A 141,345-nucleotide genomic window follows, 5' to 3' on the forward strand; every position below is an offset into this window, starting at 1 on the left:
GTCGCTGCCCCCTTTCCACCTGACCAGTGCGTTCTGAGCAAAATCAAGTGTTTTCCTTAAGAAACTGGTTGCTTTGCCGAGTCTTAGTACGTCGTATTAAGTTTAATTTGCATGGCGAACTGAAAATGAAAAAACAAAAATGGAAATACTTTTAAAAGACCCCCAGGCGCCAGCGACTTGACACATTTCTGCGGGCCATGAGAATGAACTTTTTGCAATGCAAAATGCTTTTCCAATAGTTGACCCAATTGCCCAAGAGTCTGAGGCAGAGGCAGAGGCAGAAGAAAGGGCGACCCGCGGATTGACATCAATCATTGCACTATGAGACATTATTCTAAACGTCATCCTCCTTTAGCCGTCCCAGCTGGGTCAATTAGAAATGACTTGGCAGCTTTCGGCTTTTGGTAAGAGCGCCAGTGCCAAGTGCAAGTTACTGGGCGAGGGAGAGCCCAGCACTACCCGGCACTACCCAGCTCTACCCATTCGATAGAAAAGAAAATCTGTAGCTAAACGACAATCGATTAGGGTCAGCCTTCGTTGGGCCTGGAAAGTTGCCCCAATGAACGCCCAGCAAGTGGCGCCCATGCTGAAAAACTGCAGTTGGTAGCCGAGCGTAGCCTAAAAAAATTCACACAGAAAAAAATTGGATCAACGAAAAAATCCTTTGTCATGCTGGTTATCTAAACTTCTGGTAAGATTTTGTATCTTTGTAATTGGAATGTTCAGTTGTGTCAGTTTTTGGTTGTTTAGATTAACATATCTTCACTAAGTTAGATTACTATTTTTCAGGTATGCGTAGAACTTAAGATATTTAACCATTGAAAAGTGCACCTCAAAGAACATTTTTATAATTATTAATATAAGAAGTTCCCTCCATTTGCTAAGACCTAAAACCAATAAATAATTTGAGACGCTTTGGGAAAACATTTCCCGGTGCATATAAGCCATCATGCTCGAGTTCAGTGGGCCAAGGAGTAAACAAGGCTTGGTCAAGTGGCCGGTGGTTGCGATTTGCATGACCAGTCGATTGCGATAGGTGTGCGTGAGGCGATCCCCGAATCGAACGTAGTGGATCCCGCAAAGAGGAGGATCGAAACTGGAACACTTCAATGTGCCAGAGCAATTACTGCCGCAGTTCCAACTTCTCAGTTTCCCAGTCATGCAAGCGATTTTTCCGGTGGGCATGGGTATCAAGTGCACCAGAGGATCGGAGGGAAATGGATTTTCTTTCGGTTGGGTTGCGTTGTCTATGACTCCCATCGCTGCTTATGGTTATACTGGCTTGGTAGCTGGCACAGTGAGCCAATTGATCATTTGACCATAGCATTTACATACAGTCCATGGCGGTTATCACTTTTTGTGGTTTTGCCAATGATTGGTAGAGGAAAAGAAATTTTTAACCGGCTGTGGGGCGCCTGTTCAGTCACCTTACCAATGTAGTTGTTTAGAAATATATCTACTTAGTATTAAAACTTCTTATACATTAAATGTAATATTCCAAACGTTACAAGCGAAAGAACTATAGCACCACCTACCGGAAATGAGTGGAAATTAAAAGCTTTTAAAGCTCTGGTACGCGCGACATCTATTGGCAAGTAATTAAATGTTGTTTAGGTGCCTTTTATTAAAATGCAGCATACTTTTGGGGATACACGATAATTGCAGAAGTGTCGCCCTCTAGTGGATGACTACTTAACTGTGACTGCTACGGCGACATCTATAGGAGTATGTCAGAACTATTTAAAATTTTGAATAACTTGTGTTTTTTACACAAATTTAATTGAACTAATAAAATGTGTAAATTAAAAAAAAAAAGAAACTATTCGAGTTCCCGACTATTGATACCGTTATCAGTCGTGGAAGTGAAGCGATCTTCAACACTGACATTTTTTTTTGAGGCGTTAGAGTGGCGTGAAAATTTTTGGCAATCGATAGAAATTACAAGTTAAAAAAATGAAAAATATCACAAATTTTAAAGTGTGGCGTGCATTGGGTTTGGCGTTAGAGTGGCGTGAAAAGTTTTTGGAAATATAGAAATTACAAATAAAAATGAAAAATATCAAAATTTTAAAGTGTGGCAGTTTATGCGTTTGGGCTTAGACGAAATATCAACAAATTGCGTCTATTCTAGTCGTATTTTAATTAACTTTAGCTTTTGTTTAATTCGACGTTATACGAAGACGACAGACGAAAGAAAACAAAAAAATATCGTATGATATCAAGTATATATTTTTTTTTTTTTTTTTTTTTTTTTTTTACTATATTATATTCAAGAATATATTATATTATATCAAGCGGGCAAAAAAAATTGATAACTACAATTCCCTTATTCCTGCCACTACATACATACATACTACATACTATATCCTGATAGGCGAGCATTGAACTGTGTCACTGAGATTGTAAATCTCCGATTAAGTGCTTTATTTTGCCATTCAGTGGAATGTAAAGTCAGTCTTCATTCAGCAGCATTTGTATAAACAGTTTCCAGCGCTTACAAATACCGATTTTAATCTAGTAGATTTGGAACTGAAATAATGTTTATTTATACATCTATAGTACTTACAATAACTTTTTTTGTTACCATATCTGTAGGGGACTTAGGGCTCGCAGAGGGACAACAGGTAATTGATATTTTATTTATACTTTGATGGAACAAAAGCAGGAATGACCGCTAACCGGAGTGCCTCGACTGTTAAATACCCTTTATTGATCTAAGGGAAGTTTTATGCACTTTATGCACTTAGAGATATGCAAGGAAAATAGAGAGCAACAAATAACTATGTTCTATGTGTATTTTCCATAAATTTTGTTATACATCATGTTGTTTTTCAGTCTTGCACCTTACCAGACGACCAAGAAGATAGATGTAGTACCATTTGCTATCCAACTATAAAGCCCTTGTTACGGCATGTGGCATCGTGCCATCAAAATAGTGAAGTAATTTCCCAACTCCGAGACAAAATTCGAGAACAGGAGATTGACATAAAAAGATTAAAGCTTGAAAACGATATAATAAAAGATCGATTGGAGGAATACAAAAAATCAGCTGTACTAAATAACCAACTGAACGAATCTCTCGACCATAATCGAAATATTGTGAGCCACTTAAATGCAAAGTTAAATTTGTTGATAAGGCTCAATACGACAGACGATCCCATCAGGCAACTAAATGAAGAGAATTTACTACTAAGACAGCGAAATCGTGAACTTGAAGAAATGGCAAATGGAAAGGAAACCCAAATGCAGGACTTACCCAACAGCTGTTTGGGATTTAAGAATGAACAAGGTATAAGGCGAATAAAGGTGCCTGGATCCAGCGAATTTGATGTGTTGTGCGATTCAAAAACTGCGGGACCCGGTTGGACAGTCGTTTTGCGGAATCTAGGTGATGAGAATTTCAACCGTAACTGGACGGACTATGAGTTTGGATTTGGTTTCTTGGAAGCCTCCTTTTTTAGAGGACTGGAAGTTCTGAATATGATGACTCAATCGCAGCCACATGAATTGTACATGGTGGTTTACTTCAAAGACGATTCAAGCTTTTCAAATTATTTTGATAATATTGTCGTCGGCGGCGAGTCTGAAGGTTATAGGCTCACGTCGATTGGCAATCCCAAGTCCGAGGACTTGCTCTTCATTAAAAGACAAGTTAACGCCAAGTTTTCGACTTACGATCGGAACAATGCCAAAACTGAAATCAATTATGCTGCTCAGAAACAAGCTGGTTGGTGGTTCTCGAGAGGCAGTCAATTAAGGTAGGATATAATTATACTCTTGCTTTTCTATTTATTTCATTTAAACTTCTTTTTAAAAGCCTAACAAGTTGGCCTCCGAATGCTAAACAAATTCTGATGCTAATTCGGCCAAAAATGTAATATTATCTGGAACTGACATTGTATGTTAAATTGAGCAAAGACTGAAAAGCATTAAAGAATACATTTAAAAGATTTTAACTTTGTTTTATTATTCTTAAGGAAATGGTCGTATAATATTATTTATACTGACATTCGGGGTACTTTGGATTTTCTTCTCAGTTAAGAGTATGTTGGAAAGAAAAGAATTTAAAGGAGTTGTTTTTATGATGTTATGCATTAAGCAATTATACATCTAAATTAAGAAGTGTATCAAAATGTGAAAGGCAATTTATCAAGTGCCACCCTAACCAATAGAAATGCCCAAGAATGCTTGCAAGTGCGTACATAGATACTTATCAAACATGCCCCCATTTGCTGGGCTTAGTGAGGCGAATAATTCATGTCAATATCAAAACTCATTTACCTGCGGTTGCCTCAGTCTCTCTCATCAAAAAGCCTGTGACGCAAAAACCAACTAAGAAGTAGATCAAACGAGGCTGTGGAGCCGAAATCCCAGGGTGAGGGTGCATGGCAGTAATAGGGCCAATTGGGGAAAATGCGTTCAAGCGAAATGCCGCTTATAAGCCATCGTTGACAACCCAGCCTGCCTGGCGTTGGTGACTAGGAAACGAGTGTTTCGAAATCTCGATTTGAAATATGGAGAAGTTTTTGTCTCAACTTGCCACAGATAGGCAATGCCGAGAACGAAGCGATTTTAATTACTTTCCCCCAGTCATTCATTCATTTCCACTTGTTGCCCATCAGTTAAAAGTCAAAAGAGGAAGCTCGCCAAATGGTAATTCCATTTCCATTTCGGACATTTCACGCTTGAAAGGATTTTATCCCACACCGACAACCACCACCGACCACCGACCACCGAAACTGATGTCTATCGTCCTGTGGCCATTACAACTTATTGCTACTACTGCGGCTACACTTAATACACCAAATTAACTTTTTCGTGGGGGTTTTCCTCGGCCCCGGCCACTGCCACTGCCACGCCCCCTTTCCAACACCGCCAAGCATGCCGCCCACTCGAGGAGCAAGGACGCGTTTATCTGCCGGTTATCTCGCCTTTTGTTGATTAATAGCTTTCCGGTAATTAATTTGCCATGAATGAGGTGCATTTGTATAGAACGAGATGGATTGGTATGGAAATGAACTCGAACGGGGAGGTGGCTCATGGATGTCAATGTGATTATTATTTAAATCAAGAGGTGTTTGCGATGTATTTGATCTAATGAGATATGATTTACTAGGTGTTAATAATCTTGGCTCTGATATCGGAAAACATTTTGTAGCGCAAGTTAAGAAGTAGCAATTATGTATTCGATAAGCTGTGATGATTGTTAAATGAATAATTGGTCTAACATATGAATACACTGGTGAGGTTAAGTCAAATACCATTGCAAGCTGGCTACCTTCGCAAATCAGACATTTAAAACAAGCTTATGATGAGGATGTTTATCCTGGAACATATTTAACCGATAGTCCTTCATCCCGGGCAGAGTCCTTGCATTACCTGAAACTTTTCTCATTATATCTGCACTTGCACAGCGACAAACAGCGGGAAGCGGCGTACTCCAGCGGCAGAGCGAACTTTCTGCCCGCCCACAGCTTCAGGTTTTGCCAATGACTTCCGTCATCACCGACACACTCAAAGTGTAAATTTGCATTTGCTTCTAATTACGAGCGGGAACAAGAAATTGCCCAGACCTGAACCTCAGGCCGGAGAAGGCCCGCATTTGCAGCAATTCCAGCATTCGAAGCATCCCAGCATCCGAGCATTCGAGCATTCGAGCATCCGAGCATCTTGGCAACTCGGAAACTTGGCATCTGCAAATGGAGGAGCACTTGCGGCAATTGCAATTTAGAATTTCAATTATATTTATATTTTTTATGGGGTTTTAGGGTACCCAGGTAGCTGGGTACCTGGGTGGAAAATGCCCGCACACACGGAAGCGCTAGAAAACTACAAATCAAGTGCCACGCACGCAAATTTCCTTTAATTAAAACCAAACTTTTAAGAGCCCCTCGTCTGCATCTTCTTCACGTTCCTCGGCCGCAGATGCATCTTCACTTGGCTACCCAACTGCAAACTACTCGGGCTCAACTTAAGCGAATCCAAGGCGACATAATCTTCGAGTGAGGCCTAAAGTGCGGGCCGCTTTTGTTGGTCGCAGGACGAAGGGATTACAGGCCAAAGTTTGCTCAGGTGAAGAAATACAATTAGCGAGTGGCACGAGGACCCTGTGGCACTTACACTGAGGGGGCTTGCAAATGAAGTACCGAAATTCATTTCAAAATGTCTTGTCCTTGTATTACAACTAAAATTGCATGCTGTTCCCTCAAATTTCAATTGCACGAGATCACTAAGGATTCGAAATCACATGCTTTATCGCCAATAATTAGGTTAAGTTCTTGATTTTCATCAGACTTTCATGTAAGAATATCATTTAATGCATAGGCAAGTGAGGAATACTGCACACTTTTATTTATTATATAATTATCTATCTATTATTAACTGGTTCTCGAAGAAATTAATATTCCCTTCTTAGGGCTGATTTATTTTTCTTTACTGATTATATTATTTACTAGTTAACTGAAGAGATTATTATTTCTGTTTTAAGGGCTCATATATTTTTCTTTACTGATCATATGCCTGCAATTAGCTGGAATTGGGGAATGACACTCCTCATTGGGGCTATGAATATGAAGTCAAAGCCTACAAAATCACTTCCAAGTTTGGTCTCGAAATTGCCCCGCACAAACATCCATCAAGAGCTGAAATTCAGTTTTCCCCGCGTTCCAGCCGGAAGTGCACTTAGTTTAAAAAAAACACGGTAAGGCAAAAAAGGGGCCAAAAGGCAGTAAGGAAAACTTCGCCGCCCCGGAGAAGCGATGCGAGTGCAGTGGGAAACTTTTCTAACCCATATTAAAACATATTTGCGCAAAAATATGCAGATGCCCGCAGAGTGCAAGGAAGTTATCACGAATATATGTATGTGCATACATACCATATCTATATATGGGCAGGTGGCGGTGGTGCGTTTGCGTTTGCAGTCAATTGCTCATTGACTTGGCTCAAAAATTGTTGAGTGCCGAGTTCTAAGTCCTAAGCCCCTGCTAACATGCTGGCCAAAGTTGGCGGCACCAGACCAGATACGGAGAGCCGACATCTTCCCCTTCGGAATACCATTTCTTTCGGGTTTAGTTTCTAGTTGAGTTCACGTGAGCTTGGATTTCAAGCTGTGCGCGCACATAAGTTTGCGGCTTAAGCATGTGAAATTCATATGGATGGATATGGAGCCACCCACTCGCCACATTCGCCCCTCAAATTCAGCCCCACCTGCAGTTGGGCATAAAATACTGCCTGGGCTAATGCATTGCTAGCCACCCAAATAACCTAAGACACTTCGTCGACGGGGGTGCCGAAAAAGTCAAGCCAACTTACTGGCGCCAAAAGTTTAAAATTAAACGTAGCTACATATATCCAAAAAACCCCCTTCGTTGGCCCAGAAACGTGGGTGATACCGAACTATATATTATGAAGTATGTGCTTTAGAAATAAATAAAGATTGTAACAAATGAGAAAAGGTTTTCTTGTTTACGCAATCAATTTGGTTAATAATATCTTTAAATATCTTTAAATAAGCCACTCTAAGTAATCCATAAAAAATGTAAACATTTTTTTGTAAAGAAACAATCGTGCTATGAATGATATATAGGATATTGCAAGCTGGGTATATGTTATATTATTTTTTTAATATCTTACAACAAAACCACCTTAACAAGAATCAAGAAGTTAATGTAGTCAACAGTTTGTTGTTTACCTTTTGTGTGACCCATCGCAGACGCAAATATTCAATTATAAATTCAGCTTGATTAAAGTTTAAAAGAGCAAAGAATGGCCGACAAATTTGCGTTGTAAGCAAAAGGCTAATTATGTTTATGCAAAGTGTTTTTGGGACTTTGAACCTAATGGAATATAATTTGAACAAAATTATTGAAAATTGGAGGTAATTGAAATGAATTTGAACAAATTCCAGTGCACGGCTTTTGCTGTCGTGTTGGGTGTCGTGTTGGGCCACCATCAAAGGAGTCAAAGAGCGTTGAATGTTGAATGTTGAGTGTGGAATATTGCAACTTTGACACGCGACGAAGACGTTGGCCACAGGGCTTTCCCCGGAGCTCTGCAATTTGAAGGGCCTAGGCCTCCCGAAAAGGGTTCATTAGACATTTTACCGAAATTACTGCACATTTCCAAAAAGCAACTGCTCTATGATTAGGTTTGAAGCGGTGGTTTGTTTGAAGTAGAGTAGATGTAGAGGGCTTACTTTGATTTAAGTAAGTTGAGTGAGTTCGCGTCGTAAGTTACTTGAACATTAAGCGGATAAAGTCACTACTACCCACACTAAACGGCTTAGTTACCAACGGGGAGGAGGGGTCTTGTGCCCGACTAAACACAAATTCGATGAAATAAAAATAAATTAGCTGCTTTAAATGAGCCAAATAAATTCATTTAGGGCTTTATGCGCTCCACTGAAGTGCGCCAAAGGCACCGTCTTCGTCGTAGCGGTCTTTCGCATCACCCTCTTCTGGGATGGCAGGGTTAAGAGCCAAGTTGAGGGCAACACGTATTGCCAAACTCGATTGCCGCTGGCGCCGCACAGCAAATGCAATTTCACTTCACCCTCGTCGAGGTACGGAAAAATTTCCAGGGTCTCCGCTCGCCAGTATTCCCCACTCGCTGCAGGTGATTCCCCATCGAGACACTTACGAGTATCTATTGAGTGAGCTGGGTTCGCTTGGGTCGCTCGGTTTGCTCCGCTTGGACCAACAAAACAAGAAAACAACAACGTTTCTTTTGATTATGTCAATGGAATTTGTTTATCTCAGCAAAATGTAACCGAATTGAAAAAAATATGCTCTTTGTTGGCGCTCATTTGCATTTACTTTTGCCCGGATATAAATTTTGCAGATGGAAGGGGTTATTTTCAAATGTCCAGTTCAGTCAATTATATATGCACGTAACACATTTTTAAGTTTCTATCGTAAACATGGGCTTAAGGAAACAAAGTAGCAGCTCTAGATTTGGTTTAATATATTGATTCTTGGAAACGTGCCTCTAGAAACTGAATAGCTTAGTCATAAATTCGAAAAACGCTATTTAAATATAAAAACTATTTAAATTCAAATCAAAAGCCACGCACCTGGCGCCTGTTCCCCAAAAGAGAAGAAAAAACGGAAACCGGTCAATAACCACAACAAATTCGAAACCGGTTTGAAAGAGAAACGCTGGTCAGCTGTGAGGAAAGCCCCTGCGTCTGGTCCAGTGTCTGGGACAAGTTTTTATTTCAGTGTGGGTAAAGAACCTCCGAAATTCAAACATTATATGACTTCGAAAAAATCGTATAAATAGAGAAAGACCTGGCAGAAAGGGCACAGTATCGAGTGCAACATCGAAGCATCCTCATCTTCTGGGATTTACTACAAATCGAATTTATTTTCCAATTCAACATGAAATTCTTGGTAAGTTGCGCTTCCTGAGCTACACCTCGCAGGATTAGAGGACCATGTAATATTAAACGCCCCTTTAGGTGATCGTTTTTGTGGCCCTTTTCGCCGTTGCCTCCGCGCTGCCTCAGTTTGGATTCGGAGGATTCGGTGGAGGTGGCTTCGGTGGATTCGGTGGCCAACAGCAGCAGCAACAAGAAGGATTCGGAGGTGGCTTCGGAGGTGGATTCGGACAACAGCAACAACAACAGCAGGAAGGCTTCGGAGGCTTTGGAGGAGGCTTTGAACAGCAGCAGCAGCAGCAGCAAGGAGGCTTCTTCTAAGGATGTTATTTTAATACGACACTAAAAATTAAAATAAATTATTTGACCCTTTAAAATATTTTTAAAAACAAACCAAAACTGTCTTTTTCTTTATCAAAAATACTAATTCAATAATTTTGGCAATGTTTTATGGTGGACATTCAGATTGACATATCCAAACATTACTTATGAGTAACCTAAATTAACTTCGCTTGCTTATAAACACGTATGGATTTTTTATTGGATACAAAAAAAAAACAAAATTAGGAAAAAAAAATTAACATATTTTATACCGAATCTATTACTTGAATTTATTTAGCCGCAAAGTCTCAAGTTGCAAGTGGCTAATCGAAAATCACTTCATTGGTTAATGACATATGTTTAGTGTCGTTTCGGGAAGTAATCGTGTGCTATAACAACATTAATGGAGTAAATGGGCAAAAATGACTCATTCAGCATTCGGAAATTCCAAAATGTTCTGACAGTAATAATTTAACAAAAAACCTAATTTGATTAGCGAAGAGCAAACGCCAAGAAGAGTTGATTGCAAACCTGTATTTTTAGTGGGCCCGTCGGCTCCAGATGCTCGAACATTTTCAACAACAGAAAAAATCCCCTATAAACACAAACGTGTGCACAATGATCTGAACAGGGAAGTCCGAGCGGCGATCGCACCGTGTCCAACCAGTTTGGAATGGGCATGAGCCTAACAAAAATTCAGATAAATACTCACAGCCAGCAGCCGAAAGTCAAACAGTTGATTTTTGCAATCCAGTGAAACAAGATAGTTGGCTCAAGGAGTAAGGTACAATACTCGAAATGAAATTCGTGGTATGTATTGCTGAAAATTTACCTTGTAGATATCCGAAACTTATAAAAACTTAGCACGGTAGACTTATTAACAATTTCCTATTAATATAGATCAACTAACACACCTATCTATTTGTATTATTTTTGTAGATAATCGTATTTGTTGCGCTCTTCGCCTTGGCATCGGCCCAGTTTCCGTTTGGCCAAATTGTTAGGGATTTCGAACGATTGGAAGGCGGCTTCCAACAGCAGCAGCAGCAGCAGCAAAGCGGCTTTGGCGGTCAACAGCAGCAGCAGCAGGAGGAGGGTGTCGTATTGAGAGGTCCTTTTGGCGGCGGAGTGGAGTTCTTCCAGGAGCAACAACAGCAGCAGCAAGGCGGCGGAGGTCAGCAGCAACAGCAGCAGCAGGAGAACTTGTTTAACTTCTTCGGCTAATGCTCCTTTATGCTCCTTTACAAGGACATCTAGACATAGACTGACCGCCATATATAGAACTCAGAAGCAAGCCATCACTTAAAGCCATGCTCATAGAGATAAACACAACATGAACAAATACTTTTAAAAATACACAATTATAAACAAACAAAGACATAATTATGAATATTATAAATATTTAATTTTAATACTTTATCGAAACAGTAGTGCTAGTTTTAGTTAAATAAAGCAATAACGCCTTGTCAAATAAAATTACGTGAAATCAAATAAAAGCAATTTGTTTACGAGGCCAAGGAGCAGACAATTTGCCTCCTATTTGGATGTGAATTCAGCAATGGCTTCGCGTTTTGTGTTTTGTGTCAAAATCGCGATGATGGCCATGGCCAATTGTTATGGCCAAAGTTTTAAGCCAAAAATCGCAAAACTCTAATGAGTGCTATCGTTGAAATCAGAGGAGAGCGAGTGGGAGTGGGAATTTGGGTTCCTTTATCCGAGAGCAGCGAAACACCATCAAAGTCATTAAGCGGAAAACCCTTTTGGCTTCTTTTCCACGCATTTTCATTTCGCCTTGTAATGACTTCATCCCGGCTTCAGAGTCTTTGGGGTTTTGGTTCTGGTTTTGTTATTGGAGACAATTTCGAAGCCATCCCGTCCTGTAGTTGCCTGTCTGACAAAACAACGCCAGTCAGCGTTGGCTATACAGCCAGCATACCACCCACACACCCACCCACCCAGCGACCAAGAAAGCCAAGAACACCAACACTCGTAACTACAAAACAACTTTTTAATTGCAATTAAATACGTAACAAGTTTTTAGTTGTAAGTGCGACTGCGGAGCACACAGGGAACTTAGCCGTGGCAGTAGTGCCCATTGGTGCCGGAATATTGTTGTTGTGGGTTACCCTTATCTATCCCCTGCTATCTGCGGAATATATATATATACATATATATATAGATGTATCTATGAGATTGCCATTGCAGTGTTTGCCTCACCCGCTCTCTGTGTGTATTGCAAAATTGAGTTGTGCGCTTTGGGGTTTAATTGTTAATTGTTGGCTCAGCGGGCAGCGCTTTTGACGTCGCTGATGACAGTCGACTGTGGAGCCAGAACGATGTGGACTGGGTCGTAAGAAAATCGCACTTTGGGGATTATATTGGAGGCGGTGGAAAGTGGGACGTGGAAAGCGGAAAGCGGAGAGAGATGAAAGATTCGGGCCCAATCCCCTGCGAGGAGGCGGAAGAAAAGGATGTTGCGGATTAGGGAATTAAGTTGAGACCCCTAATGATTTTCGGGTTAAGCGGGGAAACACACATTTTGCGGCAACTTTTAATCAAATCATCAAGTTCATCGAGGCATACGTATGCAATCATTACCCGAACAGCTTTATGACTAAACAATTAAGAAGAAAAGGTTGAAAACTGCTGCTAAATTTGCTTAATAAATTACTGGGAAATATTATAGCTGAGCAGCGTTAGCTGTTGTTTTACTTATTTGTAATGCATTTATTAACAACGTTTTATGTGATTCTGTTTAGATACAATCGGTAATCGTATTATGGCCATGGAAGGTGGAGTGCAGGGCAAATTAGCATTTTCCATACATTGTTAATATTTGATATGCCATTTCATTTGAATGCAAATTAAAATTTGATGGGGCCACTGATGTTGTCGCTTACCCACTTACCCACTTGCCCACTTACCTTTTGCATCTAATGGATCTTTATGTGCACCCACTTGGCCGGCGGTTAAGTAATTCTCCAGGCCCCGGAGTCATTTGGCTTGGCCTCACCAACTGCTGGGGCAGTAACCTCTAAGTGTCTGTTTTTCTTCACCTGTACCGGTACCGGGATTCGGGATTCGGTATTCGGTATTCCTTGACTCACTAATTTGGCCGCAATTTACATAAAGGACGCGCGGCCCCAAATGTTGTTAGCCATGGTAATTTTGCGTTTCTTCGTCGTTTTTTTGTTGTTGTGTATTTCCTGAAGCACCCGCCGAAAAAGAAAGCGTAATTTCTTTTGCCATTCAACTTGATTAAATTAGAGTAAAGGGAGCGAGGCATAGCGACCGTGTACTAATGAGAGCCAGCTGCAGTTTAGTGCCCGTCCGAGAATATTATCCAACTTGCCAGGGCTTCTCTACCATTGCCATCTCTACTCCAAAACTCTACCCACCAAACAGTGACAGATGTATGACTTGGCATTTATAGTTTTGAGCCGCAATTTTCAGTGATTTATTTATGCATGAAATGCAAACAAAATCTGAATAATTACCAACAAAAGCCAACCGAACTGACAGCTCGACAGCCAGCCCAAACAAAGCAAGAAATGCGATACGAGCCACAGCGGCAGGACCGACTATGTGCGCTAAGGATACTGAGACAGGACTACACAGGCAGCGACTCTTGAGCTGTCAGAAAGCATCTGTGTGGGAATATTATAATATTTGCAATCTGCAAAATGCTATTCTCCCGTATTCATATGACGAGCAATGAGCGGGCTCAGACAACAAAGCGGCACCAGTGACATGCTCGAATATGACGGAAGCTGCAGGTCTTTGTTTTGACCATTAAAAGTGCTTGACGTGCTTGGTAACGTTTGAAAAATATCATGTTCGCAGCACAAAATGATTATATAGCCGAATCATTTGGGGAAATCTTGATGTGCCTCAATGATGTTGAATCTTTAACCAAAGTGGATATTTATCAATCGGTTTGCAAGTTATAAACTTTAAGTAGAAGTAGATATTACTCAAAGGTAAGTAAGTAACAGTAAGCACGCCAGATTTTATAACGAATTTAGCTAATTTCAATTAAACTAAAGCGCTGAGAAGTGATTTATAATTAGTTTAGTGCGTGACATGAATAACAGCACACTTCATTTCCGGCCAAAGATCATTGTGTTGAACTAGTGGCCGCCGGCAATCTAATAACAAAGTTTGCGCACTTGAACACTTTGGCCTTTTGGCTTCAACTGGATCTGGCCACGCCCTCTCAGGGTTCCGCCCCTGCAAAGGAAGTGGGCGTAAAGGGGGGAGAAGAGGAGGAGGGAGGAGGGAGGAGGCATCCCTATTATACCGCCGCCTTTCTATGCCTTTGCAGTGCAGCAGTAAAAATGACTGCACACAGCTGTGCTTCATGGCTGCGATGGCGAATCTGGAGGAGGCTGGCGCAACTGCGGCAGTAAGATTTTATTAGCGGTGGTATTAGCAGCGACAGCAAGCCAGCAAGGAGCCCATCCTGCCACTCACACTCACACTCACACCCACTTCCCCGTGGACAGCCGGCCATCTACAGTGGTCGGCGTTGCATATTAATGCAGGCATAAAAATATTTACAACTTTTTTATGCAGCAAACATTTTTCGCCTCCGCCGCCACCGCCGACGGGCGTTTTGTTCGCTGGCAAATTTAATATAATTTCTGGTCGTTTAATGAGGGTCATTCAAAAGTGGTCGTCGAGAGAACTTCCATTTTCGCCGAGTAGCCGGCGGGCACAACAAGTGTGCTGGCCATTATGAGTGACCCTCAGTAGGGTGTCGTAAAAATCGCTCAACAACATTATGCAAAATTAGAGATGCGGCCATAAAGCGAAGAGAGTCTGGAGCCCCGGAGCACCGGAGCACTTGAAGTGCGAGAAGTGCGAATGGGGCCCACTGTACCGGTGATTTGGGGAACGGCATTGTGAGCAGTGAACAGTGGAATCCGCATTTTGGAGTCGCCTCCGGTTTTTGTCTTTCGCTTAATCCCTGCGCCGGCTCGCAAATTCCAATGCTGGTTTCTGTCATCCCCAAAAGTTGCTCGGCCCCTCCACAAAAAGGATGCGGGTGTCGTGGCCCATAACCGAAAGGATTATACAAATAAAAATAAAAAAATATATATATAAGGAAGGGGCCGTGAGTGGGTGAGGTGTTATAAATTTGGGACAGCAGGTGAAAACAATTTGGTGCATAAAGTTTTCGCTTAGCAGCTCAGCGCGTTGGCGACCCAAGGACCTCGTGCCAGGATATGGCTCTGACTTCTGTTTTGTGGCCCAATGCGGTTTGACACAAAACAGAGAAAACAAAAAGGGGCCCAAATAAGAGAAAATAAAAAACCCGAAGAAGAAAAACATCAAGTTCAGGAAAAGGCATGGCAGGCATATTTTTGCATTTGCAGAGCTACGATTGTCACGAGGGAAAAAATGGTATGGATAAAGGCCATTTTCAGTTAGTATCAGCTTTTCATAATCAAAATAGTTGTTGCTTAGCTATAATTACGTATGAATATTCAATATTAAGTGGGAATTTCGTAGTGAATAATGTGTTTATGACGCCCAACGAGGAACAGCCTTCACTCAAGTATTCTAATCAAAGGAAATATAAAAGAATAATCTGTGCCATTACACCGCCATGGCAGGAATAAGCTTTTCCGACTAAGCCTCTAATGCATTTCCCCTTCTAGGTCCATGGTCAATGCAGCCACTTTAGGTGGCGGAGAAGACCAACCGGCAATGACAGCGATTTCTCATGTTAGACGTGCCTTTTTATGTGGCTCGGAAATTAAAGTAATCATTTTTTATTGCGCGAACAAACAAAGGCATTATACTTTACAGCTCTGGCTAAGAGGGAGAGATGACAAACACAATGCAGAAAGGCGAATGGTGAATGGGGAATGGAGAATGGAGACGACCACAAAATGCACTGAAGGACAATTGAGTGCAGAAATATGGCCAAAAGCCGGAGAGAAACTAGCAAACGGATACGCTGTCCGAGCAGGCAAACCGAACTGAAACCATCTAGAAACAACAGCAGCCACTAGCAGTGATGTCGAACATGTACTTGGAAAAAAGTAATTCCAAAAAAGCCTTAAATATTTCAGCTTTTCTTAATGAAGTTCGTAGCCAAAGATTTTATACATCAAGTGCAGTGATAGAAATCAAATTAATCTAGGAGCTCCTTTTCAAGCTTAGACAATATATTTTTACTTAATTCGGACATAGTATTATTTATGGAGTTTAATAAAATTGTTATTTAGAAACATTTAGCATTAGCTAGAGAGGAGAAATAGTCAACACTGCCCACTAAACGTAACCTTCCAGCGGGAATGGATGGACTTGGACCCGACCAGGACCGTCCAACTACCCACTTCCACCTCCCACTTCCACCTCCATCCCCATCCTCCCAGATCTCAGCTAACTATTTGGAGCTCGATGCTTGAAGCTCGAAGCTCGGACCTAACACCACTCGACTCGCACCCTCGACGGGCCAAGAACAAAGGCTTTGGCAGCTGCGACAATGACAGCAGCGAAAATAAAAATATGTACACTCAAACATACGCAGGGAGTCTGGGGCAGACTCTGCAGAACCAGCTCGACCACCCCGCCATTGAGAAAATTGCATTAAAATCTATGGAGTGTGCATAGAAAACGGAGGAGGATGTTCCGCCCAAAAAGGACCAAGGACCAAGGACTGGCCGGGTGGCGCCGGAGTGGCGGAGTGCCGGAGTGTCGGAGTGCCGGAGTGTTGGATAGTTTCAGTTTTTCGGAACTACGAAATGGCGAATTCGTGAAAAATTAAAGGAAAAAGGATATGACGCCACATTGCAACATGAACGCAAAATTGCAATTTTATTATATTTTAACAATGCACTTCGTTACGTGATTCCCGTCAGGAATTGTCCTCATTCCCACTGCACTCCAAGTAAAGCCGAGAGACAAACTCTTACCTTACACTTTATATATATATATATATATACGTATATAGCGTTTTTTATTTTGGTGGTTTCCCTGATGGTTTTATGCATGCAATCTGAATGCAGGACAAATTCACAGTTAACAGTCATATTTTATTGAGTTTTTGTGAATCGCAGTCATAAATTCATTTAGATTGTGCATGAGGAAATGCATTTCGCATGCATTTGTTGTAAAGCAAATGTGCTTTCTGAGATTTATTTCGCTTCGAATAAATAAAGACGTGTTGCATGGCGAAAGTACAAGAGGACACAGAACAGAGAAAGCCATTGGGAAATAATTGAAGTTGAAGTATTTAAAAATATATCACAACTGAGAGGTTCAACTTAAAACAAAAAACTTTATAAGAAAGAAGCGCCTGCATCTACACATCACTCATGTCTATTTTTGCCTTGACATGGGCTTGGACAAACTTGTGTCTCTTATTTAAATATTTTGTTTACCAAGTAATTTTTCAAAATAGGCTTTGTCAACTGAAGGCTGGCTGTTTGCCCTTTAAATGCCAAAACAACTAAAGCCGCAAATAATATGTATTTGCTGTTTGGGCCTGTTCCGGTGCGGTGTCCTGTGGTGCTTGCTTTTCATTTACACTACAAAAATATTATTTACACTTTATGATTTCTTTATATAGCACTAATTGCTGCCTTTATTTTGCGTTTAAGCTCTGAGCTCTCGGCCTTTGCCTTTGGCAGTAAAATAAAATGCTTCGAATGCGAAGCCCAGGAATAAGAATAGTAAAACAGGTCAAGACGCAAAGTAAGACAATGGAAATCAAGTGAATGAGATAGAAAACTTTGACAAAATGAAAACCATTTTCTTGGTGGAAATATATTTAATTAGAAAGAAGGGTTCTTCGCCATCATTTGGCTTAAAAGTACAAATGAACTATATAATATATTATGTCAATTCAAACTAGTGAAAATATATTTAATTAGAAAGAAGGGTTATTCGCAATCATTTGGCTTAAGAGTACAAATGAACTATATAATATATTATGTCAATTCAAACTAAGTAGGTGCATAAACGGGTTATTAATTGTTATACACATTTCCTTTATTTGGGAAGAGTTAAAAGTTTGGGAGCCGTCAGATGCAAAGCGTCTTCGTGGTCCTTCGTGACGGATACCCAGGCATTCGAGAGTGATCTGCGAAACTCAAATATACACAAAACGCACACACACACCCATCGCACACACACTCGCACGACGTAGTCAGATAATATAAAAAGTTTTCCCTTCTTCGGATTTATTTTTATGCCTTCTGCCTTAGCATATGCTTGTTTATAGCCTCTGCTGCTTATGCCACCGTGCATCCTTCGCCTCTTCTGTTTTTGCTGCTTTTGCCGCTTTTGCTGGTTTGGCTGCTTGTCTTGAGCGTGTAAAGTTTATTTTTGTTACTTATTATTATTATTCTGGCGTTCTGGCGCTGTTCCTTGTGTTGGTCCTTCTCCCTCCTATTATGCGTCAGTATCCGGCCGCGTATATGTGTGTGTACATATCTGCGTACTTATTTTTCGTAATTAATTTCGTGCTTCGAAACATCTGCAGCTGGATTTTTACTGCATCCGAAATTACGCATACGCCCCATGTAATGCAGACTTGATGGTTTGCTTTCAGCTACAGCCGCAATTTCGCGCAAAACGTAGCTGCAAACGACTTCGTGTTTGGCTTAAAGCCCCTCTCTCTGTCACACTAAAAATGCCAATTTGTTAAGCAAAATTTAAGGCCGCAAAGGAGTAAAGCAGTATTTGCCAACTAGGCAACTCAGCCAGCCAGACTTGAAATGCGGCAGGGAAAGTGGGGTGCATGGGTACACAATTGACACAACGAATTCTTGCAAATTTCATAGGCAAAATACCGTCAACGGAACTCCACTGCACCACACGGCGTATGTGCAATGTTGGTGGATCGGGAATTGGAAGTTGGAGAGCTGGGAAAACCGCAGACGACGACTTAGGCGGAGTTCCACATGAAGGAAAGGATTCTTAGGGCATATGACATCGCTTGTTTTATGTTATTGTTTAGCAAAAATATTGTTAAGTTAAAATCTATTTTAAATCTATTTAGCTTATGCTTAAGTAAACACACAAAAACACACAAACAAAATACAATATCTTTACAGCTCAATGCACAGTTGCCGTATTTATAAATGGGTATGTGTATGTCTTGATATATATATATTTGATACGTTTTCTATAAAATCATATTAATTAGTTTTGTCTTAAACTGGATATTTATCATGGCTACTAGACCATCGTATCAAAAGCTCAACCGACAGTCACTCAATCGACGTTTTCATGGATCTTCTTAAATTTTTTCCCAACTGCATTTGCCTATGAGCCACTGCAGTGCCGCGTCTTTGCAGCGTAAACAAACCGGTGGGAAAGTGGTGGAAAGCGAATACAGGGCTGAAGGAAAAATGTCACCGATATACATATATATTTACAGACGGTTATCCTCGGGGGATTGTAGAGTTGCAGCCGCACCTCAGCTAAACTTTGCCTTAAATAGAAATTTTTGCTGTTTGCCCCGAGAGCAAATCTTTTTGAGCTTGAGTCCCCAACTCCCAACTTGCAACTTGCAACTTGCAACTTGCAAGCTGTGAGCATAAGCTGAAATATGTCGGCCAGAAGCGAGTGTGTGCAGCAAATCAGAAGGAAATTTGCCAAACGGCAACAATTTTCAGGATAACTAATCCACTCACACACTTCACACTTCAATTTCCGCACGGTTTTCTTACCTGTCTCATGGTGGGGCGCAAATTCGAAGTTGTTTGTTATTGCCTCTCGTTATTGTTGCCATGTTCCATGTCGTTTTCCATTTCGATGGTGTCACTAACATGTTGCGCTTCCCCAAGCCAAGGGGGGCGGCTGGGCGACTACCGTAGGCGGGGGCGTGGCAGCGGCCAATGATTTGAGGAGTGCGCCCAGGCAATTTCACAACGGGCACGTATGCAAACAGTGGCCAAAAAGTGGGCGTTGCTCTGCCAGGGCCTCGAAATGGGAATGTGCCAAACTGTCGGCTGCAATTTTGTCGGCTGGTGGCTTCAGAAAAACGCATAAACAGAAAAAATCTCCTCAGAACGTTGCTAGATTTGCCCGAATCTGCAATACCCATTACTTCAATCATACTGCGTTTTTAAAAATACCACTTTCAAAGCTGCCTAAATATCAGTTTTCTAACTGGCATTAAATGCACGTAATAATGCTAAAGAAGCTGAAATTTGCAGCATGAAGTCTTCTTTAATGCAAGAATTGTATCCTACCAATTGCCTCTGCCTAGTATACCCCGTTTTTAGGACTGCAGTGGTAGGTACCTAGGCAGTAGCCCAAAGGACTATGATATGACAAATTCAGCTGCGTATGTCGTCTCCTTGGGCTTTTGGCTGAGTGAAGAGAATAATGGCCATGCCCTCAGTACAATTTCCGTTGCATCCTCAGTGCGACAGTCGAACAAAAAGGAAAAATCACTTCGTGCGAAATGGGAGGCAGATGTGCAAATCCATGCCTAACTACAAGGTAAGCAGAAATCGGAACTGGTTGCAGATTGAGCTGTTGCCAAAATTTCGGGGATCCTCGACTGGTTTACAGCCCAAAGGGCGAGTCCTGAAGGGCTACAAGGAAATGCAACAGAATTGCGACCAGATTTGAAGTTCTGTCAATCATCAGGAGAATTGGAAATACATTTGAAAAGCTGCTAAGATTCCTTGTTTAAGATACTTCCATGAACTGTTTTGATATTAAATACCTTTGCAGGTAATTGAAAAACTTGAATAAAACTTGATCTTTTGCCAGAATATTTCATTTGCTCCAAGAGACAAGACCCGAGCAAGCCCAACTTAACACATTTATAATGCCCAGTAACGTTATGAAAATGCATTTTTCGACTGTCCCCACGACAATGAGAAACGGGAACAACAGCAGTGAAGAGAAGAGAAGAGAAGGAGAAAAACTCCCCCGACTTCTGGCATAAAATATCACACGTTGGAAACGTTTTTCGCAGCATTTGTGTGGCATTTAATTAAATGCATTTTTATTTTATTTTTTAGTTTCACCCAACGTCACATAAAATATGCGAGCAAAAAAATAGGTGTGGACCACAAGAAACAGGTGTGAAGCAGAGACAGTGCAAAAAGGTGTTAATGGTGACTATGAAATTCCATTTGCATACACTCAAGTTACAAAAAATAATACACGAAAGCATAGTTTCTAAAAAAAGCGATAATTTTTAATGCAATTTTACCTTTTTTACCCGCGTGTGTGTGTGTGTGTGAGTGTGTGTGTCTGTGTTTTTTGCCCCTTTCGGCTAAGTAATGGTAATTAGGCGTGGAAAAATCCATTAGCCCAAGCCCGGTCGGAAACGGTCGCCAGAACATAAGGCTCCGCCTTCCAGTGCTAATTTGAATTATTTAAATTTACAAATTGCCACAGCTCCACCGTTAAATATACATAACAAGTAAATAAAGAGATCGAACAGTAATTATATAGTCTTCTTACCGCAAAAGAGATTCTTATTACTTTAACTGTCGCTTTTGAAAGATATAAGAATTCTAATTTGTTTGGGGAATGTCAAACACTTTTATATTATTAATGCCTAATAATATTTAATTTATGTATAAGAAAGATGAATAAAGTAACTACTTGCTTTCTGTTTATTTACGTTTCTGGCCATATCCAACGCAAAATGATGACTTCAAACAGCAAATGCACAAGCAAACCAATTACGAAAGCGTAGAAACCCAGGACGGCGACCAAGTTAACTTGGAGGCCGTTACTAATGTTCTCCCTGGTCTCCTCCTGAATGGACTCCGTGGTGTGCTTGCCGAAGTACAAGGCCACCACCACCACAGTAATCGCAGTCTTGCAGATCCACACGCAGGTGCGTTCGAAGCGACTCATGATGATGCCCCCAGCCTTACTCTGCGAAGGCCCTGTGATCGCGTTGATCAAGTACCAGCTGACATAGAGCTGCTCCATGCGACTGCGGAACCTCTTGCACCACGTGTACTTGGGAGACTTGCGGTAGCTGCCGAAGGTGAAGTACTTGGACCGCATGAACTGCATGTGGCTCCTCCGTTCAATCCAGCTCTCCACCAGGAACAGTTGCTGAACCTTGAACTTCAGATCGACCACTATTATGGAGCGGCAGTACCACGATGGATAGCGACCATTGGGAACGAGACGCAAGGCCAATCGGGTTGGTATATAGATTTGTCCACGCGGAACCGTAATCTTAATGGTGCTGTTTCTCACCAATAACGGGTGTCCGGGATCCTGAGTGATTTGATACGATGTTTGCTGGCGATGCGGCGACTTGAGGTAAAACTTGATGTTCGATGTGGTTCCGGCAAACTCCTGGCCACCAGTCACAATCACGATTAGGATCTCCGGCCCACCCCTGAACGATGGATCCGACTTGGCCACTGACATATCGCATTGCAGGAACTCCGGATCCCTCAGATAGGCGGAAATAATGTTGAGGTGCAGGAGCCACTTGAAGATAAGCAGCAGACAAAGCAGCACGAAGAATACCAGCAGGGTCATATTAAACGAGAATATGGGTACGGGTATGTGCTCTACAAACAGCTCCGTTGAAATGGGAAAGATTCGAGATGACAGGACTCCCAGCGTATAGCAAGTGCACTGGACAGATGACCCGCGACTGTGCTCGAAGGTGGTGGTGCAGAACTCCTCGCTCCAGCCGGGATCCAGTGAACGATTCATCCAGATGTTGCACTGGTATATTTCCAGGAGTATCGAGTAGTTCAGATAGTCTACCTCCTCCGGCACTGCTTCCTCGTTCTCATAGTCCACGTATTCCGAATTCTTTCTGACATCTGGTGCTCTGTGCGTTTTGTTTCCCTTCGGCTTTCCCCGCGACTTCAGCGTATCCTCATCGTTTTTATATCGGATTTCGCCCGGCTTGTGAATGGCCACGTATGCCGGGCACCGTTCACAGGAGTTGGCCATCCAAATGCGCTTGCCCTTCATATCAGGAGTGATTCGACAAGCCTGCTGCCTTATCTGCCCGAGAGTTGGCCACCTGTGCAGTCGCATCTTGACGTACATTAGCTCCGAACAGTTCACAATTCGCACTGCCAACATGGCCTTGTGGTTCAGCATCAAGCTGTAGATGTGCACTTCCGTGCTGTTCTGGATACTGTTGTTGGTCATGTACTGATTGAAGGACTGGTCGTTGAACTGCGTTATATTCGTCTTGTATACCAAAGGATTGCTCAACTGGAACTCCTGGGCGTTCCTGAAGAACTTAACTGGACTGTAGGCGTGCACGATGAGCACACTGGTCTTCGAGGGCAACGGGTCCGGATACCACCAGTAGATGTTGTGAAAGTTCTGCTGCGAGATAATCTGCAGCAGAATGGAGCTGTGGTTCAGTCTGTGTTTCAGTTCGAAGAGCAGCTTTGTCGATATCTTGATGAGGTGGATGTGGTCTATTGTCTTCAGCTTGATGTCCACGGCGTGGTGTGTCACCTCAGTCACATTAATCTGGTAGTTGAAATGCACAAAATCAAACCATGTTATCAATAAAATTATAAGCAATACAACAAAGTGATGTCGGGGTTTCTTAAATATAAATAAACAATCAGGCTTGAATATAAATATACAATTCCTATTTTTATACGAAATATCATAAATAAAGCGAACAAGAGAGAACGCTATAGTCGAGTTCCCCGACTATCTCATACCCGTTACTCAGCTATTTGAAATGAGGAGAGTCTTTAACACTGACAGTTTTTGGCGGTTTGTGGGCGTGGTAATCGTGAATCGACAAACTTGCGCTGCTTCTATGTCTCTGGAGTTTTCATGATGAATCTCAACTTTCTAGCTTTTATAGTTCCTGAGATCTCGACGTTCATACGGACGGACAGATGGACGGACAGACGGACAAAAAGATACATTAGATACTAATTTTTTCGAATACATGCCTACCTGGTACGCAATGCCGCTCTGGTAGATTGTCAAGGCGTCGTCATAGGGATGGTGTCTCTGAGTGGCAATGACGCCGAGGAAGAAGATGCACCTGTACAGGAACCACGTACTCATCAGCCAGCTATTAATGCGCTCCAGAATGAGTGGATCGAACTTGATCACGAAGGGCTTCACCAAATCGATTCTCTGCAGATTCATGCACGCGGGATTGTGCAGACTACACATGGCGTTCGAATGACTCTGGGTTTTCTGCCCCAGAAGTGACATGAAGAACATGTGCATGGCCGACAACGAGAAGTAGCCCTCCCGATGCAGCCACTCGTGCTCCAGGGCGATCTCCAAGAAGGTGTCGCCCATGATTTGAAACAGTTCCGCCATGACGATGGCTCCGCGAAAGTCGATTGGATGCAGCTGAATCAGCATGTGCGCGGCCACCGAGGTAATCTGCTCCAACTGCGAGCCCGTTGAGGCGAAAATGCCCTGCAGATACGAGTACAGTTCAAATCCATCGATTGACCGGTCTAGGAAGGTGGTGGCGGCTATAGCCCTGATATACGCGCTATTCCAGTGACCGTGATGCAATAAGTGCGGCACATGCTCCATTATCTCGTCTATTCCACTTAGTATTCCCTTATCTATCGCCAATACCTTCACTCTTAATGTTTTTTCGACGCACATGTCAATGGCGTCACATACGGAAATTATGAGGATTTCTGTAGCGGGCAGGGGGATCACAATCCTCGAGTATGGCACATTCGAGGCCACAACTGCATATGACACCATGTAGCGAAAGGTTATTGGCCGGAAGGGCGACTCATATCCCGGGCAATTGATCTCGAACATGGACAAGCTCTCGATGCCCAAACCAGGACTGACTGTGCAACTGCCATTCTGGGGGCCGTTGTTCCGGCGCAGCGTGTAAAACGCATCCGCCCACCTATTGCCCCTTACCCACACCCGCAGGCGGATCTGAACGAGGGGCTCGATGGTGTGGAGAATCAGGTATTTATAGGAAGATTCCAGATAGGGCGGTGATCCCGGATCCAGCAACCACCACTCATACCGCTTACCATGGCCCGGGCAGTCATCGCACTTGGGGATCAGGTGCACGCTGTCCATGGGGGCATAAACACCTAGGTTGCAATTTCGACGGCACAGGATTTGAGGCGTGAAGGACGTCTTGGCGATGCCCTTTACTTTCTGGGATGTGGTCTTGCGATTCCGCGGATCGGAGCGCGAGGTGACGGTCAAACTGAAGTCGTAGACGGCACCCACCTCAAGAGCATATGGGGGCAGTCTCAGCTTGGGGCCTATAAGAAAACTTTCGATATACCCTGGAGTATGTGATAACTTATTCTATTCTTGTATCCTATTTGACAGGGTAAAATATTGTTTCTTATCAAGATATTTTTATTCAACGAAATTGTTTAATTAGACTACCGTACTATTACCCTTATTGAACAAGTTAATCTAATCTGCATTACATAAAACGATTCTTGATATCTATGTTATCTACAAAGATTACATGGTAATTTTTAAAGAAATGGAATCATTATAAATGGCAAAGAATTGAGAAGATTATTATTTATGCCAAGTCCCGGTTAATCAGGTCATGGGGGTGGTTTTTTATCAAGATAACTTGAGAATTCTAACACATTTTAATATCTGCTGCAGGTGTTGTTAACAGTGGCCTACAATAAACGATTTCAAACCTAAGTTTGTTCATCATACTCACTCTCGGACATATCCTTTTGGCAATATTCGTTCGATGGATCGTCTGAACTGCGACAACTCCACAAGAAGCGTTTTGACTTAATGGATTCCTTCTTTGTCAACCTGTCCTTGGAGCTGGACCCGTCCATGAAAATGGGTTTTCTGACGTCGACCAGTCGTCGCTCGTTGCCTTTGATGAGGGGTTCGATGGGGGGCGGTCTGTACCTCATATAGCACTAAAATAGAGGTCAAGCCCTGAGGGGTTATACATTTCTTCTGGACTTGGTCCACTCACACGAGCTACTGTGGTTATGCCGTTCATCACAACTTTACCTCGCAACAAAAAGAGTCTGCTCCTTTCCGGATAATGTAGCAGGTGGACCTTGTAGGGCAGCAGCTTCACCACAAGTCCAGTGGCGCCTTCCAAACGAGCTATGATTTCTGCGGTTAGAAAATATCAATATTTGTCCACGTTGTATTATCGATCTTAATCATTTTAATGCCCAAAAAATGAGTAGAAGGCATAATTTATAACTTACTTTTCTCTGTGATATCACAAAATTGCCATTCGATGTGATCATACTCCACCGTGGAGCATTCGTCGCTAATTGTCGCGAAAAATTCTAGATGCCCCATTGGGGAGAAATGTACTGGCGTTTCGGGACTTTTGCAAAATTCCAACTCCAAGGCGGGCAGGCACGCCACTTTTGGTGGTCTGTGTACTGTTATTTTAAAACGCACTATTTGTGTCAACAGTTTTCGTCTGTCCTTTGAAGGACTTACTTTCGCCATAATGTATTTATGCTTCGTATTGTAGAACCGAGCCGAACTTCGATGGAAATGACAACTGTTGTATGAAACTCGCTTACTTCTTATGCCCCAGTGTCGCAATAACTTTCGGAGATCGTGGGTGTAACTCCAAGCCCCATATCTGAAACTGACTGTCGTATTCACCTCATCAATTAGGTAATCATTGGTATCCACAGTGAGGTTGAGCACAAAGTTCGTGTTTCCCAGGCTCGGCATAGTTGTGAAAATTGCGTACTTTTTTCCATAAACTGGATTGGGGTTCATGAATAAGTGCACCTTTAATAGATTTTGGCTCAGGCTCTGCATTTCGGTTCTAAAGTTCCGGCCACTGATACTCCCAAGCAATAGTTGGTTTTTCACAGAACTTAGTGTACCATTAACTTCTGGTGCAAGGCAAGGTCCCGTATAATTATAATTATTGAGGGTTTGATTTTGAAACTCTGTAGAGTTGTAATATATGCAGGTTGAACTGTGATTATAGACGGGAAACCAATACTCATCAACGTTTGGGAAGTCATTATAGCTGGATGAGACATTTGGGAGTTGGGATTGCCCTCCTTCAATTCCGATTTCATCCGTCTGGTTTTCGTTTTCATAACTCTTTTCGGTAATGACTAAACTGCTTGAATTATCTGCATTATAATCGAGGTGAGTGGAGTTCTCACTTAGCTTTTGCTGTGACATATTCTTTTGTAAGCGTTCTGTATCTTCTAGACGAAACTTTTCACTTGTTGTTTTAGCAGTCGCATTATACTCCTCAGAGCTAGAAAAGTCGTAGCTTTGATTAAGAACGGGGTCCCATAAACTCTCAATTCTTTTCCTCTCCTCCTCCTCGGCATATGTTCTACCAATCACCTTTTGATGCTTTCTGCTTAAAGTTTTACTAGTGCGTACGGTAGAAGACTTTCTCCCAGCTTCAGGACTTCTCCACGGATAAGAACTGAGCCCGCCTTCAGGACTCTCTGTCGAACGATTGTGAGCCTCCAGAAATGTGCCATCCAATAGGGACATTAGTGGGGTTCCGTTGTTTTCCATGATCAACACCAGCGATATCGATATGGTCATGAGGTACAGGAACATCACATAGTTTGCACAATCGTATCGAGAAATAGTACACTTTTTGCGTAATTTCCTCCATTTTCGATTAAATTTTGACTCAAGAAGCAAGGTGTAAGAACTGTGTGACGTGGTTTGGCAATTTCAGCGGAACAGCGCTTTCATTTTTTTAATTGCATAATACTCGAACTGGGAATGTGTGGTTGACAGGCGACATGACATTTCACCGCAGAACATGTTCGTATATCTTGGTGGATTTTTAATTTTTTTTTTCATCACTTTCCTCTTGTTTGCCTTTTTCCTGTTGCTGTTGTTGTTCTTGTCGTGTCGCTGCCTACATAATTGTTTTAATTAATTGCGAATTGCGCATGCAAAAAGCATAAAGTGCACTTCAAATGTGTGAAAAGGAACAAAAGCGTAAAAGGCTTTTCTGCACAGCTGGTAATTTATTGACCACAATAGCAGCCAGAATCGGCGTCATCAACAAGAGCGATTACAGAACACGGCTTAACCCCAACTTCAAATCCAAGCTCATCCGCTTTCTCATCCCAATCCCAATCCCAATTTCCATTCACAATTCACACAGTCCATATAAATCAAATGAAATTAACTGAGAGTGAGCGAGTGCAGGAGTGTAGATGGAGCAGCAAATAGAGTGTTGAATTTTTATAAACCACAAAAACAACGAGCATTGACAATAGACAATCATACTTTATTTACTATAAACTTCGCACATGCATAGTGTTCTTTATGCCAGGAACTCCTCCCAGATCCCAGGACACTGGGGCAAGACAGGGCGACAATTTCTTAAATTGTTCGAACAAATGAGAATGGAATAGAAGTAATGGAAGCCGAGGAGAAACCCATTTGCAGGCGAGCGCACGTCGCATAAAAAATAAGGCACCGAGAAAAAGTGGAAACTGATTTCGCTTCCTCTAAATGCTCTAGAGATACTCTGCCCCGAAAATTGATCTCAAAGGGTCTTGGGAGTAGATGAAATTGTTGCTTTTCCGATAATTAACTTATTTTAATCTTGTGCTAGCATTCCTCTTTCAAACTATGAACACATAAAACCTAAGAGAACTATTTTACAATCGGTTTAGCTACAGTTTTTCATCAGAAAGAACTACAGATTGGCGTAATTAATACAAAAACAGCTAGCTTATATCCTTGCACACAAATATCTTTGAGCATTACAGCTTCAAACCAATTAAATGTATTTAAATATTTAAAATTTATTTAATTAAATTTTTTGACTTGCTCCAATCATTGGTTGTGTCTTCTTGGCGTACTATACCCCCAAAAAGAGTATAAAAACTTTAACAGCAAGGCAAAAAAAAGCAAAACGAAGAAGCGGAGCATTTTACGATTTAGCATGTGCGGACCAACTGGGAGTCGGGTGGTTGGGGGGGTTGGGGTCCTGATGAACCGGCGGACGGACGGACGGACGGATTCACATACGGACGGATCGGAGCGCCAGTGGAGGACCGCCAAGTTCAGCACTTTGGCGCGTCAAGTGCTTTTCATTTTCCGAGCACGTCGCCGCGTCATAAAACAAAAACGCATGGAGCGCAACGGAGAAGACGGAGCGGGGTGTTGGGGCACGTTTAGCATATATATTTTCACACTTGCAATCATACTTTAAGCAGAAAAGTACGCTCTCACATACGGCCAAGTTTCCACGGTAGAGATGGAATCGTAAAAAACTCGAGAAAAGGCAGATCTTTAAAACGGCATAAGCCCGAAGAAATAAATACATCGTTAGGTTTACGAAAACTTTAATTTATTTATTTTGTATACGTTAAAGTTCGCCTCTAACTTTGTGAGGGAGTATCTCAATTAAAAAGCACAGTTTTGGCTTTGATTTGAGATACATTTCATATGACATTTTTGTGAAAATTGAAATGTTCTGAACTGAGTAGTTTTTCTATGCCATCCCTAAGTGTTACACACTCGTGACTCTGACACCCAGTTGGTGGCGGGTCGACTTTCCCGTATCTTCATTTTCATTCGCAGCCAAAAGCCGTGCCATAAAAGTGCGTCGGGATTGTCGACAAACTTTTGCTTTCTTTACTTGCTCTTTTTTACCCTTGTTTGCCATCGTGGGTGTGATGATAATAACTTCAAGAGGCACATCGACGGGGGCGTTTATCTTTTTTCCACGGCGGCGGCTTTCGGTTTGGCTTTAATTAAAGTGTCATAGACCCCGTTAGCGCATCTTAATTACCGAAAATGATAAAATTTCATAAATAATGTGCTCTGCTGATAAATTAATATTAATGCGAGCGGTCTGGCAGGCTGGCAGGCTGGGCTGACATTCTGGCTGGCTGGCTGAAAAGTGTCTCGCAGTCGTCTAATAGATGTCAACTCTGATATCTGCTCATTTGAAGGTCTGGCGTTATTAACCGAATCGACTTATCACTTGTCGTCGAGAAGGGGTCGGTGCGAAGAAGGCGCTGGGAGGAGGCATTCAACATTAAAAGGATTTCGCTGGATGTGCCACGATTTCTGACACTAATGACGCATAATGTTATCTAAATTATGCAGATTAAATATTTGAAATGCGAAATAGTTGCGACGCGTGCCATTATTTTCCGCCTCGGTCAAAGTTCAAAGCGCTGTGCCACTCGTCATCCTCATCGTCATCATCCCCCTTCCGGTTTCAGCATCGCCGTATTGGCATGGAATGCTTAATGGATCCGAAAGCAGCGTGAAACCATTCTGCAATCCTTTTTGTGCCCATTACCCTGCCAGCAGCTCATCCACTTCATCCATCACTTGGCTGGCTGAAAACTCTTTATGCTCACAAACTTTCCAGCTGAAGCACTTTCGATGGCCCGGGGGGATGGAGCTCGGTTTGTTTTGGACCGGACTGGTTCCGGTGGTGACGTCTGTTTCGGCCACGTTGGCAACTGTGGCAACTTTGCGTGCGGTTTGTCTCCTCCGGTCCAAAGTTCTCGGCCCCTGCGCCCTTTAATGATCCATGCCGCAAATGAATTGCAGTCCAGTTGCAATTGCTGCACTTGATTTGCGGTGCGACTTAATGGTTAACAATTATCTGGTGGCTTTCTGCGGGCAGGAGTTCACTGTTCCTGAAGTTGACACTAAGTGTGCGGCAGTTGGCACATTGACCAGATAGAACGGAAGCTCTGCACAGACCCCAAATTTAAGAAAACTTGGCTCGAGGACTTCTGAGTTATATGCTTTAGACTTTAAATGATTTCCTACCTCTTTTTGATCTATTTAGATAAAATTCCTTGGATTATTTATACGGTCTTCTCTTGTAAATGAACTTTGGTTGCTGGCTTATCTAGTGATTGACGGACATTCCCTTGGATTTATCAGCGACTTCCGCAACTAAACCACGAAAATGTGTCAGCGACAATTACAAGAACCCGAAACTGCCGCACACCGGCACTTGGCCACGCCCACCACATCCGGAGCCACATCCGTAGCGCCATCCGTACACCCAACTCCGGGCTGCACAATATCAATTATCGGGCTTCAAGTGTCGCTCAAGTGTCACGTCAAACACCAACACAAAATACGAGCAAAGAGCAGTGAGCATCGAGCATCCAACATCCAGCATCAAGCATCCAGCATTGAGTATCTAGCACCGGGAAACCCGCGAGCACACATGACAATCCAGTTTCCGCCCCGAGCATCCTGGCTGCACTTTGCAACCCAGCCGCGCCCCCAAACCCGTCAGGACATGCTCCTTTCACGCCTCCCCCAACACGAGTGTGTAAGTAACATTTTGCGCTTTTGACTTTGATTGATTACAAAAGCAATTGAGCATATCGTCACGCTATGGGAGGGAAAAAACTGAAATCGAGCAAAGCAGGGCCAACGAATTAACATAAATAAAAGACCAAGAAGGCCAAAGAACGAATTTTCATTGACAGCTTCCGACAAAAGAGAAAGCGGAGCGCAATTAGAAGAATCCATCTTTCGTTTCCCACCTACCAATTCTAATGAGCAATGCCTTGTAATTTCCACCAAGGTCCCTGATTTCCCAAATCGCTTATGGCAGCGAGATTTCGGCGGAGCTTCTCGGACAGGCTTGCCATTAATTAGCACAATTGAAGCGGGCTTAACGACACCCTTTGCAGGGCTAATGAAAATAAAATTTCAATTACGTTTAATTGATAAACTAATCAACAAAGGTCGACGGGCCTTGATTGATGGGTTTTCCTTTAAATATGTCGGCCGCATCTAATAGGGCTTTCAAGTCTTTTGGCGTTAGGAGTTAGGAACTTTTGAAGTTTGGAACTGAGCTTTATATATGGGAATGCCATTTTATTTGTAGTTTTATTTGGTATACTACTAAGTATACTGCTTAGGTCCTTTAGCCACTAGGATATTGCATAGAATCCGATCTATTCCCGCAGACCGACTTAAACAGGACACCTTTTAAAGCAGCAGTCTCGAATAAAAACCAATGTGGAGCACTTAGAAGACTGCTTTGGCATTAGAAAGCGCACGGACCATACGTGTGAAGCGGTGCCTTGATGTGCGGCCCTAGCTGCAGTTTGCCTTTTGCTTTACTTTTAATTACCAACTCAAATTACACGGCCAGGCAGACAGGCGGACAGACGGACAGACATACGGACAGACAGACGGACAGACAAAGGCGGAACAGCTGTTTGGCTTGTTCTTGCCACGGAACTGCTGGCGGAGAACCATATCGCAATCGCAGAACTTGCCGAGTCGAAAGGCAACCAACCACAGAGCTCGACTTGCTACACACCGAGCGAGCGTCTGCAGACCATCGTTTGCTGCACATTTCATTACAATGCCATTGTATTCAAATCCTATTATAGGGCGTAAAACACTGGGGGAGTGGTGCAGTGGTGCTGTGGTGCAGTGGCGGCAGGACTTCATGTTTGCAGCACGTTTCCACTTTCGCACTTGGTAAACATAAGTTGCCCACGCACACACACACACACAGGCACACACACATTCAGCGAAGAGATTGCGTTCTGTCCGCCACACTCTATAAAATAATTACCAACACCAGTGCAGAAACAGGAGCTCTGCTCATGCACTCGAAAAAATGTTCCCCTCGTTTCAATAAATTTGGAAATAACTCCTAGATTTAAAATAGGAATACATTATATTTTATTGTTAGCTTTAATGAATTTAAACATTTTTTTCTAAAGTTTAGAATAGCTTGTAATTTTACCAGTGCGCTGGATAGACGTCACTTTGGGTTCGATTCGGTTCGATAAGGAATGATTTTACCATGAAATATTTATTTTAAATGTTTTTCGTGATTAAGTGAATATGTTATTTTTGCGAGTGTACTGAATCCACCACATTGGTTCCCGACCAGGGGGTGGTGCACGGGCGGAGGTGCATGAAGCCGGAAGACTTCCATTACAACTGCCGCGCACCAAGCCCGGGAAATTAAAAAGAACAGAGCGAGACGGAGACGGAGATGGAGAGACAGAGACAGCCAGAGACAGAGACAAAAGAACAGCTAATGGCACAGAACCGATGTGTTTAACGCCTTACCGACTAAAATGGCTATTTTTTTCGGGTGTTAATTTTATTTGTACAAACACTGCGCTGGATTACATATAATATCATTTTAAATTCAGGTGCAAGTTACATACAATTGTTTATTGTATATACATATGTATGTGACTTCTTTTCCACATTTACCCTTATGCTATAAGCAAAAATGATGATAGCCTGTAAGAAATCTTCTACTGCCAACAGATTTACTCTTCTTTCGGCTGTAAAATCATAAAATTGAGTTCCATATCAATAACGTGTGTTTATTTTTCTTATCATGTAAGGCCGGCAAACATATTGCATTATCGTTATTTGTAATGCAGAGAACCCTTATTTAAGCTGTGTTTACCAAAGCAAAATATTACAGTGCATGTTTATCTGTTATATATACATATTTGTTAGTTTTTTTCGTTTCTTAGAGTACTGAAACATTTGTTTAAAAGATACAAAGGAATAATACGATACGCATATGTAAATATATATTATTGAAACATTATCTGTATTAAATTTGATTAACTTTGGTTAACATTGCATTAAAGTTAAGTTTAAAAGTAGAATGCTTAAAGCATCGAACCATCGATGAAAAACATGTCATTGTATAGATTCGATTTGTTGAAATTCAGAACCCCTTTGCCCGTTTTTTCGACCAGAGTTTAGGTCTATTCGCTTAGAACGCTGAGAAGTTAGCTCACGGATCAAGGATGGGCCACCGCAACATTTGCTGCGACGGCTGTCAGATGACGAATCTGCGGTGTCGCCGCTTCCGGTGCTTGCGCTGCGTGAACTACAACCTGTGCGGCATTTGCTACGATCAGCGGATAGAAACCGAAGAGCATTGCGTCAATCATCCCATGCAACTGATCTCTGACCCGGACGATCTGGGTCTGCTGCTTAACGGCGAGGTCCCAGAGCTGATCCACCTGTCCGATTGCTTCAGCTGTCCACACTGCGGCATACTTGGCCTCTCGGCAAAGCGCCTAATCGAGCATGTGTACATGCAACATCGGGGCTCCGATGAGTACGTGGTCTGCCCCATGTGCACTGGCCTGCCGGCCGTCGAACTGGTGGCCATTCGCAACCTGTCCAAACACCTCCTGCACGACCACATCGATCACGCCAACTTCCTAGAGCCCGACTCCCCGCCTCTACGCCGCATTTTCTCCCGGAATCACACACGCCAGCGCCGCCAGTCACAGCAGCCAGCAACTCCGCATTCAAGGGCAGTAGATATGCTCTTACAGCTGCCGACTGCACCTGTGAGCACCGATCAGCAGCTCCTTAGCAGCATTGATCCTCCAGAGGCTGCCAATCCAGAGTCCCAGACGTTCAGCTTGACTGTCGTGGAACCTTCCGAAGAGCACGACGAGCGATACCTTCTACTCCCGTGGATGGCACAGCAGAAAGTGCGGTGCCAGGATACGGAAGTGGACGAGTGTAGTAGGCGGCGGCACACCCTCTTCGCCGAGCACTTGCTCATTTCCATGCTGTGCTGCGAGGAGCTGCAGCTGCCGGAGATCGGCAGACAGAGGCACGAACGGAATTCAGAGGGCGATCTGGATCGGGAAAAGGAGCACAGTCTGTCCAAGGTCATGTCGGTGATGTCGCTGCCGTGGACCAGAGTTTGGCAGGCCACCCAGCTGAGCGGATCGGAGGGGGAAGGCGATCCACAGGGAGCCGGAAAAGATGGGGTCGATCTGGTCAAGGTTAAGATCGAGGAGTACAAAAGGGTAGCTGCGGAGGAGGCCATCGATTAGGCGACTCGAGATTGTGTCTCTTCTTTCAAGCATGTTGATTAAGCTTTGTGGTTGCGTTATTCATTTCGAAGAAAAACTAAATTTTTGTGAAAATTTGACTTATATTTTTAATTTGGCTTTTATATTTTGGCTTTTATTTATATTTATAATATTGTAAGTAAATTGGCCAACAATGTCAACATCTGACAGACAAGATTTCACTTCATCCATTATATATATGTTAAGGGATTTACTGTTAAGCACAATATTACAAGTGTCGCCTTAATAATTCTATAAATATTAATGCTATTAATATTAATGCAAATTTATTGCAAAATAGAATTTTATCATGAGGCAAAACTCACAAATTTGGTATATAAGCCAAAAATAAAACTATCAACCATACAATTTTTCATTTAGTAACTATTTCGAGCTAAAAGCACTTCATATTAGTTTTAGGAACTGAAAGCTGCATAGCAAACATAATGATTCATATAATTTTCGTTTACTGGCGTTTAAAGAATTAAATTGAAGTGACACCCTAAAGTTTTCAATCAATAATGTATCTCAGATCAGATCAATCGCATCAGTAATCTCTTGTTGACGCGTCTACATTTCAGTATTTCTACGCTCTTTATATAAATATTCTTGAGAACGATTGCTCCCGTAAAAAAATAAAAACCCATTAAATTTTGTATTATAAAGGTGTCATGTTTTTATTTATTGGGTTGCGTTAATGGGTTGCTAGGGATCTCAGTTGGTCTTTACCAGCCGAAGCCACCTCCCTGCTGCTGCTGCTGCTGCTGGTCGCCGAATCCACCTCCGAATCCACCTCCGAATCCTCCCTGCTGCTGCTGCTGCTGCTGGTCGCCAAAACCACCTCCGAATCCACCTCCGAATCCTCCCTGCTGCTGCTGCTGCTGCTGGTCGCCAAAACCACCTCCGAATCCACCTCCGAATCCTCCCTGCTGCTGCTGCTGCTGCTGGTCACCCCACTGAGGCAGGGCAGCGGCCATGGCGAAGAGGGCAACGAAAAGGATCTGTAACAATATTAACAACACATTAGATCTTACAAATTTCTCTGTAAACCGTATATGTAGGACTATACCAAGAACTTCATGGTGCTGATGCTTCGATTAGTCTTGCTAATGTGAATGAAATTTTGGGACGCCTCCGATCTTTTATACTCTCCTGCAATCGCATTGTGTCGTCACGCGCCGAAGTATTATCAATGTTCAGACACATTCAAGTACAATTAACACAACAAGTATACCAGAAAATTTCCAGACGTCTGGGGTTTCAATGTTTGAGCTCTGTTTCAACGTCTATGCTCAAGAAGGGCAACCCTTCAACATCAACCTTATCAGGGAACGCAGGCCTAATCTACTAAGGCCTCAACAGTTTCTTAGCAAACTGAGGCGCGACTTAGAAGAAGTCTTTGTTTGAGATTATTTTCGATCGCTTGTGTTCCATTTTCACGCATCTTAAGCGTGTTTCTGGGTTATCATAAGAACCAAATAAAAAATTCAATTAGACTTTCGAAATGAGGGGGGATAATTAGCTAAAATCCTTGTAGTTATGAATTAATTATGTTTTTGTTATGCTTTGTTTTTTAAGTTTAACGTAGACTGCTGTAGTCGAATTCCCGACTATCAGATACCTGTTTTTCAGCTAACGGAAGTACTAAAAAGATATTTCAAAATTGACATAAAAATAGGCAAAAAGAGATAAAATCAATAAGGTTCTGAAAATGGGCGTGACTCTTTTTGCGGGCTGTGTCCGTTAGAGTGGGCGTGGCAAGGTTCTGAAACAAACTTGCGCTGCGTGTACGTTCCAATAGTCGATATGCTAAACCTCAACTTTTTAGAGATCTCTTTGTTCATACGGACAGGCGTACGGACAGCCGGACAAGAAGAAGGCTACAACGACACAGCGAGTGATCCTAAACAAGAATATATATCCTTTTTAGGGTCGAAAGCGCTCCCTTCAACCTTTTGAATACTTTTCATACTTACTTACCCTTTTAGTCTGCGAGCAACGTTTTTTAAAATTTTTTCGAAAGACAATACTCAAAACAGTCGTCTTATCAGTTTTCCCTTTTACATAATACATAATACATAAGTAGCAAAAATATTAAAGTTTTAATTTTTGCTCAAGCTGGAAGGCGCCAACGCCTCCGCCGAAAAGACCGACGAGGATACCGACATCACCTCAAAGTCGGGCGTGGACGTTGTGTTCAACCACCGAGAGCAGGAGTGTCACCGTCGGCGACAAGAAGTCGTTCACCCTCTACCCGAAGGACTACATGAAGAAGGTGCTGGCCAAGCTGGAGGCAAATTCGCCCGACCAGGTCGAGATCTTCAAGGCCAACATGAACAAGGGCATGAAGGACATCCTTGGCCGCTTCAAGGAGCTGCAGTTCATCACCGGCGAATCCCTGGACTGCGATGACATTGTGGGCCTGGTGGAATACCGCTAAATCACGGGCCCATGTTCTTTAAGCCCGGTCTCAAGGAGCAGAAATGCTAGGGATTCTCTAGCCCAGATGGTTCCGAAACGCAACCTCTACTCATGCATGCCTTCTACACATATATTTATCAGATGCTTAGTTACAATTTTAAAAGTCCTAAATGTATGTTACAACGCTGACAAAAATGCCTGTCCCTCGATCTGTGCGATTTGATTCTGATTTCTTTTGGCCGGAGCACTCATAAACTCGACTTGATGTAAACTACTATAAAATTGTTCTGTGTGCTCCTGTACAAATTCAGCCTAAAAGAATACTGTTAAACTTGTGAAATCAAACACATCACTTAGCAAAGTCTGCAACATTTCTTATACTACACTTTAGTGAAAATCGGAAAGCTTTTAATCGACACTTGGCTAATCAGCTGCAAAATAAGAAAAACAAAATAACAAAAGGAAAGATCAGGCTAAAGGTCCTCATCCCCGATCAGAAATCAGCACTGTTAATGTATTGCTAAAATTCAGCTACCTCATCGCAGACGCCTAATCTAATAACCACAGCGAGGGGTATATATATTTTGATAGGAATAATAAGCGAAGAAAACAAAAGTTTGTTTTTATTATTTTGTTTTGGTGCAAATCGCACCCAGCTAGCTGGCTATAAAAGCCCTGCAATTTTCATAGAATTATTTAGAACGCTTTCGACAGTGTAAAAAACCAATCTACAAACATGAAATTCTTCGTAAGTTATGCAAATTCCTTAATAACGATTTGGTGGGCTCGGAATTAAAAGATCGTCTTTCCCCCCTTTTTAGATTGTCTTCTTCGCCTTGATCGCGGTGGTCTTTGCCGCCGGCTATGGAGGACAAGGTGGACATGGCCAGCAAGGATTCGGGCAAGGTGGACATGGTCAGCAAGGATTTGGACAGGGTGGACATGGCCAGCAAGGTTTTGGACAGGGCGGCCAGCAAGGATTTGGACAAGGTGGACACGGCCAGCAAGGATTCGGACAGGGTGGACATGGCCAGCAAGGATTCGGACAGGGTGGACACGGCCAGCAAGGATTCGGACAGGGTGGACACGGCCAGCAAGGACACGGACAGGGCGGACACGGCCAGCGTTACTAAACAACTGATTTAATAAAAATTTAAAAGCCTAAAAACCCCTAAATGAATTGTGCTTTTTAAGTCGACACAAGATATAAATTTCATGTACATTTGCTTGTAAAAGAAAGTGGTATACTAGATTGAAACCTTAAAATGCATAGACACGAAGAGCAATAGTCAACGTTGGTCAGTGAATAATAATTTCAATATACATATATATGTATATACATGCAATCTCTAATTCTAGATTGTTGTAGTACGTATTAGTCACAGATTTTTATTCCAAGCAGCGTAGCTTATGTGATACCGATTTTTCCCTGTGAGATGACAATCATTGGCTAAATCCACGAATTAGATTCGATTTACCCATTGTTTATGTCGAAAAAGGGATATCAACTGCCAGCTCATAAAGGGCACAAAACTCCACTGCATATATTCAGATGCCCACCAGGTGAAAAACTTGGTAAAGTAAATATGAAACCGTGGAATTAACAAAATTCTTCTTTACGTTCATATTTTAATTAAACATTAAAATTTCCTTACATATACATATGTATGTACCTACATACATATATTCCCGCCTATTCAGTTGGATGGTTTTCAAATGGTAATTATCCAGTTCTATATCACTTTTTTGTGTTTGTGGTCGAACACTGATACATTTTTTTAGTCATTTTTAAAAATAATTAAAATTGGACAAAGATAGATCGACTTGGCTAAAAATCCTCGTATTAAATAAAAAAATTGTTTGCATAACATATAGACATGCTACTTAATTTGAATAATAGTAAGGCTAAGTTTTAATGATTTATGTGAGCTTTCTATTCGCCGAAAATATTTGTTTGATATGAAATAGTAATTTGTTGAAAAAATGTCTTTATAAAATATTTTTGTATATAGATGGAATAGATGGGAAAACGGATGTAAATGTCGATTCTTTTAGCATGCGTAACCACCTCATGTTCAATAAAAGCAGTTTGCTTTGTCATTCAACGAGGCTAGCTTTAAGAAATAATCGATGCATCAGCTAATTCTTTTGAAGAAACACTGCAATGCTACAAATATCGACTTCCAGTGAATACTGATGCTGGGAAAGTGTAATTACTCTTAACAAAAGTTCGAGTACCACAACTTGTACGATCGAATTAGAAATATGAACAAAACAAAAGCATACAAGTTTAAGGTCAGGTCCTAAGTAAAAGTATTTGTAACTTAAATGGCTATGATAAGTATTTATATTATTGTATTTGTAAGGGTAATTCATGTTAGGTGTAAGCTCACTTTCTTATTTGCTATATAAGACACAGTTCGCAATATGGAACTTTATCACTTACAAGATGGAGCTTACGGTAAGTGGAGCGTAATATGCCAATATAAGTTCTTAATGAAAAATATTAATAGTTTCAGCTTATACTAGTCAGTTTCATTGTCTTTGCTTCAGCTGCGACCAACACAGGGTCATCCTACCGATACACCTGCAACGCGAATACAGGCCAATATAAATGCACCTATGAGCTTTGCACAAAAACTTTAGGTGGTAAACAGAATTGCACTTCTAGCGTTTCCTTCCCAAAAAATACAAGTATAGCGACCCAGGGAAGTTCATCCTCCTACAAGTACTCCTGTGCTTGGGATACTGGAGTATATAAGTGCACCCATATACGATGCAGCCATTATTTCAACGGTCAAATAAAATGCACTACTAGCCAAACTACTCCATACACTTGAGTAGTTCCAAACGCTAAAGGATAATGAACACCTAAATCCAAGAACATAGAAAACGGAAGCACTTTAGAAAAAACCCTAAAAAATGTTTAAAAATCCCTGAAAAAATGAATAAACAATTTATGATTGGAAGCTTTATTTCATCGACTTGCTAGAGGTATTATAGAATGTTATTTTCCGATGTTTCAATCGGAATGACAAGACAAATTAGTTCACTGCTCCGGGAGGCGGTGGGGGCTGTCCGGCGCACCAGGGCGTGCAGGGCGGTAGAGTTGGGCGTGGCGAGTCTGGTTCTGGGCGAGACAAAGCCCCGGCAAACAAAAGCGATAGGAGGAGCAGCTGAAGAGAGGTGTGGTTAATCAAAAGTGGGGTCAGACCCAGCTCCCGGCTATCAGATCAGCTTAAGCTGCTCTGGGCGAACTTACGCAGCACTTAAAGTCCATCGTCACCAAATAAAACTGTTGCTATGAATCCGCTGGGAGCCGCTGTGCCTGCTTATATAGCAATCGTTTGGGCATGATGATTACTTCACCATTTGCGAAACATGCACTTGAAACGGCAGTGATTGAAAAACTTTTAAAATCCTTATCAGATGAAGATACTACTTGTTAGTATACGGATGTAAGGAGAGCCATCACAACTACGTTTAGTTTTATGCGTTTGAGTCCATGTTAATAGTTTCTTCTGATTTTAAACAAATCCTTTTTTCTTTCGGTGTGCTGAATTTATTGTTCTCTATGTTTTGGTGTCAACATTCAATGCGATTAAAATGAGTATTTGGGGGCCAAGACTTCTTGTGAAATTGTGTACATACTTATTAGAGTCGTTGATAACATCGGTTTTTGGTTTTGACCTCAATGTTGCATGCTAATTGTAAACAATGTCTATGAAATTTATTTATAATATACATTATAGTTATTATGGCTTGGCATTTAAATGAAGCATTGTTTTTACTTCACTGTTTTAAGCAACAAAACTGACTTTATATCATAGGGATCGACATGCAATATAAGTTTCAAAAATGTATTTTCTCGACACTTTCCACACAGCAATATGTAAATTAAAAATGTGGAAAACAAACCGGAAATTTATTTGAGTGGGTGCTGGGTGGAGTGCTCAAAAGGGGGTAAGTAAGGAATAAAGGATCCGAAAATGCTGAAGTGGCACTTTCAGGTGTCTTCGAGTTTTGCTCCTGCAGAAGGTTAAGGATGCAGTCAAGTGCAAAAGACCAACCGATCAGGTCTATTTGGGCCACCCAAGCCACACTGGGTCAGCAGTTGTTGTATCTGGAAACTTCCGGTTCGTCACTCCTAGTTAACACTGTGGCTGAGGGATACGGGTGGAGGACGATGTAGAAACAATGTGCAGTCATTGAGCGCAAATGTGCCAAATAATGACTTGCAGGCGAGCGAGTGCAATTTATATGATAAGCAACAAAAATAAATTGCAAGCAATTCATTTTACTTAAATGGAGTGCCGTGCAGCAACAACTGCCGAGTTGGCAGCTTTATTTTACCCCTTTTTTCAGGTGAGTGTGTTTGCGTATGTGAAAGAAAAATACTTGGCTCAGATGTGCATACATATCATTTCAATTTTTCTGCTACGTTTGCAGGCAGACTTGATTTACTTGGGTGCTTGCTGCCTAATGAAGCCAGCGTTGGGAAATGCAAATGGAAATCCGTAGCAAAAACATCGATTGTTTGTGGTTAAGCTAAGCTCATTGCATTCATTCGGAAAGGTTATCTTTGCCGAGACTATACTTTCGGAAAATATGTTCTGTATGGTAAAAGCTATATTAAAACATTAATTATACACGGCACACAGATGATGCTGTAATACACAAGAAAATAAACAAGAGAGAACGCTATAGTCCATTTCCTGGAATATCAGGTAACCCTTGCTCAGCTAATGGGAGTGCTTGGAGAATTTTTGAAAATTTTCATAAAAATGGGCAAGAAAAAAATGTCTGCATGCACTCAACTATCTAGCTTTTATAGATCCCGAATTCTGGACACTCATCCGGACGGACAGACATACGGACGGACAAACTGTACTCGGCTAGTCATCCTGATCAAAAATATGCATACACACCTGTTACATATTTATAACGAATTTGTAGAAGCCTTGCAAGTGATTAAATTTATTTGTATGATAATATCCCTTTTTATTATTTACGCTACTAACTAGAACGAATCTATTTTTTAAATTTATTGCATCGAATAAATATGAGCAACGAAATTGGCATTGCTGGGAAACGTTACAGTAGTGGCAATCCGCTATCCTGACAACAAGGACACATCCACAGTGCTCATATTCATATGCAAAATTAATTCTGGCTAGAGACTCCAGATGGGGACATTTGCCATGGAAAGTTCAAGCCTCGAACAGTCCAGGTGCGATGTCATTCAGCGACATACAAAGGACTCCAAGAATTGCAGAATGTTGGTCCAAGGGGAGGGATGATGATGCCACCTTTCATGCACAAATTAAATACACTTTTTAATGCCTTTCGTAAACAATTGAAACTGCTACATAAAACCTTATCCCACAATTAAAAAAATCTTGAATTCCTTTTAGTTGAAAAATCTTTTGATTGTCAATTTTTTTTAGAGAGCTTACGGAACTTAAGCTCATTGGATAACTAAAATATCCCAAATTATCGTAGCCAATTTTGTATATTGTAACATGCATATTTTCGAATTAAAAGTTTCATAAACAATCCTTACTAGCTTTAATTGAAATTGTGATGTTCTAGTCAAGTATATGTACCAAGTACAAACAGATAGAATAGCTGATGGACCTACAACGGGGAAAATGCTCTGCCTGCAACAGCGAAGTGCAGCACATCCGTTGACCCGACAGCTATAGCAGAACCAAAGGTAACCTGTCCCGTCATCATTCTTCTTCTCCGCACCGCCCCATGTTTCACGTTTGCGCCCCCTGATTTCGCTCTGTGCATGTGCTGTGTCCTTCATTGTTGAAAGCTGAACCTTGGGAGCAATCAGTGGATTATACGCTGCTTTACAAAAGCGGGCGACGCGTCGCCATCCCAGAAGACCTATGACCCGGACCCAGACCCGGACCCGGACTGGATGCCCTCTGATGCATTCAACACTTTTTTTCTGCCCCGCTCATTGTTCGTTAAGAGTTGGACCCATGTGTGTGTGTGTGTGTGCTCGTGTGTGTTTGTGTGTGTGTGTGGGATGAAACATAAATTTTACTGCGAACTCATGGAGCCGTGTGACAAGGCCGCAGGAATTCAAAACAAAAGTTGCAACAAATACCGAACACGCCATAAAGACAACAACAGCAAATATATAGACATGAATTGCAGGCCTAGCCACTCCACTCCACTCCCCTCTACTCCCCTTCACAACACTCCATTCCGCTCCCAGGACTGCACTGCAACAGTGTTGGTTAGCCCTTTCTGTCGCTGGCAAGCAGAAAGCAAAAAGAATGACAGGAAACCGGATGTGAGTGCATGCCTTTTGTGCATGCAACGAATTATTCAGTTGACACACAGGATGTGTGCTTTGCTGTTCATGTTGTTGCCACTGCCACACTGCTGGTTGCAGTTGCTGGCTGCTGGTTGCTGGTTGCTGGCTTGTTTGCCGCTTTCCTCAGAGGATCTGCGCCCGGATCCTAGCCCAGTTTTCTCTGCATTTTTGGTTAATTTCGTAACCATGACAATTGGTGAAAAATTAACACACCCACACTTGTCAGTTGTATAATCTAAAAGCGCGAATTGCCACAAAAGCGCTTAGTTGAGTAAGTTTGCCAGTTATATAGTACATAAATCTTATTTTACCTTTTTTTTTTGCAAAATGTACAGGTTCTAAAATCCTTGTTAAGCATTCTCCGAATATGTTAAAGTCTTTGCCGTTTTATAAGGTGGTCTGTTTGGCTTGATAGCATGGACGGATATATGAATTAAAATATGCTTTACGATCGCATATGGCCATACATTAAAGGAAATAATTTTCATAAAGTACCTGTCTCCTACTTGAACACCACAAAATGGCGGAAGCATTTTATTTTGCCATTTCATTTTGTACGGGCAATTTTTTAAAGCAATTTTACCATTTTATGTGGACCAAAATCATAAATAATAAAGGCAACCCAAAGCAAAAGCAAAGTACGAGGTCGATGCCAAAAAAGAGGAATGGCTGCATGCGATGAAAAAGAAGAGTAATCAAAAAGTGCGTGCTAACTAAATTGTTATTGCTTTCAAATGTCACGTATCATTATCATAATTTTTTCGCTTGACATTTTTAAGTAGCTGCCATAAATGTTTATAACTTCAGCACACCGAAAGTGTTTCTATTAACTTGGCCCAAGCTCCACCCCCTGCGGAGCGTGGGACTCTTAACATTATTGGACCCGAGGGACGAGCAGCCCACTAGGAACGAAAGGGAACGGAAGGGAAGGGAACGGAAAGGACGAAGTCCTTGGGCCACACACGTACGTAGGCACCTTGACATTCATAATTCATAATTTATGACTGCATCTGCCAGGTCCTTTTTCCAATGTATATATTATAATTTAACTGTTGAAAGGTGGCACACGGAAGGCAGCAGATTACGTTGAAGTCCAAAAGTCTATACCTAAAATAATTTAATTTACTGCAGCAGAATGCATTGTAATTACAAATCAATTAAAAAGAATTCTAAATATTTGAATTCTTCTAAACAGGTTAGGTGAAGAACTATTAAAAATCAAATAAAATCTGAAAATTATCAAATGTAGTCATGAACTAAATTGCAATTCCTTGAATTTATAACATTCAATTCAGCTTTTGTACAGCATCGGAACCTAAGCAATTTGCATAATTTTATTCCAACCATTTTAAATGGGCAGCAAACAATGTGTCTAGACAAATGTTTCCATTTATGAAATTGCCATTTTATGCAATATGCTTGTGATTAGTTCGCTTATGGATGAATAGGCAGTGTATGGGCACACATTCAGATGCAGATACATTAAATACCAGGCGCAGATCGAATCAACTTTACAGAAATTACAAAAAGCACAAAAAAAGATGATGATCAAAAACTTACCCTGCAAACATTAAAACTAATCAAACTTTTAAATACACTTCAACCGCAGCAGGCTTAAGATTGAGATATTGCAGCAGGGCGGAAGGCGGGAGGCGGGCGGAAGTGGAGGCGTGGCATAGCCCAACGTCCAGAACAATTCGACAGCCGTCTTAAGAGGCATCGGCATCGGTTCGACTTTGATTTGTTGCCTCGGTCGCGTCTCATCTCATCTTCCTTGCCCCCGGTACCTCTCTCATCTCTTTTGGCCTTAACTTTAGCCGGACTTTTGCCTTGTTGTCAACGTCAACAGAAATTGATTGCTCACCGAGAACACCAGCAGCAGTAGCAGCAGTAGCAGTGGCAGCGGTATCAGCATCCTCCCCGCTTTTTATACCCTATTGGACTGCCTCTGTGGCATTTTCATTTCATTCAGAGTTGAGTTTACTTTGCGCTAAAACTTTTACCCAGAGAGCTTCCGAGTCCCCCGTCCCTAAGCTTCTCCAGTGAATTATCCTGAGCCAGCGGACCAAGGAAGCCTACTCCCCGGCCAAAACTTTGACACAGTTTAGGAGCCAAAAGTTTAATGGAATTTGTCTATGGCATCGTCTTGCCCCCAGGACCTCCATTCGCCCGGTCGCCCATTCGCCAGCACTCCTTTTGCCGCGCGCCGCCAAAATAAATAAAACAGCATTCAACTTGTTTTTAAAGCAATTAAAAATTCTTTAAGACTGCGGAACACTTTTACCACTTCGTCCTGAGCCCCAGAAGACTCCTTCCTGCTGAAGGCCAACGAATTGCGATCGCGTCGTGGGCTGAAAGGGTGTCAGAGGGTCGAGAGCAGAGAGGTGGAGAAGCGCTGTGAAATGTAAACAAATGCGGAATGAACGAAGGTTTTAATCTTAAATAATATTTTAGTTTACTTCGAAGTCTATGCTTAACAACCTTGCAATGGATTTAAATTATGGGGTCGAAAAAACAAAGATTACTTTTTAAGCACAATAAACATGCATCATTATTATTATGTATTTGAGTACATTACCTACCCATAAGTGTAAGTTGGGCCTGTTTAGCAATCAAATGGAATTCCGAGCGATTTCAAATCTAATTTAATTAGACAGAGTTTGCTTGTTGTTTTCTCTGTTGGGTTCCCAATATTTTATTACAGTGCTCCACGCGGCGTATGAACAATGCGGCTGGTTTATTGCCTGCGCACCCACAGAGAGAGCATAAAACACACAGTCGGACTCTCACACACCCAACATCATTATCAACACCAATGCACAGCAACACTCACACACACTCGCAGAAAAGCATGGGGAGAAGGTGGGTTCTGAGGAAACTGGTCTTAACTACTTTCTGCACGTCTGCAGATAAAATCGATAAATTCCTTTTCGTAAAACGAATTAGGAAACTAATTGACTTGGATTTCGCTTAAAGAATCTCACATAAAGAATCTCACATAAATCGTTAGCTTAAGCGTGATTCTGGCAGTTGCATGGTTGGGGTTTTGGTCTTTCGGTGCGGCATTTCTTGAACTTTTTCAGTAGTTCAATGCCAAGCTGAAATTGGAGCAGAAATTGCTCGCATTTTGTTTCATTTAATTTTTTTTGCTAAACCATTTATTTTGCACCATAATTGCACTGGTTTACAGAGTGCATGTGGGGAACGGGTCTAGTTCAGTTGCAATTTTCCTAAGATCATATAAAGTATTTATATAATACAGGACCACAAACCCTTAGAATAAAAGATTTTAATCATACTTATTAAGCAAATTATTGGGATAGGACTATTAAAGCTACATATATGTGCTTTTAGAGAAAGTTTAGCGAAGTATTTTATTTTTGTAAGCTAGTGCTGTTTAGCATTTTAATTATGTGGCCGTCGTTGTTGGACGTTAAATGTCATTAAATGTGAAACATTTTCTCCCATCGCCCCCTCCATTCGACTCCTTCCACTAACCACTCAGCGCCATCATCGCAGTCGTCGTCATCATTCAGCTCCAGCGGAGCGTTGACAAACTAACAAGGCGCAAATATTATGCTCACATTTCCTGGCTCTATGCATTTGCCTTTCAATTTAATTTAACCCATGGACTCGAACACTTGCACCTGCAACTGCTTTACACGTTTACACGACTCCTGAATTTGCTATCTGAGCAGGCATTTTATGCTCGGCTTATTTGTGCAGACGTCTATGCCACTTGAAGGTGCGAGCCAGCATTTTTGCACACAGATGCGGAAACCTCTCACTTTGCTCATTGGCAGGGAGAAATTTTCGGGATCACCTCCTGGTAAACAAAGTTAAAAGCTGATTTCCATTCACTGATTAAAAAAACAGGTTATGTTCAGCTTAGATGCACTTATGTAATGAGAAACGTTTTTTCAATGAGTTGCATAAGGCAATTCTTTGTAAAACATCCTTCAGAGTTGGATTTACTCTTTATTAAAATAAAATAATAAAGTAATAAAGTTAAAAAAGCAGGTAAAACAAGAGGGACAAGACGACTATCAGATACCCTGTTGGTGGGTATCATCATTTTTTTGGCACACCAAAAGAAATAAAATGAATAAAACTCAAAACTAATTTCAAGCTGTAGGGTTTCCACCACTTGTTGGTTCAAATTTATAATTTTAACAAGAAATATCGCTATTCAATTTCCTCGACTACCACATACTCATTACTCAACTAGTGGAAGTGCAAAGAAAAAGTCTTGCACTAACCAATTTTGGTGGGTTAATAAAAATAAAAACTTAAAAATTAGAGTAAGTGACTAGTATCTTAATGCCTAATTTCAACTTTATAGTATTAATAGTTCCCGATTTCTTCTTCCCAGTTATGTACATATTTTTAAACGAATGTAGTTTGTCCTTCTACTCCACGAGTAAGAGGTATATGTAAAGTTAACTAAAATGACTTTTCATATATATAAATTCGAACACCCCCATTTCCGTTGCATTCCTGCGCTCGCTAAAATAGCAACGAGCATGCAAAAATAGAATTTTAATACAATCCTGGTAAACAGGACTTTGGTAGACATTCCGAGTGCCACACCGCAAGTAGGGCTCATCAAAAATACCATCTGAAAGGGGAACCTGCCGTGGCAAGTCATGTGGCAAGGTAAAAGTTGTCCTTCCCTTTTCTGTTGATATTGTTGTTGTTCGTTTGCTGAAAGGGCGAGGTGTGGGTGTAGTTGGGGGTGTGGCGCCCCATGATACGCAATGGAAAGTAGAAGGAAATTACAAAATTTGAAATTTATGTTCCACAAAATATTTTTATGCAGATTCCCCTTTTTTGCATCATCACTCCCTACCCGCAAATAAATGAGTGCAATTTATATGCAATATCTTTGCGGAAAACACAAATTAGAGTGAATGAAACGTATTTGACTAATTGTGTCAACATTTTCTGAAATGGGAAATATGTTGGGATAGTATTTGCCTTAAAAAAAACAATCCAAAGTGGGAGCATATGACAACAAAAATATAAATAAGTTTAAAAACAAAAGAATCAGGGCTCTTTTTTAATCAAAAGAATCTGTAACTTCCAGATTTTTTAGTGAATGCAAAAGTTATTGGTTGGGGTATAACTGTATTTAAAATGTAAACCTCTCGTCTTAAAACTAGTTTGATTAACTATTTTCCAATTATAAACTTGGCGAAATTGCACTATTTGTTCCTTCACTGAAACATTTCTGAAACTCGTTGCACAATACCTCTTGCAATGGGCAAACTTTGTTTTATTTTTACCTTCTGCTCGAACACTTTTATTCATTTTATACGTTTTATGGGGCTGGGGTCAAAGCTCTCGGCTGGGTTAGACATACACCCTTCTCAAGTTCAAAAATTTATTGTTTCAATAGACCCCGGCGACACATGCAGTTCGACGGGAACAAAATAAAATAAAACCAAACCGATATAGGAGAAATTGAATTTCTATAAAAGTTTCGACAGCATGCAAAAGACAAACTTTGTCCACTGCCCGGCGGAGGCAGTGCGGGAGAATTTTGGGGCTGGGCAGGGAAGTCGAGAGGTTGGATCACATACGCTGCTGCCACGCCCCCATTCGGAGTCAGGAGTTTGCCAAGGAGTTAAGTAGCCAATCACCATGTCCTCCTTTTGTCCTTCACTCAGCCCTGCCATCCCTCGCCCTCTTCCCCGAACTTCCGTGTGCAGTTCCTTTGGCGCTCCGCAGAGAGCGCTGTCAACACTTGGACTTCCGGTGTCCGATGCCGCTACCTCTGCCTCAGTCTCTGCCACTGCCACTGATGCTGCTGCTGTCAGCAAAATGTCAGCAGCATGCACATGGAATCGCTTTTTCCACTCTCCTGTATTTCATTGGGCTTGGGTCTGGGTTGGCGATTGGCCTCCGCCATCCAGTCATCCTGCCACCATGCGATGCGACATCCTTCGATCCCTCCATTTCGCCATCCTGGCTGACTCTGCCTGGTCAGGAGCATTATTTGCTTTTATTTCTGCAAGTCAATAGCTTTGGCTTTTAAATTTATCGACTGACGTTTGATGCGCTTCATTTAACTTGGAAACACTTTTCAACTCAAATTCCTCACCCCTATAGTTGGCCCTCTTTTATATTATTATACCCGATACTCGTCGAGTATAGGGGTATACTAGATTCGTTGAAAAGAACGTAACAGGTAGAAGGCAGCATTTCCAACCATATAGAGTATATATATTCTTGATTAGGATCAATAGTTTAATAGATCTGGCCATGCCCGTCTGTCTGTTAAAAGTTAGAAGGGTTTAGACTAAACACGTAGATTTTAGAGACGTAGCGCAAGTTTGTTGACCCAAGTCGACCAAAACTGCCAAGCCAACAGTTTCAACCATTTTTTGATATTTTTCTGTTTTGTAAAATTAGAAAAACCTCTTTCAATTAATATCCCTGAAAAATCGTTTGTACTTCCACTAAGTAACGGGTATCTGATAGTCGAGAATATAAAGTTCTCTCTTGCTTTTAGTTGTATATCTTATAACGAGCTTAGATAATCAAGATATAAAATATGTCTGGAAGTACAGCAAATCGTTTTATAAGCAGCGCTGATATCTATCGAAAAAGGCTTTTCTCATAATTGGTGCTGAGCGTCATGTCAAATGTTAAGTGTCATTAATCCCATCGCACAATGCATGCAACTCAGAAAATATGTGTATCACTGTGTATCAATGCAACAAATTGTAATATCGTCTTATTAAATGCTTAAAAAAGTTTCCCAAGAAAAAGCGTTTATATTTAAGGTATTGACAGAGTCGACCGGTTCCTGTTCCGGCAATGTCCAGTTTGAGTGTCGAAGTACTGGCCAACGCTGCTCCTACAGAAATCGGAATGCACCGGTAACAAAACAACTTATCCAGAGTTCAGCCTGTCTTAGCCATAAAGCTGAAAATATCTTTGAAAAAATGTATAAATGGAAAAGCGGTCAAGTGAGGCAGGAGGTAAGAAGATCAAAATACTAGCACATCTAACTGGGTTCAGCTGATGCCATACCATCCATTTGGTTATCTGGCAATGTACTTTGCAGAAAGTAGTGGGTTAAGCTGTTAGAAGGGCAGCCATGGTTGGTGCAATATGCAGAAAGCAGTGAACTGCAAAATATAGAGCTTCATGGTTTTTATACCCCTTACTCGTTAAGTAAAAGGATATACTAGATTCGTTGAAAAAAATGTAACAGATAGGAGGAAGCGTTTCAAAACCTTTAAAGTATATATATTCTAAACCTCGATTATTAGCAGAGTCTATCTGGCCTTGTTCGTTTGTCCGTCCGTCTGTCCGTCCGTGTCGAGATCTCAGGAACTAGCAAAGCTAGAAAATAAATAAAATAATAAATATTTTGATTTGCTCTAAATTTATTATTTGTGTCTATCGGTAATCCAACAAATGTTTTGCCACACCCCCTCTAACGCCCACAAACCGCCAAAAACTGCCACGACCTTACTTTTAAAAAAATGGGATTTTTCATTTTTGTTATTGCTTGCCAAATTTCTAAAAATATAATATGTAAAAATTTCTCGTTCGGTCTTCCACTAGCTGAGTAACGAGTATCTGATAGTCGAGGAACTCGAATATAGCGTTCTCTCTTGTTTTGCGCTTTAGTTAGTTGCCATATTTTTCTATCCTCCCTTTGCCCCGGATCAACCTTACCCCTGTACTTTTAGAACTGAACTGGGGGCGGATTCAACGCCCACTTCACAAATATCAACTGAAATAGCTTTATATATTGTTGAGATAATAAAATTTCAGCAAGGTTCGATTGAAGAGCACAAACAACAGCAATTGTATGCGCTCGGCCATGTAGTCCTGCGAAGGCTAAGAGATAAACGGGGCACGGAAAATTTATATGCCGTCTGCAGACTGTACTAGTTTCAGTTCAATGAACTCAGGCAATACTCTAAATAAACTGGTTGATCTTGAATGAATATATTTATTTTCTCATGTATTTTTCTCGTTCTTATTAATTGAGGCCAGTAATGTTCTCTGTAGCACTCTGTGGAATTACATTCTTTGAATTTAAGGTCACGAACTACCGTCGACACTCCTCTCATATTTAAAACAGCCTGCACTCTGCTTCACCTGCCATAGGAGCAGATTCGATTGTTTAATGACCCTTGATTGCAATAAGCCAATTTGCAATGGGAAGGTGTGGGCGAGTGAAGCGAAAACGCTCCGCATTCGAGTTCAAAATGCGGAATAAGTTCATTAGCATGAAAGTAAAAGAGGGAGAATTTGCAGCATCGAACTGCAAATGCTTGCCAGAACCTTTTAGTTTAATTATAGTTAATGTAACTTTTATGCTCATATAATCATATTTTAATTTCCCTTTGAATAGGCTTTTTGTATGTGGTTTGGTCGGAATCGGTATTGTCAGTTGAATTTTAACTGGTGCCATTACTACCAAGATCTTCTTAGCTGTAAGGGGCCATAAGTAAAAGTTTAGGCACATGCTTTTTATTTAATAATCCGTGCTTAATTGACTTAAGCGAGACGGATTGCGTGTCTGGAAACGTAGGCTTCGAAGGGGAATCAGATCAAAATGAGTTGATTAGGCCATGAACACAAAAGCCGTTGACAAGAGATAAACCTTTGACTTGGCCCTGGATTTCAGCCCCATTTCCTACCCACAACTCAGTCTGCAGCTAAGTGGGCGTGGCCGGCTTGTAATAACTCACGCCTTTTGACACAGATTAAACCGGCATGGAGACAATGCTGGGATAAGGGAACTGCAACGATGACGAGGACAGAAACAAACTTGGCCGAAAGGATTGGATTGTATGCCTGACCCCTCTCGCATGTGCCTACATACATACATATGTATGTACATATGTACATGCATGTGCGCAAGTGGGTGGCTTGTATAAATGTTAGCCCTTATTGTTTGCCCGGCTGGCCATGCAGGCTGCAAGTATCAGAGGGCGGCCAGACAATCCCCTTCCCGCCCACTTTCCATATACTACTTTCCATACCGAGCTCATTCAAGCCAGTCTGCTGCTCATCTTCATTGTAGATGACAGCTCCCATTGTCCTTCGCCGACTCCTGCAGCGACAGCAGCTGCACATTTGGCCGCCTCAGATCGGACAGAATAGTACCCATTATCCGCCAGGGGAGCCAGCACCCCATACCCCAAATACCCCAAATACCACATTTCCCCATTAGCTTGTTCTTTTTGTTCCTTAAGCCTCTGCTTTGTGTCTGGCATGACTCATAAATTTCCGATATATTCAGAGACATATCTTTTAATCTGCTCTCAAAGGAACCGAAAAATTAAAAAGAATAATTAAGAAGATTGTGAGATGTATATCATTTAAGGCAGATGTCGCAAGAGAAGAAACTTCAGACTTTTAAATTTAGATTAGACACAAGTTGGAGTAACTCATGTTTATAAATATACTATGCACATTGGAAACTAAATGATTTCCTCTACAAATGATTTCTCTTGTTGCGTTGCGTTGCGATTTTCCATTTTTTGTATTCTGGCTTATTTGTTGAGACAGCGCCATGCATAATATAAAAATTGTACTCAAAACGCATCGACTAAAGGGAAAATTCTATGCATTTTATATCGTGCCAGAGGGCATTCGTACGATGAATGTAAGTACATGCAGAACTCATATTATATGTATGCAGATGGGAGTTTCATTTTGCCCTATACACGCGGAGTTCCACTGGCAGGACGACCTATGTATGGCAGCATTACCTATGCTCTGTGCGGACCTATAGCCAGTCACCTTGGATCCTTGGATCCTCGATTGGAGCGCGGCAAAGAATTCATCATGTAAATAGGGTTAGTGTGTGGAGTCAGGGAGTGTTTGTGTGAGTGACTGTGTTCCTCGATGCATAATGCATTCGATGTCTGCTTCGGAAATGACAAATTTCTGCTTGCATCAATTGGCAATTCTGGTCGAGACTGCGATGTACTGCAATTCAAAAATATTTTAAGCCTCTCGGAGAAACATTTCCTTAAGTTTTTAGGAATATATTTTAGAGGAGCGTGGAGTTACTTAGTTTCTTACATATATATTTAGACGGGCAATTTGCTGAGCTCTCTGCATTTAACATTTTTTGAATATTAATCTTTAAGTACGAGCCTAAGCAGGTTGTTGAATTCCTCTTATCTGGCCGTGCGGACATTGAAAATATTCCTTGTTGCATGCAGCTCTTGGGGAGCGAAGGGCACAGTTGCTGTTGCAATTTCTGTTTTGTAATTGGCTTATTTACGTATTTTTTCTGCGCCCGACATTCAACGTCGACCGTGCTGTGCTGCAGGGGTTTTAGAGTCCCTGGCCCGGCCTTTGTTTTGTAATTGTTTCGAAAGTGGGCGACATCGAGGAGCGGCGGGATACAGTAGGCGGCGAAAGTTAACGTCATTGTCGTTTCCGAACTCGACGACGCTGGGTCGCTGTCGTTTGGGCCAAAAGAAGAAGGACGACATTAGCGGCAACTGTTTTGAGTGCTGCTTCCTGCCGGTCTGTTCTTTATCGTGCCTGCACCACAAGCCCCGCCCACTTGCCGCCCACCTGCCGCCCATCTACCGCCCACTGGCCGCTTTCAAGTGGCGTTCGAGTGGCAGCCATTGTGCAGCATTATGATGAAAGTTTGTGTCGCAAAATGCAAATATTTGAAAGGTAATTGAATTTGAACTTTGCCGCTCATCGTCCTCGTCTCCCACTTGGCCACTCGGGCTGCCTGCTCAGAATGTCAGGTGTACAGAGCAAAAACAGCAGCCGAACTCCTCTTAAATTCAGGACCCTATCCCTTAAATATTAAATAGCTGCTTTTTATAATTTGAAAATTTAATTTAGTACAATATTGAATATTCCATACATAGTTTGTTTCTCTTGCCACAAAAACACTTTTTGGGCTATCTTAAAGGTTGGGAAATGGTCGGATTCAAAACGGTATAAATGTAAGATGAGATTTACTCAACTTTGGTTTTTATTATAGGTATTTAAATATCAGTATTATTATTAACGATGAATGTTACAAGTTTAGTTTAAGTTTTCTGCTTTGGTTTTTTCCGCTTTCTTCACTCGTTCTGTGACGTCCGTATCTGCTGACTTCTACTCCCCGAATCCTTTTCTCTCGCTCTGCTCCTGCTCTGCTGTCGCTTCTCCTGCTTCTTCGCTGTCGCTATTCTCTTCTGTCGCTCTGCTGTTTCTACTGCTCTCTTCTGTCGCTCTGCTGCTGCTCTGCTGTCGCTTCTCCTGCTTCTGTCGCTCTGCTGTTGCTACTGCTCTCTTCTTAAATCTACTCGAGTACTGCTTTTGTTGAGAAGTCCCAATACCCCGTCTTACATTCGGCCATTCCTGACTATTCATCTGTCCCAGATGACCAATCATCCTCATTGTCCTGGACATACCTCCACAACTTCATGTAATCACAACTTGTGGAAGTCTTACATGGGCCTTCAAAATCTGCTGCCTTTCGAACTTCGTATCTGCCGTTCCTCTTGACAGTTGAAACTTCGTACGGTCCCATATATTCTCCAGCCAACTTCTTTCCCGCAACAAATTGTGTCCTGCGTATAGCGACTAGGTCTCCTACTTTATATGCGACTTCTGGTTTCCGCTTAAGGTCAAAATTCCTTTTATAAGATTCCTGTGCGCGTTGAATCTCGATCTTTGCATCCTTTCTCAGTTGCTGTCGTTGCTCGTCAAAATTCAAATACATCTCCTCCTCCAAAAGCTGTAGAATACGATCCATTGGCTTATTGTTCATCTGCACTCCGAATAGCAGCTCAAATGGTGACTTCTTGGTTGATGCATGTACGTGTGAATTGACCGCTCTCTGCACGTCTGGCACTGCCTTAAACCACTTGGCTGGTTCATCCGCCGACATCTTTGAAATAATCGACAAAATTGTACGATTCACCCTTTCAACTTGTCCATTTCCACGTGGAACCCCTGTTGTACTCCAAACGTGCTCGATTCCGTTTTCCTTCATATGTTCTGCAAACAAGTTGGCTGTGAAAGCGGAGCCTCTGTCCGAAACCATCCTCACGGGGTTGCCAAAAACTTCTGACCAAATCTTCAACTTCTTCAGTGTCTCCTCACAGCTTGTAGTTTTCGTTGGGAACAGCCATATAAACTTTGTAAATGAATCCACCATCGCAAATATGTACTTGTACTGTTTTCCCGTAGCATCCATGGGGCCCAAATGATCAACGTGCAGCGTGTGAAGGGGTTGATCACCTTTATCAATACAGCTTAGGAATCCTTCCTTCTTGCCAAGTTTCTTGTTGAAAATGATGCATCTCACACAGTTGTTCACTACCTGCTGAGCCTTCTGTTCTAAGTGAGGAATCCAATACAATTGTTGAACAGCATGAACAGTTTTCTGTAGTGCAAAATGACCTGCACTATGGGCTTCAACAATTACTTCTTTCTCCATCGATTTCGGGATCACAAGGAGGTCATTGCCGTTCACCTCCTTGAAGACAAGTCCAGCTTTCATCTTGTAGCCCTCATATGGACGACTCTCCAGAATTTCCATAATTGCCTTTAGCATCTCATCTTTTCCTTGTGCGACTTTGATTCGAGCTGTGATCTCAGAGGCCACGAGCATCACACGATCGGGATAGCGACTAAGGCAGTCCACATGCTTCAACCGTTCCCCAGGGCGATGTTCCACTGCAAACTCGAAATCCTGCAGGTAAACAATCCACTGCGTGACTGCCCTCGGCACATCCGCTTTCTGTAGGGTTTGTTTAAAAGCAGAGCAATCCGTAACCAGCTTAAACGGCGATCCCAGCAGATAATGTCTAAATTTCTTCACCGCTAGATAGACGGCCTTTGCTTCTAGGATATAACTGTGCTGGCGGGACTCAGCTTCTGACGTCTTCTTACTCCAGTATTGTATTGGATGGAGTCTGCCATCGAACCACTGCATTAAAACCGCTGCAAATCCATCTTTTGATGCATCCGTGTGTAATTCAGTTTTGGCCGCTCTGATATACAACTTTAAAACGGGTTCCTTTGTCAACGCATCCTTCAAACTATGGAATGCATTCATCTGCGGATGGGCCATTTGAAAGCAAACATCTTTTCGCAGCAGGTCAGTTAATGGGCGTGCAATCTGCGAATAATTCAATACAAATTTTCTGAAAAATCCAGTCAGCCCTAAAAATGCTTGGACTGCTCTGACGTTTTTGGGCACCGGAAATTTGCTGACCGCAGCTGTCTTTTCCTGTCCAGGCCATATGTTTCCGTCCTCAATGTTGTGGCCCAAAAAATAAATCTTCTTTTGCAAGAAGTGACATTTTCGCCACTTTATCTTCAGGCCAAACGCTCCAGCTCTGTTAAACACGAGTTTAATCTTTTCCAAACATTGCTCTGCAGTCTCGGCGTGGATAATTATATCATCCATGTACAAGTCGAGTACATCTCTGCTCATCAGCTCTTGGAACACGTGATTAACGTAACGAATAAAAACAGCTGGCGAGTTCCGAAATCCAAACGGGGTTCTATTGAATTCGTACAATCCGGATTTGGTGATGAAGGCTGTGAATTTTTTGCTATCCTCCTCAATGGCCACGTGGAAGAAACCATTCTCCAAGTCCATTACAGTAAAAAAGCGTGCTTTTTGCAGCTTTTGCAGAACGTCGTCGATTATAGGAACGGGAAAACAGTCTCTCAAAACCATCGAGTTCAGCTTTCGAAAATCGACGCAAATACGCCGTGTGCCATCTTTTTTGCTCACCAGTACAAGACGGCTAGCAAAGTTAGATGTAGATGGGCGAATGATTCCAGCATCTAACCATTCGTTGATCTGCTTTTCCACGTCATTCTCTTCGGCAATCGCAAATCTACTTGGGGATTGACGAAATGGGATGATTTCACCATCCGGAACGATTCTTAGCCTCACTGGAACTTCGGCTACCGAATCCACTGCCTTGTAGTTATTGATCAGCAGCGACACCTCTTTAGCGAACTGCGGAGGAACATCTATTTCATCATCTGAATTTATTATGTTGTAAATACTCATCTGATTTGGTTCCTCACAAGCTTTCTCCCCCAGCGGGGAAGAAAACTTGTATCCGTCGGCCGACAGCGAAAAGTCAAACTTCGATACAAAATCAAAACCGAGCAGCGCATCATACTCGATGTCTTCATCCTCCACTACGACGAACTTGTGTCTAGTCATCTCCTTGTCCACCGCAACCTCCGCCAAAAAGTAGCCAACTGTGCACGTAATCTTCCTTCCCAGCCCACGAAGCTTCGACGCACACCTCTCCAGGGTAACATTTGGTATCTTGTTAAAGATATACTTGCGCAGTATAGATACATCGGCTCCCGTATCTACCAGACACTCCACTGCCACATTGTTGATAGTGACATTTTTCATGCGACTTGAGCTGCGTACGACTTGGACGCCAGCAGCTGACCCAGGGCAATCTCTTGACATGTGACCCTCTTTGTTGCAACTGAAGCATTTTACAGCAGACTTGCAGTCCTTACGATGATGATCTAATGATCCGCAGTTAAAGCAGTGACTCTTCCTGTCGTGCTGTCCCTCGTGCTGCTTTTTCTGGCTCGACGTCCACTTTCCCTCGTTAGGATTAAATGGCTTCTCGACCACACGGTCGAACACCTCATACTGCTCCTGTAGTTCTTTGTAAGACTTGCAACTGTAGAGAGAGTATCTGAAATCACTTCTCATGTTCAAGCCGTCAACAACATAGCGGATAACTGAACGTGCATCAATGTTGCCAAGTGAAGCGATCTTTTTCATCTGTAGTAGGTATTCGTGAAAAGATTCCTGCTTGCGTTTCTTGCGGTCGCGGAGCTGCTCGTGTACATCCGCGCTGCACACATATTGTCGACTGAACTCTGTCTCCATCAGCATACGCATCTCTGAGTATTGGTGTACATACGTAGAGTCCAAAAACAACTTCGCTGTGTTCGTCATTTTGGCGCGAGCCTGAACATACATCTGCTTAATGTTCAGATCGTAGGCTGCCGCATTCATCTCAAAATTTTCAAACCAATTTTTAACCGGCATGGACTCTCCGTCAAACTCTGGAATGATCTTCGCAAAGCTTTCTGCCGTAATCGAGCAACCGTTGTTTCGCTCCTCCGCTCCAATCTTAATAGCAAGAAGCTGCACTAAATCTTTCAGCGTTCTTGTATTTTCATCAATCGAGCTGCTTTCGATTAAACCAGCTGCGCCACGTTGCTCTCCACTTGTCCCGACATGAATCTGCATGTTGTTTCTTGCATTCCCACCTTGCTCTCCGCTTGTTGCGACAAGATTCTGCATGTTGCTTCTTGCGTTCCCACATTGCTCTCCGCTTGTTGCGACAAGTTCTTGCACGATTTTCATTTCTTTCGTATTTTCATTTCCACTTATTTCGCAATCGCTTTCCAACGGCGTACTCATTTTAATCTTTTTGTCTGCTGCAGCCACTGACCTTGTGTAATATGGCTGTTTTCCTTTTGAAATTGGAATCCGCGACGGCTCTTGCTTAATTTCCTTCTCACTCACACGCATTCCCCGTTGCTAACCGGCGTCTGTCAAACTCTTCTTTTGAGACTTTTCGGGACGGCGTCACTTGCAATTTTCAGGTTAGGACGAGCCCCCAAATGTAAGATGAGATTTACTCAACTTTGGTTTTTATTATAGGTATTTAAATATCAGTATTATTATTAACGATGAATGTTACAAGTTTAGTTTAAGTTTTCTGCTTTGGTTTTTTCCGCTTTCTTCACTCGTTCTGTGACGTCCGTATCTGCTGACTTCTACTCCCCGAATCCTTTTCTCTCGCTCTGCTCCTGCTCTGCTGTCGCTTCTCCTGCTTCTTCGCTGTCGCTATTCTCTTCTGTCGCTCTGCTGTTTCTACTGCTCTCTTCTGTCGCTCTGCTGCTGCTCTGCTGTCGCTTCTCCTGCTTCTGTCGCTCTGCTGTTGCTACTGCTCTCTTCTTAAATCTACTCGAGTACTGCTTTTGTTGAGAAGTCCCAATACCCCGTCTTACATAAATATGATCACAAATATATTTTATTTATATAATACAAATAATTTTTTTGTTTTTTTTCGCATTTGTACACACAAAAATAAACTAAATTTACACAAATTTATATGTGTGATGAAAAGATTTATTGTAGAAGTATAAATACATTTTGATTCGCACGCACAAAGATTATTTAAGTTTTCACTAGCGCAGGTCAATGTAGAAAAGTTGGCTTTAAGTGTCCGATACCGCGCGTGCAATGGCGTTTAAGCCTCACTGGTAAATATTTGACAAACAGCTTACATGTTTTATTTACCCTAGCCGAATGGTCAACACAGCACAAAGGCCAAATCGCACTTTCCCTGTCTCACTCACACTTTGTCTTTTTCTCTGTCTCACTCTGGCAGTCATTTGTTTGTTGTACAAATTATATACAAAATTTGCACACTCATGAGGGCATTCAGTTTTCATGTTTTTGAGTACACATGAAAATCTATACAAGTCTGGAAAACACAACTGCCCCTTTTCTGCGCCAGTCTATGTGCTCAATTTTGGGGCATGCCGCAGGTGCAGTGAACAATAAATTTTGATGAAAATAAACAATTATTTAGACATGATTGGCTTGTTGCCTGCCTTTTTTGAGTTGTCAGTTCAACTTCTGTCTGAGTTCAGCTTTTGTTTTTGGACAATTGCTTTGATTGGGCCGATCCAGTTGGGGAAGCCTTGAACAAAAAATTACAAATTTCACAGGAAAATTATAAAAGCTATGAATTGCACAACTTAGACTAACACACATTTTTAAATGTACATGTTTTACAGATTTATATGTTATTGCTGAAATTGGTTATCAGAAACATTTCTAAGAGATAAATTTTAAGGTATATTACTCAATTCTCTGAAATATTTTAATGAAAGAAATAATTATGGATAATTTCGTATCTTTAATGTCCGTGTATAAATTTAATTATACGGTTTTGATAGAAGTACTTTAATGCTTTAAGCGAACTATTTTCCCTAACTCATCGGTAGTTAGGAACCGTTGTTATGAAATACAAGCCCAAACCTAATTAGCACAGCCGGAAATGCCCATTCTTTCCCACTCACCATCTGTATTGTGGCAAACGCCCCCCAAGCTGACTCTGGGGGCGTGGCAGACGCCGTCTGCTTCTTCTACCGCGTCAAAGACAGTAAATTGGAGTGCAAAAAGTGGAAGCCTTCTTTCACTCCTGGCTGCGTTTCTTAGTCATCTTTTGTTTGTGCTAATTTCCTGCGGTGGGCGAAAGGAAAAGAAATAAATTGAAATATAATTAAATTCTCTCACAGGGGCAGATGTGCCATATAAATTGCTTGCATTTTTTGAGTGTTTTATAGTCCGTTCATAATGTGTCAAAATGTTGCTTTTAAAAAGCATTAAGAGCTGTTTGTGCACTTCAGAAGTATCACTTTGAAAGAGGTACTGCATAACTACTATTCTTGTTTTAAGGATGGGGGCTTGGAAATCGCTTTAGGAAAACAAAGTTGACTTTTCCTTCAAGAAGTAAACATTGTGACCTGTGCTTTGTAAAGTGACCTTTGATTGAAAGTAGCAATCGCGCCGACAGTTTTTGGGTCCAAGCATCAAAGTCGACCGGATTGATAGCTGAGAGATGGGAGAAAGCGGGTCTCCCAGGTTCGGCAATCAAAGTCAAAATTGGCTCACAATTGGCAAGTAATCGAGAGGACGAGAGTGCAGTGCCCCAGAAAACGTTGACATCGTTTTCAGTTTTTCGTCGGCGCGCTCAAATTTCTAATTTCATTAAAATTTGTTCAAAGGGCTGACGGCAAAGGGCGGTTGTCGGATGGATGGATGTGGGATGCTGGATGTTCGATGTTGGATGTTGGAGTCCCAGACGTTGACAGACACAAATCGACACAATAGACGTCAAGCGCAGGCGGGGGATGTGGGTGTGGCAGCTTTGGCAATCAAAGAGCGCCGATCAAAGTTGAAAATCGATTTTAATTGCAATCTAGGCTCAAAGCCGCGGTGCTCGATTAGCGGTCAAGTGGGCGAGTGCGTAGCTGTCAGTGGGCATTAACGGGGCGTGGCAAATCGGAACTTGCTCCAATGGACGTTTTTCTGCTTTCCCTTATTTCCAGTTAAAGGGAAGCGTTCGACCAGTAGCAGTGATTTTTGCTACTGAAACTTTGGCTCTTGAAAATGATTTCGCTATTCTGAATATTTTATAAAAGTAAAAGAAGTATTCCATGTGCAATATCAACATAGAAATCGCTTGCAACAAATTGTTCAGAATAAGAAACCCTTATAATGCAATTGGAACCTATACTGACATCGGTGGAAACATTAAACATGTTTTGAGAAGTTGGGAAATGGAAAAATTCTAACCATCCATGAGATTTGTATCAGGCTAAAAGTCAGTGATTTGCTCCCCATACAACAGCACACGCTTTAGTCTTCCCAAACGCTCCAAAGGGAGCACATCAAAAATTAAAAAATGCGGTGCGGTCAGTAGCTAACTTGCGAAATTGAAGTCGAAGTAAGCTCGAGGCGTTTTACCAGTTTTAACCCAAAATTATCTCGTTTTGAATTGAGGACTCGCTGCGAAGTAGTATTAAACGAACAAAATTATGATGCTCTTCAAAAGCAAACAGCTGATTGGCATGTCGCAATTGCTGCAGAAGCAAGTTTTGGGCTTCCTGCCTCCGTCGTCGTTTCGCCTGGAGAGTGACTATCCGGTCTTGCAGCCGCGCAAGGACCTGAAGCCGATGGAGAAGAAGGATAGGTCAAAGGTGTACGATGCCTGTTGGCAAACGACGCGAAGGACCGAGTACAAGTGCCGCTCGGATCCAGAGTTTCAGATGCACGCCTTCATCGATTCCCGCAAGGGTTGTTTAGAAGATCCCTGCGCCAGCGACATGTTGGCCATCGATCTCACCCACTACAAGCCCTCGGACATGGGCAAGCGGAAGTATCCCCGGACCTGGTTCGAGTGCGTGGTCAAGCGGCGGAAGCGCAAGGCCCACTGCGTCCCCATACCGCCGCCGATGCCGCGACGCAAGCGCAAGTCCACCAAGGCCATCTGCCCCGTGGATATGTGCGTCCTGGGCAAGCAGGAGCTCAATCTGATCAAGCCCTGCGTTAAGAAGTCGAAAACCACATGTCCGCGCTTCAAAATGCCCAACTGCTGTGTGGCCGCACGCAATCCGCCGAAGTGCCGTCGTCCCTTCAGACGATGTGGCCAGAGACCCAAGACCAAGTATCCCAGTTTCTCGGAGTGCAAACGTGATCCCTTCCCGGATGCTCGACCCATCGAGTGCAACTGCCTGCTCAGGCCGGCCATCTGCGACATGTGGCGCCACTACCGACGCCGGTTTGGATAATCTACTTCGATTTCATCAAGGGATTTTTACCAAGTTTTGACCTAGCTAAATTAATGTCTCGAAAGCCTACCGCATGCTGAAATTCAACTAGCAACACAGTAGCTTTCGTGTTTTCTGAGCATATGACAATTCCCTCCCAACTATATGTTTTGTCATGCTCGTATTGAAGAACTATACAAATTGGTAACTGTATGTTTAAATTCATTGGTATTGGGCTTTGAAGAATCTAAACAAATAATAAATATGCTTACATCATTTCCCAAATAAAATCTTAAATAAATTAAAGGATATCTGATAGTCTAGAAAGTCTACTATAGCGTGCTCCCTTGTTTCAAATTCATTGGTATTGGGCTTTGAAGAATCTAAATAAATAATAAATATGCTTACATCATTTCCCAAATAAAATCTTAAATCTAATATAAAGTAGCGGGTATCTGATAGTCCAGAATCTCATATATATATCTCTTTCGTTTTACTCTACTTTTAGGTGCAAGATGATATGAATTCGGTACTGGCATTTGGCGCCGGGTGCCCTGACATGCTCGCAAAAATGCAATATGCAACAGCCCGTACGCGAGTTTGTATCTGCAGATTGTCTGAAATGGTTACAATTCCCAGGGAAATAGCCAAATTCCATTATACAGATACAAATCAAATTGGCAAAAGGCATTGAAAGGGATCAAATGAGGGTTGGTTGCAGAGGTGGGAGGTAGGGATAAAATGCAAAAATCAAATTACCCGGACTTGAGAAATCGCAGACATCAGAGAGCCATAAATCAGTAGGGAAACGAAGGGAAAGGAATCGTACTTATATACGAAATTGTTACCGCTAGTTAACGGTTTATTGATGCGTCGCTTTTGGCTGAATTTATTGGCTTGGTCGTTGGTCTTTCGCTTCCGCACGCAAATAGAAAATGGCCAAAACCGAAATGGAGGAAAATCGTGCAACGCGTTGAATTGATTTGGCTCTTTGCCGGCTTCTTAACTGGCCAAATGCTTTGCTTTAAAAAATACCTGGATGCCAATTGTGGGGAGAAATCAAAAATGAAAAGGTGAAAACTAAACTTTCACGCTTTGATAACTTTTGAAGGTACACGGCAACTTTTCAATATGTTGATACATAACATAAAATATTAAAAGTATACCAGCAGTTATAGAGAGAGAGAACGCTATAGTCGATACTGCCGACTATCAGATACCTGTTATGCAGATAGTGGAAGTCAGAACAAAAAATTTTAACATTTTTCGGGCGTATCGATAGAATTTCCTATTTCTATCGAAATGCCAGACAAGCAACAATTAAACAAAATAAATTAAATGATGTTTTAAATATGTGGGCGTGGCAGTTTTGGGCGGTTTGCAAGCGTTAGAGTGGGCGTGGCGTCTGGGATCTGCATGTCTAATCTCATGTTTCTCTTTTTGGGCTTAATAGTTTCTGAGATCTCGACATTCATACGGACGGACAGGTGGAAGGACAGACGGACAAGACCAGAACCTGATCAAAAATATATATACTTTATAAGGTCGGAAACGCTTCCTTCTACCTGTAACATACTTTTCAACGAATCCCTTTACTCTACGAGTAACGGGTATAACAAGCAACTAGAACGCTCTTCTTCCCCATTCAAAAGCATTCTGACTAAAAATTTGACAAATTCCGGAAAAAGGTTCTATATTTCTCCACTCGGATTTCCACTCATGCCCGACCCTCCTGACTATTGATAATGAATAATGGGGAGGATACTGTGCTGCATCTGCCAAGCTACGCCGATCGCTATACGGACATTCCCCGTCTCATCCGACTGAAGTTCATAGCGCAGGTCTGCCCGCAGCTAAGTGTTCCTGCCCTCGAGTTGGCCCTCAATCATGTGAAGACCACCTACAATGTCAAGTTGTACGACGAGCTCTACAAGACGCTCTGCGCTGAGGTGGGCAGGGAAAACCCCACCCAGCCCAAGGGAAAAGAACGTCGTGCCATCGATGGCAACGAGGCGAGTACGTCGAGCGGCAGGGGAAGAGCTGTGGTGCCCTATGATTTCTACTGGGTGGAGGACAACACCATGGAGGCGACGCTGATGCTTCAGGAACTAGACGCCGAACTGAACTTCAAGAAATCGAACTCGGGCAGCTCCTATGTGCGGCGCATTCTGGAGGAGATCGGGGATCATTACGAGAAGAGTGGAAACCTGCAGATGGCAGTCAAGTTCTATGCGCGAGCCAGGCCCTACTGTACCAGCAGCGAGAACGTGATCAACATGTTCCGGAACCTGATTAGGGTCTCCATTTACATGGACAATTGGTGGCACGTACTCACCTACATCGATGAGGCCAAGCAGTACGCCTATGGATTCGAAAATCTAGCCCTGGAGGTTCCAGGACGCCTAAGCTGTGCCGCCGGCTTGGCTCACATGGGCCTGAAGATATACAAATCCGCAGCCCAATATTTCCTGAACACTCCCTTTGGGCGGTACGATTACGATAAAATCGTGGCCCCCGAGGACGTTACTCTATATGCTGGTCTTTGTGCACTAGCCACTTTCGATCGGGAAAGTTTGCAGCTGCGCGCCATCAACTCAGAAGCATTCAAGCCATTCTTTCAGCTTTCGCCCAAAATGTGGAACATATTGGCCAAGTTCTGCGCCAACGAGTTCGATTCCTGCATGAGCCTGTTACGCGAAATCGAAGATCATGTCAGGCTGGATGTTTATCTGTCTCCCCATGTCAATGTGCTTTACGACATGATAATGGCCAGAATGACGAAGAAAAGAAACAGGGAAGTTATGACAGAGTCTTTGAAAAAACCTCAATTAAGATAAGGACTGTTCCTTGTCGATCAAAAGCCAAATTAAATTCCATTAAATTCTAATTAAATTCTATTCAATTCTATTCATTAAAAGAACCTGTTTACTTTACAACAAATAAATTTCTGTCTGAAGCTCTTATTTTGTTATTATTTAAACACTTTTTCGTTGATTGCTGCGAGATACTTTAAGTTTGCAGTAAAAGACATCTAGTTAAAAGGATTTCCTCTGTATTGTCACATTTTGACGAATTCTGCCAGAGTTTCCAAGTGAAAGCTTCAGTTTCTGCAACAATATAGGCACAGTAATAACAACAAAATACATAATTACATTTTTCGTGTGCTCAGCAGAACGAACGAGCGAACTTGGAATCTGACAAAGAGGACAAAATAAGGGGAAAGGACTGCGAATACAGTGGGTGGTATTCAGTGCAAGGTACTGAGCTGGCAGGAGTTGGTGAAATCATGAAATATTGCATAGCTGAAGTGATTTTTATGAACTCTTCAAAAGTAGCTCAGTGAAAGGCGAATAGACAGTGGAAGAACTTGGGCTGTTTGTTCAACATAAAGGTTCCCGGCACGCTAACGAGCTTAAAGATGTTGCACAAAGTGCGCACTGAAATTGCATCCATAATGGCGCCGCCCAACGGAGGCGGCATGATAGGGAACTCTGTTAAGTGGGCAAAGGTCAAGAGCAGATCAGTTTTTAGAGCTCTGAAAAAGTAAGCCACTCCACAGTTTAAGATGCATTTCACTCCTTAGGGCGCTCCTTAAAATGGGCATTTAATTAGATTTATTTATCGTCTCCCCTTTTGAATTCATTTTATTTAATTGCATATATAATCTAACTAAATTCACATGGATTTAATACGATTTTGTCTTACATCGAGTATATGCTTGTAAAATTCACTTCGGTTTCATTAAACCTACAATATTTTCCGCTTTAGATTAGATTTAATTTGTGATCGGCACACACAGACGTGGAGATGTTGGATTAAAATGCTAACAAGACCAGTTTTTTGGGGGGCAGACAGAGACACCTGAGCCAGGAATATGAAAACTATTGGGCAAAAACGGTGGATAAAAGGGCTCTGCTCGTAGTAGTGAAAACTTCGTCCAGACATTGTGTTGAGTAATTCTTTTGTAATGCGGAAGGAAGCCCAAAACAACACAGTGCGCAGCGATTTCCGTGGAGAGGGCGAGGGCAGCGGAAATAACTTGAAGACAAAGCACAGAACTGACCTGCGTTCGGTGGGCTGAGTGAATTGGGTGGTAAAGGGGTTCGTAGATAAATTGCTGCAGTGTTTAGTTAATACTTCTGACCGTCTTATGGCCTGGCCTTTCGTCCTTGGCTGCTGCGTCCAATTTAACAGGATACCGAGGGAACAGCGATGGATTCTCGCAGCCAGATACAAGGAACAAGGAACAGCAGCTGGCTCGACAAGTTTATCTTTTGTTACATTGACTTCCGCTGAGAGATACTAAACTAGAAAACATTCTTCTCCGCCTTCCATCCAGGCTTTTTCTGTTTTATTTGCCGGCATTTCTTGCAGGTTAGCGCCAAAATCCTGGAGGAGGAACAGAGGCAGTCCGGAAAACTTAAACAGAAATTAAAACGCATCTGGACAATGCACAGTGGGCAAAAATGGCTTCTTATTGTATACAGTAGCTAACTTGTTTATTACTTAATATAGTGATACCAGTGTGGCCAAAAATTCTTTTCATTTTTATAAACCTATACATGTATTCTTAACAAATTGACAATCCTATACTCATCGTAAATCAGTGTTGTTGCGTAGCAGTAGGCAGTTAGTCATATATCGATGGGTAATTTTTAAGTGACATTTATTATTCGATATTGGATTGTCGATACAAATTGGAGTGTGTAAAATGGACTCGCAGGAGGGAACTCAGTGCCATATCCTGGCCATCGTAATCCGGGTGTGTGCGTTTAGCGCCTTCACCTACTACACTGCCAAGTGGATGATCAACGCGCTGGACCCCAACAACAAGATCCGGGGCAAGGCGAAATATGTGGCGGAGGAGCAGCTGCGCAAGCTGAACTCCTCGGCGAATGGCGCGGGAAAGAAGTTCCGAGCTCGTGACTTTAGCGAGCATGAGATGATGATCGCTTCGCATCTGGTTACTCCCGAGGACATCGATGTCAGCTGGTCGGACATAGCCGGGCTGGATGCGACTATCCAGGAGCTCAGGGAGACGGTGGTGCTGCCAGTGCGTCATCGCAAACTCTTTAGCCGATCGAAGCTGTGGCGGGCGCCCAAGGGAGTCCTGCTGCATGGACCACCTGGGTGTGGCAAGACCCTGATCGCCAAGGCCATTGCCAAGGATGCTGGGATGCGATTCATCAATCTGGATGTCGGCGTGCTGACGGACAAGTGGTACGGCGAGAGCCAGAAGCTGGCCACCGCCGTTTTCACACTGGCCAAAAAGCTGCAGCCCTGCATCATCTTCATCGACGAAATCGAATCCTTTCTCAGGATGCGGGGTAGCAGCGATCACGAGGCCACCGCCATGATGAAGACTCAGTTCATGTTGCAGTGGGACGGCCTAATGAGCAATACCAACATTTGTGTCCTCGTCTTGGGGGCCACAAACCGGCCGCAGGACCTTGACAAAGCCATCCTGCGCCGCATGCCCGCTCAATTTCATATAGGAGTACCGCGAGACTGCCAGCGACGGGAAATCCTGCAATTGATCCTCCAGACCGAGCAACTGAGTCCTTCGGTTAACCTGAAGGAACTGGCCCGCTTGACGGCGGGCTTCTCAGGATCTGATTTGCGCGAATTGTGTCGCCACGCATCCATGTACCGCATGCGCCAGTTTATGCGCGAAAAGCTGAACACCGGCGAGAAGCTTGGAAAGGGCAAGATTGAATGGGACTTCGAGGTAAAGGATCAGACCCTGCAGGAGTGGGAGCACTTGGAAATCCAAATGGACGACCTTCTCAAGTCGCTGTCCGTCATGAAGGCGTCGAAGCTTCAGGCGCAGGGCGCTTTTCTCGAAAAGGATCTGGAATTGGACTGAGAACGCCGAATTGGGTATTGATGAGCATAGAATCGGTCTCCATGCCGACAATAAAAGCTTTGTTATGTGCTGCATCAATCTGTCGTGGATAAATTTGCAGTTTTCTCTCGTCTTATTAGGAAACTTTCATCGCTTAAAACGATAAATTTTATATCAAATTAATATTTTTAAACGCTAAAAAGTCAAACTTCTTTCAAAAAAGTGTACTTCTCTTCCTTACACTTACACTTACCGATAGTCTCTGCCACAGTGCTTGTATGTTCAATAACAAATTCCGTTTCAGTGCCGAGCTCATTTTTTTTCAGTGCCTCGCCATTATCTTCCGGCTAGTTCTACTTTACGAGGCTACCCACTTTATACCTCACTTTAGTTCATCCTAGCCAGTTACCCAGTTACCAACACCCCAACTTCCAGCCCGACCAATATTTTTCACATTTCATGGCATGCATGAAGAGTTTTTGCAGCCATGAAGAGCGGCGAGATATCTGAAAAAAGGTCTGCAACCAGGAACGGCTGCGAAAGAACAGCACCAGTGGCACAGCAACAAAAACTCAAAATAACAACAGCTACGACAGCAACAGCAAAAAATCTTTTATGTAAAATTGAATATTCATAAGTTGATTCACAGAAGCGGCAGAAGCCTAACTACGGACCTCAGCCTCAGCCTCCGCCTCGTTTGCCTCAGTGTTGCTCTAGCGAAGAGTATTTTTATTCCTATCATGCATATGCAATTCGGTAGTAAGGAAGTTAATTAATATATAGTAGTCGGTATACGGAACTCATACTTTCAACTCATACTTTTTCAGCCTGAATTCCAGTTTGCATAATTAAATGATTTAATACTCAGTTCTTACTCTTTTCTAATATTTATATTTATCAATTTATAAAATTAATGAAAATTTATGACCTAAAACCAAAAAATTCTCAAATTACTATATAAATTGAATACGTCAGGTTTTTTAATAGGTATGCGTCATTATTATGAAGTAGTAAAATGAAGTAAATGTAAGTAAAATGCAGTTATTTGACATTTCTTAAATTGGCAAAGGGTACTTTAAATTCGGCATTTGGGGCCATGCAATGAGGTCCTTTGTAGGCAGTGTTGTTGCACTGGACTGCTCGTTGATTGTTTTGTGTGCAGTTTTGTTTGGCTGAGTGAACCTGCAGACGCTTCCGCGCCACGCCCCCAACTCATCTCCGCCCACGCACACTTACACACAGAGAGACACACAGGCACATGCAAAAGCTGCCGGTGTTTGCTATTTTGTCATGCAAATTGTATTTATTGCGGCCAAAAACCAACAACAACACCGAAGCCGCACAAAGATATGGGGGCGTAGACTGCCTCGCCCCGCCCCCTGTAATTGTTTGCCATTTGTCATTGTGTGCGTGTGTGAATGGGGTGTGGAGTTTGGTGTGTGGGGCTGCGTATGTGTGCTCTATTGTAAACAAGAAAATTGACTGCCGTTGGTGACCTGAAAGCTTGGGAACACTCTTTCGAATTCCCCGAAATGCCAAGCACTTCCCTAAATAGTAGACAATTCTAAGTGGAAATCGGGAAAACCGTTTGTGATATTTCTGTTTTCTAATTTTCGACAGAACATTATCAAGGATAAAGTATTATACGCTCTCTAAGGGTACGAACAAATGAAATTGATTGTGGCTTGTAGCTTTCGTATTCAGCGAGCTAGTTCTCTTTCTTCTTGATAAGCTTATGTTACATGTCGATTATAATAAACTGAGAGCTTCGTTCATTCGAACGACAGTATTGCGATGAAGGCACAACTAATCGCAATGCCAGTAGTTAGTATTCTCCTATTGTTTTTTCTCCCTGTTCCAGTATTAAACCAATTTCTCGACGGCGAGTGCGGTGTTCAATCCAATGGACAGACAGTAAAACGATCCTCGAGTCCCTGGATAGCATTCCTCCACACAACTGATTTGATATTCGTGTGCACTGGAACTTTGATCTCTCACAGTTCGTAATAAAAACCTTTATTCTTTGATATAGACTTCTATATGATTAATTTCCTGAATATTAAACGGATTTCTTTTTAGATCTGATACTGACTGCTGCGCATTGCATAACGTCCAACACGCCACTGTAAGTAGCATCTCAAAATGATGAAAAATCCTATCTGAATAGATGTTACCTTCCAGAGTAGCTCGGCTTGGTGAGTTTATGGGAACCGTGGAGGAATACCCTTTACCAGTGTTGCATGATGTAAGGGAATCCAGCAAGCATCCCTATTTCGATATGATAACACATGCGAATGACATAGCTGTTCTGGAGCTTGCTACAAAAGTTGTATACACAGGTGGGTTTAATTCTACACGATTGCATTTGCATGTACATAGTGATTTTGCTAGAATGTGTGTTAACATGACACAATTCGGGTTTTAAAGAGAACACGCTTTCTTTGAATAGACAACATCAGACCAATCTGCATTGTGTGGGATCGTTCGTGGAAACGCCATATCGATGGCATACAGATACTAAGTGGCCCTGTACGGGGCAAGCCAGAGAACGACAATGACGGTGGCAACAGAATCCTGGACATCCGACGCCAGCCACCAGAAATGTGCCACAACTATATGGGCACCTTCAGGGAGAATATATCAAGCAGTGTGATCTGTGCTGGGGACTCAAACAGTAATCTATGCAACGCGGAATCCAGCAGTCCTCTGGGAGCCATGGTGCTTCATAAAAAGCTACAGAGATTTGTCCAGATCGGCATCGCCACATCGAACCAGAGGTGCAACATGCCCAGTATCTACACGAATGTCCTAAGCCACATCGAGTTTATCCTACGAGCATGGCGGCATTATAGCAAAGGTAATAGTTCCTCGGAAGCAAGTTTACCTACAAAATCACCGACAAAGTCACCGAAAATGTCACCGACTAAGTCATCAACAGAGTCCCCGACAAAGTCACCAGCAAAGTAACCGACAAAGTAACCAACAAAGTCACCAACAAAGTCACCAACAAAGTCACCGACAAAGTCACCAACAAAGTCACCAACAAAGTCACCAACAAAGTCACCAACAAAGTCACCAACAAAGTCACCAACAAAGTCACCAAAAAAGTCACCAACAAAGTCACAAAAAAAAAAAAAAAAAAAAAAAAAAAAAAAAAAAAAAAAAAAAAAAAAAAAAGTAACCAACAAAGTCACCAACAAAGGCACCAACAAAGTCACCCACAAAGTCACCAACAAAGGCACCGATGAAATCACTCCCACGAATTAAATTTTTGAGTGATATACAATATATAAGGATTTTTCAATATTTCGATTACACAAAATCTACTGGCTTATCAGGAGAGACAAGATACTCTTTGAAATGTCACCGAGCGTAAACTGATTTAGCCAACTAATTTGATGGTCTCAAATATTTACGATTACGGTTGTATGCGCCGTTTAGCTTGTCGGTTTAATGTAAATCGGTGTAATAAAATCTGATGCAGCTGTGGCGTCTTCACAACTGCCTACTGAAGGCGTAATTGAGCCAAGATAAACTTTTTGAAACGGATTTTAACAGCCAGCAGCACAGAACAATTAATTTAGTAAGACGTTGTGGCAATGTCATGTGAAACCGAAAGCTTACAGCCGATAAAATTTAATGATTCCCTCTGGTGGCTAATTCAAAGAGCATCAAATTACAGAGGACTTTACTACTCAAACATGGGAAACGATTTTTAATCTGTTTTCTGCTATTGAATTTAAATTATCATGTGGCTTTCGCAGTATTAAATTATTTACCTTTATCAACTAATCAGATAGCTTAAATATTAATTTCATAAGTCCTTCAGTTGGCTATTTCAATTAAAATGTGTACTTCAGCAAACCACTTGACAATCAACACACTCTTTAAATGACAATTTCTTTGCCTCGGCTGTTGATAAACTGCATAATTTATGTAATTTGCTGCACCGACAGACGCACTCACGAGCACTTATTGATGACAATTATTTGAAATACTTTTAAGTGAGTGGGCAACAATTTATTGAATTAATAATTAACTGCAATTGCGCAATACAAAATTTATTTTATTGCTGTCATCAAGTGGCTGGGAGAAGCCAAACCGGGTCGGCCCTGTGCATCATTAACTAATTTTAGTCGCATTCATAATTTAATTGATTTAAATGGGAATAGCGATTTCTCTGTCAATTATCGCACCCCATGTGCACGAATGTGCAGTTTTAGAATAATTGATGACATTTAATATTAATTACACTTTACAATTTAACTTGAAACCCTTATTTGTAAAGAGCACATCCCATTTTTTCCCATTGCACGCCGGCAGTTTTCGAGGCTTTAACTAATTTCATTACTATGCATTAATCATGCACCGCATGTTAATAAATATTAATGTCCTTCAGCTAGCCAGCGAACTGCCAATTTTAGCCATTAAATTTCCGGAAAATTTTTGCATAAAAGTGTACTGATTTACGGCATTGCCAAACAAAAAAAACCAACAAGTTCATTCTACCAGTGGGGTTGTAAAAAATCGTGCACAAATAACAATTAATTATCTAGTAATGAAAGGAAAGTGTTGCACTTACTATTGAATCGACCTTACCTTACTTTTAAAAATTTCAGCTTTTAATTTTTGGCCTAACAAAAATATATATGTATATAGCTTATTCAACAAAAAGTACATATAACACATGCATTAAAAAGTTTAAACTAATTTAAACACTGTATATGAAACACTGAACCGATATGCCTTCTGTTATTCTATTAAAAGAGTATTATATTCGTGGTTCCTGTGGCCATTTGTTGCATTCGCTACAATCCTGGCTGTTTCAGTCTCTTGGTCATTAAACGCATCTGTGTGAGAAAAAAAAATGGTGGAAAAACTATTAAACTCCTTTGTAAGGACACAAAAAATGAGAGACAAAATGGACGAAGGTGAGGGGAAAACGGGAATGCTGGGACCTCAGTCTTTTGAGGGAAATGGCAAAATCTGTGCTTTTGCGCACGACCATTTCTATTTCCTTTGGCCATTTCTAAAATTTGCATTTTCCATGCCACAATGTATAAAATTCATATTTATAAATCTTTTAACTGCACACACCACACCAAACACAAAATGGGACACATCAAAAAGCCAAAGCACAGACAGAAGTAAAAATGTGAAAATAGGAAATGAAAACGAAAAAAATAAATAAAAACTGAATGCCACTCAGTTAGGCCGACTACAAACATCTCTTTACCTAACAATCACTACAAAATGTATGTATTTAAATTAATAAACGACTTCAGACTTAAGATTCGTAGATAAAATCAATGAACGAAATTCCTTTTTAATGATATTTTTAATTGGTTGCACATTTGAAAGTAAGGTGCAGTTTAAGAACGTTGGGCTTAAAATAAATTCTTAAGAAGAGTATATGAGAAACTTGGATAAAAATACAAAACCATTCACACTCTTTGCCCAGAAAAAGAGCAACACCAAAGGAGCAGATATAAAAATGTGTTGCAAGTCAGAAGTGAATGAATGAATGTGAATGAATATGACTTTGCCACACCGAGCAGAACACAATAAAAATGTTAGGACCTCGCCGGCCAGTGGGTGAGCGGAACCCGAAAGCCAGGAAGCGGAAGGGAATGCGGGGAAAGCGGAAGTGGGGCGCACGGAATGAGACACCGCTGCACGGCGCTGTGATTTTTCATTTGGAGCGATTTTCCTTGGGCTGCCTGGGGCAACAGTTGTGGCCGAAAGTGGTGGGGAAACTGAACGCGTGCGGCATGCAACTGCAAAGTGACCAGGCCACCACGTCTGCTGCTGCATGTATTAAAAAATTGCTTAGCCTTTCAGCCGCTCAGCTCTGAATATATACAGGATTCCCTTATTTTTGGCCTTTGCATAAAAAATAAGTCTCGGAATTTTGGGCTTTTTATTTTATGCTCTCGAACGGAGGGTAGCCAATAAACTTCAGAATCTCGGTTGGAGCCTTAAAATAAACTCAAAAACTCTATCATATTGTTATGTACATATGCTGAGACTTTAAACGCGAATGTCAGTCCTGTAAACAATATTACCCTTTTTAATAATTGTGTGTTTGATAAAAGTAAGTGGACATACAAAAGAACGTATAGGACGTATAACATTTTGCAGAAGCCTGCACAATTTTTGGTCGCATACCTTGCAGCACACGCCACCTTTTATTTGCTGCTGATTCTGAAAGTAAGCATCTCTGGCGTTGCTATTTTAATTTCAGCCTGCCACGCGTTTGCTGAAATTAGCGTGATGCACTCCCCATTAGCAGCGTGCATGGTACTCAGATACATTTAACTTTGGGTTTTCGTTCGAGGCGTTGACGTTGCATTTTTACCTGCACGCTTAAGAACTTTGCTGCGCCAAAGTTGTTCAAATAAAAGGGTAGAAAGGAAGTTTGCCACGGAGGCTGGAAGTCAAGAAGGAGCCTCTCATCAAGTTGGCCTGGCTGGCGCAAAATTGTTCACACAGAAAATAAATCCGCACGACTTTAAATTAATTTTCAAATTTAAAAATGATTATTTACAGCTGTTATTATTTATTCGGAAAGCTTAAATTTGTATTTGTAATTTGTATGTATGACAGTGTCTTATTAAAAATATGTTTTTTCTTTTTTTTAACAACGCCCTATTTTTCCCAGTGCAGGATGCGGAATGCTGCTGATGACTATCCCTGCTACTTGGTTTCCTCCACCTGTCTTTGGCATTCTAATTAGTGTCGACTCGACCCACCTGCATCCCTCTGCCAGAAAACTGCGACTTCTTCGCCGATCATGGAGCACTTCGTTAGTCGCGTGCGTGTGACATTGTGTACATGAAACAATTATGCAACATTTACGCGCAACTCATAAAAGTGTCCGTATGTGCTCATGAGCTCTTTTTTATATACGTATATCAAAGAAGGCTGATTTCAGTCAACACGAACCGTTTGGTAACAGGAAGAGCTGGACGAAGCCCTTAGGAAATTGAGTTGAACTTAATGTAAGTTATACAAAATTATATAAGGAACTCCACCTCAGCGTTATTATTTGTGATTAAACACATAAGAGGTAAAATATTTTTAAACAGTTAAAAGTATTCTCGCAGAACAAAGAAACTACTTTTAAGCACTTCACCCAAATTATTAGCGTAAAGTTCAGGCAAAACGGAATTAAAAATGAATTGCATAAAAGGGAACGCCAAATGCGGGAAATCTTTCCCCCAATCGCGAAACTCCACCCGCCTTGCACAATAATTGCTAGCCCAGCGTAAAATTTTGCGCTGACTTCATTAAAAAATAACACGAAAAAATGTCTAACAAAAAAGAAAAAGAAAAAGAAAGAAGGAAATCAAATTGCAAGCAAAATGAATGAGTCTGGGCCACAGAGTGTAGAGCAGGAATGGCATCGATTGAGTTCAATTGGCGGGCATCGGATGGCGAGGAGGCAATTGTAAAATGGTCAGACCATGAGCTAAGCCAATAATCAAGGGTCTGGAGCTGGAGCTGGAGGTGGAGCTGGGGACCCCCAAGTCTGGCAGGTGGGCGGGGATTGCGGGGGTTCAGTTGGTGGTTGTTCTGGGGGCGAGGCCGGGCTTTGCGGTCCGGGAGGTGGCAGCTAATTTATTACGAGCATTTAACAAGCATACTCCTGGGGTCTCTCACGAGTCCGCTTTGATTTATTAGGTGTTTGGTGAAAAAAAAGAACGGCAACGAAATGAAAAGCACAAGAGGACGAGCACGAGCAGGCCGAGTCGAGGAACCAGGAAGAAGGCACAAGAACCAAGGGCCAAGGACCATGGACGAAGGACCAAGGAACCGACCGGATGGGCAGGCTGCAAAATTCCGAAACACTAATGTGAATGTAATTTGTAGTTAATGTGCTGTCGGTTGGCATGTGGGCGGGCACCTCGGCTATTCAGGCATTTTAATTGTTCAAACAAAATCGGGATATTCCGGAAGTTTCGGAGGCCTTCCTTTCTCTCGCAGGACCTCCTCCGTCAAAGTGGACGCGTTCGTGAATGCAGGCACACGCTGAGAAGGTTGTCCTTCACCTTTGCGGTACTGCCGCCACACTGAAAGGATGAAGTCGGTGTAGCTCAGGACATCCGTATAAACGCTGGCCCTATTACAGCTTTGGTTGGTGGTTGCAATGCCGATTAGGACAAAGCGCTTGAGTTTGTTGAAGGTTATAATGGCTCCCAGGGGACTGCTAAAGTCTACGTTGCACAGTTTTGTATCCGAGTCTCCTGCGCAGAACTGGCTGCTCAAAAGTGCAGTGCCATTCAAGATGGAACACATATTTGCTGGTTGCCGTCTGATGTCCGCAATGCTAAATGCATAGCTTTCATTTCGATCCTTGGGCTGACCCCACCGTGCACCGCTTAGCACCTGGATGCGGTCGACATAATCTCTCCACATTGTCCACCACATTATGCAAATAGGCCTAATGGTTTCTAAGCATTAAAATGACAAAATTATGTGCCGTGATATCGGAGTTGTAATGGAAAACTCACTTGAGAACACAATATCCTTCCCCAAACCGAGAATCGCTATGTCATTGGCGTTTGCAGTCATATTGTATAAGGGATGTACAAAGGTTTGGATTACTTGGTGCTCTGATAATATCGAGCCATCGCCATCATCTGCTTCCATAAACTCTCCCACACGAACCACTCTGCAAAGTGTAAGCATATGCAATAAAAACACTAAATGTGGGTAAATATTTCACAGTCACGTGCAATTGTTCGTTGGCCGTTGTGCAATGCGCTCCAGTCAGAATTAATTCTGTAAAGTAAAAGAATATGTATACGGATCCCAAGAACTTGATGGGATTGACCAACTTTCAGTTATCACAGTTCCGCCGCACACGTATATCAATTCCGAAGTGTGTATATAAGCCATCCACGGACTGGAGATATTATCCGCGATCTTCCCATTCTGCAGGAGTCCGCACCTTCCGTCCAGATATTGCGATGATCCGGGGACGGGGAGCAGAAACAGCAGTGCTGAGATTCCAATTGCAACTGACTGCATTGCGCTACTGCAGATCGATAGATCGGGCATTTCTCTTTAATAAGCTGGAAAATGGGGCTTATCAGGCTGGTTATTCCGAGAATGCGATGCAGCGAAGCATACACGATTTTCCCCGTCTGGCGTCATAGCTATAATAAAATAAGTTGCAGTTGAACTTAATCATTTAAAGGAACAGTTGATAGGCTCCGTTGCTTATATCTAAAGATCAGAAAATATTGTTTAATATGAATGAAATTATAAGGATGTTCGGCAAGGACATATACATAAGTGCTGCAAAGTAATTCAATTTAAGGAAAATATTATGTCTATTAGATGTTAAGATCCCTTGTCTCCTCACTGAGTAACTTCAAGGGTCAAGGGTCACCACAATTTCCGTATTTATCGCCGCCCTTCCTCATTGCGATTTTTGTTTCAGATTTTTGCAGCTGGCCAGTGTTAAATGTTGAATGTTGAATTTTCGTTGTCGAATTCTTCCTCCTTTATTGTTCAACAACGACGACGGCGCTCGCATCACAAGCTTTTCCATCGGCGGCCATTAAAGGTCATAAATCACAACATAGCATAGAAATAAATCAACCCTTTATTATCAACACATCGCAATGTTTGTTATCGAAAGGGTTATTTATAGTTCTCTTGGGAGCGAAGGCCAAAGATTCGGCCCGGCCCCAGCCAGCCGGAATTTGTGAATATATTTACCGGAATTAACTACGGCTCACAGATTGAGTTCAAGGTTGAAATTCGCTGACCGAATTGCCTACTTATCGGTGTGTGTGTGTGGGTGTGTGTGTTGTGCGCTTTTTTTGTGTTCTGGCAAGCTCATTAAGCAAATCGCATTATTTGCTCATACGAACTCAAGTATCTTTCCAGTGCACTAAGCACACAAAACGCTCTGACAGCCCCACAAGGAGCTTCATTTGCCGGCAATTGAAAGCCTGAAAAGACACACTGGGGAGGAGCAGAGCTGCACATAGAAAATGAATACATCATTAGCTGCATAAAATGTCCTTGCCAACTCAAACGTACCGATGCACTGAAAAAATAGATGCGATGTTTTGAACAAATTTGTTTTAATTTCCATTTTATTTTCATTTTTCTATACACTATTGAACTGCAATGTTTTATTTAAGCAATGCGATTTACTATCCAATTCCTGGTTAATTAAAGTTCAAATGAATAATTTCTTAAAATAAATTTTAAATCTAAGTCATTACAGTTACTTTGTTACTTTTAAGCCTAACGTTTAACCTGAGCCTATTTCTATTATTTCCAAAAGCGTTAAAGAGAAGAGGGTAATTGTTTTCCGTGTAGATACCCGTACACACGTTCAAACGAACGTGTACGTTAGCTACAAGTGGACAAAGCCGACTATAAGTGGCAGAAGAACGAAAACCCGAAAGGAGGACGAAAACATCAACGCTCCATGGCTACTTAAACGGCTTAGGTCTGAGAACTTATGCAACTTGTTAACTAATTACGTGCACAGCAGCATAAAGTGGCTTAAAACACACGCACCTGAGGCCACTTAGGCATCGAACACAGAGGGAATTTTTCATAATGCCCTGGCAATAGCCCCAAATTAAGCTGATAAGACCGAACTGATAATTTTATGGAGATACGTTATAATCTCTCAAGGATTGTTCACAGTATGTCCTTCACTCTGTCCTCAGTAGAAAGTATGGCGAACGTACAACTACTTGCACTTAATGAGTTAAGCTTACTATTTTAGCAATGACGTTATGTTATGAAATCCTTAAGTAAATATGAATAATGTTACAATTTCTCCTCAAAAGTAATCATAATCATTATCGAGATGTAGCTGCCAGAAATTAATGGATGGTTTGCCAGTTTTATTGCATGAAATAAAGCTGTGTTGTGAATATGAAACATATTAGGTTTTTTGATTAAAATGTCAATCATAAGCGTGTTAAAGAACGATTTTTAATTTCGAAATTTGTTAGATTTGAATGAAGCATTTTTAATCATTCTTTGATATTAAAATGCCTTTATGCCAGTATCTATTTCCCTTGTGATTATTTTGGTTTAAAATTCTTTCGTTATCTTTCCTGTTTATTTTAACAGGATATCCATAGCAGCTATTTCTAGACTTTTAATTAAATTTTAATCATTATCAAAGTTGATGGAACGTTGCGAGAGCCGAGCCCGTTTGGCAGGTGTTCAATAAGTTAATTTCCTGTCTGATTTCTGATTATTCATCACTGTGGCATTAAACAAGGTGTTGGTTATTGAGATCGCTTTCACTTAATCTCATTTAGTAGACGCTCTATGCTTTTTATAGAAATTAATTAAATTTTAAAGTCCTTTAGGCAAACATTTTAAGCATCGTTTAGCATAGACAAACACATTTCACTTTGACTTGGCTGGAAGGAAAAATCTTTTTGGAAGCAATCTAAAATACAAAAGTTAGCAGACAACAAAAGGGAAAACACAAGAAAATGAGGACCAGAAAGGGGTCCAAAAGGAGTCGGAGAATGAGAGAAAAGAGTGATGAACCAAACAGCCATCGAATATAATAAATCACACCTTTGTCACTCAATGCGAAAACGTATTTTTCCAATTAAAAGCCAGAGAAACGGTCCCCTGCAAATTACTTTAACCTTTCGTCGGCCATCGGGTTGCCGACATGTAATTAGTTGACAAAGGTGTTCGTGCCAGTTGTTTTAGTGGGTTTGGGTCGGGCTTAATTGAATTTTTATCTCGGCCAATGTGCCTTCATTCCACGTGTACTTCAAAAAAGTGTAGACAGAAAAATCCCAAATTAAAGATTTCATTCAAAATGGCGAAAATTGAAGAATATGCGAATTTAAATGAATTGAACCACTTTTTAAGTGTTGTGATGGCAAAAAGTTAACAATTTAGCAATCCGAATTTAAGGTAAACGATCTTGTCTATGATAAGGCAAAGATTATAAATTTCTATTTTTATTCGAAATCAATATTTAATTGCAACGAACTCGATACCGCGCCCAACCGCGAGTATATACGAGTATTTGTCAACATTGTTGACTTTGCGACGAGTTTTTCCTTGTTTCGCCTTGGGAAGATGTGCTCGGTGATTGTTGTTGGCTTCTGGCGATTGTTGTTGGCAGGTGGGCAAAGAGAAAGGTCCTGGGAGTGGCACCAAACCGCAGCAATGTCAACAGAGTAAGCCGATTGCGTGGAATTTCGCCATTGTCCCCTTCGATTGCTTATAGGGGATTGGCTGCTCCGCCAGTCAAATGATAAGTCAATTGTTTGGCTTGAAATTTCCGTTGCCGCAGCAACTACGCCTCCGGCACTCGGAAAAATGTTCGCAAATTAAATTATGAAAGTAAAAAAAGTAAAACGAAACTAGCCATTTAATTTCTAGTCATCATTGGATAAATGCCCATTTATAAGTAAGTAAAACCAGCTTAAAGCCACTTGATGCTTGAAAGAAATAAATTGAAACCCGAAATTCTTCTTTTATATATTAAGTGTTACTTATTATTATTTAAACTGTATATTTAAATCCCTGATTTTAAGTGTACATGCAATTAGCAATCCATTGAAAAACTGCAAATAACTGCAGCTAAGGTTTGCCTATTATTAGCCCCATTTAGTTTCAATTTGCGGACGAAACGATCTAATTATTTATTATCCGTGGCCCTTCCCTGCTTTGTTGACCATCCCTTCCAGTCGAGCGCGGTGGCTTTTATGGCCACCAATTGCGCTTAAGTGGGAAAGCAGCAGCTTTACGAGCATTCCCCCAGTTGCTCCAACTCAAGCCACCTCCGATTCGATTCAAATTGGCACGCAAGCCAAATGAAGTTATGAGTTTGGCCAACGGAGAGGGTCCTGGAGCGAGTGTGTGCTCCTTATTCAAGCTCCTTGTTGCTTCAGATTTGCTCAGCTGAAGTCTGGAGAAATCGGTACAACAAGTGTGCGCTTTGGGCAGATACTTACCACCGCAGTGGATACCCTTACTTTTAATAATATGAATTAATTAAATTATTAGATAAATGGTAAATATGAAGGTCCCCAAACTTCCTAGCACTTTTAAATACTTTGTGATGTAATAAATTTGTCTATCTATCCATATATCTATCTATTAATTATATTTTTAAATATTTTCAATACAATTTCTTTTTTTTAACAATATGCCAGATGTAGTGACTATCTAAAATTTGTGAACTCCAACAGATATCGTACATACTCGGCGCCCTTCGACATGCTGGCCAGCACTTGCAGAATAAACAGTCGCCGTGGGAAATTATTAGAGACAAATAAATTAAATTTTATAGCTTGGGTGCGCTAACACGGAAGGAAGTCAGGACAGTCGGGACAGACGGGGCAGGAGCCAATGGAAGGATCCCAATTTGATTGACGATTGTTTGGGGGCAATTATAGATTTGGTTGGCTTGTTTTCTGCGAGCTAATAGTGCAGGAGCTGGCTGATGGCTGGCTATCCCATGCCCACCCATCTCCAGGACAATGGCCACTTCAATTTCCTTCAGCTCCATTTATGGCTGAAACATGCAAACTAAAAGTTAAGTTCTGTGCGAACTCCGACCCCAGCTGAGTAACAACAAAAGCCGCTCGACTCGATGGCGTTTAACAAAGTTATTGGCTTCCCCGCGCCTCCGCTACCCCGGCATTCTTGGCCATCATCAACACTGTCTATCCGAGGCGCCAGCCCGCCCACTCTGTGTGCCCCGTTTTCTTGCCACCTTTTGTTTTTTACAAGCACTTTGCATATATTTATGGCTGAAAGCAGCGTAAACAATAAACTCATAAACTGCAGCGACGACGTCCGCGTCACAGGACGCAGGACACAGGACACTGGACACAGAGCCCAGCGGGTAAATCGATTTTTAAAATGAATTATGTTTGCAGTTATGCAATATGTATATATGTACATTTATGGACACAAGTATGTAGCCGTCCTGCAGCGATATGATACCGGATATTGTATATAACATTTTGTAAAGAAGCGATTGAATGCTCCGCAGAAATACGTGCATTTTAGTTCATTAAAATATTAAACATTAAAAGAATAAAGATATTTGTTGATTTTTTTACCATAATGAAGAGGAATCTTCTTTTCAGTTGTTTTCGGGCTTTTAATTTTAAAAAGCAGCATATTGAAATGCCTGTTGTTTAACCAGCACTTGTGCGTCACATGCCTTTGTTGGTCGAAACCCTGAGCAAAAAATGGGCATATGTGTACGCGTCGATGAAAAGGGACAGTATGTGCCATTTATAAATTAGCTAAATATTTTGGCAGTGACTCCACCACCCCCCCAACTCCATGGACCCAACGACCGACACATCCGGCTGCTTCTGTCCAAACAACACGCATGCACATGCATTCTGGAACTCTATTTGCTCAAAATTTTGACTGCAGAAATTGCAGCAGTGCTGGGAACTGTACTGCCAGTTGTTGAGCAAACATTTACCAGTGAAGGGGAATTCAGCAATGAAATTAGAGTCTACATTGAAATTAGCAGGCGACGCAGCGTAAGCTATGTCCCTAAACTCAGGGGTAAATATGAAACGAAAGTTGGCATATCAGTGCGTTAAATATATAAACAATATATTAAGGTACAGTGAAATCAAAAAGGGGAGAGAATCCAAATGGTTCACACAAGTAAAAGTTGCAATATTTATCCTAGTAGTGCAAAAAAATGTTTTTACATTACTGTTTTTAACCTTTGGGGTATTTGAAATATACATGACAAATTTATGTATACGAGTATATTTATTAAAACCCATTGGCTAAGAGTACAAAAAATATCCTTGGTACATTATTGAATGTTTTAAAACGTTGAACGGCTGTATTTGAATTTTTGCAAGCAGTAAAAATATTTAGTAAATTTCTTTGAACACGTCACTACATCGATTGCTAGAGGCACTTTAGCTCAGGGCCGGAAAGCCCAATTAAAAAATCGAATTGACTGTTATCTGTTTTTATATTTCTACACATTCACATGAGATGTCTCCGCTTTTTCCGACAATTGTCGACTGCAAACTCTTGTAATCCTAATGAATCCAGCACCTATTTATTTTTCATTGTGGGAAATTGTGCAAATGCCATGACAACAGTTCGCTTTTGGGGGGTCGAATGCCACGCATACTCGTACACATGGCCACTTGGACTGACCATCATTCGGATGCGAGTGTGTTCAATTGTTTAAATGTGCCGTAACAATAGTGCAAAAAAGTATACACGACCTGAAAGAAATTCCGACTTTCGCATCACAAATTTGGAGTGCTCTTCAGTAAGGAATATGATGGTGTTAAAAAAGATATATGATGTATATACATATATGATTACCCAAATTGGAAATTCATCAGTATGCTACGAAACTTTTCTGATTTTATTTTGTTAATATAATAACAAAGTGTTTAGGATACTTTAGCCCCCAGTGCTCCACACAAACGGATGTATCTGCAGACTGGTAAGAGTATTCGGAACAAGACAGATACTGATGTAGATTCACTCCTGGCCGTTGTTTGCATACATCAGTCTGAGCTCGGGGAGTAGGCAGAAGTGCAGAGGGTGGATTGCTGACAGATAGGCAGTATTTGCTGCTATTTTGTTACTGCTTGTTACTGTTTCACATGGGGCTTTGTCTCTCATCAGTTTAATTAGTTGGCAATGCTTTTGCTTTGCTTTTCCCAGCCCCCTAACACGAACCCCCATGGAAAACAAAAGCTTAGCTGGAACAAAAATAATTTTGTCTATCGCACTACATGTAAAACTGACGTGTGGGCGTTGATATATTTCTGTACTTCTTAACATCCATTTAAATATTTTATTACGAACATATACGTATTCTGCTATAACATGATCATTGCAAAGTGTGCTGGATATCTGTGTCAATCGAAATACTCATGCGAACCGTGCCAATCGGGCTCCCAGTTAAAATCATAGTCAAAGTCCACTTCCCAGGAATGACCTTCATGGTGGTGCCCCATCCAATCATCATGGTTATGCCCGTGATCTGGCATGAATTCTCCGAAGTTAGGTTCCGGAATTGGGGGCATATAAGGAGGATTGGGTGCTGGTGGAATGGGTGGCAGGATTGGTGGTGGGAGAATTGGTGGTGGGGGAATGGGTGGGCTAATTGGTGGTGGGATGGGTGGGCTAACTGGTGGTCGGATTGGTGGTCGGGTTGGTGGTCGAGTTGGAGTTAGATTTGGTGCTCGCGTTGAAGGTCTGATCTGGGGTCTATTTTTCTGACCATTGCCGAAGTTACGCCACACCTTGAGAATGAAGTCGATGTGGCTCATAACATTCGTGTACACACTGGCATACTCGCATTTTCGCCTTGTGAAGCTGGCAATGCCGATTTGGACGTAGCGCTTCGAGTTCTTATAGGGCACCAAGGCGCCCAGAGGACCACCGGAGTCGCCATTGCACAGATTGCTGTTCCTGTTTCCCGCGCAGAACTGATTCCCCACGATATTTGCACCGATATACTGGCGGCACACCTGTGGCGGTTGGCGCCGTATGTCCAGGGTCCTGAGGAAATCGCTGTCGTTTCCGTCCTCGGTGATGCCCCATCCAGTTCCGGTTAGTATCGGGATGCTGTCGATGTACTTCCTCCATTTGGTATTCACCAATATGCAGATGGGCCTAATGTTAGCTGGTGAAGCAAAAGAAAATAAAATGTGCGAAAAAACAAAAGTTATAACATGGCCCACCTCTGTAAACCACAGGTTTTTCTAGTCGCAGAATGGCTATGTCGTTCCACAGCATTTTGCTATCGAATCGCCGAGGCTTGAAGGCCCCGTCCACTTTGTGCTTCACTCGAACATGGCAGTAAGTTCCAACGCATTCGCCGTCCTTGGCACTTCTTTTGTACTCCCCCAGTCGCGCAAATCTGAAAAAAAGTATATAACTCTTCTCATTGTATGGATGTCACTTACAATGTCTGGTTCCGTTGAAGGCAGTGCGCCGCAGTCAGTACCAGCCCTGCAATGACATATTAATAAATATAATATTAATATATAATATATGTTCATACATATATAAAACAATTTCTGTACGCACTGTTTGTGATCAACGTTCCGCCGCATACGAAAGCACCATCAGTTGATTTGAGAAATACCATCCACGGACTCGAGTTATATGTCGCTATTTGGCCATTAATGACCCTTTGTACAATTTTTGGTTCAGTTCGAATTCCGCAATTTGGGTCGAGAAACTGGCTAGATCCGGGAAGTGGAAGAATAATAGCATTGCCACAATGGCTAATGCTGTGTATTCCATAATGCGCTCTTTACTGCTCGAGTGTCGGGAAATCGGTCTGGAACCTCTGCTTTATAACGTCGGCAATGGTCTTATCAAGAATTGATTCCAAGAAATTTGTGTGTGTGAAATTTCTCAGTAAGACTCTCGATTCGCAAGATAGTTATGATTAAGTCCCCATTTCTTATTTATATTTATAAGCACTTTATATAAATGTATTCGTTATTTATATGTACGCCATGGATCTTCAAATCTTCAAATATTCTGAAAACTCTTACAAGGTTGAAAAATTGAAGTTTCCCCCCGAAAACCTTGGACTTAGTTTTTTTTTTTTTTTTTTTTTTTTTTTAATTTTTTTTTTTTTTTTTTTTTTTTTTTTTTTTTTTTTTTTTTTTTTTTTTTCTGAATGTTCCTAAGATCACTAATTGCAGTACTATTAGTATTCAGATCAATTCTGCAAGTGATCTACATAGCTAGCATAGTATCTGAAAGTTCAAGATTAAATCGTTCTTAGAAATATACAATCAATGACTTTTTGAGTTTTAATAAATACGCACTGTTTGTGATGATTGTGATTGCACACAAATGTATCTGTAGTTAAGTGCAGAAAACCCATCCAGGGACTCGCAGTCGATTCTGTTCGGATTCCGCAGGCTGGATCGAGAAATTGACTGCATCCGAGGTGTAGAAGCTGGAGCATCAGAGTAATTCCAAGGAATATTGGAACTCCGCTTACTGCGGTGTTCATTGTGAGAGTGCTTGTCCATTAATTCTGAGTCTCGGCTTTATAATCCACCTTATCAGGCTGTTGTTCATATCAAAAAACAAGAGAAAACACGAGGGGACTTATAAAGTATATATTTTCTTGATCTTATCAACAGCCATCAGCCGTTTGTCCACTCATCCGTTTCCATCAATTTTTTTCATCCATTCTTAGTCTCGCAGCTATAATCATTAAAGCTATATGGATAAAAATTTCCAAAAGTTTTCACAAAGTCTAGCACATATGTATGTAGTACTAAATCATATAGTTTCTATGGAAAAAATAAAAAATTATTATTATTTACATTACATTATTTTTGTTTTATTTTATATATAATTGTTTTAAATTTTTCGTTAATACTTACTGTACGGGTATATAACCTTCGGGAACTTTCGTTCGTGTTATTATCGTTTTTCCAATATATAGAAGAACAAAAAAAGCATCGTTCCCCAGCTAAACACTTTTATATTGGAGATTATAATTGAAAAGTATGAAAGGAAAAAACAGCAGAATAGAAAAAAAAATGCTAACTCGCAATGGAAAGCTGGAAATTCGCTCACAAACGGAAATGTGCATTTAATGGGTTGCAATTTCTAGCTGCAGTTCGAAGCAATTCCGAAATTGGCGTAGATTCGTTTTAACTGCCTCGTTAGTGAAGGCAGGAAAATATCTACGAAAGAATGAAAACGAAACCGCTTTCCACTTTCCTTCTCAAACAGCGGCACCTCCCGCAGTCATCATCATCATCGGACTACCCATAGATTTATCGTTCTTATTCGCTGAAAATCACATTAGGTGAGGGTGAAGCCAAGAGGAGCGAATAAAAATTGGCCGGCATCAGAGAACGGAAGTGCATACTCCACAACTCGAACTCTCCAATACAAGATACCCCGGAATACTGGGTGTTTATTAAAATATTCCAAAAGCTCCTCCCTTTTTATAGATGGATCGAAACTCTAAACAGCAAATATAGCGCGATTGGGAATACTATTAAAATTTATTTTGGTCAGCATAATTAGCTAGAGTTCCAATTATATTACTACCCTGTTTCTCAGAGAGATGCACTTTGCGTCTGGCTAAAATCATTTGGATAGAGAGGAAGGAAGGTAAAACGTGAAGCAGTGGGCCGAGTTGGCTGAAAAAGGTGGTAGATTGGGCTGAAAGGGGGCGCTTAGCAAAGACAACGGCTAAAATAAAAAGTGTTTGAAATTATAGCTTTCAGGCGGCTTACCCGCTCCTCTCATCTGGCGTTCAATTCCATCCAACCGCGCGAAGAAAGTGCAGGACTCTGTTGACTAACTGGGAGGTGGAAGTGGGTGGGTGGGGTAGTTTGTGGGGGGTTGCACATGAAATATGAGTTAAGAAAATTGATGACAAACATTTCAACGTTTATTGCATAAAATTACCATAAAATATTGCATGCAAGTAGTTCTTGTCTCCCTCTCCCCCTCTCTCACTCTTCCTCTGTGTACTTTCTCGAACTCTGCTCGTTATAAAAATTTTCCCTTTGATTTCAGAGGAGGTAAACGCCAGCATGATTGCAATACGAGTTCACGTAGTAGCTGGGAATTAAGCTGAGATAAAAGTGGATTGTTCTGTCATGACTTTAATTCATATATAGAAATAATCATACAAAATTCCAAGGACTTATCAATGAGTAGAAAAATTCCAAGGACTTATCAATGAGTAGAAAAATAAGAAGGTTAACGAGAACTGATCGGTATCTCTGCATCTTCTAGAAACCTACATATTAATACTAGTTAATGCGTAAGTAAATAAAGTACCTTACTGTACAAGTTTGTACTTGCCAACCATATCATGGCTAGAATGCGGCTATTGTTCCGTCTTGGGCATAATTAAAATTGACGAAGAGAACGTTGGGATGGAATGCTGCACTGCTGCCTTCCACAACTACATTCTTCGCAGCTGCCTTTTGGGTCTGCGCGCTGGCCATGTCAAATTTATCACTATACCTTCTTCGGTGGCCACTATAAATTGTTGCCTTTTGCCGGTGAAGATGCTGGCTTTGGCATCCTTTTGCGTCGCTCCTCTGGGCAACCCGCTCTTCTTTGCCATCGCTTTATGTTTTGAGTCCTGGACAGCACCGCAGGCAACATTATTTGACGTAACCAAAGTAATTTTAATTTTCACCGCAGCACTCGCAAAACATCAGCGTCGGGCCGCCCAGGCCGCCCAGGACGCCAAAGGGAGCCCAGGAGCCCAGAAGCCCAGGACCACCAAGTGGCACTACAATGCACTCTGTGGAGATGTGGAGTTGTGGATGGGTCGGTGGTGGGTGGTGGGTGCAGTCGGTACTGGATGCAGTGGTGCTGGATGCCCGGGAAACTGGGGATTGGGAGTCTGGTTACTTAAGCATATTGCAAATAGACTGCATAATGAGCTACGCTTTGCTTTTCAAGACACTCAGGTGGAAATCGAGTGAACGAAGGCTAACGAGAAATGGCTGCAAAAGCATTGAACCAAAAGATGGCTGGGTCTCGTTTATAAAAGAGAGTGTTTTATGAAAGTTACCTGAGAGGAAAATGAGATGAAACGAAAATTATGAACATGCCCATTTATTTTCTATATCACTTAATGCAATCGATAATGTTGGATTAATCATCGTCTCCAGTTACTTTTCCATTACATTTTTCACATAATAATATAAAAGTAAGCCCGCAAACGAATCAAGATAAATATTACCGAATTTAGCATCCTTAAATTGACAGCAAATGGAATTTGGCAATACAATTCAAATGGTAGTTTTTTTATCTCTCGTCTGGGTTTCTCCTCCAAATAAACCCCATTCACTTCTAGAGATTTCTAACATTCCGTGTAGCATAAACACATTTGCATGAACATAAACTTGCAGCGAAATTTACATAAATTTAAAATGTATTCTGTATTCAGTAACGCCATAATTTAATTTAGTACCGCAATCAAGTGGTTCAAGCTGAAATCGTTTATTTTTTGCGAGAAATGTTTGGAAATTCGAAATGACAAGCGACGAGACCAACAAACACACACGTCCGGCGGAGTGAGACGGATAGTCCTTCAATTTGGGTGATCTGCTCGTAAATTGGTAGCCAAGGCAAACTCTTTCCCTATATTCAGTCGCAAAGCCAACGTATGCAAATTTCGTATTCACTTTGTCACACATGCACACAAATAGACAAATACACACGCACGGAGGGATGTCCGTTTTATTCGAACACACACACACACACACACACACACACGCATGCACATACACTGGCACAGGCACATCCTTGTGCATTCATCATCAGCCACATCATCATTTATACATTGTATTTGTCTGCTGCTGTTGTTGTTGCTGCTGCCGGTGGTCTGCAGTACATAAAACTGCTGACATTTGTTGTTTCCAATTTAGGGCAGTGCATCCCCCGCCACACAAGCCCCTCTGGCGCACAAAAAATACGAAGTTTTCGGATAGAGCTTAACATTAATTGATTTAGAATTTGTGGAATTGAAATTATGTTGAGTTGACAGTTTGGGGATAGACTCGCTCACAAGCGTTCTGATGAATGTGTTTCATCCAAAGGGATAAAGGCATCGCCGACGGCTTATAGAAATTAATAGGGTGTACATGGGAATGTAGGCTGGAGCCTTAGTAGACTCAATTAAAGTGACATGTTGAAGCCTGAAGTTATACATAATATTAGGTTATAAAAGTTTAAAAATTAATTCAAAAATATTTCAGCCTTTAATGATTACAATTATTATAAAGTTTCACCTCTTCAGAGGAAAAATAAATTGAATTGCCGGTTTCTTAAAATATTGTAGTTAAAACAAGAGAGAACGCCAAAGTCGAGTGTGTCGACTATCAGATAACCTTTACTTAACTGGTGACAGAAAGGCCCTTTCCAAGATTGCTCACTAGCGCAACCTGGTGGCGGTTTCATTTATTCACTTTGGGAGGCAGTCCACGTAGTGACGAAACGCACCAGATTATTTTTCTCATTATAAATGTGCCAGAAAAATACTAAGTTTAAAATGAAATCAAAATTTAATTTAACAACATTTAATGAAATTATTGTTGTTTGCGGCTTGTGGGTGTTAGAGTAGCATTTTTAAAAATTGTGGACTGTTTTTTTAAGGTAATTTTTAGCAATTTTTATAAAGAATATCTTAAAATATGGAAAGCACTGCGAAGTGGACCACATTCGCACACTATATCTTTACTGTACCAGAGCTGGAAATTCCTCAGTCAAAAGGCCACAAGCTGTGCTAATTAGCGCAGACAAAAGGCTCGAAAAACTAAAGCGCCGCAGAGGCGATACAAGGAGTTGCCAGGCCACGAAGTGTGGAGAACCCAGAACAAGCTCTGGTCGAAAAGAAAGGCCAGCAGTATGTGTGTTTCTATATGTATATCTATGTATATACATATGTATGTATATATATTTATGTGGGAACGATATGGCTGAAGGTAAGGCAAAAGGAAAAGCAGTAGCAATAATTACAACCGTCGGCACACAAAAGACTTCAGCACAAACACACACTGGCAGGCATATGTAAGAACAAAAAGTGGAAACATTACGCATACGCCCCGTTGCACGACTGAACCCAGCGCCGCTGCGGCTCCGCGGCGTCTGGTTTGGTTGCTGGTTGTTGTTGTCCAAACAAAAGCCTCAGCGTGCAGAGATAAAGAGAAAGCAGGCCCCTTTCGACTCGGTTTGGACAATACGTCTGCGAGGAACAGAGAAAGCTGGCAAACTGGAAAACTGGGTGGTGCAGAAATGCTTAAAACGGTTGGAGAGATGCTCCTGCGTGGCACGGATAAAAGCTTATTTACAAAGATTGTGTTAATGCAGCCCGCGGCTATGCAGCACGGACTTTAGTGGCGTCATTTCAGAGTCTTTCCTTTTTGCCACGCAGACGCCGGCTCAGATAGGAAAAAAATATTGGGATAACAAAGCAATCGGATGTAAAGAATGAACGAAAAGCAAGGATTAACTTACTGAGCTGAATTAATTGATTTTATTGATCGGAAACAAATTTACTTATGAATACGAAACGAATATTCAGTAATTAATACTTATTATACCCGTTATTAAATGGAAAATGGTGAAATTTCTTGTTGCTGAGTAACGGGTATCTGATAGTCGGGAAACTCGACTAAAGCGTTCTCTCTTGTTTTAAGTTTTTTTCATTTTATAAACTCATTAGTTCCAGTTATCTTACTTATAAAGTCCTATTACCATTCTGAAACAACATCTTATCAAAAGAAATATTGAAATATCTTAAGTTAAGAATTTATTTTGATAACGCATCATACCTACTTAATAAATGGATAATAAGTACCTGCTTTTCCTAATTATTCACTAACCTATTATTCCCATGAAAGCCATGAAAGAATAGTATAAATCTAGCATATATCTGGAATATCTGTATTACATCCTCCATTACACCATTTCCGTTCCGTGAGCAATCCCTCACCAACTGTTGGCTGCTTGCATTGTGCGTATAAATTATGCAGGAGTAGCAAGGAATCCATAGACGAAATCTGATTTTCCTGAAATTTGCATTTGCACCTAGGCAAAAATGCGAGATGCGGAACCAAAGCAAAGTCGTAGGGCGTCAACGAATCACGTTCCACCAGAACCAGCACCAAAACCAGCACCAGAACCAGAGCGGTGATATAGTGGGTCCAGGCTCCGCACCAAAAGGCAGGAGAGCAGAGGGACATGGGATGCAGGCATCCCATCCACCAGGGGAGATGCCTAAGCTTAAGTGCCATTAGGCACTGCCACCGAAGGCTCCTCCTCCCCGACCCCACCGACCCCGCCGTCCCCGAGGTCGGTTCCAAACCTCTGTCTCGGGGCGTGCTACAAATGTACATAATGCATATTTAAAGAGTTGGCTGGCAAGTGCCAGAAATCGAATATTTTAACCGGGGAGTTCAGTTGGCATCTCGGTAGGCACCAGAAAATGCCTGCAGCAGTGGAATCTCCCACTGGGATGCGAAAAACTGCCACTTACGGCGAAATGGCAACAGTTTCCCCTTTCGTGCATCGCTCCCAGTTTCTTGGATTTTTCGGCATTAAGCTTAGAAGTGGTAAGTTCTTTCAGATATATAAAATAGTCGTTCGGTTAGTTGGGAAGCCGACGCAGATAAGTGTAAGGCGTACGTAAGTAAATACAATAAATATATTTTCCGGTTAATATCATTTAACTCATTTGTCTTTTCGCAATCAACCGTTAAGGAAAACGCATGACAACTGGGGAAATAAAATCAAGGAAAATGTTTCATTGTTCTTTCAGATTTTCCGTTGTTCTGGCCACCCGTCCTTGGCCATTCTTGGCGAATGTTCATGCTCATGCTCGACACGAAAGTCACATGGGAAAAAATTATATTCAATGGCCATAAATTCACACATACATGTACACACACACACAGAATTGCATGTGTATAGTAATCCGCTCGCAATACTAACTTCTTTCCGGCCGTTTTTTATGCGCCTGCCACTTGAGTAATTAAATTCAGCATCGGCGTAAAGGGCGAGGCTGCGGCCAGTGGGCGTGGCATTAACTCTTTTGCGGCTTGACATTTTTGCGGTTAAATGAATTTAAAACGCGCAGTGCAGCGCACAACTTCACAGGTGCCAAATGACAACAACAAATTGCCCGATTGCCTTCGCTTCTGGGCAAAAGTGTCGTCCTTTCCGCTCCTGTCGATGACGATGTCGACATATGGAAATGCTGATGGATGCATTTTGGGCGCGGCCGGGGAAACGGGTCGAATCGCTGCCCATTGATATGCAAATTAAAAAGACAACTGGAACAACATAACGATCAGAGACACTCAGAAGCGGAAATGTATTTGTGCATTTTCACGGACGAATATTACAAAGCCCTCGGGATATTCGGGCTTCTGAAAATTCTGAAATTAGTTTCAGATGCTTAACATATTAATACTTAATATTAAATAAAGAAAAATTCATGCAAAAATATTATTTAATCCCCATTTTCTTAGGAGCCTTTCCCAAAACTGTAGACTACCTTTCGTAGTTCCGATTGCCTTCTACCTTTCTCACACATTTTTTAACCAATATTCTCAGTTCACGTAACCAACATTGGGCTTCCTCTGATGAACTTATATGGACAGGACTGGCATTAAATTCTCGCTGTCTACAGCGACGTTCAGTTTCCCCTGCCTATTTTAATGTAATTTATTTGCAGCAGTAATTGTTGTCGCGGAAAAAGTTAAAATGGAAATAAAAATCGTTTAAAATCGAATGCAAATTGTTTCTTTAATTGAATCATTTAAGGGAAGCGACAGTTTGAAACGACATTTGACATTTAACATTTATTTTCAATAATTTGCTCTTATCGCAAGACAGCTATAATTAAAATAGAACCATATATTTAAGAAATAATGATATGAATAATTTAAGACAGAAATTACTATTTCAGTGAAGTTTTAAACACTAAAGCTGTGCCGCCAAGTAATAAATAATAAATATTTTTGCATGCAAAGAGAGATTAACCAACCATTTGCTCAGTCAAGGTGGAAATCCCTACAATAACCCTTCGGTGCAAGTCCTTTTAATTTTGTGCAAGCAGCAGAATATAAGAAAAGACACACTCTTTTTACTACTCCAGCCTGCACAAACTAAAAACATAGAGAGGCAAACTAAAAAGCTTTCCGTCGTCAACTTCCTAGGCAAGTTGCATCCCTGCATAATAAATGCGGTTTTGACGTGTCCATGTGAGATGTAAAGGATTTGCTGACAGTTAGCGAACCTGAGTTCGCGGATGTGTGTGTGTGTGAAGTGTGTGGTGCTTTTAGGGAGTAACAAAACATAAAGCGGAATGCTTCATTTGTTACATAACAGGGAAGAGAATTTCTAGACTTCAAAACAACAACCTACATAGAAAGTTTGTTCAACTCCCGCGCTTCCTTGTCCCAGTTGTACAATTTAAATGTGGTAGCCCAAAACTATTAATATATAATTATTCAGGCTTGGACTGTTTGTATAGCGCGAAAAGTTAAAGATAATTAACATTTAAATAAGTATGTGTAACTCTTGGGAAATGCATTTTATTTTACTAAAACTTAAGATTAAATTGACTTTTGTAAAATTCCTCTACCACCTCAAATATTTATTGTTAGCAGCCTGGCAAGCGCGGTTAACACCTTTGCTTCTGGCACTTGGCCAAGTAACACTGCCGAAAATTAACACTTGGTGTCTTTCAGATTAGACTTAAACTCGGAACGCTGCCAATTGCGTTGCCAAGTGTGTAAGCACGATTAGCCTTAAAAGTGTTTTCGGCTGTGATCTAACCATTATCTTTGGCTTCACTTTATCTCAAACACATCCATATGCAAGCCCAAGGATTGAAAAATATTTATTTAATTACTCACAGCATACTAGTATAATGAAAGTTTATATTGTTAGAATCGGATCTCTTCTAGTTATCCATTCTTATCCAATGTGGATCACTTTTCACGAATTTTTGTTTGCCATTCGTGAAAGGGAATATCTGGATTGGTCCTTTCTTCTTGTCGCGTTTCGCAGCCGTTGGCCCGGGTTATATTGCCTTGTGGAAGATGTGAGGAGAAACTCATTCGCGTAGTACCAATTATCGTGATACTGGGGCTGGATTCGTTTCACTGTTTGCTGCAGTTGCCTGCGGGGTCCTTGTTCTTGTTGTGATTGGGATTGTCACGGCAACTGCGATGGACACACCAGTTTCGTCACACACTCACATAGCGATATGGCCATATATGGGAGGACCTCGGGAAAATCAGAGGACCCGCCGCCAAACGCTCGCATACGTGGCGCTGGCTTTTCCGATACCGATGCTCTTACTTCCCGCTTTTTTCTTTGTTTTTGCTGCTTGTACATCCTACGTGATGTTAGAATTTCACTTTTGTTGCAACGCTCTGGTAGAAAATTGCAACATATTGTTGAGCTTCCTTCAACGTCTCCCCCTTCATTTATGAAAGTGTTTTTCACGTTGTTTTCCTACGGTTTTTTCCTCGATTTCCCGGTCTTGTTTTGCTCTAAATTTTGATGTGCTTGTTGACAGTGGTTGAATAGAATTGAAGCGAATGGTAGCTTATGCCGTTATGCTTTTAATAGACGAACAAATGCCGAAAGTCCTCTACTTATTATTGTAAACTCAAAATGAAGTCCTCTAATGCATTAAACTAGTGCACGTCTGGTTTGATTGGTTGGCCTTGAGGGAACTTACTCTTGACTTCCAAAAAACTATACTTTTATTATTAGCATTTTAGGTTTATTTATATAGGTAAATCATTGGATTGGAATGTTAGGCAGTTACAAACATTGTAGCTCTGAACAATCAGCTATAGTATGCTTGCATCCATGCCTAAAAATTGTTCTTTTATCACCCATTCAAATCAAAAGTTTCCTTAAAAAAAATAGTAAAAGAAAATTTGTTTAACAAATTGTATTATGAAGATTTTATAATTTCTTTACATATAGATGGGCCACAGAGCACAAGCTCAACGGCAGGACTCAAAGCTCTTCTAGTTAAGCTTTGAAATACATTTGAAATTTATTAAAAATAAATTCCTCGTCTGGCATTTTCTGCTTCCTGGTACACAATCTATCACTTACTAATCTGTCACGTAAATTTGTAACGTTTTCTTGATGAAATGAGAATGATGAACCAACATCTATATTTATTTATTCTACCCACAATATATATGTGCGGCTTTTCATTATGCGAATAAAGCAAAAACCTACAAAAACCGAACAAAAAGAGACGGGCAAAAGAGAATCAATTTAATTTTACAATATCCGCTTTATACCTGAAACCGACGACGTGACCAATTTACTCAAGTATCAAATATTTCTGTGTTATTTATTTTGCTGCGAAATCAACTTTCCTCGGTGGCTATCTGTGGGGAGAGAAACATTACGACGTCGAACATCTGTGTCCTTGTGGTAATAGGCGTTTAGGAATAATTAAGTCATAATTTGATGTCCTTTTTATGTTTCTCCAGGTTCTGTAGGTACTTTATCAAATCGGTTTGTTCACTTTATTGGCCTTGAAATAAGATTTTAGTCCGTATAAAATGTATATTTGGCTTTTGTCGTGATTGCGTATTCTATATTGTATCACGTGTATAGTAATAATTTACAATATTAATATTAAAAAACCGAAGAGTATGTGAGAATAAAATTTGTTTTTAAACACAAGTTAAGGACTTCTGCGAATTTCGATTATAAGGAGAGCAATAAGAGCGATTTTCCGAACAGAGTCATTCTGCATACGCTCCACACAAATGCCATTCCTCTGTCTCAATTAACATGCATCCAGAATGACACTTTCCCTCTTTTGTCTCAGCCATCGTCTAATCAGCGCCTTTGTTGGCCCTTTCACTTGCATTGCTCTTTTCGGTTTTGGGGATCAGACGGATGCACTCTGCCAAAGGCATTTTTCAATGACTCTTCACTATAAGGTCCTGGCAAAGGTGAAATTGCAGACCCATTTAAGGGTTGTTAGCCGCCTTTTCACAAACCATTTTCTTTTTTTTTCCGGATTTTTCACCTTCTGCGAGTTGCTCGAGCCCAGCGCTGCTAGGAAAGCATTGTCAAAAATTCATTATTGAACACTTTCTGCCATCGACGGAGATGATAGTACGGGAATATGCATGAGGTTACCACATAGAGGGTGTGGATGGGCAAGTGCTTATGCCGAAGAGCATTTGGCCAACTGAATATGCTCGTCGTTAATAATTCAAGAGCTTTTAATGCCATGAATATTCATCAAATTTTGAGCATGATTTGATTTTATTGCGTATTTTCTATGACGTCGCAAAAATTCCCACCACGTTCTATTAAGGGGTTAACCACCACATTGGCTGCAGGCTAAAATATTTGATATTAAATGCGAGCTTAATGGCTTGGAGCATCTATTGCCTTGGTAATTTTGGTTTTGCGAAAATCTTAAACTTTTTTTTAAAGGCTTTCTTTTCAAGAATAAGTAGAGCTTCATGCATGGCGATTAACTTAAGTTAACCCTAATATTAAGTTTTATAATTTCAATTATTTAAGAAATGATATACATATTAAATAATATTGGCCGTTTTTATGTTAGGTTAAAAACTATAAAATTCCCTGTAACCTTTTAACCTTACTATGTGATGAACAAGTAAACGTAAATCTAGGTCAGACAACCTGAAATACAGTGTGGAATACACTCAAATTCTAACGTGCAATCGGTGTACCTCTTTTTATGGCCACACGTGGCTGTCTGCATTGTCGTCAACCTGGCCAACAATGTTGGCGCTTATTTCCCCACATCCATCCGCTCGTTTTTATTTTAAAACTTCATTTTGGAGCATCGTAAGCTTGGTTGAAAATGCGCCATAAAGTATTACATATTGATAGATGCCTATCAATGGTGGATGTTTGGGCCATTATCGATTTCTGTACTACCCAGAATATAATAAGCGAGATAGATACCATACAAAAAAAACGTACCCTCTAACCTAATTCACAGCTAATCACTCTAATTACTTTGACTATTCGTTTCAGGCCCATTAAATGGCTATTTGCTTATCAATGCCGTCTCAACCGATTGGAGTACCTCTCCAACACCCCACACCCCACACCAATGACCTGTGACCCTTGACACTCACTCATCAACTGCAGCCCCCTATTGGACTAGCTCCAGTCATTTTCGACTTCGGACCTAAAGGCCCATCCATGCAAAGAGTACGTGAGACAAGTCAAAGTGTCAGCAGCTAGAATGCAAAGCAGGGAGCTTCGTCAAATGAAATCAAATGATTTGCCGTGCAGCTGATTTATGTTTAATTTATAGAGCATACTCGAAGGGGCCAGGCCTGACCGGCATGCAAATAAATTTCCCGCAGACCCAATCCGATGAAGACATAAACTCAAACTGACACAGGACCACACAGGACGACACAGCAAACGGGACCCAAATGCCACGAGGAAAATGCGGGGGAAATGAGAGAAAATGGGGACAAAAGAGAGCCCATTCAGCGAGTCTAGAGAAACAGCTGAATGTGGAGAGGCGGAAAGTGTTGACCAAGTTTTCGCTTGCGGTAGGCCAAGGAAAACTCGCCTGCCAACGAAGCCAATAAGTGGAGCAACAGACAGGCCAACTGGAGCCAAAAGCCGGCAACAGGACTCTTAAAAACACGCATACCCATATAAGAGAGCGGAAAATGCTTTCGAAGAGAGAAGGGAAATGGCCAAATGGTATAATTTTATAACACTTTTATACGACTTGCGATGGCATGGATAATTTACATTTGAGTCCAAGGGACTGGGGCTAAGTTAAATAACCTAAACACTAATGGTTACCTGAAGAAAAATTCGTTAAATAACTTTATAATATGCTAAAAACTATAACATGATTGTAACTTTGTTGATAATGCTCTGCAACCTTCACCTTGCAAGGGTAACAAAATTGTAGTTCATTATTTGTAATTCTAGTAATATGTAATTATTAACTAACCAATCACACTTTTAAAAATCTAATTCCATTTCTCCTCTTTCCTTCGCAATACAGAAATTAAGAAGAACAGCTCAGTTCTTCTTCTAACCAAAACAGCATCCATTGCAGATAAAACTCAGGAGTCGATGGCTGGTACATTTGATGGAAACGGTGGGGGAAATGTGGGGAGCAGCAAATCAAGAGTGCCAAATTCAATTGCAAATAGCGAAACACATTGTTCTCGTGTCTCGCTATTTCGCTGAAAATTTTTAGTTTTTATTATTTTTCGCTTCGCTTCGATGGAAGATAGAACGGAAGAGCAAGAGTTAGGGAAACGTCGTCGACACTGTGGGAATTTATTGAAAATGCTTCGATTTATGTTTAGTGCGATATTTGCATTTTGGCTGACGAACGGAATGGCGACAAATGCAGCAGAAATATGTTTTCAGCTATAAACGTGTTAGCGGGGGGAGGTGGAAATGCAAGGATACAAGGATACTTGCAAATAAGTAGATGGGTGGAAAGGGACGTCGCCAGGGGAATTCGATTGTTTGCGATGACAGGATAGATACAACCTTGAGCTGCTTTTTAGGAATATTATTTGAGGTGTGCAAAGCATTTGCTTAGGTGGTAGAGTTTCGATTTCGTAGCATGCATATAATACACCATATACCATAAATTAATAAATTCTGAATGCAGCTTTAAACTGAATTTCACCTATAAACCCTTCAAGGGTTATATGCATCCCAATCTGCCTGTTGCAAAATGGAAACTGGAAAAAGCAATTCGACTTCGCGGCTTTTAGAACTGATTGTAAGAGATGCCGCAAACAAATGAAGTTGTCACCAGTGGTCATATACATACATATAGGCAGACCGCGAAAAGCCGCAAACGGAAAATTGAGCTGGCGAGTGGAAAACGGAAATGGGAAATGCTGCACTCGCAGTCCAACTAACGAATAGTCTTTAATCTTCTTAAGTGAGACTGCCTCGCATCGGGCACAGCTGGTATGCCAGTGGAGGACTGTCATCGGAGTAGAATGTGAGTTGGTAATAAACCAAGCCAAGGCGCTTACTCGCCAAGAAGCATTCAGTTCCTTCTAGCCCAGCTTTTTATATCTCTCTGCTTTCGTCCTAAAACATCCTCGGTTCAGATGCTATAAACAGCTTATTTCGATGTACATGAAAAACCTTTGATTGATTAGCTCGAATCAGGAAAACACGCCGTATATCCATATGGGAATCATTTGACCTCTGGTTCTATCATCCTGACTTTATTGATCTTCTTGAGAACAAATTAGAGTACAACTAATCTCGTTAGCAGGTTGTAGCCTTCCTTGTATAGCATGGACGTCTGGTAAATTGGCGGCGTTTTCAAAAGGGTGAACCACAAAATACCAATCGCATTTATTTGTATTCCTATAAAAACTATTAAGAGTAAAGTATACATTACATACGAGATTTAGGATTCTAACTTTTAAGTCAGAGCACATATTTACCAAAATAAAAGGGTAAACTAATGATCAATGGGTATCAAACAGCTCCTTACCTACTAATTATTTTATCCTTCACAGATTTTCCTGATTTCGGTTTCGTCTCATGTAGCATTGGCTTTGCATGCGAACAGGGCAGCGAAAGTAATTACTTTAATGCGACCATTTGCCGCTTTAGTTGCTGCTGCTGATGTAGCTGCTGCTGCTGCTGCTGCTGCGAGTTGCTGCGCTGGCCGAGATAAAGATAAACTTTTGCAATTACAGGAGGCGAGAGTGAGCGAAGCAGAAACAAGCCGTTGGATGGGAGAATGTAAGTAGTCGCAACCCGATAGCATCGAATCGAGTTTACGTCTAGTGCGTTTCCCATTGGCATTGGCTAATTAGCTGAAACAGCGCTCCGACTTGGCTCGGAACCCAAACTCAAATTATGCCCACTTAAATGGACTCTAAAGTGAGAAGACTTTAAAAGTTGTGGCTAACTTGCGAGCGTTGCAAATTTCTCTGTTAACATATGCAAAGGAAAAAATCAGAGCTCCAAGCTGGCAGAATGCTGTGTGCCTCGACTTAGGTGGGTGCGCCTAAAAGAACTTTTGATGACTTTTTGAAAGTTTTACGCTTCACCAGAAGTAAAACGCAAATTACCCGAGCCAGCATTACTTATGGCCAACAATAACAAGAGCAAGGAGATCGACATCCGGCAGGAGCTGCTGCAAAAGATATAAAGTCGGAACCCGCACTTCGCTCCTCATCATAATTTGATGGTCGAGACTTCGGGACTTTTGGTCCCCAACAAGTGAGTGCAACAAATGAGCCAAAATTGCGGCTAATTGGGCCACAGCTCGGAGTGGGTCAATTGGTGGGTTATGCAGGATTAAAGTACACACGGACTCAGCTAATGTTCAACTTTAAAGTTGATTTAATTCGTAAATGTAAATTAAACTGATTTATGTGTAATATATGTTATTAAAACTTATAAATTTGGTTCACTTTTAATCAATTACATTAGAGTGCGAGGGTTGATTATAATCACTTTATTGTATGTGTATTATTTTATGAGCCAAAAAGAGCTGATGAAGTGCCCGTTAATGAACCCTTTCCCACATATACACGCTCTTTAATTCAATATTCCACCGCGGGCCTAAGCCGCAGTTCGAAATCCAACTGGTGTATGGAAGATAAAAACTTACCGCAGAGTCACATGCAAAAATTCGTGGGCATTTCGCTGTTTTTTCTAGCTACTCCTGCTACTGCAGCCGCTGCCTCTGCCGCTGACCAACCAAACATTTTGTTTGTGCAAAAATTCTGTGTGATTTCCCCACGGAAATTGATGATGGTGTTTGCTGAGTCGCAAACGTGTTGGCGGAGCTAAGCGGGATGAGTTCGGGGACAGGACAGGACAGCGCCAGCCCGTCGCTGGGCCCACCTACAGTGAATTTGTCATTTCCAGTTCTAAACGTGCGGACAAACACTGAATCACTCGTGCCCGAGGTTACGGGGATACGACGATACGGGAGTCGGAATTCGCTGAGGGCCGGACAGCCCCACCAGGAGATGGAACACGGAAACCCGAACCAGGCTGTGTCTGCTCCATGCCGATTCAGTGTGCGCTGCTCCTAGAGGTGACTGCGTGACGCGTACTTCGCTGCTGTCTCAATTAAATTATGCAGCTTATTATCGATACAATTATTTTTCGTGCTAATTACAGTAGCCTGTTTTGTATGACTGATCTATGCCTAAGTTAAAGCACTCAAAAGTTGACTATATTCCTCTCCCTAACATTGCTACTGGTGACTGATATAAGATAGAATATATGTTCTTATAGCACTACACTTTAGAACACTTTTGAGTAGTCTTAGGATTTAGTCAGCACTTTGATGATCCCCCCTACTATATCTAGTGGTAATAAAACTCCCGATCGCTGCTCAGCCATTCGTGAGTCCTTCTCTTGTTTGGGCTTCTGTTGGCATGGTTGTCAGCAGCCGTGCCAAAGGACTGCCGTCTGGATTCAGCTCGAGGACGACAACGACGACGAGGACGAGGACAAGAGCACAGTGCGTGTCGCTTTAACAAACCGGAAGCTACATGCGATGTAATGAAAAAGGACAGGGCGGAAGTCGCAGTGGGGCTCCCCATTTCAGCAAGGGTGCCCAGTGGGCCCGGTTCTGATTCAGGACCTCGAACTACGGCCCTTTCCAAATGAGTTTGCTTTAACGCTGCTGGTATTTATAGACAATTGGTTCGTGATTGTTGACAGCGCTCAGCGTCCCGCTGAACTCTCCACGGACCCAGCCATCGACATGGACCGACATAGACCGTGGACCACTCGAATCGAATTGACTCGACTCCGCTCGGCTCGAATCGACTCAGTCAGCTCTGCTCTGGCAATTTTTTGCATGCTCCATAAAAATGGCACAAAATATGGTTGACTGTGGGCAGAGGCGAGTCGGAACCAGATGAGTGGGTTTAAGTGAATGGCTGCGCACTGCATGCAGGAAATAGCGGGCAGTTTCCCATTTAGGCAATTGAGTTAGGCCTCTAGGCCCAGGAATAAATCAGCGAAATCTGCAAAGGATTTGGTGAGGAAAATTGCATTTAACACGGAGTATACTCGTACATGAAAAAATACCAACTTCATTACAACGTACAGTATTGTGATTTCAGAAAAATCTTTTTCTCCTTGAGACTGCAAAAAAATAACAATAAAACAGGAACACAAAAACTATGAAGAAAAATAAGATGCACAATGAAATTGTGTCCAAATTGACATAAACTCAGAAGTACTTGTCACTTCAAAAGTCATGATTTAATTTTACTCTCAAAATAATTAATAAATTTCACAAAATTAACGTATACAAAATTTATTGTAATACTAACGCTTTGGCCTAAATATGTCTGAAACACATAGCACTTGTAGAAATTATGATATCACGCTGGAGAAAGAGGAATCAGAATTGGAGGTAATTGTGGAGGAGAGCTTGAAACATATTGGAACACCTCCAAACTATGACGAGCAAACTTTGAATAGCATTGTGGATGCAATTATGCCGAAAATTAAAAACAAGTTAGTGGGCTATGATGCGATCGAGATGGAGGTCCAGAATATCCGAAAATCCCTGGACACATATAGTCAGCAAATGGAAGCAGTGGATGGGGACATAGCTGAAATATTTTTGGACTTGCACAATATTTATAGGAGGCTCGAAAGACTCGATAAAAGTGGCAGGAAGTTATGCAGCACGAAGAAAGCCATTTTATTAAGCCATGTCAAGGAGTCTGAAGACTTGCTTAGCCGTTCGCGCCATTTTCTAACCAACGATCCCAAAGAGATGAGTGCCCGTCTTGTTGGTCCACCAACGGAAGTCCCATCGATTCCCAAGGTACGTAAACGCTTTTCAAAAATACGGAATCTAAATAACGATCTCTATCAAGGACACAGCCAACTTGGAGGGCAGCTCGACAGGAAGTATTTAAACCGCCAAACAGCGAGTTGGGATAATCTTGTCTCTCGTATCAACGTGGTAATGATTCAGAAACCGTACTATTAACTCCACCTCAATCTGTGCAAAACATGCTTCAGACAGGTCAAGAAAAAAATATTTATTAAATTTCAAACTATTTTTAAAAAAGATTGAACATTTTCTAAATGGTAAGGAGAGTAACTGCGTTGGATAACCTGACTTAACTGGGAATAACCTGTAGACCTTTCCATTCTACTGTTTTCAATTGCTGGTCTCACTTGCTCCCCAATTTCTTTGTTATCTCTCTGTTTTTCCTTCAATGGCTTTGTAAACAAAGCAAAGTGCAAATTTATGTGGTAAACCACTTGAAATCGAACATTTTTTCCATCAGAGGAGCTGCCCTGAATGCAAAGCTTTGATTGTTGCTTAAAATGTATCTTGAACCGTATCTGTATCTCACTTCTTGCCCTCACCGAATCCGAATTCGAATCAGAATCCGAATCCGAGCCCGCAACTGTTGTGCAAATGTAAATGTTGGCAAAGTGGCAAGTCAGGTGGTTGGATGATGTTCTTCATTCCATTCCATTAGCCTCAAGTTAAAGCTTTGGCTGAGCTGATGATGGTTAAAGTCGAAATTTGCATTCGAATTCGGTTCCAAATCGATACCGATATACGTCAGGTGGCTTTGAACGTGTGTGAAAATTGAGTTTAATCAGTAGTTATTTTGCCTGCCTTAATTCATGTTCCCATCACGATTTGATATAAGCAGATTTAGCTGGCCCCGTCGCCTGTTGTTATTGTTGAGGCAAAACGGGGCTAATTCGATTATCGTCAATCGGTGTGTGGTAGTTCTTAATTGATTTGAGCAAACGCTACAAACGAGATTAATTGATGAGACAGGGCAACCGAGGCCCAAATGGGCAATGCCAAAGCCCCCAATCTAAAATGGACAATTCAAATTGAATGCACGCCCATTCAGAGATCCATTCTAAATTGTGTTGTCTTCTTTGCTGCAGCAGGTTGTGTGCACTCAAAATAATAGAGCGCAGTATAGAGCAAATACGACAAAGGGACAAAACGCAAACGGAAAACGCAAAAGCTGAAAACTTGGTAGGAGGATCCAAGGATCTCTGACTGCTGCTGCTGCTGTGCAGCCTGTGTAATAGCAGCGTTTACTCAATTTTAGTACGTAGTAAACGTATTTCTTTTATGGCCCCGTAGGTTATTTGTGCATCGCTCTGACTCGCTGGCACGGTCTACATTCCGGGATGCTAGCGCACATTCAGACAAACAATTCAGAAAAGATATATATCCCTGACACAATAAACGAAGTTCGTTTCCTGAGTGGCCATTTTACTGCGAGGCCTTTCAGTCGGAGTGGCTCCACCACCCATCACCCATCTTTGCCAGCTACTCAACCCCTATCTTGGGGCCAGAACTAAGCAAATATTCGCACACAAATATGATGAAGTATCGGGGTGGTGGGCGGAGGTGGGTGGTGGCTGTATATGTTTGGATTCCTGCTTCTGGTTTGCTTTTAATTGCTTTCAAGTAAACAGAGTGCCCCTTGGTAAATGGGAACATAAATATAATTGCCAGGTTGCCTCGCATTGCTTTAAAATTTCCACTCTCGAGGCCATATGTGCCAGAGCCAAACATTTGCCTGTCCAGCTTTCCTTCCTTAGCTCCACTTGCTGGAGGCTTGGACTGGGTTGTGTTTTCCACTGCCGAAGGTGTTACTCAATTTAATGCCGTGATTTGTTTGCCACCCTGATTATTGTGGTCGCCATTCTGGGGCCTTTGATTTGCCTACTAAACTGGCAAACACAACAAGCGCACTAAACGAGAACAAGCAATCTTTTTTTCTCCAAAAGAAAGTTTTATTTGTATTATTAATATTAAGTACTCGTAGTAACTGCATCAAAAATCTGAGATAATTACTCATGGAATAAAATCGCTTGATAAATCATCTGAAGCATTTAAAGCATTGCATTATTTTCTAGAATGTGCTTGTGTTATTATAATTTGCATATAATGCAAATCACTTATGTTGCATTGTGTTATTTACATAGCTGCCAACCCGCAGTGTGAATGATTTTTCCCATAGTCCTTTTTTGTTGCTGAATCGAGTTTGGGAGAGTATTGGTCAAGTGCCAGCTGCATTAGGCCATAAATTTGCCAGAAAGTAAACAGTAAACATTTTATTGTTGTTCCTTCCCGCACAGCCCTCCCATTTGACTGTTTTAAATAATTATTTAACATTTTACATTGTTTAGCTCGCGTTTTTCGTGTCGCTATGCGGGCGAGCTCGATGTGGGGGGTGGCTTTTGTTTGTTGTAAAGATTTGCACGATTTGCATTTGTGCCAAAACGATTCATGAATGATTCATGTGCGCCAGACCAGAAGCAGATGTCGACAATACTCATCCCAGTTCGATTTATGCATCGGGCACGTGCCAAACGTTTTGCACTGATGACGGTGAAGCTTTAAAAGGACTTCAAATTTTATAAAAGAGGCTGCGAGTTCTATACCCGAAAAAAGTGGTTCAGATTTGAAACGGGTTTTCAAGAAGCAGTTCATGTATCGCAGCAAGACTTGCTTTTCCCATCATTAGCAGTGTAGGAAATACTCAAACCAAACCAAAACATGCCGGTGAGTTTCAAATTTTTCATTTTGGTTTTCGTTTTATAACCTTTGCAGTTCTTGTTAATAGGTAACAGCCAACCAGACTCCGAGGAATAGGAAAGATGTCAAAGGTCAAATAGCTAAGCAAACACCAACTTGCAAAGTAGGTTATGGCCTAGGTCGCAGGATATCGCTGACAGGGTTCAGTCGGAAAGTAAATAATTACCAAAACTATAAGCTCAGAGAGGAGGGTGCAACGACCTGGCTAAATTGCAATGCTCAAAACATCGCCGTACAGAAAAAACACATCAAGAATTTGGGCATAGACGTTAATAACTTTTATGGAGGACCAGTCATAAAAAAAAGGCCGAAACTTTCTACCCAGCGAAGGAACATTTATTTTGCGCAGCTTGGGGTGTCCAGATCTTCAGATGAGTTCAATTTGCGTACTGAAACTAATGCACCTGAAGGTGATACAAATAACATGGCATCCCAGCAAGAACAACCTAACAATACATACAGCCTCGACAATAAGGTATCCAAGTTACATAAAATAATGAATCCCGAGATTGTTAAACCGATCGATAAATGTACTCTAGACAAGCTAAGGAAAAGTCCTCGACGCTTGAGAGAGTCCGGAAACAGCCGAGTTCATAAGCGTTACGAAAAAAAGTTATCGAAACCATTAAATAGCCCCACCAATAGAAGAACTGTAGTAAGGATGCCTGAGGAAAATGTCGAGTATGATAGTATAACACTGTGCGACTTCGGAGAAACATCACCCAGGAATTATCCAGAGGAGACTGACAGTGAAAAATGGTACAGCTCTGACCCAGACAGCGATGATACGATGAGAGGAAGCAGTCATATAGATGATGATATCTCCACTTCAGAGGAAGAAAACGTTCAAAGTCGATCGGGGTATGAATCGGACATATCCTTCGAAGAACCACAGTGTTCGGAAAAAGAGTTCACAGCGGAGTATAATAGGCCACAATATAATATAAAACCGGTTGATAGTGATATCTTTACTTCTGAGAAAGGAGAACTTCACAGTCGCAGGACATTACTTGCAGAAAAAGAGTTTACTTTAAAGGATGAGGAAGGCAGTGATATTTTGACCTCAGAGGAAGAAGACGTTCAAAGTCGAATGGAGTATGAATCGGAAGAAGATCCACAGTGTTCGGAAAAGGAGTTCACAGCGGAGTATAATAGGTTGAAATATAATATAAAACCGGTTGATAGTGATATCTTTACTTCAGAGATATCTTCCTTAGAGGAAGGAGATCATAGCGAAGGACATGAAGCGAGTGAATTGACAATTAACTCAGAAGAAGACATATCACTCCTTTCAGAAAATGACTTCCTTCTAGATAATATGGATATTAAGAATGTTGCACAGTATGGCGAAGGCAATGAAATCATGGATAGACTATTAAGTGATGACAATCCCAATTGGAAGGTACGACCACCATCAACGATCACTTTTCATGTTACTACTCCTCGAAGGCCTCCCGGTGATGCTTCACAGTTGATGAAATTTCTGTTAAGAAGCTTCAAGAAGTTGAAGAACGAAGGCCATTTTCCTTGGATGGATCGTCAAGCACGTGTGCGTATTTTGCAAGCTAAACGTCCTAGTATTCGTGACTGCGAGGCATCATTTTTGCTTTATGTCTTTAGTGGATTGGGGAAGATTCGTCCAGCAACAATGGTGAAAATTAATATAAGTTTTTCGCCAGAAGAAAAACCTTCACCATATCTCGATATACTACTTTTTTATATAAGACAGGATCGCTTGGAACATCTGAAGCAAACGGCAATGAAGGTCGATAGGTACAATCATATGAGAGCAAAACGCTCTAGGCAGTTGAAAAAACATGTTAAGCGCATAGAGATATTGCATGCATATAAGAAGGTTGAAAAGAAAAGGATTTCTTGTACCGAAGAAGAAAAAAGGCGGATAAATCCGATGCTGCGCATGGTCCTTCGAATCAACCCACTATTTATAATTTGCAGTGTAACTGTCATCACCGCCTCGTTCCTGGTCTTCCACGAGCTGTATTATGGGCGACCTAAGCCTAAAACGCTTTGGGAGAGCTTTTTGCTATGTTTTGGTATATAATCTCGATATATTTGATAATTTCAATAAAATATTTTTTGAACTATAGTATCAGTGTAATTGTGCCTGGTGAAGAAGGATTTGTTGAAATTTTAAGAGTTCAGGAAAGCCAATTAGGGAAAAATTTAATGGTCAATTGTCTTTCAAAAGCATAACGCCTCTTGTTCATTAGAAGTGGCTTTCATACCTTTGTGGCCCTGTTGCGAATTGCAAGTGGCTTAGCAACAAGCCTTTTAAGTATTTAGTTCCCTGTCGATTATCTCCCGCTTACTCCTTTTCCCGAATTCCCCGGGTTCAGATGGAGATGGAGATGGAAATGGCAGGAACAGCAGGAACAGCCTTCCCGACAGCCAATCACGCCAGTGAGCGTCAGCAAATGCAAATTTAATGGTCTATGAAAAAGGTAGCCGGGCAAATGCTTTTAACCACATCCGCTGCTATTAGTTCAGAGTCGGAGCCATCAGAGCCATCAGAGCCGTTGCTAAACAACAAGAGCGACGGATAACAATGGAAAATGACGCCAGTGGAAATGCGAAAATCAATGCGCATTAGTGGATGGTGTTATTTCATCTTGTTCTGCTGGAGAATTGGCAATATCCCTCGCAAACCCTCGCTAAATTTTAGATTAGCCGAACGGGACGTGAAGCTCAGGAACCACCGCAGAAATGTACCAGTCGGATGAGCATTGAATATCTAATGTCTAGAAGTGTACACTTGGAAACATATAAAAGTGGATAGTGTAAAAGTATGCAATATACTTTTGGAAATGGGTACACTTACAACTGATTAACCAACGACTGATTTGATGCCTTCTTCTAATCAGATTTATCTTGATTCGAGATATTTTGTAGTATATAGACGGTAGCCACATAATGCCAACAAAGCTAAGCCCACGGATTGCGGATTGTTTTGTGCGCTGCAATCACAGAAGATAGATGTGTGTCCAATCGACATTTACGGTAATTGTTCTGCTTATTCCCGCATAGATCGCCAAACTGACAACCGACAACCGGCAACCGACAACGACCGCAGTCAAATATGAGCAATGGCCCGGATCGGATCACACGCTTTCAAGCAAATGCTGACTAGGCGGAGGACGCTCGTCAGCTGCAATCCGCAGAGGGGAGTCGAGTGTGTCGCTTTTTCTTTGCCATTTCCTGCCGTGTCCTGCTATTCGTGCATGCAATCCAAAACACACAGATACAACAGCCAGAACAACCTGACACTCGCACAGATACACACACACACACACAGACACAAACACAAACACTCATTGAGGGGCAATGCATTCAAGCGCAAATTAAGCTTGACAAGCAAAAATTAAACTGAGTGTATCTGTGTGGCAGGGTGTATTTGTATCTGGTAGATACATTCCGCACTCAGTGTGTGTCTCCATGCTTGTTGGGCAAAATATAATTTCTTCATGTTCAGTTCATTAAACAGAGCAAACCAACTCGGAAAAGCACTTACCATGAATAGATTTTAAGGGGCCCAACAGCCATACAAACATACAAGCAACAGCTCACGAGAAACACTGCGAAGGCGAGAGAAATGGTCTCCCCAATTCAAATAAATATGCAAAACGCAAAATGGTACGATACAAATGAATTTCAAATATCACTGCACTTCTTAATGAACTATTTGTGTTTGCGTGTTTGCTTATATTTCTTTTATTCGAAGTGGTAGAATTCCCGGCATTATGTGTTAAGTTTACTTGTGCTAAACGGCACAATCTGTTTAGACCAGTAGTTAACTTGTTTTCGGTATTAGATCATTAAGACATAAAAAAACAGTTATTCTCCCTTTACAATAATATTTTTTTAGCGAATAATAATCTAAATAAGTTGGTTGTCCTACACCTAGATTTCCCAATTTCAAAGCAGAACATTCAATAATAATAAACAAATTGACAAACAATAATTTATAGTTTCACCACCTAGAGTTTTGTTCCTTCACATCCAACAGAGATAAATCGATGTCCAAATAATCTAAAAACAAACCAGACATGAATTCATCATGCCAAAGAAAAAGGCTCTGCGGCAGATAGTCGATAATACTATATTACACTTCGGTTGGCCGAGGAAATGACAACGCAGGAGCCATTGTACCGAGTTAGTGGCGTCAAATCACTTAAACGCCGTCCAGACAAAGGCCAAATCTGCGGCAAAAAAATCTGGAAACCGATTGGCGTGGCCAAAAGCAATTCCCCACGATGACAGCCACAAAGTGATGAACTCTGTTTCTGAGGCCGGTTGTCAAATGAGGGTCGTCATCTACATTATGTGCGCTGCTATATAAAAGTGTAGGTTGTATATATTTATGTTTCTTATTTTAGCAATTTGATACTGAGTCGCATTAACTTTGACATCCGCATGATTATGACTCTTGAGAGATTTCTGCCGCCCCTCCTCGGCTGTGCATGACTTTTGCACTTTGGCAAAGTTGATGAAATTAATATTAATCTGTACTCAAGAGCCACTTCGAAGTTGCAAGCTCATTCATTGACTGCTTATCAGTGGCGAGGTACTGATAGGCTAAAGTCCGTGCTGCGTACATGACACCGTATAAAACGCAAATGATCGATAATTTTCCAGGAGTTATAAGTATTTATGTATGAAATCAAATGCTTATATAATATAAGGCTTACGTCATTCCTCTCAGTATACCTTTCGCATTTATTTTCATAGTAGGAATCTATTAATAAGTCCCCTTACAGATCGATTCTGTAGTGCTCACCTCGATTCCAAATATGCGCCACATTCATGATTTGAGAAGCACATTGGCCTGATTACACCAAGTCAAACATAAAATCCTCATCTGGTGATATGCCTCTGTAAATACTCACTAGACAAATGCTATCTATATGCAATCAGCAAATATGTGCTCAAAGGACCTCGGCATCAGCGCTACAAAGCCCATAACGAAGGCATCTCATCTCCCATCGTCCCATCTTTTCAATGCATTATGCAGGCACTTTTGCAGGCAAGTGGAAATTATGTCAAAACAAAACGTGCAAGTCAAGTCACTCGTTAGTCTGAGAGGCATTTCAATTAAAGGTTCGCAATGTGCAAGATGGCGTAGGAGCACATCCAGAAAAATACACAGCAACGAGAATTGCGGCCACAAAAGTTCAACTAATGCGATATGCACAGAAGAGTGAAATGTTCAGTTGGGCGGCATGAAAGGCAGGAAAGGAAACTAAAAAACTAGCCAAAGGTTATTCTAACACTTTTTATTACCAGAATGAGTAAGCTAATTTAGGTACTTTGTATCACAATATCCTTACTGCTATTTAGTTTTAATATAAATTAATTTTTAAGATTATTTGTCTAATGTTTCTATTATGCCTTTTCAAAATATCCCTAAAAATGTATTTTTACGGTTGAATCTTTAATTTTGAGCATAGATCGAAAGTCTTTTTGGAATAACGGGCATTCATATACGATATACATATCTCCTCGCTGTGCATTCGAATTCCTTTTCTTTGGTTTTTCTGTGCATATGTCTGGGCAGCATTTGTAAGGATTTTCCATGTCTTCCTTTCTTTCCCACTGTGTGTGACTGTGGGTGTGTTTGCGTGCTTTGCGAGTCGACTTCATTCATTCATTCAAAAAAAGTTAATTCATAAATCGCACAAAGCGCGCTGATACGAAAGACGCACACATGGCATGGCAACCCTTATTGCTCCCAGCCCCCCTGCAATGTGCATTTGAGGGGAAGGTTGGATGCGCCGGTTTCCCCGTCTCCTGTTCAAATAAAAGATTTCTATCAGGTGGCTCTTATGGCGCATAAAAGTACTTAAATTTGTTTGACTTTTGGCCAGATCTCAGTGGCTGATGGCAGCATGGGGTGATGGCAAACTGCTGAGGCAACTCACGACCCTCGCAACTTGCTTAATTGTTCACCCATCGCCGAGCACGGCGACAAGAACGTTTTGTTTGCGAATGCGTTTAGCGAGATTGCTCCGCTACGATATGGGATATGGTTAGAAAATCAGAAATGTATATATGGCAAAGTCTGTACGACATTATCGAGGGCAGCCTCAGGGAATTATTGCTATTGGGGTTTTGGCATAGGGTAGTTATTACCTACAGAATTTAAAATTTAAATAATAATTTAAAAATTTAATTTTGATTTTTAGGGGCCAGTTGCCAGTATCATTCGAAATGGAACTTACAATCTTGATAAATACAACCTCAAACGACATTAATCTTAGAGAAATAAAGTAAATATACCAATAATAGAAAAGGATAAAGTTCATAACATTTGTTTTAACGAGGTAACAATTTTAAAGAGAATGCCAGAAGTAAGCAACCGAGGTAGTTTTTCTGCAACTTCGAGCATTAAGTGCACCTGGAGCCAAACATTACGAGTGACCCTCGGTGACCTCACCTGCCGGTAGTCAGCCATGAAATTGAACGCCTTCTCGGCGGCACTTTCAATCAGTGGGCGCGGCCGAAGGGCCGTGGCTAAACACCCGTGAAATGGTGACAAAACCCGCCTCAACTCCGCCGAATGCACTCGGCGCACATGTGACTTTATCAAGTTCTGTAAACTGCTTATTTCTCACCACTTCGGAGCCATCTCAAGTGCCACCGATGGGGGGATTTAAAAGGGCTTTGAGGGGATGGCAGGGAGGTGGGCGTGGTGACGCATCGACAACAACAACAGCGGCAGCAGCAACATCACTTGAGGCAGACAACAAAATGGCGCAAGCGCTTCCTTTTGTTGGGCGTAAAACTTAAGGCTTAAGCCTTTCTGGAGAGCCCTGCGCCCGAGGAGGCAGTACGTGATTTTATCAAAGGGAAAGCGAAACGGGCATCTCAGCCACCCACTAAACCACCCACCGCGAACACCACACCACACCACACCACACCACACCACACCACTCCGCACCACACCACTCGAGGACCCATCGACACCCTTGGGCTGCGTCAAAATATGCCGCAATCAGGCTGCAAAACATTTTCATTTATATTTAAATACAAAAAACGCAGAAGAAAAGACGGCATCGGCAAGCCAGGGGGTTCGGGAATATGGATTTCGGTGAAGTGGGGTGAGTGGGGTGAGTGGGTTGTGGGTGGTTTGTGGGTGGGGCGAGGAAGGAAACGGAAACGCGTTTTCGATTATGTTTAGCCGCTTTTCGGGCAGCTTATCGACGCCCACGCATATGGGCCATCCTCCCTGCATTCCATATTTATTGCGGACCATGATTTATTATAATTTTATGCATGAATCTCGTTCCGACATTGCCGTGCGAGTGTGTGGTCGTGCGTGGGCGTCGTGTGCATTGTGGGCGTGGATCCACTTCAGGTGAAATGAGTCTGCTCGAATACGCATCCGAGTGTCTATCAAAGTGTTGACTCACTCGCCCTTGATTCACTGAATTACTCAGTCGCTTCAATCAGTTATCAGAGCTACAGATGGAACATTTTCCGACAAATACCTAATTATTTATGTTTGATATATGTTATTTATTTAAAATATGTAATTATTTTGAATTAACTCCTTACATATTTTGATATTTTTTGGACTTGAGAAACGAGCAGAAGTGCCACTTTGCATAAGAAGATTAGAAAGCCATTGGAATGAATCGAAATTGTTCGATAGGTTCCACTCAAAGGGGGAAAATTGGTGCATCATTTACGGGCCATATGCAGTGCCTGAATATTTCAAGCGGCCAGAACCATTTTGGCCAAAGTGAAAGGAGGAAAGCGAAAGCGAAACGGCCTACGGATTATCACACTCGATGGTGCCGTTCCGTTCCGTTCGATTCCTCGTTGATTTCGCCCCACCCCGACCCACTTTAATGCTCTTATTGTTGTCGCCGAGCGAACCGTCTGCTCATTAATTCATACGATGGCACTTTGCTTCATTGGCAATTCAATTGCAAACTCTCCGGAGACACCGGTAAGGAGCGAGGGGGTGGCGGGTCGTGGCCGGGGTTAAGTGCCAACTTGCTCACGTATTTCCTTCCCCTGGCCACCCATCGACCTCAATTGACCCCACCCACAATCCGCCGAAATGACCATTTTGTTTATGCATGCATAATTGCTCGACTCTGACCGCCATACGCACACAAACGCTCACGCTTAAAGTTAAGAAATTTTCCGGATCAGTAGGTAAAGCTATTCTGACCGACATGAAAATATAAGCACTAAATATAAAATTGGAAAACACTTCCTTAGGTCTTTTGTATCTGGAAAATCATCAAACGTCATAACTTTCTCGTATGTGGAATTGGAATATACATCAATAAATATTTCAGTTGCTATAGTTGATATCTTCAAATTTTAGATACCCTTTACATTCTAGCTGTTATAGTTCACCAGATCTTTACTTTCAGACGTAAGGACAGATCGGGGCTCTGGAATGCGGGTTAAATTTATTTTATTAATTTATATTTAAGTATTTCTGATATGAAATTAGTACCTAATAGCGGGTATAGCAAGTGAAAAACTACAGTCGATTTCCAAGACTTTCAGATAAGCCCTATAGGGAGTTACAGGGAGTGCTGGGGAAAAATTTAACAATCACCAGAATATATGATTAGTCTCTACAGCTTTTATAGTCCTAGAGATCTCAACGTTCATACAGACGAACAATCAGACGGACCAGATGAACGCAGTTCGCTATTTTGATCCAGATTTTAAATCCTTTCAGAGTATCTAGTATACCTCTTACTTTGCGAGTAACCATAAAGTAATCAGAAAGACGTAAAGTTCAGATAGTTTATCTTAAGGTAACAATGTTTTTCAAAAGTAGTTTAAAGTTCATCCCAGTTTTATAAGTTAAGGGGAAACTTTTCCAAATATTTCCGACCACAAAAGCACTCAATCAATTTCCATTGCAATCAGGACGGGCATTCAATCCATTCTTTCTTGTGTACATATAATTTACTAACCTCGCACTCGGCACCTCCCACGATTGGCGCATTTGCCATAAATAACCAAAAATAAATATAAATTATCCAACATTAGCGGGAAAACTACAATGGGAAACTCGAAATAAGCCAAGCAAACAGAAGTAAGCGGGGTGGAAAAAACAACGGCCCCGCTGACTAATTAGGGGCATTAGTCAACAGTGGCAAACCGGCAGTTCATTGCCAAATCGAATGTAAAGCCTGCCGATAAGAAACTGGATGGTACAACTGTGGCTCATTGCCGATGAATTCCAATCCAAGAGATACTGGCTGGTGGTTTTGGCCGGAAGGGAAAGGCGCGATTATGAATGATAAGCAAAGAAAACTCACACAATTACGGCAATTGCTCATAGCGCCGGCCACGCCCACAGCTCGGACCGCCCAAATCAAATCCGTTGAAGCCGCAGTAACTAACGGTTGCAATTTAGGAAATTCAATTATGTCCCCACGACCAGGCCAAATCGAGCAACTTTGTCAATTCCTCAGTCGGCAGTGAAGCGTGCGGCAAGCGGATGAGCCGAAGGATATAGTGGGTGCTTGGGTGGTTGGGTGGTTGGGTGGTGCGATGGGTCAATTGTGCGGCCGAGGTCCTTTGCCCACATTGCATGTAATCAAACAGTTTGCGTAGCAATTTTCGATTATCGTTTGACTGATTTCGTGTTAAATCAATTAAGACGTTGCACAGCCCGTTCGTCCATCGTGCTCCGTATCCCGTATCCTGTATCCCCGTATCCTGTATCCCCGTATCTCCAATACCGCATAACGTATTCCGTGCCGTGGGCCTATTTATCTAATGTCCTGTCCGCGGACATCCGCATACTCGCACAACCGCAAGGACGCACAATTAAGCCGTCTTGCGCCGCCTCTTACCCTATTGATTTCTGGCCAAAGCCAAGCTCGCCGAAATAGATATATTTTTCGTTACGCGTTCACTTCACTTTTCACTCCCCTTTGATTTGGGGACCAGAAATTTGCAATTTTAAATTTATGAAAAATGTTTTTCTTTACTTGCCGCCACTCTTGCCAGCTGCCAACTGCAGAAGTTTTTGTGACCAAAAGTAAAGTTTGGCAAAACAAAAAAAAATGTCCCAAAACTTTGCTTTGCTTCATTTTGTAGCCGCATAAACACTTTGAAATAGACCAAGCTCCAAGCTCCAAGTATCGTGGACGGGGATAGAGGCAGAGGCTGCAAAACTTTGCTCTCAGTAAATGGTCGTTAACAAGCCGAAAAGATTGCAACTGAAAATTTAAATTGAAAATTTTTCACCGTTGGGTATACATGTTTTCCTTTCCTATTTTCTCGAAAAAAGTGCGTTGCTCACTTAAGCTACAAAATGAAAAAATCAAAGAACGTCAAAGTTAATGTTGAAGTTTTCTTAATATGCGGGAGAACTTACACTTTTTATTTTAAGATTGATACTAACTTTCTAGTTGGACTCATGATATGCTCATCACTACTGATAAATATTTATTATTTTATAAAAATACTATATAGTTCCAATCCAAAGCTGGTGAACTTACTCAGTTCTTCGCCCACAAACAAATGACCATCCACTTGTGGCATGTCAATAAGCTATTTGATGCAGGCTTCGCTTAATTTCGGAAACAGCGCCTCAATGATTTCGTGTTAAATTAATTAAACCCAATGCGTGTTCCCGAAACATTTGGCCAGTGAGCCCGATAGTGAAGTTTGGCGAATTAAATAAATCGGAAATTGACCACGACAATATTACGCGGTTATTTGCTGACCATTTCCACCCAGGCCTTTATTAGGGTCCTCAATTACCGAAAGTTTGCTTTAAGTATAAAAAATCGCCGTTTTTCGATGAAAGTTTGGAATTAACGTTTTTATTAATTTAAGAACTAAAATAAATCATTAATTTAATTAAACTTGCTGTTGCCGAGAAGATTATCCAAGTTAATAAATAATGAATTAATCGCAATACCATGTAATAAAATGTATGCATTGTAAGTTCAAAGCGCAATTAAAATTAATTAGAATTGTCGTAAGCAAGGAGAGAATCCCTCCCCAACTTGTAAAACACAGCATTCTCTTTAATTAAATGTGGTTTTTATGGTTAAATCTCTTTTTAGGTATCGCTCCGCTAAAAATATTAAAATATTTTGATTTGAAAAAATAAACAGGCTTAATTGATATATTGCGATATTTATTTTTGGTTTGGTTAATATAAAAATGGTTTTGGGATGCGGTCGACAATCTCCGAACGGGCCATCCTCATATTTTCGCAAGCACCTCTCTTGATTGTTTGCTTATTTGCAGCAGCTGTTCAAATTTCTATACCGCTCGGAATGCGTTTTCCATGCCACACACGAACACACTGGGATGCCACCATGAATTTTTATAGTTTTCCCAGCCATTGGCGAGTAATTAAATTTAACGCTTAAAACAACAGCGGACGGAAAAGAGAGCAAACAAAAAGTGGAGAAATTGACCACGCAAACAGAAAACAGACCTGCAAATGCAATTGTTAACGGCAGCCGACAGTTGGTTTTGCAAATCGTTTGACAAGCCAGAGGGAAAAAATTGAAAAAATGTATAAATATTGCGTGTATATAGAATAAATATTCTGCGGTCGTGTTCGCATTGCAAACAAATGATGCGTAGAGCGAAAGTACGAGCCGGATGCCTCCTGGTTTGGCGGAAGGTCGCCCAATGCATTTGGGTTTAAATTGCTTGTGAATTACGTGCTAAATGCATTCGGGGCTGGGCCAAAGCCAGCAAAGCCTTTCAAAGTTGCGGTCTCTGCGAAATGATTATTAATGCTATAGTATATGGCCTTTTTTCGGAGTTTTCCGCGTTCATGATTATTAATATTTATCGCAACCTGCAACTTTGCATTGGCTTAATGACAGGCGCTGCGGTTAATTGGAATTAGCCGCATTAGCGGAATTTAAATATGGCATTACAATCAATTGACACTGGATGCGGTTTTGGCAAACCTCGCAGGAATTGAAACTGTGTTTATGGGCTATACATAAATTATTCATTTCAAAGCCTAAATACGTTACAAAAAGTATGGTACAATCGATTTTGTTACCTTCTAGTAATAAAGATTTAATTTTAAAAGAAATATTTTAAAACTGGTTAAATATTACGAGTTTGTTTTTTTAGGAAACCCCAAAAGTAAGTACTATATAAAATATATAATATTAATGGGTCCCTGAAAATACGTTTAAGTAGAGTCCAGATTGGAAAGGACACTTCTTTCAGTCTGCCATTTTCCACCCCTCTGCGTTGTCGTCTGGTCGAATTGGCCAAACAATTGCCGCTTTTATTGCACTGCATAAAAATCATTAATTACAACAAGACTGAATGAAATTTAAATGTCGAAAAAGGAAAAAGCCAAGTAAGCACAAGGAAGAAAAGCGGATGACACAAGCGACAGAGGCCGTGGAGGAGATGGAGATGGTGATGCAGATGGAGATGGGTACGGAACACAAATATTGAAGAGCAAATTGAATTTTCATATGCGGAACGCAAAAGGTACAAATGCGTGCGGGCGGCATGGAAATAAGGGGCGTGGCACCGCCCTGCAGAGTCCGAAGGTGTGTGTGTTTTTTATTATTTCTGTACCGGTGAAGCACAGCACTTTGCGATGCCGCCCTGAACACTCCACACTCACAGGGATACTCTCATACTTGCACCTTCAACAGTTTTATTTTATGGTGGGTGGGTTGGTGGTGGGCCACAGCATTTTCGCTTTTTATGTTCGACAGATTTTCGTGTTGGTATGTGAAACATGCTGATTCCCAGTGATTACAATTGTTGTGTTACAATTCCTGGACCTAGACCGGCGTCCCCCGTTCCCACATCCTGCAAATCGTCCTCGGCCCTTATACTCGATTCCACTCACAGGGTGGCGAAAAGCATACACACACAGATAAATAAAAAGAACAACAAACACGGAGTTTTCCTGTGTGGGTGAGGCGAGCAATGCGAAAATTTCGAACACGAGCCCCTGAGCAAATGGAGGCAAATATCACTGTTGCGAAACGACTCGAGATACCCTGTAAAAAACTTCAAGTAAGTTTCCTTGCCAGTAGAAATAACTCCTTTATTGCAGTAAGTTAAAAGGGATTGTTTATTACATTACTATTTGTGAAAATAATAGTAATATTCCAGATTTTGTAATGAGTATAAATATATTAATTGAAATAATTTGTAAGTGATATATTCTAAAGTCGTTCCCCTAAAGTAAAGTGGTCTGCATAACACGTCAACCCCGAGTCCTCACCTAACAAGTAACAAACACAGTGAACAAAAAGAGAAAGTTTGGCGCTGCTCGTTACAATTTTCGTGATGTTCTGCTGACAACTCAACAGAGATCAAGTTATTATATCCGTGTGTGTGGGCTGGCTGGTGGGGGATAAAGCTATATATAGATATGCGTAGGGCCAAGTGACAGAGGTATAAATAGAGGGGATTTTGACGCGGTTGTGGCATCAGGGCTCGGGCTCAGGACGAGATCGAGCCAGAGACCGTGACCATTGCCGGCCCTGCACCGTTGACAATTAAGGTGAATGAATATTTTAATATTGGCAAACAGATTACACATGTGGGCAATGTGCACAGACATCCAGCGGATGAAACTGTGCAAGTGCGGATATGGCTCTATGGAATGGGGAGCGCGGGGAGAGCGAAGGGCTCTTGGAGTAATGGCGTAAAATTTAATTCAATTGAATTGTTGGCACAATGCACCAAAAGCACGTGAAATGACGCATTCGATCAGGTTTTAAAAAATATTTATATTATTCTTTTTGCCGGCGTCAGCAGAAACAAAAAAAATGAAAATGAAAATGAAAATGAATGTGCGAGAAGAAATGAGATTTTTCCTTTAATTATGGGTGTATTTTATTTATTCTTTTCTCCAATATGTCCATAATTAAAGGAAAGCAAACGCTGCAGTATTAAGTGAGCGGTTTCTGTTATTTCTGTTATTTAACTGAAACAATGATAATTAAAAAGGCTACAGGAAAAGCGCAAGGTCGTTCTACTTAAGAATCAAAAGAGTATGTATATTGCTATTTCGGTTAAACAGTTCGAGAGTCTTCCTTTGAATTTTTAGTCAACATTTTAAGATACGCTTCCCATATTTCATTATATTCACCGAGCCTTGGCTGTGGTGGAATATGAAAATGTCCTTGTCAAGAACAGGACTGCATGGCGGGAGGCTCGGCACTGCTGTCCTTTCTGAGCCATCGACAACTGCGAGAGTTGCCCATCGTCGTTGATGTCGATGATGATAATGGGACGGAAGTTCCTTTTCGGGGCAGCTGTGTGAAGTGGGCAGTGTTCAACTGGCAGATTAATCTGCACAGAGAAAGAGTGAAGGGGTACGTGCCGAATTTCTAATCAAAATTGCCGCAAAACAGCAGTTGCAGCAGCAAAAACGGATTGTTTCGGGGCTGCGCTTTCGAAGGGCGGGAAGGGGGTATGAGTGCCTAGTCGTGTGTGTGTGTGTGCGTGTGTGCGTTTTAGGGGAAAATCAAAAGCGCTTTGGTTGGCACTAAAACTTGATGGAAATCGATTTTAATTACAAAGTCAATGCGCGTAATTGCTTTTGCACCTAACTCAAGTGGGGAGCACTTTGATATGATTTTTCCTGCCACTGGCCATCGGATTGAGTTGGCAGCATAAAGATTGAAAGATTCATTTTCGAAGGCCCGACTTTCTACTGAAAATGCAGTAAAAAGCTTTTAATTTTCAAAAATCTATGCTGTAACTAAAATTGTAAGCTCTTTGGAAATTTTGTGATGGCAGCAGCATAATTGGGTTCGTCAATTATTGCTAAATAGGCGAATTATTTCCATCGCAGTCAGCGCACGGGCGCACATAACTTTGAAATGAATTCCAGCGGCATACGTGTCGGATACTTCATATGCCCAACTCAAAAATTCACCGATTGGCACGCTGGACTGCAGAGGAATTTTAGGCGGTTGAGGTTGAAATATTGTGGCTAATAGTACGAACTGAAAGGCTGTCTTCCATAGCGACCTTAACATTCGACTATTAAATATATTATGCGCCAGTATTTTACGTTTTAATTTGTAAAAATGTCAAAAAACCCACATAAGCTCTTGCAGCCACTAAAAAAAACAGACAAAGCATCGCATTAAGCGTCTGCAGCAGTCTTGATTTAAATGAAATTTAACTTTCTGCATATTAAAAAAGTTTCGCATTTTTCATCCGAAATAAGAAAAGTTTTTCGTTCTTTTCGTTCATTGCCTGGCTGATGGTACATTTTGTAGTGCTTTTTATTTTCATAGAGAAATAGGATGACTTTAGTATCCCTAAAATTAGAAACGGCAATTGGTATTTACCAATATATATTCTTATAATATTCCAAGATTGTTGTCAAATTACTATGGCATAGTAATTAGTATCACCCGTAATTAGAAATGGATTTTACATCAAATGTAGAATTGTCATACAACAACGCCTTGGTTTCAAGATGATTTTAATTGTTTGGCTTAGAAAACTCGAGAGAAAGAATTCACTTGTTTTGGTTTCACGATTGTACTTTTAAATTTCGCAGTTCAAAATATCGCTGCACTGCGTCGTGTATCTTTGGTTTTCAGAAGAAACTTTTCCGAAGCTGTTCAAATGTGAGCCAAACTAAAGGAACATTTCCCAGCCACTTGCCACTTGCCAAACTGCAGAGCAGTTGGCTTCGGGAAGAATCCCCCTTCGCAGAATCCCCGCCCTGTGCGTTATATTTTATGTTGAATTATGGCGCCTATTGTGTTTGGCTGTGTGTGGATATCTTCTTCGGGGGCGTGCCATTTGCAACGTGTTTTATTTACAGACGAGGGCGTGAAAAAAATTAGCACTACCACTAACAGTTGTGGGTGGTGGGGAGTGGTGAATGGTGAATGGGGAGTGCTGATTGGGGAGTGGAAAGTGGGGAGTGGGGAATGGGGATCCCAAGCCAAATGGCTGTGCTCAGGTAAAGGTAAACTAACCGAGGCAGCCGAGAGGCTGTGGTTCTGCTCAAACTTGCTTATGAAGATTTATGTGATGTTGTTCTTGCTTCGCTGCCTGCGCCAGACAAGAACAAAAAGGCAAAAATGGCGAAATAGCTAAATAAACAAAGGAAACTCGTTCCCTAAAAAGAAGAAAAACTATGGCAAAGCAACCGTGAAGACGTGAGTGCTGAGAAAATTTCTTGCTCGATTCTCCTTCTTCGCATTTATTTCGGTTTTTGGATGAGCATGCAAAATAGGAAATTCAATGTCGTCCTATTGGAGAATGCGTTTGCTACAGTGGGCTATATTACTTGTTGTAAATATGTGAATGAAACCCTTTTATAAATATGAGCTTTCTCAACTGATTGCAGTATATATTTTATGCTATTCATCTTGGTTATTCGCATGCTTTCTTACAAAAAGCTTTTAAAGAAAGTAAACAATTAAGAGCAATGACATAAATTATGAAATATTTCGAAAACTTTGTCATTGTAATGTTTAAAGGTTACCTTATACCTTTACCTTTAGTTCATTCTTCAACTAATTTGGCATAGAGAGCTTTCTTACCAAAAAATAACTCATAGGAACGCTATAAATACTGTTCAGAAAAACAATCAATGAAATGGCTCAGGCCACTTCCCACTGTGCGCAGCGATATCAATTGCAATAAATTCCGAGTCATAAACATGCCCTCAGCCTTGCCTTAGTGTCTGGTTAGGTGGCCCTCGAAACGGAAACCTGATCGCACTTTTTGTTGGCCCTTTCACACGGAAGTGATTTGCGCTTTTGCCGTTGCCTTTGCCACTTTCGCCAGCTTTCCGCTTTATTCTTTTCTTTTCTAAGCTTTTGATAAATCAAATGCGCCGTTGATGTCAACGATGCGTCGTCGTCATTGAACTCCGCTTCGAGCACAACTCATTGTCGTGGGAGAAAAAGCAGCCATTGGATCCCGGGGATCCCAAGGAGCAGGACCATGGAGCAGCCGGCAGCCAGAGGAAGCGGCACGAAATTGAAGCTCTCATTGGAGCCGGCTGTTGTATTGGCACTTGAAAGCCGGCGATAAGGAAGTCAAATTGTATGGCAGCACTCAACAATGGGCCGCACACTCCGGCGTTTAGTGCAGCCGAGGAAAAGGCATTAGCCTCCGCCACGCGCTCTAATGCTCAAGTGCACTTCCCTTCCCTTCCAATCTGCCCCGTTCTCGAGTCCAGTCTGGCGTTATTTTCAATATCCCTCAAGGGTTGTATGTCCTGCTCCTATGCAACATACCTCCTAGACTACTTGGAGTCGCACTTTAAGTTTGGGAAGCCCTTCTACCACTAAGCATATAACTAAACTTCTTAAAAGTTAAGTATTAAGCAAATCGTTAAGTAAACTAACTTAAATAAAATATTAACTTACTTAGTATTTGTATTTCCCATTAAAGCTAAATTATAAAACTCTACTTTTAATTAGGTTAAGTTCAGTTTTTAAAGTGTCCAGTAGTTGTAGTAGAAACAGTAAATCATTGACAAAAATGTTGGCACTGCAAACGGTTTGTCTCGATTTCCGATGCCTGCGTCATAAATCTCCCACTGACTGGCACTTTATTAATTCACGATTAGAGCGGAGAAAGAGGAAGTTGTGCACCGATTGTAATTAACTGGCAAACTAGAATCGATGTCCGCCTTACCGCCTTACCGCCTTATTCGGCCGCTTTCCCGCTTTATTCGGCCACCACACGGATGCACACGACTCGATACGTAAATCATTTTAAATGGCTTTTTGAGCATTCGTAAATGGTTCGATGTTCTCCCCAGACAGATCTGCCCTTCCATTCGACCCTGTCCCCCTGCTTCCCTTCTGACCACCTCCAGCAATGGATCTCTATCTGGCTATTGTTTATTTCAATGTTTGTTTACTTCGTCGCTTTGGTTGAATAGCCTGAGCCACTCGCTATCCACTTCCTGCAATTAAAAGTAACTTTGTAAAATAGAAAATGGAATTTATTTAAACTTAGAAAGAACGGGTTTGACTTTAAAAAGCATACCATTACTTATTGATATAGCTGTTACTTTCGTTGCAACAGGGAATAATAAGGTGCGCGTTAATTATTATCACCAAGTCATTACTCTTTGAAGTCGAACTGTATCACAAATCAAATTACCTATTACTTACTCATCATGAGCGATTCCCTTCTGCTTGTTCGTAGACGTATACGTGATATACCATGCATATAATTATAAAATTAAAATGTGTGCAAGCCGAGTACACGCGTTGAAAGCAATATCTCACACTCTGAAAAAAGGACATCCGCAAACCGAAGTGTTCCTGAAGCAAAACAGAACACCACTTACATGAACATGAAGAGGATGGCTTTTTCAGGGGGCGTGGACGTGTAGGTGACATAAATTTATTTCCGCCACGCACGCGAGCAAGCAAATTAAATTGCAAATCATGATTAGCTTTACACGGAGAAGGCTACAACAAGTGATAGACTTGGCTAGAGGAACATACAATAATGGCCATGACTTTAACACATCACAAGCACATATGAAATTTCATATTTATATGTACATAGTATCGGAAAATGTTTTTTGTTGAATTTACCTTTAAGCGGAGATCGCGAAATATGCATTTGTGTAAGTATAATTAAAATAGGGCCATACTTTGTAAAAATTAAAATTCATAAAAATCTTTAAAGATTCCCTAATTCAACCATTTTTTCCCCAGTCCACTACTCAAAAACTTGTACAAATAAAGCAATGAATGTTGGTGAAGGAAATTAACACGAAAAAAGCAGTTCGAATGCTTTCCGAAAAGTTTTCCCAAATTGAATTAGCGGACACACACAAATTTCGGTCTCCGCATGGTGCGCAGCCAGTTGGCCAGATCTTCAGAAGTTGCTACGTTCAAATGGCCGCTGGTCCCAACCTCGGGTAAATATTTACCTTGAACCCCACAACTGAACTGCCACACTGACTTCACCCATCTGCCCATCCAACTCCTCTCGTTGGCACACGTCTCAGGTAGGGAAAACATTCTAATTCTATTCAAATCAGGCCCCAGACTTGGCTCATCTCCTGTGCGAGGCATCTTTCCGAGCACTTTAACATGGGCTGAGCTGCTTTTTGGGATATTTTGTTTGCACTCTGTGTCCAGTTATTGAATTCCACTTGTTTAGCTTTATTTTGTTTTGGCCCGTGCTGCTGTTGTAGGTTGTAGGTTGTAGGTAGGTATTGTTGTTTTTGGGGCTGAGTAAACGTTGCAAAAAACTTTTGCGTGTTAACAACATTTTTCAATATAAGTTGGCAAACTTTTTGTGCCTCAGACACCCGCACACGCCCTCATGGATCCTCCACATGTTTGCCAAAGCCAAAAGTAAAAGTCTATGGGAGGCAGCAAGTCAAGGATGTCAGGAGGTCGACTTCCTTCGTCCTTCGTCCTTCGTCCTTCGTCCTGCTGCCGAGTGTTTGTCTGTCTGTGTGAGCTGCAAGTGGCAGCTAAGATGATCAAATAAAGAAAAACTCTCAAGGGGGTTTTAGTTAAAGAAAATAGAGAAAGGAAAGTAACGAAACGATTCTCTATCTGGGTTCCGTTCCCCCCGCAGGAAAATATCTCTCCCCTTTCAGGTGAAACTTTCGCTTGATGAATTGAATTGTTGACATACGAACGGAGCGGCAAAACAGGAGGAAATTGTGTTTATTCAGTCATGTTACAGGTTACATGGGCTTACACCACCGCCGCACGCTCCTAATGCAGCCTGATTTCGGCCAGGGAAATGTCGTTCGCAGATACAGACGGAAAGTGCTAAAATTTTAATTCAGGCTCCGAGATCGAGAGCATGTTTTTCTTCATTTAATACGTAATATATTCGTTATACCAGCGAACAACATTACTGGTTAAGATAAGTGCAGATAACTATAGAATTTTAGTCAGGCTCATTAATCATACTTTAGCATTGGGCAATTAATAGATTCAACTGGAGGCCAACTCCCGCAATATTTACCTGCAGTCACTCGAAGCTGTCACAACTTTGTCAGCACATAATCTAGCCACTCACAAGCGATACTTTCGAAAATAACAGCGGAAAGAGCCTCTAGACAACCGCCCAGCAAATTGCCTGATGAAGTGCACTTTGCGCCAGGAGTCGCAGTTTGCCGACTGCCCGTAAAAGTAGACTACAAAATATGCTTAAATATGCATTATGCTCTTATGGACCAAACGCCAAATACACACGATACGCTTTGCAGGTCAGTGGTGCCATTGCGTTTAGCCTTTTTCAAATGTGAACTAATTTTGTTTTGAATAATCCAGATTCAAAAGTTACAAAGTTGAATGAAACTAAACACTAGTACAGTAGTATAATAAATGATGTATGTATGAGTTTTCCCCCCCTTTTTTTGATCTATTGCACCAATTAACACATAGTGCTAATAATAGTAATTTTTGATAAAATCAACCACATTTACCAAATATTAATTCATGAATCGGCAACGATGAAATCATATCACATGACATTCTGTAAACGATAGCTACAGTGGGTATCACTGATTGGACAGAGTGAGCAAAAACGGAGTGAAGTGGAGAAAACTCTACTCAAACTCGACTCGATTGCATGTAATGGCACTTAAGCTTACAAACCGGCTGGCTGTGTGTGTTCCTGGCACAGGTGCAAATGCAAATGCATCAAATCTGAATTGGGTGGGGTCACGGCGGGGTTACAGAGATGGTATGAATTTGGGCTCAGAGTAAAAACTGGTGCTGAACTCGGCTCTGGTCTTGCAAGCGGACGCAGTCCTGCGACTTCGTTCTGTTAAAAAGCATTTTCAATTTTCCACAGACACACACAGGCACGCAGTTTTTCCCAACTTGGTTCTCTTACTAATATGCCAGGCCATAGCATTTCCATTTCCCCCACCATTCTCGACTTTGAAAGCATTTTGCATTTGCAAAAATACGAAACAAAAAATTGTGAAAGAAAATTGAGAAGGAGCAAACCGTTGCCAATTGAAGTCCAGGCTGAACTTTCCAGCGTTGTATTTGTGGCGCACTGCACTGAAAGATATCGGTCGTGATTTGAGACGAAGATAAGAATAGCTATTGTTAAGGTACTTAAAGTATAATACTGTTTAAGAGGTAAGGAGATCGAATATTCGCTATGGCTGAGACCCAATTTGATATATACCACACTGTTTGTTTCAGTGCACCTAAGCACTGTGCCCGCCTCCCTTCCAAACATTTGAATTTAAATGATATTGATATTGCAACAAAGAACCGATTATTGCTGCAGTATGCCCAGCTATGCCCCATGACCCATTTCCCTGCTCCAGGACATGACCACGCTATGTGATTAGCAAGGATGTCATGTGGCCAACTGGAAATCCGAGACTAAAACAGGAATCGCTCAGATTAAAATAAAACGATACATTTTGTGTTTTGTGTTTTAGGTGGAAATTCATATAATGTAGTAGTTTTGCATAGAGTAAAAATAACCAATTATTGTTAATATTTGGGATGAATTTCCAAACTCATCGACCATCCTGCGGCACTCGACGCCTCTCGAAACCCACTTCCCGTCCTTGTAAGCGTTGCGGCCTTCGTTCGGCGTAGGTGCTTTGTTATTTTAAGGCATCGTTTTGTTGCATGCAATATTTACACTAACAGTTGTGAAAGTTTGCCAACATGTTGAGCATATTGCGTTCTGTACACAACGGCGCACACATCCACATCCACAAACACCGGAACTCTGGGCGTTCTCCATCTAAATGTTTACCCAGGCGCGGATGTGTTTGTTTTTGGAAGCGGCCGCCGCTGCTGGCCAGCGCAATGCAAATGCTAAATTTTTTCAGTGGCCATTGGTCGTGCCAACATTTTATTGTGGTATATATCAAAATCATAGCTAATTGAAGGCACGGACTCAGGTAATATTCGGAAGAATCTCTAACTATTATAAATACACCAGAAACTGATTCATCGTCTAACGCGTGGCTTAGAAATCGATTACTGTTAATTAGACTGATCTGAAATACTTCATTTATTGTGGTATATATCAAAATCATAGCTAATTGAAGGCATGGGCTCAGGCTAAGTGGTAATCTTCGGAAGAATCTCTAACTATTATATATACACCAGAAACTGATTCATCGGTTAACGAAAGTAAACGATTACTGTTCATAGGACTGATCTGAAATACTGCATCCCAAAGCTCATAACTAGTTTAACGGCCTACTTAAGTAAGTGTTTCTTGCTATTATTTGGTTAAACCTTTTCTTTAGAAAAAAATTCAATTATATGCAGACCCATCGGGAAGAAGTAGTGACACTCAATCGTATACATAGTGTGTCCAATCACTTTGGTGACCTCTCAAGCGTCACTTTCACCCCGAAACAAGAGCAGTGGCTGGCCGAGGCACTCTATTATTCCCAGTGAGTACTCCACGCAGGAAACACATAACCTCCGAGGCAGGGAGCAGCCACTAAATCGTTTCGGACACTTTAACCATCCGCCGGGATGACCCCCAAAAAATTCTCCGGAAGCAGGAAGAAGGAAGGTGAAGTCGTGCGCTCCGTACGTATTAATACGATGGTGGAGAAGGGGATGTTTAGGTGGGGGTGCTGGTCGCAATTCCACGTATCCGATTCTCCAATTCTATTCCATATGTTTGCACAGACAAGTCGGACGAGTGAGTCTGGCAGGAGTGCGGGGCTGATGTCCTGCAAATTCGATACCCCCGAAATTGAAACCGGGGAGACTAGTTGGAACTTTTTTCTCCACCCAACCATCTAACACTCTCTGCCAAATAAACTACTTGTTTAGAAGCATGTGGATGCAATGCCAGCTGTGTGGTTCGACTGCAAAAGTACTTTCGGAATAAAATCGGTAAAATGTTATACAAGTAAAAAACTCAAATTGAGTGACCACAACAAAATATTCCTTTACAATAGAACAAATCGTATGGGAAAGTATGACTTACTAAAGGCTTTCCAAATATGGACCTATTATACATATTGTGTTATGTATTTCGTACACTTTTCATGTATGTAATACCCCAAGGCTCAAACAAATATATTATTTTCCTTACGACACAATAGCTTATATACCCTGGTTGGACACAAAAAAAACGCTACAAGAACAGGCATACAGATGGCTGCTATTTTCATTTGACCAAAACGTGTTCGGAAAATTAAAACTTTCTCTTGAGGGGATGATAGTGGGGGTATTGAAAATGAAAGTACAGCAACTTTTTGCTGTCTCGGGTTACGTTGCCGAAATAAATATTTCGGCTTGGGGTTTCTGCGAATGCAACTCGCATTGTTTGTTTATCATAAGCAATAAAACTTATTTGACAAGTTTGAAAAATGAAACCAGCGCAAGAAAACGACGGCGCTCAAAAGAACGCAACTTGAACTTGTTACTTTCATTAGTTGGTTTGTTTCCGGACCGCTTTCAATAATATCACGCATACGACTGGTTGAACGTGAGTGTGTTTCGGGGACGGGCATAAAAGTTTCATAATTTGCATGACATGCATGCTGGCGCCATCTGCCGTCGCCGTTTGTCATAATGCCGCTGTCCAAACAACTCCAAAGTGCCGACCGTGATTAATTTTGCATCGTGAAGCAGCGAAGCAGATGGTCCACCGTCAGCAAGACAAAAATAAACCAGAGACAAAACAAAAACTAATATTTAACTTGCTGCTCTTCTCCAAGCCCTTTTATTTCAAAATCTATTATTTTTCCTTCGGGCTCAATTTGATATATTGACATATAAAGCAGGAAGCCCGATATTTAATAACTTTACAAAATTTAGATATTTATTAACACATGCATATCATGGTGAATCAAATCTAGTCATACATGGCAGTCAAATGCTAACAAGTAGGCTTTCAGTTGCTTTTAAATTACTTTATCTTAACACAACCAGCAACAAATGCATTTTAAAAATAGTTTTTATCAGCTCACCCTGGAAGAACAAAAAGTAGCATAGAATGCAGAATAATATTTTCATTAACAGGTCCCCCTTTACGTTTGCATTCATCTCCCTGCTCCCTTCTCCCATTTTCCCATCGAGCACTGCTCCCTTTGAGGGCAATTTGTGGAGCCCTCGCGGCATTTTTTCGCCAGGATATTTGCGAAGTGGGACAGGACCTGGCATGGGCACGTTGGCGACTCAACGACCACTCAGTGAGAGAATTATTCACGCAATGCACGCGGGTCCTGCGCCTCGTAAATTTTTTAGGCAAATATTGAATGGATGTCGCGGAGCAAAAAATGAATAAAGAACGACTGTTTTTTGGTGGGCATGTAAGAAAAAGTGTGCAATACAAAAGCTGGTTATATTTAATATTTTACTTTCCGTTTTGAATACCCTAACGGTTGGTGTTTGGTAACTTAATTGTCATAACCCGTTTTGAAGTTAATTATCTATCTGTTTCGATTTGTTAACTAGCATAATACATTAAAAATGTAACCCCAATTCTAAAAATGTAAAGTTATCGATATGAGGAAATGGCCTCGAAAAAGGGCATTTTATATGCATTCATCATCGAATTCAAACCTCTTTTATTATTATAAATTCGGCTGAAAAAATGTTTGTTGTGCATTTTTTTGGCACATTTTTTGTATTACGAAGTTGCAAGTATAATTAATAGCGCCAGCTGGCTGCGGAACGAACATGTAGTAAATAATATAAAAATTGTTCCTCTTTAAAGGTTCAACAATATTGATCCCCTGCCCTCAGCTCTCAATGTGCGAACCGTTCATTCATGGCATCTTTTCACGCTCGATAAATGCATTTGTGCATATAAATTGCTTATTTATTGTTTGGCGACAGCGAATTTTCCCAATACCGCCCAACGATCAGGAGGGGCAGCCATTTTTTTTAATTGCCATGGAAAATGGCGCCGCCGAATAGAGCGTCGATTCGAATGAAACCTGGATGGCTTAGGCTCGGAGTCACGCAGTCACAGGAAATTGTATCTAAATTCAATTTGTGACTACCCCACGCACATGTGTGTCACTGTGCCGTTGGTCCTGGATTCTGTGCTCTGTGTCCTGGGTCCTCGCATCCTCAAACGCGGGTCCTGGCATTAGGCGGCGAGTGCCGAGGGCATAGAGCCCCACATTAAAAGTACGTGTCAAATTAAATTCTCCGGCTGCAAAAACAATTGAATATCGTGCCGGGTTGCGTCATCAGAGGTTTTCCCAGCCCTCGAACGCAATCCGTAGCGTTTAGACGGTTAGTGGGCTTGTGGACTTGTGTGTTGCCTGATTTTATTTTAGCCCGAGCTAAATGCCAGAGATTTATGTTTACGGCTGCGGCACGTCAGTCTGTGCTCCTCCCATGTGCGTGGATGTATTTACTTTCAATGTGACGAAGGTGACGGCGCAAAACTCCTGGGTCCGTCATATTCAATTCCCATTTGGTTGCAATTTGCTTGGAAATATGCTGCATAATGCCAATTAATTTTGTTTGAATGATTTAAAGCGCGCATTTTGAAATATTAAATTATAATAATTAAGGTAATTTATTTATAATATATTGAACCGAGCTATATGCAAATAAACAAGCCAATACCAGCCGTGCCAGTATCGGCGCTTATTTATGCGTCTCATTAAAGAGATAATATCTCAGTGGCTGGTTAAGAATCACACGTGTGTACTTTAATGTCCCAGAACGTTTAATGCATCTCAGTTTCAAACTGTCCTCCAAACGATTTCAAATTTGATGTCCTCCGAACGATTTCAAATTTGATTTCCAATTTAAAGGGCAGGCACTTGAGATGTCGCAACCCTTGAGTCTCCCAACATTTCCGAATCTCAGCCGGGTACTCTCTTTAAGCGGTCTGAAGTGGCCAAAGTGTATGTATTTTTGACAAGTTCTTGCTGCAGAATACGTTGCCCGATTCTCGATTGCAGGGAAGGCACCTCCTCGCAGCCTGTCACTCCGTCTGCGGCGTACGTGCCCAACTTTTGTTCGAGAAGTTGTTGATAGATAGTAAACGGGGCCAAGGGTCAGCAGTCGGGAGTCGGCGGCGCCACACCAGGGGACATGGGTAATTATCGAGACAATGCTCGCGTCCTTTCTCCACCTTCCCAGATCCGCCGCTCCCCTTTTCCCGGGCTCCCGGATGGGAGAGCCTTCTGGCTCTGGTGTACGATGTTTTTTGCTGTTTGCCCGGGCCAGGAAGTGCAGTAAATTGTGCGACACAAAAATAGTACCTCCAGCAGGACAATGGCGTCGCAAAATGCGCCATGCAGTGCAGTGGGAGGTAGGTCTGCTGGGAGTTTAATGGTCAGGAGCCGGAGGGAGTGCCAAGGAGATGTCCTGGAAAGGAGGCCAGAGGACATTCAATATGGGGTGTACTGTGCACAACAGACGCTTGTCAACAGCAGACGTGACTAGACGACAACAACAACGGCGACAAGAACAACAGGAACAGCAAGACAAAACCCACATATGTGGACAACGGGACATGGGCGGGCGCTATGAGAGGGCGTGGTTGGGGGGGCTTTCATGGGTTAAGCCAGGGCAATTGCGCATTAAAGGGCTCTAATCCAGCTGATTTGAATCAACGAGAGCTCCGGAGTATACATTATTTTTGATTTAGCTTAGAGCAAACTTCAGAATTATAATTATTTTCAAGATGCAAAAATGTTAAGAACTTCTAGGCTCAAGATTTTAAATGGGAACTTGATGGGTTCAAGAGATATGTTTGTCACCTTTTCCTTGATTTGGCATCATGAAGATTAACATGGAAAAAGTTCAGGTTATGAGTAGATTTAAGTTCTAATTTGATTAAAATATGTATGATATTATAGTAACGTACGATTTAAATTACATTTTACACAAGACTTTTCTTGTTTCTTCAGTACAAAATTAATCAAATTCAATGCTTCTCTTCATAACGTAAAACTAAATGAAAGCCAAATTAATGTGTATATTTTTCACAAATAACTTAATAGTTTGGATGTGAATAATAGTTATATTTATGAATTTATTTAGGACTAAAATAGCACCGCTTATGACACAGCTATGCCTAATTAATCAGGGGTCAACTCTAATTTGACTCCACATAATCTGCCTTTCTGTCTCACCTAATGCAGCTCAATTTGTTAATTTTCTCGAAAGTAGGAATGTAGGTGGGGAATGACATTGCAATGTAATTGAAGACAAATGCTGAAAATGAAAGAAAATATTTAATTAGTTTGAATGGGGGATGAAAGGATAATACAAATGAAGTAAGGGTTGAACAAAGTAATTACGTTGAAGCGTTCAATTACAAGAAGCCCTAAACTAGTTGCAAACTAAACTGCGCTCAAAACCGTTCATTCATAAGTTAGAACCTCTTAAAGCCAATGAAAGTAATTGAATCCATTAAAGTTCGTTAATGCAGCAATCATAAATCCTTGTAGGAGAATTGGTTATCAATAAATTTCTAATAATCAAATAACTGAAGCATGAATAATGCATTCGGCGCATTAAGGGCGTTTGGGGGACTGAATGGCTTGTTGTTTCAAAGGAGGAGGAAGGGCGACTCCGGCTTTTATGTTAGCGCGTTGATGCAGAAGATGAAGAAAGACAAATAGTCCGGATTTGGCTGGTTCTTTCGCGAATTTTCTTGCTTTTCCATTAAATTTCAATGGCTTGAATCATGAGCAATTTTCATAATTTAATCTTTATTTTGCATATTAAAGTGCAGTTAGTAAAATTCATCATTGGCACTATGAGACTTTCTAGATCACTAATAAAATCCGTCCGTTAATAAATAAAGGTCCGTAAAAAACACCCATTAATTTAAAACAAGGCTATGGTACTTCAAGGATGTTTATACTGTATGTACTTAGTGCACATATTTTATATTGATTGCGTAGGAAAACGAATTTAAGCTTGTTCGTGTACTGGCATTTCTCCGATGTGCCCATATCAGAATCGTAAGCCGATTATAAAGGCAATTTCTATATCATACACGTGTCCCTCTGCAGTATGTGCTTATGTACATACATATATGTTTATGTTGTGAGTTGGCTTTCACGTATGAACTCTGGCTGCTGTCAATTTTTGATTTTATTATTTCTGAATGCGGCATGCGACCAATGGTGAATGCATAGCTTCAAGCTCTTTAGTTGCCTTGTTAACATGCTAAATACTTTTTAATGCCAATTTATGAACCATTCGGAAATAGATTGACGCAACGCCGCAAATTGTTTGGAAGACCTCAAATTAACATGGGCTTAGGAAAAACGAAACAAAGTTTTTCGTTCCAAGGATTCCTTTTTTCTATATTAGCTTACAGCCTTTCTTCTCTGATGAGTAAAATAGATATTTCTTACAAGAACGAGCAATTTTATGGTATAGCTTAAAAACTTATTTAGATTTTGAGCAATGTATGCGCTGTACAATGTATTCATAATTACAGAAATCCCAGAATATGACAAATAGCTCTCTTTGCGTTTAACTCCTCCAGAAAATTTCGCTGTTCGCTGTTGGCTATGTCAATGGCACCACAAATTTTGCAGTTTGGACTGATAAGCGGCGAAAATACCGAAAAGACGACTTCTGGACTACGAGCAGTAAGGGAAGTAGGACGAGGACCATTTATAACAAAGCAAGCTGACAGAAAGTGTGTGAGGCAGAGGAGCCTGCCTCCTCTCATTCTCATTCTCATGCTGCTATTGTGATGCAAGAATTAATGCACCAGACGTGTCGCAGCAGGGGAAGAAGGAAGAAGGGCTGAATTGGAGCTCCTGTCACACACAAAGGACACTGGCTGGCGGAGGAGTGGGGCTGCTCACACAAAACAAACGATGTGGTTGCAAATTAGTAGTAAACCACCAACTACATCAAGCGTGAGAGATCCAGGGCTGCAGTGGCTCGGCTCCCAGGACTCCAGGATCCCAGGAGGGAAGTGGAATAAGTCAGCCAGCCAGCCATCCAGCCAGGCAGTCAGCCAGTAGGGCGGGGGAAACAGTGCAACTGGGATCATCAGCGCCCACGCCCGTTGAAAGCACGCATAGCCAGGACCAAAGGATGCCAGGACCAGCACCAGGACCAGGACCAGGATGTCGGGTAGGGGGCCCGCACACACAAATGGAATTATTCCGTGCGTCCTGCAAACGGATGCATGACAGACAGGAGACGAGGAGCGGCTCCAGCAGCTAACTTCAAGAAGTAAGCCGTAAATATCAAATCGCACTTGGCAAGTCTCACTTTATACACTCTATTTGTAATGCTTGGAACATGTAAACAGATCCAAAATATCCATTCTAATATATGCTTGCCTTCCTGATTGTTATATTTTCAAACAGTATAAAAAGAATCAGCTGCTTCTAAGTATAAAAACTATATACTATTATGGCGGACAATGAGTTTCCGGGTGTTTAGTTAGTTAATCCTGCAAGACGTTAGGGCATCCCAAACTGCATTTGCAGCCCAGACTCTTGGTTCCCAGTAAAGCGAGATGGTTGGTGTTCGACGGCCGCATTCACGAGAGAGTAGTTGGTGGGCAGGATAACGTGTGACAAGGCCGCAGGAACGCTGCGGCCCAGCATCCTTGCTCAGTGAGTGCGACGGAGATGGAGTGCAGTGCGGAGTGTGCAGAACAGGAAGTACCGGATGTCACCGGATGTGGACCTAGCTGCATGTGTGTGTGAGTTCCATGTCGTGTGACTTTGGTCATGGTTATGACTCCTGACTCCTTCTCAGGTGTGTGCCTCCGGTCTCCTGCCCTTCACCTTTCCCTACTCTCGCCCATTACATCCTATTCCCACACTCGGCTCACATCGGCCACGCATTGTCCCTTTGTTCAGCCGCGCTGTCAGCTAAACAGTCAGCAGGATGCGCGAAAGTATAATAATTTGCAAACTTAGTTCACTTATTTGGTAGCTCATATTTATTTATATATTTTAAACGAATTATTTTAAACTTTTCTTTGAGATCAGCTAAATCCTTTTTAAAGAGCTTATAGATCACCTCTACGGTCACATTTTTTGCGTCGCATAAATCGCATACTGTTTAAAGGCAATCCGCACGACTCAGAGCAATAATTAATTTATTGCAGGAAATGAAATGCCGCAAAGTTTCTCACCTAGCGAGCGAATTTCGAAAATTCCAATTTCCCACGCCCCGCAAAATTTGGGCAAATTGCCAAGTGCCACCTGTGTGCCATCTCCGACTGCTCCCCAGCTTTCTCTATTCTCTATTATTTTGTCAAACGTATATTTATTACCGGAAATGTAAAACAACACGGTCGGGAGGATGGGGAAGGGTATCGGGAAGTTTCAGTGGCGGAGACACGTGAATTGCGACCAAAATGACAACGGTGGCAACAGATGCCAAATGAGCTGGGCTGCTGGGCTGGTGGGCTGGTGGCTCTATCTGCAGGATAACCAGTCCTGCCACCCACTGGTGGATGAGGGTCCTGCCTGCAATGGACAATTTTAATGGGAAATGAATTTAATTGATTTTCGCGTGGCATTTTGTTATTACAACCTAAATGAGATTTCCGTCTCTGAACAAATAAATGTCCTCGTATTCAATGGCTTCAATTATTAAAAAATGTATGTGCTTAAATTGGATTGGGCGAGAAAAGAACACTAGGCTTTTGTTTTGATTGAAAAAATTTAAAACAACACTTAAAGCTAAAACAACTTTGGGCGTTAATCTACCACGATTGAGAACTAAAGATTTGATATTGAACAAAAGTAATTTTAAAATGTATCCAAAGCTTTCAAACAAACAAACCCGAATTTTATATTTAAAATTTCTTTTTTTTTTGTAACTACCTAAAAATGGTTTGTCCTTTTAAAAAGAAAGTGTGCTTTAAGGTCTGTCTCTCGAAATTCGAGAACAGTTTCAGAATGGACGCGGTGCGGAAAGCTGCGAAATACATTTCCGTGTTTTGCTTATTTGTTCCAACAGATGTTGCAGTTATAACCAGTTGCCGTTTGTTTGGCCCCATTATGTGTTTCAATGTGGTCGCCATTGGATTGGTTTAGTTTTGTTGTAAAATGTTTATTTCGGCGAAGTTTCTGATTGCGTAGATTGGTGCCCCACTTTGAAGCAAACGGACAACTCAGAGAATATTACTGAATATTATTGAACATTAATCAGTGATTGTTTAAAATTTAATTAAATCTTAGGTAGGACTTTATATACATAGATGATGGAAATGTATGTCAGTATATCTAAAAATATAATTCATTACATTGAGAATTTTCAAAAATGAACCTTTAATTGGTATGCGAATAAGAGAACATATGCAAACCATGTGTAACTAAAACCGAACAATTTAGAATAAATGAACACTAAACCACGAGGGCCTCGCCACTGCCAAAAGTGGTTTATGCACCACCGAGTGGAGCTGCTATCACTGTTAAATTTCGACGGCCACCGCAGCCTATTTATAAACATTTACCCCAGTTTAACGCACATCCTGCGAGGCAAGGGATATAAATGTATTTGTGTGCGCGGAGTGAAATGGCTATTGGCATTTTGGCCAAAGGCCGCATATCCGCTTGTGGTGGACCACAAACGCTGCGGCTTCTTGGTAGGCCCGCGAGTTTCTACCGCACCAGCGGCAATACAGCTAGATTGTCATTGGCATTGCTCCCTGCTGCTGGGGTCACCGAAAAACAAAGAAAAACGTAAATGTCAATAATCACGTGAGCGACATTTATCAGACCATTAAACCATCATTTTTACAGGCTTCCTGCTGTTTGTTGCGTAACGAAAGGTTGGTTAATCCCGTGGAAAAAAGCGGCTTAAATGTCACTTCAATCAGTTAACCGTGCTCAAAGCTAAAACAAAGAAATAATAAATTACCAGCGCATTACTTTATTTCTCATTTCTTGTTCATCTCTTGCACCTTTTGTATATAAAATTTAAATTTTGATTGTAAAACTGCTGCCTCAATCGAATTTAGTTGACTTGCATAGTTATGTATATCGTGGCCTTTGTTACAAGAAGACAATCATCGCATTAAGAGTAGCAACTGCCGTCCGCGGTGCAAACAACCAGCGAGGCTGCAAGTTCTGTGTGCTCTGAGCACAATGAAAATTCAATTACTTTATTTTTCTGTATCCTCATCCGATTTCGGCCACCCGCCCATATGTTTCATCGCCATGTGCCGGCCACAAAACAAACACACCCACCCATTTTCCACCTCCGCCCACCGGACAAGCACACGAACGCGATGCACCTGTCAGTTACTCTAAACACCAAACATTTTCCACCCTTTTTTACTCGCGAAATTACATAGAAATTTCCACCCGAATCCGGCAAAGAGTGCATTTGAAAAAGCCAGAAAAAAAAGGGAAAAGAACGCCCCTCTGGCCCACCTCTCAACTGGCGCCCATTGCACACATTTGCGGCTCTTCGCATGAGCGAGCAACTTTACTTGCCAAATCTCCAAAGAACACACCGAACTTCTTCCAGTATCCTTTTTTTCGCTCTGCTCCTCTTTTCTCTATTTTCTATTTCTATGCCGGCTTTCTTTTGGCTGGGCTGTTTTTTTGGCCACGTTATCTGCGAGCGGGAGTGCGAATGAGTTGGAGATGTGAGCGTGACTGCAAGTATATTAGTTACCGAGTTTGCTGGCCTTCATATATATCTTAATCAGAAAAGGTTGTAGCAAACTAAATAACTTGACATTTTAGTATTTGAAAATATTTTTAAAAATATCTAAAGCAAAGAAGCTTTTAGCATATGCCATCCCTAATAGGTGATTAGTTTCTGGATCCCGAATCTCCCTTTTCCAGCATGTCTGCGGGTTTTTGGGAAGACAGATGCATTTGTGAGCGTAGGCAAGAAAATCGGTCTCAGGCGAGGGGGAATTTCAGTTTGCGGACTGGCTTCCGTCGGTGCTTTTTAGCTTTTAGTTAAATAGCACTCCGTTTTGTGTCTGCCATACTGCTACTATGTACCATTCTGCGAATAGCAGTTTTAGCCTGCAGTTTGCCCACGTTTTTGGCACTCGGTCTGATTGGCAACATGTCAGTCCTAGGATCGCAACTAAACAAGATGGGGCTACTGTGGCAAAGAAAGACATTCGGAAATCGATTCGACTTGGTGGGAAATCGGCCTAACTAATTGCATTTGAACGGAAAAGACTTTTACAATTTGCACACATTTTTATTTTCATTGGTGGACTGACACATCTGCATTGCACAGTTATGCTTGATGACATGTTCCTAGTGTTAACAATTCTTCGTCTGATGATGGTTGCAGAGGCGAATAAACTCGATCCAAGTAAGTCGAAGCTATAGCTCCCATCCATTAACAACCTTTTAGCTAATAAGCCTTTTGCTAGTAAATTGAATGTAAATATGAAAGAAATAAGATTTTTGCAATATGTTCCAGTTTAAATCCAGTTCCAGTTGTAAACTTTAAATGTTTATTAATCAAATTAATTAATTTTGAGGCTAAGAAATGTAATAAAATATATTATTAAAGCCTTACTAATTTTTTAGGTTATTGCAATAGACGTTTTAGTTTGGATTGCAAACTACGACAACTGAAATGGTTTCACAACCCAAAGCTTGGCCTCTGCCTGCGCAAACTGACTTGTCGAAGCGGATTTGAGTATCGATCCGACTGCGCACGCACTTGCATTATGTCTGCCAAAAAGAAGCACACCGAGTCAGCTAAAATTCTTGATTTGATAAACAGAATGTTGGTTAAATACAGGGAAAGTGAATGGAAAAAGAAGCTGAAAACAACGAAAATGCCGACCTTGCCAACTACATCAATGGTTACATCGTCTACTTTATTATCAGTAACCATTCCAGAAACTACTACTGCTGGTGACGATGAGCCAGATCTGGAAACCACCACCCCATATCCGGAGGAACTTACTGTAGACGATTCTTTCGAAGGACATTCGAACACTACAACACTAACAAAGAGAACAACGCAAAGGAGGACTACAACACGCAGTAGTACCTCTACAAAGAAGAAAGCTGGTAAAATTATCTTGGGGACAGTGAAAATTGGCTTTATTTCTAAAATTATAGGATGGGGTAAAGGAAAGGGATAAGCTATTTATTTATTAAAAGTGATATCACATGTTCCCTTTATGGATTGCGAACGTATATTTTATTACATTGCTTTATTTCATCAATTAGAGCACCTTAGGCTTTACGGACTGTTAGTTAATCACTTGTATTTCTAGAAAAACTACTTTGCATACAATACGTGCAAAGGTAAAAAAGAAAACAGAAATAAGAATGACTTATTTTCTCGTTTTGAAGAGCCACAAAAACTTAATTATGAAGCATTTATAGCGGGAAATAAACCTCCTGTTGCCTCTCAGGATAATTACGGAACACGAAACAACAACAACATTATGAACAACACAACAGAGGGAACAAAAAATGTCACCCAACAACAACAAATAACCGCAACTACTTAGCAACATTATACACTTCCGTGCCAGCATCAGGATCTGCAAACCCCACCCCCCAAACGTAATTATTGTTGCGGTAAATGCCACACCCCCACACCCACGCCCCCAAAACCCACAGCCACGCCCCCCGCCGGCGACCTGCTCGACCACAGAACAGGCTTTTAAATTTTTCTATACACAAGAAGAAAATAGTTCTTCGACTACTTAATACCCCAAACTTAAAGATACTTATTCCCTGTGTAAAGTAATGTAGAATGTAATGTAAAAGGTGTAACATGTAAGGTAAGGTAATGAAAGTAGTTCCCTATTTCCTAAGATAACAAATGGATGTTAAACACTCCAAGGAACAAGAGATTTAATTACACATGATCGGAAACTACGAGAGGTATGACAAGCTATCTCAGAACGTATATACCCCAACTGTAAGCGGTACGAGAGAAGAGTCGGAAA

The 141,345-nt window shown here is 41.4% G+C and overlaps 17 protein-coding genes and 1 pseudogene across 20 annotated transcripts; 14 read left to right on the top strand and 4 right to left on the bottom strand.

The window, feature by feature from the left end:
• The first annotated feature begins 2,831 nt into the window (after positions 1-2,831).
• LOC122626682 (fibrinogen-like protein 1) lies at positions 2,832-3,918 on the top strand. Its single transcript, XM_043807038.1, has 2 exons — positions 2,832-3,758; positions 3,818-3,918. Exons 1-2 carry the CDS (start codon positions 3,220-3,222, stop codon positions 3,876-3,878), a joined length of 600 nt encoding a protein of 199 aa, XP_043662973.1. The 5' UTR covers positions 2,832-3,219; the 3' UTR covers positions 3,879-3,918.
• A 5,401-nt stretch (positions 3,919-9,319) lies between these two features.
• LOC122626765 (heterogeneous nuclear ribonucleoprotein A1-like) lies at positions 9,320-9,704 on the top strand. Its single transcript, XM_043807137.1, has 2 exons — positions 9,320-9,389; positions 9,458-9,704. The coding sequence occupies exons 1-2, from the start codon at positions 9,378-9,380 to the stop codon at positions 9,695-9,697; spliced, it is 252 nt and encodes an 83-aa protein (XP_043663072.1). The 5' UTR covers positions 9,320-9,377; the 3' UTR covers positions 9,698-9,704.
• A 734-nt stretch (positions 9,705-10,438) lies between these two features.
• On the top strand, positions 10,439-11,068 carry LOC122626686 (cyclin-dependent kinase 8). The gene is made up of 2 exons (XM_043807042.1): positions 10,439-10,507; positions 10,637-11,068. The coding sequence occupies exons 1-2, from the start codon at positions 10,496-10,498 to the stop codon at positions 10,919-10,921; spliced, it is 297 nt and encodes a 98-aa protein (XP_043662977.1). The 5' UTR covers positions 10,439-10,495; the 3' UTR covers positions 10,922-11,068.
• A 10,233-nt stretch (positions 11,069-21,301) lies between these two features.
• LOC122619093 lies at positions 21,302-27,279 on the bottom strand. The gene is made up of 5 exons (XM_043795809.1): positions 25,849-27,279; positions 25,605-25,750; positions 25,332-25,545; positions 23,597-24,906; positions 21,302-23,152 (listed from the first exon to the last, which is right to left on the bottom strand). The coding sequence occupies exons 1-5, from the start codon at positions 27,197-27,199 to the stop codon at positions 21,302-21,304; spliced, it is 4,872 nt and encodes a 1,623-aa protein (XP_043651744.1). The 5' UTR covers positions 27,200-27,279.
• A 6,003-nt stretch (positions 27,280-33,282) lies between these two features.
• LOC122626095 (E3 ubiquitin-protein ligase KCMF1) lies at positions 33,283-34,547 on the top strand. Its single transcript, XM_043806220.1, has one exon. It carries the CDS (start codon positions 33,397-33,399, stop codon positions 34,447-34,449), a length of 1,053 nt encoding a protein of 350 aa, XP_043662155.1. The 5' UTR covers positions 33,283-33,396; the 3' UTR covers positions 34,450-34,547.
• A 600-nt stretch (positions 34,548-35,147) lies between these two features.
• On the bottom strand, positions 35,148-35,678 carry LOC122626776 (heterogeneous nuclear ribonucleoprotein A1). Of its 2 annotated transcripts, XM_043807153.1 has the most exons (3): positions 35,537-35,678; positions 35,309-35,468; positions 35,156-35,248 (listed from the first exon to the last, which is right to left on the bottom strand). In XM_043807153.1, the coding sequence occupies exons 1-3, from the start codon at positions 35,546-35,548 to the stop codon at positions 35,193-35,195; spliced, it is 228 nt and encodes a 75-aa protein (XP_043663088.1). In that variant the 5' UTR covers positions 35,549-35,678; the 3' UTR covers positions 35,156-35,192. The 2 variants fall into 2 exon arrangements, with proteins under 2 accessions (XP_043663087.1, XP_043663088.1); XM_043807152.1 differs by having other exon boundaries at positions 35,148-35,468.
• Positions 35,679-35,730: 52 nt separating this feature from the next.
• Positions 35,731-37,390, top strand: LOC122625882 (annotated as a pseudogene).
• A 1,947-nt stretch (positions 37,391-39,337) lies between these two features.
• On the top strand, positions 39,338-39,733 carry LOC122625900. The gene is made up of 2 exons (XM_043805958.1): positions 39,338-39,349; positions 39,402-39,733. Exons 1-2 carry the CDS (start codon positions 39,338-39,340, stop codon positions 39,726-39,728), a joined length of 339 nt encoding a protein of 112 aa, XP_043661893.1. The 3' UTR covers positions 39,729-39,733.
• A 21,910-nt stretch (positions 39,734-61,643) lies between these two features.
• On the top strand, positions 61,644-62,881 carry LOC122625876. The gene has a single exon (XM_043805924.1). The coding sequence runs from the start codon at positions 61,841-61,843 to the stop codon at positions 62,591-62,593; it is 753 nt and encodes a 250-aa protein (XP_043661859.1). The 5' UTR covers positions 61,644-61,840; the 3' UTR covers positions 62,594-62,881.
• A 1,322-nt stretch (positions 62,882-64,203) lies between these two features.
• On the top strand, positions 64,204-65,459 carry LOC122626155 (COP9 signalosome complex subunit 1b). Its single transcript, XM_043806310.1, has one exon. It carries the CDS (start codon positions 64,318-64,320, stop codon positions 65,407-65,409), a length of 1,092 nt encoding a protein of 363 aa, XP_043662245.1. The 5' UTR covers positions 64,204-64,317; the 3' UTR covers positions 65,410-65,459.
• Positions 65,460-67,183: 1,724 nt separating this feature from the next.
• Positions 67,184-68,600, top strand: LOC122626001 (outer mitochondrial transmembrane helix translocase). The gene has a single exon (XM_043806096.1). The coding sequence runs from the start codon at positions 67,284-67,286 to the stop codon at positions 68,436-68,438; it is 1,155 nt and encodes a 384-aa protein (XP_043662031.1). The 5' UTR covers positions 67,184-67,283; the 3' UTR covers positions 68,439-68,600.
• Positions 68,601-69,157: 557 nt separating this feature from the next.
• On the top strand, positions 69,158-71,384 carry LOC122625934 (chymotrypsin-like protease CTRL-1). Its single transcript, XM_043805998.1, has 5 exons — positions 69,158-69,176; positions 70,279-70,416; positions 70,497-70,542; positions 70,599-70,756; positions 70,867-71,384. Exons 1-5 carry the CDS (start codon positions 69,158-69,160, stop codon positions 71,382-71,384), a joined length of 879 nt encoding a protein of 292 aa, XP_043661933.1.
• A 4,965-nt stretch (positions 71,385-76,349) lies between these two features.
• LOC122625944 (vitamin K-dependent protein C) lies at positions 76,350-77,450 on the bottom strand. Its single transcript, XM_043806010.1, has 4 exons — positions 77,258-77,450; positions 77,156-77,201; positions 76,931-77,091; positions 76,350-76,870 (listed from the first exon to the last, which is right to left on the bottom strand). Exons 1-4 carry the CDS (start codon positions 77,448-77,450, stop codon positions 76,350-76,352), a joined length of 921 nt encoding a protein of 306 aa, XP_043661945.1.
• A 6,857-nt stretch (positions 77,451-84,307) lies between these two features.
• Positions 84,308-86,430, bottom strand: LOC122625950 (serine protease grass). The gene is made up of 5 exons (XM_043806023.1): positions 86,316-86,430; positions 85,485-85,604; positions 85,361-85,406; positions 85,136-85,314; positions 84,308-85,077 (listed from the first exon to the last, which is right to left on the bottom strand). Exons 1-5 carry the CDS (start codon positions 86,428-86,430, stop codon positions 84,308-84,310), a joined length of 1,230 nt encoding a protein of 409 aa, XP_043661958.1.
• A 1,649-nt stretch (positions 86,431-88,079) lies between these two features.
• Positions 88,080-88,928, top strand: LOC122626691. 2 transcript variants are annotated; one of them, XM_043807052.1, is made up of 2 exons: positions 88,080-88,212; positions 88,272-88,928. In XM_043807052.1, the coding sequence occupies exons 1-2, from the start codon at positions 88,209-88,211 to the stop codon at positions 88,886-88,888; spliced, it is 621 nt and encodes a 206-aa protein (XP_043662987.1). In that variant the 5' UTR covers positions 88,080-88,208; the 3' UTR covers positions 88,889-88,928. The 2 variants fall into 2 exon arrangements, with proteins under 2 accessions (XP_043662987.1, XP_043662988.1); XM_043807053.1 differs by having other exon boundaries at positions 88,118-88,212; positions 88,602-88,928.
• Positions 88,929-103,170: 14,242 nt separating this feature from the next.
• On the top strand, positions 103,171-104,004 carry LOC122626467. 2 transcript variants are annotated; one of them, XM_043806741.1, is made up of 2 exons: positions 103,171-103,776; positions 103,829-104,004. In XM_043806741.1, exons 1-2 carry the CDS (start codon positions 103,288-103,290, stop codon positions 103,868-103,870), a joined length of 531 nt encoding a protein of 176 aa, XP_043662676.1. In that variant the 5' UTR covers positions 103,171-103,287; the 3' UTR covers positions 103,871-104,004. The 2 variants fall into 2 exon arrangements, with proteins under 2 accessions (XP_043662676.1, XP_043662675.1); XM_043806740.1 differs by having other exon boundaries at positions 103,836-104,004.
• A 2,413-nt stretch (positions 104,005-106,417) lies between these two features.
• On the top strand, positions 106,418-108,658 carry LOC122619085. Its single transcript, XM_043795797.1, has 2 exons — positions 106,418-106,509; positions 106,571-108,658. The coding sequence occupies exons 1-2, from the start codon at positions 106,504-106,506 to the stop codon at positions 108,602-108,604; spliced, it is 2,040 nt and encodes a 679-aa protein (XP_043651732.1). The 5' UTR covers positions 106,418-106,503; the 3' UTR covers positions 108,605-108,658.
• A 30,960-nt stretch (positions 108,659-139,618) lies between these two features.
• LOC122619798 lies at positions 139,619-140,581 on the top strand. Its single transcript, XM_043796941.1, has 2 exons — positions 139,619-139,739; positions 139,961-140,581. The coding sequence occupies exons 1-2, from the start codon at positions 139,664-139,666 to the stop codon at positions 140,524-140,526; spliced, it is 642 nt and encodes a 213-aa protein (XP_043652876.1). The 5' UTR covers positions 139,619-139,663; the 3' UTR covers positions 140,527-140,581.
• Positions 140,582-141,345: the final 764 nt, after the last annotated feature.

The sequence above is a fragment of the Drosophila teissieri genome, chromosome 2L, assembly GCF_016746235.2.
Source record: "Drosophila teissieri strain GT53w chromosome 2L, Prin_Dtei_1.1, whole genome shotgun sequence".
NCBI classification, from domain to species: domain Eukaryota; kingdom Metazoa; phylum Arthropoda; class Insecta; order Diptera; family Drosophilidae; genus Drosophila; species Drosophila teissieri.

Excerpts from the sequence above, each read along its gene's own strand:
- LOC122625950 (XM_043806023.1), bottom strand. The coding sequence starts at position 86,430 with ATGAACACCGCAGTAAGCGGAGTTCCAATATTCCTTGGAATTACTCTG. Across the intron at positions 85,407-85,484 it reads CGGAACGTTGATCACAAACA|GGCTGGTACTGACTGCGGCG; the intron begins GTGCGTACAGAA and ends ATGTCATTGCAG. Across the intron at positions 85,078-85,135 it reads AAAACCTGTGGTTTACAGAG|CTAACATTAGGCCCATCTGC; the intron begins GTGGGCCATGTT and ends TTGCTTCACCAG.
- LOC122619798 (XM_043796941.1), top strand. The coding sequence starts at position 139,664 with ATGCTTGATGACATGTTCCTAGTGTTAACAATTCTTCGTCTGATGATG. Across the intron at positions 139,740-139,960 it reads GGCGAATAAACTCGATCCAA|GTTATTGCAATAGACGTTTT; the intron begins GTAAGTCGAAGC and ends CTAATTTTTTAG.
- LOC122626001 (XM_043806096.1), top strand. The coding sequence starts at position 67,284 with ATGGACTCGCAGGAGGGAACTCAGTGCCATATCCTGGCCATCGTAATC.
- LOC122626095 (XM_043806220.1), top strand. The coding sequence starts at position 33,397 with ATGGGCCACCGCAACATTTGCTGCGACGGCTGTCAGATGACGAATCTG.
- LOC122625944 (XM_043806010.1), bottom strand. The coding sequence starts at position 77,450 with ATGCAGTCAGTTGCAATTGGAATCTCAGCACTGCTGTTTCTGCTCCCC. Across the intron at positions 77,202-77,257 it reads CGGAACTGTGATAACTGAAA|AATTAATTCTGACTGGAGCG; the intron begins GTTGGTCAATCC and ends TTTACTTTACAG. Across the intron at positions 76,871-76,930 it reads GAAGGATATTGTGTTCTCAA|AAACCATTAGGCCTATTTGC; the intron begins GTGAGTTTTCCA and ends TTTAATGCTTAG.
- LOC122625876 (XM_043805924.1), top strand. The coding sequence starts at position 61,841 with ATGATGCTCTTCAAAAGCAAACAGCTGATTGGCATGTCGCAATTGCTG.
- LOC122626155 (XM_043806310.1), top strand. The coding sequence starts at position 64,318 with ATGAATAATGGGGAGGATACTGTGCTGCATCTGCCAAGCTACGCCGAT.
- LOC122625934 (XM_043805998.1), top strand. Across the intron at positions 70,417-70,496 it reads TGGAACTTTGATCTCTCACA|ATCTGATACTGACTGCTGCG; the intron begins GTTCGTAATAAA and ends ATTTCTTTTTAG. Across the intron at positions 70,543-70,598 it reads ATAACGTCCAACACGCCACT|AGTAGCTCGGCTTGGTGAGT; the intron begins GTAAGTAGCATC and ends GTTACCTTCCAG.
- LOC122626682 (XM_043807038.1), top strand. The coding sequence starts at position 3,220 with ATGGCAAATGGAAAGGAAACCCAAATGCAGGACTTACCCAACAGCTGT. Across the intron at positions 3,759-3,817 it reads TCGAGAGGCAGTCAATTAAG|CCTAACAAGTTGGCCTCCGA; the intron begins GTAGGATATAAT and ends TCTTTTTAAAAG.
- LOC122619093 (XM_043795809.1), bottom strand. The coding sequence starts at position 27,199 with ATGTTCCTGTACCTCATGACCATATCGATATCGCTGGTGTTGATCATG. Across the intron at positions 25,546-25,604 it reads GCATAACCACAGTAGCTCGT|TGCTATATGAGGTACAGACC; the intron begins GTGAGTGGACCA and ends CCTCTATTTTAG. Across the intron at positions 23,153-23,596 it reads AGAGCGGCATTGCGTACCAG|ATTAATGTGACTGAGGTGAC; the intron begins GTAGGCATGTAT and ends TTCAACTACCAG.
- LOC122626467 (XM_043806740.1), top strand. The coding sequence starts at position 103,288 with ATGTCTGAAACACATAGCACTTGTAGAAATTATGATATCACGCTGGAG. Across the intron at positions 103,777-103,835 it reads AAGTCCCATCGATTCCCAAG|CCAACTTGGAGGGCAGCTCG; the intron begins GTACGTAAACGC and ends TCAAGGACACAG.